The 144,179-nt window shown below is 41.1% G+C and overlaps 2 long non-coding RNA genes across 2 annotated transcripts; one reads left to right on the top strand and one right to left on the bottom strand.

The window, feature by feature from the left end:
• Positions 1-63,840: 63,840 nt before the first annotated feature.
• On the bottom strand, positions 63,841-93,259 carry LOC129525784 (uncharacterized). The gene is made up of 5 exons (XR_008670253.1): positions 93,087-93,259; positions 91,760-91,875; positions 88,086-88,159; positions 75,542-75,647; positions 63,841-65,013 (listed from the first exon to the last, which is right to left on the bottom strand). It is a non-coding gene; the product is annotated as an uncharacterized lncRNA (long non-coding RNA).
• A 97-nt stretch (positions 93,260-93,356) lies between these two features.
• LOC129525783 (uncharacterized) lies at positions 93,357-135,456 on the top strand. The gene is made up of 3 exons (XR_008670251.2): positions 93,357-93,621; positions 93,868-93,964; positions 135,219-135,456. It is a non-coding gene; the product is annotated as an uncharacterized lncRNA (long non-coding RNA).
• The last annotated feature ends 8,723 nt before the right edge of the window (positions 135,457-144,179 follow it).

The following is a 144,179-nucleotide window of genomic DNA, read 5'->3' as shown; positions in this document are numbered from 1 at the left end:
CATATGCCACAATATATTACGATGAACCCATCTTTACTAACTAGAGAATTCAGTCTTGATGTACAGGCAAATTGAGGACATAGAAAACAAGGGGTCTAGGGGAACCAGTTCAGTAACCCCTACAAAGAAAGAAGGATTTAAATAGAAGAACTTAATAGTTTCCAGGGAGCTCTCACGATGCAATCAGTAAATTGAGCATTACCGAAGTGTATTTTTCCTGTTTAAACAACTTGCATTAGGCACATGGGAAAGGGCAAAGTATAAAAATGCAATGTTCTTTTTAATAGTAAAAAATGAAAAAAAAATTGTTGTGAAAATGAAAAAAAAAATTGTAACATCTGCTTTTTAAAGCAAACACCTCTTACCATTTTAAAAAGGACAGTGCCCGCAGGTCGTCTGCCTGATGAAAATGCTAGAAAACCAGCTCATTCCCCAGGTTCGTCACCTGCCAGGTAACTTCCTGAGCCCAAATGAAGCCACTGCTGCTGTCAAGTCGTAAGTCAACCAGCACCATCTCGTGGAATGAGCCAATTGCTCTGTAGAACAATGTCAGGGGCCCCTAAGACTACCCCTATGTTCAGAGATTCTCTGGAAGCATGTATGAGACCCAATATAGAGAGGTTCTCCCAGCTAAGAAATATTACAAAGATGCAGGAAGGACGCACAATGAGATCGTAAGGAAACAAGATGCAGTCTGTAGGCAGCCACTTGAAGGCTTCCTATGCTCCTTCTCCCACGAGGGTCACATAGAAACATTGTTTCCTAGAAACAAAAGTGCTGAAATATGCGTGTAATGGTTCTGCCCGGGGAAGCCCATTAGAGACTCAGAACAAGCTCACTGGTTGCATCGGATTCTGGTCACAGCATCTGCCTCGAATGTACCAAAATTCCAGACTCCTAGAAGGAAAGCAGGTTTTCAGCGTAAACAACACTGTGCAGACATTTAGGCACAGAAAACCCCTCATATCAGTTAGGGAACCCTCTTAAAATCCTAGTTTCCAGATGATAGCCAAAGGTTTACCTTGCACACAAGGCTTTCTGTAGGTAGTGGTCTTAGGCCTGTGATGTGAATGTGGTTCTTCAAGACACAAACACGAACATGTTAAAGAGGAAATTTAAAACCCAGCATGAAACAGCATGAAATGCATTTCCACATTGCTGCATTCTACCAAGGATAATTATCAACAAAGTGCAGAAGAATGTAACTAAATCCCACTTCATGGGTTTCTCCTTCAGGGTGAGCTATTTAGTTCATAGTTTTGTGGAAAATAGACTCTGCTCTATTAAATGAGGGATTTACACAACATTTTGTGTTGGAGTCACAATGCACAGCTCTCTTCCCTGTTTCTGAACACACATATATACTAACATGCAAGAACCACACATGCCCTTGTGCTACGTTACGGAGTGTTGCCATCCGTTGAGTTTTCAGGTGTATCTTGGAATGTCGTTATGCTCCTTCTAACTAGCACATGGCATAGATTAATGATTTGACAACCTGCATTTTAGAATTTGGGGATAACAGTGATAACCTCATACAATCTTTGGTAACACAATAGAAAACAGAGTAAGAGAAAGGACATTAGAAACCACAAGGAGCTCTGCACAGAAAGTATCATTATTGAATTTGTTTAAATTTCATTAGCCTGAAACGAGCTTGTCTATAATGTGCAAAACCATTAGTCAACTCGTCTCAACCTTTAATCTTTTCCAGCTTTGCGAAGGGAGTACAGTGCTTATGGAAGGGGTGAATGGAGAGCATACACAGTGAACACCTATAAGCGACACTTTCCATTATGGGAAAAAGTATATGAAAGCATACATTTCATTATGGGAAACTTCTTATCACAGACACGACTTGTAGATTGATGACTGACTTTGACATTGATGGGTGATGACAATGAAGAGAGACAGGTATCCCCCCCGCAAAAAAAGCCATTCATCAGTAGATTCTGAAAAATCCAGCAAGAGAAGAAGTAGAGCATAACTTTTTTTGACACTGGCCATTGAATCCTGCTAATGCCACACTGCGGGCTCTTCCTCCTCCTCTCTTACTTTTAAGCTAAACCAACTGTAGGAACTCTGCCAAAGCACAGCGTAGAAGGACAATCCAAATAAGCTGGAATTACTTTTATGTATTTTTAAAGTTATATTCCAGGAGCCAGAGAAAAGAGACCTTATAAATGTTGGCAGCTGGCATGCTTGCTAAAAGTCCATTTCTATATAATTGAGTTCACAAATATTAATTTTATCTGCTCCTGATCTATTTTTGATAAGTCTTTTGAATTCATAAAAGTGCTGCGTAATGCTTACAATCTAGGAACTACCAGTACCCTTTGATAAGTCTAGTATGTTATTTCAGCCATAGATCTATTTCCTCTGGAGTAGGGAAGAGTGTGTGTGTATGTGTGTACACATACATGTCTGTGTGTTTTGGGACAGCTGACACTTGCAGTCGAATGGTGACACAGGTTAGCTCCCTGTTTCTGTCCTCAAACTAAAGGATAGAGCTTGTTTTCAAAAAAATGTTGCTTTCCCAAGGCCACTTCCATGAAAATCATATCTTTAGTAAACACTGTACCTCTTCCCATCCCCTGAGTCATGACAGCCTCAGTTGGGGGGCCCTTCAGGAAACACTGGCTGCCCAGCCTGGCTGCTCAGATACAGCAACAAGAAGGAAGGAGGGGTGGAGAGGGAGAGTGTGCCTGAACTCCAGTCTCCAGACCTGCCCAGACATTGCTCAGTACAGAATTCATGTTGACAATAACGATTGTCTTCCAGGAGGAAAAAGAGACAGAGAGAGAGAGAGAGAGCACTGAGAGAAGTATAGCCAAGCTTTGCCCATTTAGAGGAAGTGTGTTTTGGGAGAACATGGGAAACAGAGGTCACCTCTGCATTCTGAACCTCTGATTTCCCTGTAAGAGTATTTTCTCTGGTTGTTAATTTATGAGTTCCTCAAAATAGAAAGAACTTATGTCAAAGAAAAAGAGCACTGGACTGAAGTTGAAGAAGCCTGGCTCCTAGTCCTATCTCGTTTATTTGCTTCAGTGCACAAAGAAGACACCTAGCTTCAAGTGATTCAGTTTTCCTCATTTATGGTACACTATAACAGTGACCTGCAGAACTCTTTCTTCAAATGAAGTCTTACGAAAAAGTCTTACAAGAAAATGTGTATATACTATATACACCTTTACCCTGAACATAACATGCACGTCAACACTGAACATCGTATAACATTTGTGCTGAAAAGCATATACAGGTTTACTCTGAGCATCATATATATTCATACTGAACAAAAGAAGAGAGAAAGAAGGGGAAGAAAAAGGGAAGGAGGAAGAAAAGCGAGAGGAGAGGAAGAAGAAAGAGGATGTAAAGGTAATCTAAATAGTGTAGGAAATTCAACCATGATTCCAGGAAAATTGTCCGTGTCCTGGAATTAGTAGCAGATAAAGATGAGGGTCTGTTATTTCCTTCATAGCAGGTTCTGTTTTCAAATGTTTCTCATAATGTGAGAGTCTCACTGCACTGCTGTGACTACTTTTGAAGGGGGTGTTTGTGTGTGTGTGTGTGTGTGTGTGTTGGACTATGATGGCCAAGCTCAAGTCCAGTACTTGCATTAACTCAACAACTGTCCCAAATCCAGAGGGAAAACTGGCTGCTTGGCTTTTTGAAAGATGAGGTGTCTGTCTCCAACGTCTGTCTTTCTAAGGGTTTCATGGAACTTTTGACTGCTCCTGGGCCATCTTCAGAGGCGACTGATTACCCCACTCCCGTTAAGCTATAGAACCACTGCAGAACAGATATGACTCATTGCGGGGGAGGCTGGATCTCTGTCTACAGAGCCTTCCCCTCAATCGCAGCCGATACTCCCAAGGCACCTATGTGCATTCAACAGTATTTTAAAAGCACAGAATGACCAATGTCTAAGTTGAATTTTGAGAGTTTTTTTTTTCTTATTCTGGACATTAGTTCATTGTCAGATGTAAGCTTTGCAAATATTTTCTTCCATTCTAGAGATTGCCTTTTCATTGTCTTAACAATGTCTTTGGCAGAGCAGAAGTTTTTAATTCTTTAAAAGCCAAATTTATCAATTTTCCTTTTTATGGATCATGTTTTTCGTACAATATCTAAGCATTATTATTTGTCTAATTTGAGGTCATAAGTAGTTTCTTCTAGGTTTTCTTGTAATTTTTGTAGTTTGATGTTTGCCTTTAGGTCTGTCATTCAATTTGTGTTAACTTATGTAAAGACTGTGTGGGGCACATATCAAGTGTTATTTGTGGCATATTTTATATTCATAATTGTTCTAGCACCATTTGTTGCAAATATTATCCATTGTCCATGGAGTTAACTTCCACCTATGTTGAAAGCCAATTAACTGTATACCTGTGTGTCCATTGTGGAGTACTCTTCCTTTCAATCATTGATTTACTATGTGTCTATTCTTTCACTAATGTCAGACTGGCTTGATTACTGAAACTTTATGCCTTTATACTAAGCTGTAAATTTAGATAGTTTTAAGACTTGAGACCTCCAGTTTTGTTGTTCTTAAAAATTATCTGGGCTGTTTAAGATCCTTTGCATTTCTACAAATGTTTTAGAGTCAGCTTGCCAATATCAGCAAAAATCTTCTGAGATTTAGATGAATATTATATTAAAACTATAGATCTGTCTGGAGAGAAACCACATACTAAAAACGTTGAGTCTTTCAATACATGAACATGAGTATCATTCTCTAACTTATTTTATTGGTGTTTTATAGTTTTCAGTATATAGGTCCTACATATATGTTACTAGACAAACTTAAATGATTCATAGTTTTGGGTATTATTGTAATAGCACTTTTATGTTTCCATTTCAATTTGTTCATTGATACTATATAGAAATACAATTGAGTTTTTGATATATTGACATTTTACACTATATTCTTGATAAATCACTAATTACTTTTACTGCTTTTTTTCAAAATGTATTTGATTTTCTGTAAGACAATTTTGTTCCTTATGAATAGAGGAGGGTTTCTTTCTCCCTTTCTAATCCACATGCCTTTTATTTCATTTCTTTTTCTTCTCCTATTCATGGGCTAGGAATTTTAGTACAATGTTGAATAAAATGGGTGAGATGAACAGCCTTGCCTTGTTTCTGTTCTTTTCAGGGAAAACTTTAATTATTTCAGCCTTTAATATGTTGTTAAACATACGATTTTTATGGATGCTATTTATTAAGGTAAAATAGTTACATTCCTAGTTTGCTAAGATTTTTTGCCATAAATTGACGTTAGGTTTTGTCAAATGCTTTTACAGCATCAATTCAAAGGATCAGATGGCTTTTCTTCTTTAATCTGCTGATATTTTGAATTACATTAATTGATTAATGGACGTTGAAGTAGCCTTATAGTCCTGGAATTAGCCCTGTTTGGTTTGGACATGTTATTTTTTTGTTTGTTTTACTGCTGGATTTGATTTGCTAATAGTTTGTTGATAATTTTTATTTATCTTCATAAGCAATTAATTGGTCTATAGTTTTCTGGTTTTGTAATTTCTGCATTTGTCTGATGTTGGTATCAGGACAATCTGGTCTCATCAAATGAGCTCTGAAGTGTTCTCTTCTGTTATCTAAAGAGTTTACGTAGGATTATTATTTTTTTTCTTAAATGTATGATAGAATTCACTAGTGGAGCTACCTGGGTCTGAGTTTTTCTTTGTTTGGAAGGTTTGAAACTCTAAATTAAATTAAAATAAGTAACACTATTTACTTATTTCTTCTGAATGAGCTTTCATAGTTTGTGCCTTTCAAGGAATTTGTCCATCTCATCTAAGTTATCAAATATATGGATACAAAGTTGTTCATTGTATCTCATCACTATTATATTAGCATCTGTAGCATGTTAGGGATGTTACCTAGTTTATTTCTCATACTGGTAATGTATGTCTTTTATTAGTGTTCACTTAAGCTACAGGTTTATCAATGGTATTGATCTTTTCAAAGCAGTAGCTATGGTTTTCATTCATGTTCTCTATTTGTTATCTATTATAAATATTATTGATGTTTTTGCTCTTATCTTCATTATAATTTATTTATGTATGCTATGAGTTTAAATTTCATTACCCTTTTTACTTCCTTTAATGGTACCATGGAACACAACCCTTTGTACACACACTGGTGACTTTGAGCACAGGTTCTCTCTTATTCTTTTGGTTACCTCTGTTTTCAGTGGAGTACTTGGAACATGGTAGACACCCAGTAGAAGTCTGATGACTGAAATGATGAAGGGAATGGACAGACACACACAGAATGAATGAATGAATGAATGAATGACTCTCCTAAATACCATTGTGTCCCCACCCACACTATAGCACATATGTTAAGCTCTTCCCTACATCCTGAACAACTAGGCCAATGTATCACTTATTTATTGAAATTTTTAAAGACATAGACTTGAGGACACAACAAGCTGGATTAAGTTCAGCACCGTACTGACTGTTTCACCCTAGGAAATTGACTTGACTTTCTGATCTCAGAGTCTTCGTTGGTAAAGTGGAGATAATGACAATGCTTTGTTCACAAGGTTGATGTGAGCACTAAGATAATATACATCAAAGATTAGAGCTTACCAATTGTTGGATACATAGTGGCAATTATGCTTATATTTAAAAAATTCCTGCAAACCATAACTGAACAGCCAAATACATCACTCTATAGAATAAAAGACAAAACATAAAAAATGCAGATTACAAAATATAAAAAGATATTCATAACTCACAAAACACAAGAGAACAGTATCCAGAATAGATAAGGAGTTTTAACAAGCAATAAGTAAAATACAAACAACCTAACAGAAAAATCAGTGAACATTATAAATGGATATTTTAGAGAATAATTTCAAATAGGCAAAAGACATATATAGGTGGTGGTTCATTTTCACTATCAATTCCATGGATGCACATTAAAGCAAATGAACTACTACCGAGCATCCAAAATATGGGCAGACAATTTAGACACCTGACAGTACCAACCGTTATAGAGAAGATATAAGGAGACCAGAATGTTCATACATTGCTTGTGGGAATGTATCTTAGCGCGAGAACTTTGGAAAATCAATTCCACAGTATCTAGTAAAATTAAAGATATATATGCAATATCAAGCGGCAATTCCATTCTCAGGTGTATATGTAATTTTTAAATATACAGATGTTTGTGTGTTTGCATGTGTATATACGTGTGTGATGTGTATATGCATATGTATATACACATAAAGTATTTTATATAATACATGTATATTATATATACACATAGGCATGTACGTGGGTGTGTCTGTATATGTGCACAAGGAGATAGATATAAGAATATTTAACAGCATCATCTATAATCACAGAAATGTCAAAAAAAAAAACTAATTGTCTACCAACCAGATAATGGATAAAACAGTGTAATATATCAATAAATAAAATACCAAATAACTACTTGAAAATGGAGTCACTAGAACTACATCTTTCAACACAAATAAATCTGAAACTATATGACTAAGAAAACAAAAGCAAGTTGCACTATTTACATGAAGCTTGAAAGCATGCAAACAATTGTGTGTGTGTGTATGTGTGTGTGTGTGTATGTGCATAGAATCCCATCTTTCAACCTCATTGTGGATTCATTTTTAAAATAGTGATGCAGGATTTTTTGCTCCTTAGCACAGCTAAAACCTGGGTTCTTTTCTCACAACCAGGAAAATTAGGCACGTGGACACACTGAAATGTGAGGAAGGCAAAATGTATTAAAAGAAAGCTCTCAGCAAAAAAAAGGGGGTCCCTGCCAACAAGCTCCCACCTCACAGATTGAATACCAGGCCACCACACATGAGCTGAAGAGGCCAAGCTCCTCCCACTGCATAAGGCATGAATTTACAGTGGCTCCCCTCGCTTCTCCCAGTGGGCAGGTGGGCCCTTAGTCTGAGCCACTCCACATTGCTTTATTCCCTTACTGTGCATAGGTTCAGGGATGAAATTTTTCACTGTGGGCATCTTTAGGCAAGCTGCCTGTGTACAATGACCTGGGCCACATTTGGCTGTCTCCCATCTCTATCGATACGATCTTTCTTATGACTGGTAGAAGTGACGTTATATTTTTACATAGCCAGCATATCTGGGAGTGAACAATAATAATGATTGAAAATGAACAGATGCTTTCAGCACCTGCACTTTCTCAGTTGCCAAATCTACAACAGTTCCTCACAAAAACAACTCTCCCTCATGTGCCGCTTATTTGATTTCATCAACATTATTATGGCACAACCAGAGACACTAAACACTGGCCAGACATTTTTTTTTAGTTTGTTTGTTTTTTGCCCTGTCTGTCTGAAAACATCCCAGGATTGTCTCCAGCACAGGACAGCACACACGTCTTCTTACACTGTTCCTTAAATACAAATTTTTTTTTTTTGAGATGGAGTCTCGCTCTGTTGCCCAGTCTGGAGTGCAGTGGCATGATCTCAGCTCACTGCAACCTCCACCTCCTGGATTCAAGCAATTGTCCTGCCTCAACCTCCTGAGTAGCTGGGACCACAGGCATCTGGCACCATGTCTGGCTAATTTTTGTATTTTTAGTAGAGACAGAGTTTCACCATATTCCAGGATGGTCTCGATCTCTTGACCTCATGATTGCACCCGCCTTGGCCTCCCAAAGTGCTGGGATTACAGGCATGAGCCACCGCACCTAGCCAATACAACTTTTAAGAATAGTCCATCTCCATTTATTCTTATTACCCACCACCCTGGATGAAAATTCTTACCTAGAATCACATGGACACATCATAAATGCTGGTTATTTCTATTTAAGTTCTCTCCATAAAAAAGATGAGCTCATTATTGTTGACTTAAGAAATACTACAGCCAGGCACTTTGGGATGCCGAGGCAGGCGGATCACAAGGTCAGGAGTTCAAGACTAGATTGGCCAATATGGTGAAACCCCATCTCTACTAAAAATACAAAAATAATTAGCTGGGCATGGTGGAACGTGCCTGAAATCCCAGCTACTTGGGAGGCTGGGGCAGGATAATTACTTGAGCCTGGGAGGCGGAGGTTGCAGTGAGCCGAGATCGCACCACTGCACTCCAGCCTGGGCAGCAGAGCAAGATTCCATCTCGGAAAAAAAAAAAAAGAGAGAGAAATACTGCAACAACCTCTGTCAATATACACAGTGAGCAGGCAGTCACATCTGGTAAACTATTCTTCGGGGCTCTAGAGGTAAACGTTTATGGGTTTATCTGGGACTGGCGTTGGGATATTTTGATCGAGATGTTACTGTTTATTATTGATTTTCCTTAGAATGTCCTATATATCTACAAGCAATTACATAGTTATGTGCCCTTTTTTGCACCATTTTTACGTAAGTAATACATGCTATACACGCCATTCTAAATTTAGATTATTTGGTTTTGGACTTGAAGGGAAAGAAGAGCTCTGGAAGTTTTGACACTGGGATTTAAATGCTCAAGTCCAGAAGAGGGATGGTTGGCTTTTGCTAGCAAACCATTGGCCAGGCCTAGTCACAAGGTCATCTTTGGAATTAATGAGGCCAGCAAGTGAAAGTCTATCATGTCTACCGCTAGAAGAGGCAACGGGGGAGTAGAGAGGTCACAGAGGTATGAAGTGGAGGCATCAGGTTTCACCAGCTGCTCAGTGAGACACTGGATCCCAGGTGGGGCAGAGTCTATGTAGAACCCAGTCATTTATTCACTGACTTTCCATTCATTCATTCGGTGTCCCCAGCCTCATGCATGACATAGTTGCACATCCAGTGGGAACATAAAAAAAGCAGAGTTATATAAGGACCCTCAAATTACTTTCAAAAACAGATCATCAGAATGTGAAACATTCCCCCCTCTTGTCTTTACAAGTTTGCACCACATGAGCCTTTTTAACTGAAGAATTTTAACTTTCTAGAAGACAGACTGGCCTATCCAAGAGAGAGCAATCACTACTGAGGTCATGGCCATATATTCATGCATTGGGGTTGCTGGTTGGCTGGGCTCTCAGGGGTGGTCAAGAGGTTCCCTTTATTCTGAACCCCCTGTAGGGCGTGCTAGTCTTCAATGGAGAAGTTGCAGCTGGGATCAGAGACCCTCCTGGCAATTGAATGATTCACATCTCAGCAATAACATCTTGATGCATAAAGAAGAACACTGTACTTACAATTCCTGGAGGCAGAAGAGTAGACACACAATTACATGGCAGGGGTTTAATTCATGATTAGGATGGCAAAGATCAGGCCCGGGTTGGGCTGGCTGCATAATGCTAAATCAAAGAGGGCTCAGATTTATGAAACCAATAAATAAATGAGGCCCCAGACATCTGTCCGGAGTTGCTTGGGGAAATTCATTGATTTCAGAAAAAGGTATATATTAATAGTTTAAAAGCATAAGAATAAAAATCACAGAGTTCATATCTTCAGCCTGAATATTTCTTCCTACTTCAAGATTCCTTCATCCAACTACCAATACCTGTCTCCAGTTAGATATCTAATATGCATCTTTAAATTAATATGTCTGAAACTAAACTCCTGTGTGCCACCACCACAATCTGCATGAATGAACAGATGAATGAATGAATGAATGACTTGCCTAGGACCATCAGAATCAACGCACCTTAGTATATCTCTTTCCTTCCTTAGAGCTGAAAATTTAGCTCTTGACTTTGAAGATTCACTTCTGCCTCTCTCTAGCCCTGAATTGGTCTCTCTAGCAACATGTGTCTCCCCTCTGAATTCCTGTATGGATTTCAGACTCATGGCAGCCAAACCAGTGCCTGCACCCTTCCAGATTACTTGTTCTAATTTAGTCCTCTGCTGGTGGTCTCCACACACTCTCCTTTGCATATTCATCTGCAGGTCATCTTCACACATTCTTATCAGCCTAGGAGTCTTCTGTGCAGTGGTCTCTTCCTGCCACATCTCCCCTCTCCCCAGGAGATTAGAATGGCAAAGCCACACTCTATGGGATCTCAAGAACCCAAGTGTGAGATTTGCTTTCATTATTTAGCAGAATTGGTGTTTCTGGGGCGGCAATCTCCTCCTGGAGATGTGTTAACCATTTACAGAATAGCCTGGACTAGTGTATGGGAAAGAGCCAGGCCCTGCCCTTAGAGCCAATGATACATTTATTTTTATTTTGCGAGATCTGCACTGACATGAAAACCAAAAAGCCTATTGATGTTTCCTGTTCAACCTAAAAGCTAAATCCAGTTCATCACTGAAATCCCACAATGCCCTGAGACAAATAGTGCTTTAAAATATGTGGTAATTTTTAGGCCAGGTGCGGTGTAATCCCACACCTGTAATCCCAGCACTTTGGGAGGCCGAGGCGGGTGGATCACGAGGTCAGGAGGTTGAGATCAGCCTGATCAACATGGTGAAACCCCATCTCTACTAAAAATGGCAAAAATTAGCCAGCGCCTGTAATCCCAGCTACTCAGGAGGCTGAGGCAGAAGAATGGCACGAACCTGGGAGGCGGAGGTTGCAATGAGCCAAGGTCGCGCCGCTGCATTCCAACCTGGGCAACAGAAGGAGACTCCGTCTCTAAGAAAAAAAAAAAGAAGTGATTTTTTTTAAAAAGGAGTGGTTCATTCAGTTAAATGGGAAGAGTTGTAATGAGGGACTAAGTGGCTAAGTTGGCTGGACTTCCTGGCTCAATAGGGACTTCCCTAAGGGGACTTTCCCCTAAGCCAAAATGAGTCATAGCTGAAAGCTAAGGGATGGAAACTTCAACCAATCAAAGGGGACTTTCCCCTAAGACAAAATGACTCATAGCTGCAAGCTAAGTGGTTGAAACTTGAACCAATCATATAGGGAGTTTAAGCTCTAGCTTCAGCCTGATGTTTTTAACCAACTAGGCCCGCCAACCCACAAGCAGATAGAAAATAAGCTGATTCTATAGGACAGAAAAAGGAAGAGGGCAGGGGTCATAAGGGGATGTAAGCATAAGATACCCAAGCCAGAAACAGCAACCCTTCCGGGTCCCCTTCCCCCACGTGGAAGCTTTCCTTTCACTTTCGCTTTAATAAATCTTGCCGCAGCACACTCCCTAATCGAGCTGTAACACTCGCCGCTGCGGTCCACGGCTTCATTCCTTGAAGCCCGTGAGACCACGAACCCTTCGATTGAGAATAACCTTCGGTCGGAAGAAGACTTCTCGTCTCAGTAACAATAACAAGAAAAACAGCCTAGACTAGACGCACATCAGGAAGACAGGTAGTAACAAAATATTTTGTTGTTTGTACTTTTAGTGTTGTCTCTAAGACAGCTTTGCCTAACCCAGGCAACAAAAATTTAATCCTATACTTTCATCTAAGAGTATTACAATTTTAACTCTTTAATTGAGGTCTGTGGATCATTTGGAGTTAATTTTTGTGTGTGGTGTAAGGAAGGGATCCAAAACATACTTGTCAGCAGCAGTTGTGGAAAAGACTATTTTTCCTATTTTTTTCCTCATTCAACTGTCTGAAATTTTTGTTGAATATCAATTGACTATAAATGTAAAGGTACGTTTTACGGCTCTCAAGTCTATTCCACTGGTCTGTGTGTCATTTTTTTATACCAATACCACACTCTTTAATTATTGTGCCCAGGTAACGTCTGACATTGGAAAGTGTGAGTCCTCAAAATGTGTTATTTTTCACAACTGTTTTGGATGTTCTAAATCCCCTGTGTTTCAATATGAATTTTATGATAGGCTTCTCAATTTATACAACAAATCCAGCCGGAATTTTGATAGGGACCACATTGAATCTATAGATCAATTTGAGGAGTACTGCCATCTGAACAATATTGTCTTCCAATCCACAAACATGAATTTTTTTCCATTTATTTAAATCTTCTTTAATTCTTTTCAACAATGTTTTCTAGTGCTACATGCATAGGTTTTGCACTTCCTTTTAAGAATTTATTCCTAAATATCATATTATTTCTGAGCGCTATTATAAATAGAATTACATATTTTCTTAAAATCATTTTTGGATTGCTCACTTTTAGCATATAGAATTTCAATTTATTTTTATATATTGATCTTGTATCTTGAAATTTTGTCCAACTAATTATTAGTTATAATAGGTTTTAAGTGGATTTCTTAAGATGTTCCATACACAAGGTCATATCATGTTTGAATATAAATAGACTTACTTCTTTGTTTCCAAACTGGATGCTATTTATTTATTTTTCTGGCCTAATTATCTTGGATAATTTCAGGAAAATTTTGAATAGAAGTTATAAGAGTAGATATTCATGTCTTATTCCTGATCTTAAGAGAAAATCACTCAGTCTTTTACTATTAACTATAATGACAGCTGTGGAGTTTTTTGTAGATGTCCTTTACCTTCTATTTCCAATTTATTGAGTGGTTTTTTTTTAAATGTATATGAAAAGGTGTTGGATTTTGTTAAATGCTTTTTCTGGGTATACTGAGATCATTATGTGATTTTCGTTATTTATTCTAATAATGTGGTATTTAGATGGGGGTCTTTAACTGCTGGCTGAAGACTCTCCAAAGCTTGTTTTCCTTCTTCCAGAGTGATCTATAGTATTCAATACAGTGGTTTTCATTTGTCCTGTGCATCTGATCACAATGAACAGAACCTCTCTACTGATCACTGAAGAACCTATAGCATGAGTAAGAAATAAACCTTATTTCAAACCACTGAGGTTCTGAGGTTGTTTGTTAGGTAGGTGCCTTTAAAATATGTCCACAAATTTTTCTTTAACAAACTCTCCCTTATCATGTTAAGTCTATTTCCCCTCTCCATGAGTGAGAGTCCAAATGAGTTACTCACAGAAATAATTTACAAATAATAATACATGGTAATATGGTTTGGCTTTGTTCCCACCCAAATCTCATCTTGAAGTCCCATGTGTTGTGGGAGAGATGCAGTGGGAGATAATTGAATCACGGGGGGAAATTTTTCCCATGCCGTTCTCCTGATAGTGAGTAAGTGTCACGAGATCTGACCGTTTTATAAAGAGGAGTTCCCCTGAACAAGCTCTCTTTCTCTTTGCCTGCTGCCATGCATGTAAGACGTGGCTTGCTCCTCCTTGCCTTCTGCCATGATTGTGAGGCTTCCCCAGCCATGTGGAACTGTAAGTCCAATTAAACTTCTCTCTTTTGTGAATTACCTGGTCTCAGGTATGTCTTTATTAGCAGTATGAAAACAAACTACTACATATGGCTTTTAGGCTAAGTCATGAAAATAAAAGGCGTTGTTCTCTCTCATCACTTACTCTAGGAAAATCTAGCCGTATTTCAGAAAGACACTCAAACCCATGTAGCCAAAACAAAACAAACAACAACAACAACAACAACAACAAATGCATACTCCTATCAAAAGCCAGTGAAGAACTGAACCCTCCTGCCAAATGCCATGTGCAAAATCAGCTAGGAAGTGAACTCGTCATTGATACTATTGAATAAGCATCCCAGACTTAGTAAGGTTGTTTTTGTCCTGGTAGAGATACAAATTACTTCTATTTGATGGAACAGATAACACCCCCCAAAATATGTCATATTGAATATTAGCCAGTTTTTGTATATAACTCATACATCATATATTAATATTGCTTTTATATATTAGGCTTTAAAAATGTTCTTTAAACCAGTCCTACCATGTTACTGGTTCTCTAAGTAGTAATTAAAAGAAAATTTGTACAGGTTTAATTTTATGTATTTTTAGAGTCATAATTTTATGATTTAGAAAATTATACTTCATGAGCTACTTGCATAAATTAAACAAAATTAATCCCTGTCACTTATTTAAATATAAGACTAGGAGCTATTTCCCCTGTCAAGATTGTGTTTTTAAAGTAGTACTGTTTTGAGTAATTTACTTGATGCCAACCCTGTCCCTTGACAGTGTTATTCACTTCAACACAGCTGCAACTCTCTAAAAGAGACATCAGTATTGCCCAAGTTCCTATGATAAACTGGGCTCTGAAATGTTCAGTAACTCGCCCAAGTTCTCACACTTCATTAAGTAGCAGAACCAGGATTAACCACTAGCTATAACACCAAAGTCCATGTACTTTTCATTAAGCCATGATGCCTCTGAAAAATAGCCAGATCTGAGTTTTTGCTTTCATGGAGGAATAGAGAATCAGCCTGGCGTGGTGGCTTACGCCTATAATCCCAGCACTTTGGGAGGCCGAGGCAGGTGAATCACTTGAGGTGAGGAGTTTGAGACCAGCCTGCCCAACATGGTGAAACCCAGTGTCTACTAAGAATACAAATACACAAATAAGCCTGGCGTGGTGGTGCACGCCTGTAATACCAGCTATTTGGGAGGCTGAGGCAGGAGAATCACTTGAACCTAGGAGGTGGAGGTTGCAGTGAGCTGAGATTGTGCCACTGCCCTCCAGCCTGGGCGATGAAGCAAGACTCTGTCTCAAAAAAAAAAAAAAGACAAAAAACAAACAAACAAAAAAGAATAGAGAATCAGCAGAGACTGACTTGGGTGGGATTCCACCATTTGCATTTTCTCACTGCCCTGAAGCGGTGAGAATTAACAGAGAACACATGCATCTCATGTATGACCGATATCACTAAGCAATCTGACAGATTTCCTGTTTGTTAAAACTGTTCTCAACATGAAACCACGACCAATCAATAGTGGATGAAAACAATTTTCTTCCTCACTCTAGAGTCTCAAAATTATTGCTGTTTCCTCTTGGGAACAGAATGACATTTCAGGTCTCTATAATTCTCCAGCTTAGGCTAAACTCTGATTTTCAGATTCAGGTTAAAAAAGAAGATTCAGATTTTGAAGATTGTTTTTCAGATTGAAGTAGCCCTAAAATAGTCCGTAATATTTTGACTTTGACATTTTCCCCTAGACCATTAAACTCTAACTCAAAAAATCATGTCCATTTTATCTGCCATGTGATTCTGAGTCACAGTATAATTCTGACAGATATTTCCCAAATTCAGGGCAAAGTAACTTAGATTTTATATTTACAGGGAGATCAGGAGCTCCAGACATTCTGCTTCTATGCAAAATTATTATTAGTTATGGCTCCTTGATAATTAGGGAGAGAGGCCAGGCATGGTGGCTCACACCTGTAATCCTAGCACTTTGGGAGGCTGAGGTGGGCAGATCACTTGAGGTCAGGAGTTCAAGATCAGCCTGGCCAACATGGTGAAACCCTGTCTCTGCTAAAAACATAAAAATTAGCCAGGCGTGTTGGTGCACGCTTGTAAACCCAGCTACATGGTAGGCTGAGGCAGGAGAATGACTTGAACCCAGGAGGCAGAGGTTGCGGTGAGCAGAGATCATGCCATTGCACTCCAGCCTGGGAGACAAGGGCGAAACTCTGTCTCAACCACAACAACAAAAAACAAACAAGCAAACAAAATAAATAAATAAATAAAAGCAAAACTCCATCTCACAGAAAGAAAAAAACAAAAAGAAAAAATAAATATATAATTAGGGAGAGAAAAATCTCAAGTCTGAACACAAGAAGCGAAGTGACTTAATCCTACTCTGAATACATTTGCCTTTACTCATGTTGTTGAATCCAAAGCTCACACTGCTTGCTGTACAATAGTCAATAAGTTGAGAGACAAGGTGTTGGTGATGCAGAATTGTTCTTGGCCCCTTTGCTGGACTCACAGCAAGGGGTGCCCTGTCTACTCCGCCAGCCACACTCAGCCCCTGGCAGGAGGGAGCACGTGTGTGAGTGAGTGCAGGGCCTGATCAGCCCCTTTGAGGGCTGACACAGGAGCAAACTCTGTGCGGGGCCTGCGGCCAGACCAGGCATGTCACCCCAAGGGGAATGCTGCAGGGCCCAAGCAGGGGTGCCAATGACCCTGAAGCCCCAGACGGAGTGTTACAGTGTACTAATTAACTCTTTTAGTTCCACCATCCACAGCCCAATGGGCAGTAGTGTGTTAGCAGCTCAGCCAGCCTCTTGCCCCACTCTGGCCCATGACTCTGGGACTGGTGTGGCTCTGGGGCTGGCTTGGCCCTGCTGCTGCTTCTATCATGTGGGGTGACTGCTCTCCACCAGTGCCAGCAAGGGAAGAGGGCCAGTGTTACATCCTTCCTGGGTACCTGCCTTTGATGGCTCCCAGGCTCTTATCCTGTGTCCAAGAAGAATGAGGTCATGCTGACAACTGAAGGGTGATGACAGCAGATAATTTTATTGGGCAACAAAACAGCTCTCAGCAGAGAGAGGATGAGAAGGTGGGGTCATCTCTTTCCTGAAGTCAGGTGGTCTCTCTCAATGTGGCTGAGTCGGGGGCTTTAATAGGCACAGGATAAGGAAGTGCATGCTGATTGATTTGTGAATATGCAAAAAAGATTAAAACAAAGGTAGCACTCAAAGGTGGGCACAGTGTAAAAGCAATTAGGGAAGGGTAGGTATATGTAAAATAGGTGAAGGGTGGGAATTAAAGGAAAGTGTGTCAAACAGGAAGACAGGTTCTCAACCTGGTGAGTGGATTTGATTTGTAGCTTGGCCTTCAGGCTTTAAACTATCTTTTGCTTGAAGGTGGGGTTTTACCAGGGACCCGCCCTTGTCTGCCTAGGATTTCTCTGCCTCCTGCCTCTATCACTGGGGCTAGAAAAGCTAGTTTATTTCAGAAAGCCAGCAAACTGAGAAGCTGGCATACTAATGTCCTGAAGGACCATCTTAAAAGGCATGACTTCCAAGCTTCTTTTTATTTGGGTGAAGGGGAATCAAGGAGGGGCCTGAGATCAGAGGGTAACAGGTGACTGCAGACATCAAGGCATTGGCAGGAGCCTAAGGGGGTTGTGAAGCTTCTTTTTCCTTGGTCAGGTCACAATGCTCCTATAAACATTTAACATACCGTGGTTATTTATGTGTATGGCCCTCTTTATCTCCTCAGGGATGAGTTTTTGAAAGTGGCTATTATCATCCTTGCTTTAAACTATAAACTAATTTCCTCCCATCATTAGCTTGTTTTACATATAGTAATGATCAAAGGCAGTTAGCTAGTGAGGTTAGAAACAAGATTGATTCAGCTGTGTTAGATTTCTCTCACTGTTACAGTGATGTGGGATACAAGAAGGCCCCCAAGTAATGAGGAGATTCAAGTTTCCAACATCGGCACACTCACAAGTGGGTTGTAAAGCTAATGGTGGCATGACCCTCCCCAAGACTTTGAGTCCTGTGTTAGCTACACATTTCCCCAGTATCCATTGAGCCAGATGCTAAAGCTGATCTTTTTGCATCAGGGATGGACTCAGAGATTTCAGAACCACACCCTTGAGTCAAGAGTCAAGAATGCTCCCAGTCACCAAATGTAATCATATTTTGAACCTTCAGTTGTACCTTGTGAGTTCCTCTAACACAAGGTTAGCCTGGTATGATTTTTAAAACCATAATGACAAGTACACTTCATAATCACTGCCTAATTGCAGCCATTTCTTTGCCAGGAAGTCATATATTGTCTTCCTAAGGCATACTGATAAGCCCATTCACACAGGATTAAATACTTCCATCCCAAAATGGCTATTATGCTTGACAGACTGATTAGCAAGTGTAGGGAGATGAAAACTACAATCTGAGTAAATTGGATGCTTTAAAATTCACTAGAAGGATGCTGTTAATTACACTAGCAAGTCTATAGTCTACGTATATTTTTGCTCAGTAAAATAGATTGCACACATATCCAGTGCAATTTCTGACTAATAATGCTTAATAGGGGAATATCAAGCCCTCAACTTGTAATATTCTTATTTATATTAAATCATCACTTAAATGTTTTTCTAATTGTTTGCCCAGCTTTACGGCCAGGAAGCTTTTCTATACCACAAGGGAACTGCTGTCTCCGCACTAGTTGAAAATATACTTGCCCTGGCTGGGTACAGTGGCTCATGCCTGTAATCCTAGCACTTTGGGAGGCTGAGGCAGGTTGATCGCTTGAGCCTAGGAGTTTAAGATGAGCTTGGGCAACATGGAAAGACCCCCATCTCTACAAAAGAAAAATACAAAAGAATAAGAAAAGAAAATACACTAACCCTTAAAAACTCAAAATCATGAGGATGGAGGAACCAGGAAAAACAGACTTTCTGCTAAGGCTAGGATTCTGTTGTTTACTAATGAAGACTGCTTTCTTGACCACACTTTAGTTTGATTTCTTTGATCTTTGTCCTTGACTAAGCTTTGACCTTGAAGACCTTCATGTCTTCAGCCTGCTAAGTCAGCGTATTGAGAACCACCCATCAATTTTATTTATCATAAAATGTTTCTTTTTCTGCCCTTGACATCCAAATCTTTGGTCTGCCCTTAGCAAGAATCTTTCTAGGTCAGTTTATCAAACACCCCTTTCCACTTGATGCCTATTTTTCCATCCATTGATCTCCTTATTCAGCTAGTTCGCTAAACATCCTCCCTTATCCTTGTTGTATTCAGAGTTGAGTTCAGTCTCTCTCCCTTATTGCAATAACCTTGAATAAAATACGACTTCCCTTTATCAACAAGTGTCTAGTGAACAACTTTTCTCTTTAACTAGACTATGAAAGCAAGTTTCAAGTTTGCAAGCATATCTTCTCAACCACATTTTTAAAGTGCAAATACATCCTTGAAATGTCCAGCATGATTAGGAAGTTTGCTTTCCAAGGCATTGTCTTCTTTTTAAATAAAGCTTTTCCAGGTACAGTACTAACAGAGCCCTTTTTTGTTTAGATGCACTGCATTTAGCAGACAGTTTCTGACATTTACTGTGTGTCCAGCATGGTTCCAGGGCCCTCACCTATGGCTCTCTTCCTGAAGAATGCTCATTTATGAACAGTGTGTGGTGCACCTGCATTGACACAGGGGATGTTTGCTGTTTTGCTGACCTGGAGTCCTTTTTTTTCTACTCCTATCATAGCTGCACTCACAGTCCTTCCAGATTCCACCACATGCTCAGGAAGGGCACATAATCCAGGCCTGAACAATCAGAACATTCCATTTTCTGTCTACAGTGACTGATTCAGGGATGGTGTGTTAGTTGGTTCTTGAATTGCTATTAAGAAATACTTGAGACTAGGTTATTTATAAAGAAGAGAGGTTTAGTTTGGCTCACATTTCTGCAGGCTCTATGAGAAGCCTGGTGCTAGCATCTGCTCCTGGTGGGGTTTCAGGAAGTTTAGAATCATGATGTAAGACAAAGAGGGTGCTGGCATATCAGATGGCAAGAGCAGGAGCAAGAGACAGAGAGGGGAGGTGCCACACTCTTTTAAATAACCAGCTCTCATGTGAACTCATTAGCACTCATTACCATGGGGAAGACACAGACCTATTCATGAGACATCTGCTCCCATGACCCAAACACCTTCCACAAGGCAAGATTCACATTTCAACATGAGACTTAGAGGGGAGAGTTATTCAAACCATATCAGATGGATGCAAGACTCTATCTGGGCAGGAAGTCGGGTCCAGGACTTTCACTGAAACTGCTGGCAAGAGTAGAGAAGGGACATCTGCCTTCTGCGAGGACAAGAGCATGTGTCTGTCAGGGGTTACCAATTGAAGAGAGTCTGCCTGAAAGAAAAGCCAGCACAAGTGAAATCAGAGCAGGGAGACAGAGAAAGCAGGTCTTGAGAAAAATGCTTCAGCTACTGGTTCCAGCTACACCTGGAACTCGTGTATTCCTGGACTTATCAACAAATTAATAAATTCCTTTCTCACTCAAGCCAGTTTGAGTGGTGATCAGAAAAGGACTGATGGGCACTGGGACTAACACAGGATGTACGTGATTTAGATAGTGACTTCCTGTGTAACCCCGGGTAAGCCCAACACCCTCATGAAACATTTTGTCTTTGAATAAACAGGTACCCAGCATAACCCCATTGCAGAGCTGTTCCCTGGGACCTGGAGAGGAACACAGCAGGCTGCCATGCCCACTGCACCTGCAGGTGAGGCAAGGCAGTAAAACAGAGAGGCTGTGACTATCCAGGCAAACAGTTGAGAGTTTGAATTTCTGCTCTGCTGCTCATGGGCTGTGTAACCCTAAGACAATTATTTGACCTCTCTGAGCCTCAATTTTCTCACCAGTAAATTGAGAAAAATAGTACCGTCTGGTAAACTCTCAAGGAATGTTGGATGAAAGAACAAAAACATGAGTGAATGAACAAATAATGGAATACATGTTAAAGGACCAACAGATGTGTATACCTGCTGCATAGTAACTTATCAATACACTGAGACAGCAGGGTTTGCAGCAGAGAAAGAGTTTAATAATTGCAGGGCACCAAGTGAAGAGATGGAAGGAGACTGTTTTTTCCATCTCTGCAAGGGTTTCTGGGCTGGAGCTGTTCATGGAGGTTGAGGGGCTGGAAGATTGGGGTCATTGATTGGTTAGGATAGGAGGGATAAACCATCAGGACATGGAAACTGCATTCTTTGGTAAGTCAGTTTCTTGCAGGGTCCTTCAGACCAGCTGAGTTAGTAGTTTCACTGGTATACCAGATTGAAAGGGTATCTGATATGATTTGGCTGTGTCCTCACCCAAATCTTATCTTGAATTCCCATGTATTGTGGGAGGGACCTGGTAGGAGGTCATTGAATAATGGGGGCAAGACTTTTCCATACTCTTCTTGTGATAGCAAATAAGTCTCATGAGATCTGACAGTTTTAAAAAGGGGAGTTTTCCTGCACAAGCTGTCTCTTTGCCTGCTGCCATCCATGGAAGATATGACTTGCTCCTCCTTGCCTTCTGCCATGATTGTGAGGCCTCCCCAGCCACATTGAACTGCAAGTCCATTAAACCCTTTTTCCTGTATAAATTACTCAGTCTCGGGTATGTCTATCAGCAGCATGAAAATGGACTAGCACAGTATCCCAAGTGGACAATATTTTCCAATGTTCAAGTTGTTAATTACAGAGCAGTTACATGGAACTCTAATCTTGGAACAGGTTCTATGTGATTATGAGGCAATCAGCACCAAACAGCTATGAGGAAGCAGTTCAGAGAGCAGGCTTCCCTCATGGTGAATGCTAAGCGTGCTGCAAGCTGGGTTCAGTTCCCTTTCCCCGCCTTCCTTCTTCCCTGGTTCATTTTCTAAAGTTTACAGGGACAGTTTCACAGGTGAACGGTCAGCATTCAAATTCCTGCTTTGCTACTTATAGACTGTGTGACCCTGGGGCAATGATTTAATCCTTTTGAGCCTCAATGTTCTCACCAGTAAGATCAAGAAAAAGTAGTAACTATCTGGTAAACTCTCAAAGAAGATTGGATAAAAGAATGGCAATATGAATGAAAAAATAAATGAAACAATAAATGCTGTATTCTGGCTTGTTCCTGATATAGAAAATAAGAAATAAAATTAAGACATTAAGTAACTTAGACACTAAGTATTGATTAGTTTAATTGACAGCAATAATGCATGGGGCTCAGAAGCAGCTACTTAGGAGGTGAAGATTTTGTTTAGAAATCCAGCTCCACCTTCTATTGATTTGGTGACCTTGAGAAAGTTACTTTAACTTCCTAATGATCAGTTTCCAAATCTAACATATGGGGAAACTTTAAATGGTTAAAGTAGAACTTAAAGTTTCCAGATTCAGTACTTTGGGAATAAATTATGTAGAAAATTGAACAAATGAGCTGGACAGATGTGGCCACTTTGTGTTCTCTTCTATCACTTTCTGTTTTATTCATATATGTCTCATTATCTACTCAGAAAGTAAGTCACTGGTACCATATCCCTATCGTGTATATCTCAGGGGTTTAGTGAAGAACCAAATATTCAGTGCTATAACGATTCTGACATTTCTATATACAAGTAACAGAAATTGATAAAATAATGGCTCACACAGTCAAGGCACCTAAGTATCTCCTAGTGGAGAAAACTGTGAGTAGGTGATTCTAGATTGATGCATTGGTTAAGCAATGAAACCAAAAACAGGGGCCCTTTGTACAATCCATGTCTGCCACCCTCCAGTGTTGATTTTTCATTCTCCTGCTTAGCAAATCATGTTCACAAGATGGCTGCACAGCTTTCGCCATCACAGCCTTTTCATGGCAGAAAGAAGAGGGAAGGTTCCTATTATATTTTTCCTTTTGTTAAGGAGGCAAGAGTTTTCCCAGAAATCTCAAATGACTGTCTAAGACCTCATCGGCCAGCACTGGGTCACATGGCCACCTCTTGTTAGAAGGAAGTTTGGTAAAGTGAGTGCCTGGCTTTGCAGGTATTTTAGTGGGAGGGGACAAAGGAGAAGGTGGTAAAAATGGCTGTTGTGTTAATTGAAACAGTGTCGGCCACAGCCACAGAATAAACATGTGGAGAAGGTCATTGATCACCTTGACTGAAGCACTGCAGACAAGATAAAGACAGCCTGATGCAGAGGAAGATTGAGGACTAAGGGGCTTCATCCACAGGTGAGCTCACATCTGAAAGCCGTGCTTACATGAATGTGAAAATATCTCACCCATGGAGTTGCCCACCCCTTGCATTTAAGAATCAAACTTCACCCTTTCTGTCTCCAAAGCTTCATGTTTATATGGTAAAAAGAAACAAAAATCAGTGTAACTCAGATGCCTCCTAAGTTTCATCCCACTCTTCTCCAAAGATAGTGTTCTTCCTTGAGTAGTCTTCTCTTTTGTCTACTGTGCAACAAGATGTATAACCATCACCTTCCCCACCAGACAACATGCTAGGATGCTTTCTGTTAGGATATGAAGGAGAGTGGTACTGACATGCTAGTAATAATACTCTTGGAGCTGGGAAACTTGCAGGGTAACCAGGCGTCTACTGACCCACCACATTTTTACCTTATGACCAAAGACAAGGCCCTGTCATAATAGACTGTCATCATAGGAGGTAGCATGCATCCATTCATCCAACAGATATTTACACAGTGGGTCCTAAGTGCAGAGATTGAAATGATCAGGGTTATAAGACACTAACAATGCCAACAGAGTGGGTTGATATAGAAATTTATTCTAAGTGCTTTATGTGCCTTTTCTTCTTGTTCTGTATGAAAAACATGTGAGGTATTTTCTGTTATGACTTCACTGTAGAAGTAAAGAAACAGAGGCCAAATGGTTGAGTAACACAGCTGTCAATAGTTACTAGTTAGTAAGGGGCAGAGCTGGAATTTTCCCCCAGCCTCCAGAACCCCATGACTTTAGCCACTATATGTACTGCCTCTATGGTGAGAAATAAAATAGACATGATCTCTGTTTCCATGGCTAGGAGAGAAAGAAGGACATGAAACCAATTCACACATAAATATGATTTTAAATTGTCATAAGGTCTGCAGAAAAATATGAACAAGCTACCAAGACAGCAAACACAAAGCAAAGTCATAATTTATACTGAGAGTTAAAGAAGCCCTCTCTTCCCCTCTCTCACCCCAAAAATGTGACATTTAAGCTAAAACCTAATGAACAGAGCACATTATCTTGTTGGGGAGGGGAAGTGAGACTGGTGGGGAGGAGCAAAGTCCCTGGGCAATGGGAATGGCCTCAGCCTGAGATAGAAATGGGTTTGGCAAAGGAGGAGAGAAACAAACAACGGTGTAACTGTGCTATTGCTGCAACAATGCTGAGTAACAGACAACACTAGTCTCAAGTATAGGTCTGTTCCAGGTGTTTCTTCATTTTTCATGCAAGCAGTTACTGGGTACAGCATGTTCTTTACATGGAGAATGGCAACAGCATAAGAGGAACAGACAGAAGCTTTTCAGTAACCCTTACGAATTTTTCTTGCAATGAGTCACTTCTGCTCACATTTCATTGACCAAAATACAAGGCCCAGCCAAGCTTCCGTGGGAGGAATTGCAAACTCACTTCACACTGGGTATAGATTCTAATGTAGAGAAGAATAAAAATTTAGGAGCAATAATCCCATCTACCTGTGGCCGAAGGTGTTCTGAAAAGATAGCTATTTTTGTGGCTTTGGGATATGTTCTTTGGGCCAGGAGGAAGAAGGAAGGAGTTAATCAATGAAAGAATTAATCTGGAGAAGTATGGGAAAGGTCTCATGCTATGTCTAGGGGTTGGGTTTTATGCTATCAGCCCTGGAAAAGTACTTATGAAGCCTTCCTGAAGGGCTTCCTTAAAGAGAATGTTTGTTTGTTTGTTTGTTTTGTGTTGTGTTGTTTTGTTTTGCTGTGCTCTGGAAAGCCAAATATTGAGCCATGATCATCTCAGCCCGGCTAAGCATTCCAGGGAACACGGCTGATGGTCCATCCCTATAATCATTTAGTGGAAATATATTTCTAACCATGTTAGAATGGTATTTTAAAGAGCATCATTCACTTGAATTCAAAATCTTTCTGGATCTCTAGAATTCAAGCAATTTTTCTTGCTGTCAAAAAAATTTTTCTCAAACTTTTTATCTTAAGACAGACATAAATGTAACATTCTTATGGATACCAGATCTTATCAAATAAATGTCCTTGTTTTAACATTGTTTATAAACATCTAAAATGTTTAGGCCTAATTGTAATGAGACTGTAAAGAAAGATACATAGTAATTCTTATGTTTCACCACACCCCTTTATCAAAATTTTCAAAATGTCTCATGAAATCATAAGCTAAATCAAATTTTATTTGATCTCATGTAAACATTCAACATATTAAAAATATCTGCTATCAGCTGCCCTCTTTGCTGGGTAATTTAGAAGTTGAAAATTTTCTGACTACTTGGAGCTTAGAGTCTGCTTAGGGTAGTGAGATTGGCATTGAGAAAATTAATACACATATTAATATTTAATAATATTAAAATTAATAGTTTAATTAAAAGACATGTTATGATGGAGATGATTCCCCTTTTCAGTCAATCAATCAACTCTAGAAAGAGATTTCTGCAGCATTCTCCTTTTCTTGTGCCATCTGAAATTTTTGCAACTTCGCTAAGTCGTGAATGGCAGCTGATCTAGGCAAAAGGGCGCTACGACCACCAGTGGGTATCTTGGAATTCCAGTCCCCAGTTTGGATAATTGATTTCTACATAAGTTTCAAAGGAGAGCCTAGCAAAGAAGAGCAGAAGGAGACAAAATGTCCCCAAGGGCTTGGGAACAGCTGTGCCATAAGGTGCTAATGTTTGCATTTTTCAGCATGAGGTTTCCATGTCAGAGAAGGCATGGACATCCAACCCTTGCAGGCCCATTTATCCCTCTAAGTCACGTTTTTATCCAGACCTCTCCAGCAGCTCCCCTCCACCCCCTGCCCCTTCCCCCTTACCAGCCTAGAAGGTGAAAAATGGCCACAAGCTTTTAATCAAAGATCAAATACTGGAAGAGAGCGGGCTGCATTTTTTTGTTTTTTTTTTTCCCCGGCCTTATCTGTATCTTAAAGCAATGAATATTAGTTACCAACAGAAAACAAACCTAGATTTCACACAACATGAAAACTTTTCCAATATTCTGAGATTACAGGAAGATCCAACTGCACTGAGCACGCATTCCAACATGGCAAGGATTGCCTTGTGCTGAGGCCCTGATCCTCCCTCTGGGTGGGGCAGAGGCCTTCAGTGCCTTCCGGCTCCCATCACTCATGCATGTCCCAGCCTATTGCCTGCAGGGACAGCTGCAACAACTACTTAGCCCCATGAGATAACCTGCATTGGATAAATAACGTATGGTACTAACTGCATGCCAGGCACTGTGCTGGGAATTATGAATGCAAAGAAGCAGATGCCTGACTCTCTCCATCTTTGTAGAACTCACAGAAAAGCTGGAGAAACAAGCTCATTATTGAAACAGAATGTGGCAAGTGCTATAAGTGACATGTCCATCAAGAACCTTGGGAGGACGTAAGAGCAAGCTGCTGTAATAATGTCCCATCTGCTGCAGGTAGTCCTCCCCTGTCATGCTCCCTTTGCTTATGTGTGTCACAAAACAGATGGATTCATTTCCCCGTTAGGCTGTGAGTATCTCAGGAAATGACCATATCTATTTCACAAGAGCCTAAGATGTAGTGGACACTGAAAACGTATGAATTGAATGCAATGTAGAAAGCAGTGGAATGATAAACCAATGGATTCCGATCAGTTAGTATTTCAAGATAGAAGGATAGAGATACAGATAGAGTATAGATATAAAAATCCACATATAGATATCTCCAGATTCACTCATTGAAGCCCTTTCCAATTCATGAGTCAATACATCCCTTCCTTAGGATAATCTGAAGCTCTGTTGTTTGCAATGGAAAATGTTATATGCTACATGCAATACATAGAATAATGGGTCCCTAAAGTGGTCCGTGTTCAAATCCACAGAACCTGTAAATATGTTGCCTTCTGTATCAAAAGTAACTTTACAGGCATGATTACATTAAGGATCTTGAGCTGGGGAGAAGATTCTGGATAATCTAGCAGGCTCCATATAATCATAAAGGTTCTTATAAGTGAAAGAGTGAGACGGGGATGAAAGTCAGAGGGAAATTGAGATGCCATGCTGCTGCCTTTGATGATGGAGAAAGGAGTCACAGAACAGAGCACATGGGCAGCTTCTGGAAAGTGGGTAAAGAAAGCATTCTTCCCTGAAGCGTCCATTAGGAATGCAGCCAACACCTAGACTTCAGTTTATCAAAATCTAATGTAAACCCCTGACCTCCAGAATTGTAAGATAATGCATTTCTAGTGTTTTAAGCCACTAAAATTTTGATAATTTGTTATAGCAGCAATTGGAAATTAATACTACCAAATGACAGCCCAGCATTCTTAATGAGGCAGAGTCTCCATGTTTGTCTGTACACCAGCCTTTTGATTTACCTTATAATTTCAACCTATATTTAACTATATTTCAAGGAATAAGCAAAAGGTGCAGTAGAAAAGTGTAAATTACCTTCAAAATCAAGGTTAGTCTATTTTCCTGAAGTTTACTACTTATTTCCTGGAACACTTAATCCTTCTAGGAAGTGGACATCTCACAACAATCCCCTGAAATGGCTAAATTACTAACACCAAATCTCATTCTCTTCTACCCAGTTCTATATGTTTGCTAAATCAAACCAACATAGTCTCAGGGTCCATTTTCCAACTATTTCTGCTTTAAAAATTGGAGCTAAAGGTTGGCCATTTGCTGCTGCTCAACCCAGTGAGAAATTTGTAGTAGAGAAGGCAATATAATTCAGGAGGATATGGGATGCCAGGTTCTATTGCAACTTAAATAAATCTCAATGAATTAAACTCCCTTAACAACCTTTCAACAATATTGCACATTGAATGTTCATAGAAATTCCTTGAAGCAACTGTACTGAAGTATTAAATAAATAAAAGGCCTTTCTACTAAAAGACCCAGACCTATTCATGAACTGCCACTGAAGGAATACTCATGTTCTTCCAGATCCAACATAATTTAAAATGTTCCAAAGCCTCAGTATATGTGATATTGTAGGAGTTGCTCTATCCATTATCCCAATGGCTACCACAGGGAGGTAGGGCCAAGTAGTGATGACCAAATCCAGGCTTTCCTTATTTGTGTCTACTGCCCACAGAATTAAATTCAAGCACTCAAGAAGGGTGAATCAATAGTGGCCCTAGCAGGAAATAAGATTCCTCTCAAATGGGTTTATGGGATAGAATTTCATGAAGAAAGTGTTTGTGGGTTTGAAGGGAATATTTACAGGGTTAAGAAGAGCAAGAAGGGTATTGAGGAACCCAGAAACTGGTATCATCAGAAAGCTGTTATCGTCCTTGGATCTGAAGGACGAAGAGGAGGATATAGTGTTGCTGGAGCCCCTCGAAAGCTACTTCCATGGCAGACGGGCTATGTGAGAGGGGCTGTGGCTTTGAATGGATGCCGCCGTTGCCAGAACCATGTTGCCAAAGCATAAAACAAGTGGAAAGAAACCCTCCGGTCTTTTTCTTTCTACCTTCCAAACCCCTGCTGGTGCCTCCCACTGACCAACACTGACCACAGTCCTTTATCACGGCTGGTAGAGGAGCTGGGTGATGGGGTCTGGAGGAGTCAGTTCCTGGGCACAAGGTGTGGTGAACAGGAGTTGCAAGTGGATGGGGTGGAAACAGAGAATAACCGGCACACCTGGTATTCATGGGTCTCTTTGGTTGCATTCTGTATTCGCTTTACACATTTGTCTCCTGCAACCCCTACCAAATTTCACAGGGGACTGAGAAAACAGGTCCTGTCCATCGGAGTAAAAACCTAAAAACAATATGGCAATATAGACATTCAACTTCTGCCCTCCCAGAAGGACCTTAAGGACCTATTGCAAAAATGCAAAGTGTGTGTGCAGTGATGTTCACTGAAGCATTGTTTGCATTCAGAAATACTACCTGCAAACCCTAATGTGCATCAACAAGAAACTGGTTGATAGGTTGTGGCACGGTTATACAATGCTACGTTATATAGATTACAGAATCTATATAGAATTGATGTGGTAGAATGTTTGTGTCAACATGGAAAGATGTCTAAAAATATTTGGAAGTGAAAACAGCAAGCTCAAAACTGTGTTGATAGTATAATCCCTTTCATCAATTATAATATATTGTACATACGGTGGAACATTTTCCTAAATTAATCACTGAGCTTTTCATTCTTACAATTTCCCTTTTACATGTATTAAAACTAGACCATGGCATCCTCTGCTCAAGTCAAGAAGGATCCAGCCAAAATGCAGATGATCAAATATAAATTCTTGTATTTCAAAAACCCTCAAATCAGATTTTGGAAGCTCATAACATAGATAACATTTTGAGATAAAAAAAATCAGAGTAACAAAAATCACTGTCCTGAAGAAGACATGTTACCAATTGACAGAGCCAGACTATTATCTTTAAAAAAAAAAAAAAAACTGTTTTCTGTGTAAAAAATTATGCTTGCTTATTGTAAAAACTCAAGCAATAAGAAAATATACAAAATAGAGGTTAAAATTTTTGTCTCCCAAAATCTCAGTAATAATCTCCCCGTCCTGTGATAATGCTCAATGTGTATGCACAGGCACGGAAGGATTTCATGTTTGTGTGTGTGTGTTTGTGTGTGTGTGTGATCAGTCATCTATTGCTGCATATCCGATACCCAAAAACATAGTGGCTGTGATGGCCATTTTATTTGCTCTGAATCTGGAGTTATACTTTGAGCTGTGCTTGGCATACTGGTTCTTCTACCTGGATTAGCTTGGGTCACTCATATGGCTGTAGTCATCTGGTAGCTCCGTTGTGAAGTTGATGCTGGCCAGGTCTCTCTCTCCATGTGGCTTCTCAACCTCTAGAGTGTAAATATAGGGTTTCCCCCACCCCTTCCCCCACCTCCTCAGGGTTTAGACATTCTAACAGGGAACAAACGGAAGTGGCAAGGGTTCTTGAAGCCTAGGCCCAGAAGTGGTCCAATGACTCTTCTGCCATATTCCATTGGCCAAAGCACACCTTGAGGCCAGCTTACATCACAAGGATAGAAAATTACACTGCACTTCTTGATGATAATCTTTACACATCACTTGCAGTCCATGTTAGTCTTTTACACATGCACTAGGAAAAACAAAGCTTAACATCGTAATATACTAAATCATACGAAAAACTAAACAACCAAATAGGAAAAAAATGTGTAATGAATATAAAGAGACAATTTACTAAAGTCAAAATGCAAATGGAAAACAGAATGTTTGTAGAAGATGCCTCAACTTACCAGTGGCTAAAGGAATGCGATTTTAAACTATGTTTACTGGAGGGAAAATATTTTCAACATGAACATAGCTATTGTTTGGGGAGTTTATAGAATATCAAACACTGTACCAAGTGAAAACACATGAGATAAATATGGTTGAAAATCCCATTTCACAGATGAAGAAATAGAATCTGGGAGGCTGCCACTGGCTCCAGTAATTGAGAGATGGGACCTTGGGCTGTGTAAAGGCAGTTGGATCCAGGGAGTGGTTAGGAGCCTCTCAAGCTAGGATCCATCAGTCACTTCTCTTCAATGATCTTCTTTGCATTCATTATACTTACAGACATAGAAAAGATCTGGGTGCGTGGCTCATGCCTGTAATACAAACATTTTGGGAGGCTGAGACGGGAAGAATCACTTGAGGCCAGGAGTTCAAGACCATCCTGGGTAACATAATGTGACCCCATCTCTACAAAAAAAAAAAAAAAAAAAAAATTGACTGGACATGATGGTATGCACCTGTAATCCCATTTTCTTGTGAGGCTGAGATGTAAGGATCACTTGAACCCAGGAGTTTGAGGCTGCAGTGAGCTATGATCACACCACTGCACTCCTGCCTGAGAGACAAAGCGAGACCCACGCTCTTCAAAAAATAAAACAAAAACTAAAACAAAACAAAACAAAACAAAACCCTCCTTAATTCGTCAAATAAACACAGAAAGCTTTAGCATAGTATAGATTTGGGGTTTCATTCACTCCAACCAACTAATTTTTACACAGTAAAACTAAGGTCTAAATGGGAAGAAAGTTGCCAAAATCACATGCGTAAAGCTGCTTACATACAAGGACTCAGACCAAGGGCTCCTACTCTGTCCCTGTATCCTTTCTTCTATGTCTTCCTGCTTCCTAATCACTGTTCCTTAAGAGATAGGACACATACCCCACATGACTTATCTAGGCACTTTTGTCCTGTTTCAAGACCTATATGAAATGAGAGGTCCCTATGACTGCTTAGATGGCGGTGAGGAGACACTGAAGAGAGACAGATCCATGGAGCAACAGAAAGCTTCATGCTTCATTTGTCTTCCTTTGGTTCCCTTCCACATCTGTAAGCACACTAATAAAAGCAGAAGAAAACTGCTTTTCTCTTAAAATGCAAAATGAATAAATGCCACTGCAATCCATCAATTGCTGGAATAGAGCATTATTCTTATAACCATCTCTACCTTTCTGTATTCAACTTGGTGGGTTTGAAGTCACCAAGAGAAAATAACTTAGTCATTTTTTTTTCAGATGGCATTTTCCAGACGGGGTGGCTCTCTCTGTTAGCGGGCAGGACCTTCTGTTACTTGGATCATTCTATAACAACATTTAGAAGCAGTGGAATAAAATTGCAAAATGAAACCAAGTCCATTTATTCAGTGGAATCGAATTGCAAGATGAAACCAAGTCTGGGAAGCATATTTTTTTTACAGAAGAATCTGCAGTTTAGTTTTGTTTATTTCAACACGGTGCAAAGGGTCAACCTCACCTCATTTATCTTTCAGGGCATGTTATTATTATTGGTCTGTGAAAGAATCCTTTTTTGTTCACTCATTATGTTGAACTATGTAAAATTACCACTTTTGTAAGATAAAAAAGTAATCAAATATTAATGATTTCAAGTGGCTCGCCTAGTAGTTATTCCTTATCAAACCCACATCCAGGCTGGGTATGGTGGCTCACTCCTGTAATCCCAGCACTTTGGGAGGCTGAGGCAGGTGGATCACCTGAGGTCAGGAGTTCAAGATCAGCCTGACCAACATGGTGAAACCCCAGCGCTACTAAAAAGACAAAAATTAGCTGAGCGTGGTGGTGTGTGCCTGTAATCCCAGCTACTCGGGAGGCTAAGGAAGGAGAATCGCTTGAACCTGGGAGGTGGAGGTTGCAGTGAGCCGAGATCTTGCCACTGCACTCCAGCCTGGGCAACAAGAGTGAAACTCTGTCTAAGCAAACAAACAAAAAATAACCCCCACATTCTACTACCATTTTCATTTCTTTATCGCCAGCCACTTACATAAAATTCACATGTATTTTGTTATGGTCATGGAGATATTTATGTGTTCTGTCACAATATATATTGCTATTTGGGGTAAATAATATACTCATTCTGCCTCTTTCTTAATTCAGGACAATACCTTTTTAAAAACACCTACCTCTGTTTCTATTTTTAAATCCACTCTTTTGTTCCTAACTATGGCACAATGCTGGACAGTTTTCCAATAACACTTTTTTACCACTCCACTATCCCATTGGTGGGTACCCAGGTTGCATTGAAGCACACATCTCCCAGATACAACACTGCAGTAAGCATTCTCACACATATATGCTTAGGGGTTCATCTTCTTCTCATTGATTTGTACAAGCTCCCTGGATATTTCATCTGTCAGTCTTTTGATAAGTTTAGACTCTGCAGATACCCCTGGGAAGACATTCTTCTATCTCAAAGTGCTTCAGAAAATCCAGTAGTGATCTCAACAAAATGCTGTGACAACACAATCTTCCTTATTATGATAACATAGTCTCTTCAGTTGCAAGGTGAAATCAGTTCCTGGGGTTTCTCACATTCTCATTTTCATTAAAACTAATTCTCTCCAAAACATGTCAAAACGTTATTCTTTTTATGTGTCTGTATAGTCTCCTTTACTTATAAAACTGTTTTAATTTTCAAAATTAAAATAGATGCTACTCATTATTCACAATCGCAAAGAATCAAACCAAATGCCCATCAATGATAGACTGGATAAAGAAAACGTGGTACAAATACACCATGGAATACTATGCAGCCATAAAAAGGAAAGAGATCTTGTCCTTTGCAGGAACATTGGTGGAGCTGAAAGCCATCATCCTCAGCAAACTAATGCAGGAACATAAAACTAAGCACTGCATGTTCTCACTTATAAGTGGGAGATGAACGATGAGAACACCTAGACACATGGAGGGGAACAACACACACTGGGGCCTGTCCCAGGGTGGCGGGGGAGAGAGAGGATCAGGAAGAATAGCTAATGGATTCTGGGCTTCATACCTCGGTGATGGGTTTATCTGTGTAGCAAACCACCATGGCGCACGTTTACCTATGTAACAAACCTGCACATCCTGCACATGTACCCCAGAATGTAAAATAAAAGTTGAAGAAAAAACAACAAATGCTACTAATTCACTTTAAGGAAAAAAATATTAAAATGTTCAATGGTCTAATTTGTGATAAATATGAACAACTACCAGAATCAAGATGTGAAGCAATATAGATGCACAAAACTAATCAAAAGAAAATTCTAGAGTGGGAAATTAAGAAACAGGCATTATCTTTGCTCTGCAGGTAAATTCACTCTGATTGCCTTTCTGGTAACTGTATCTTCTTTCCCGCTGAAGAACCATCCCTCTCCGACTCTCAGTTCTGCCCATGTGGAACCCAACCTCTGCTAACAGAGGAAACTTAGACGATAACAGCGAAGCCAAGCAGTGTGTTCCTGCCTCTCTCCACAGTGACTGGCTCAGGCTTGGGCGTGGAGAGCTAAGGGAGAGCCAGGGAGAGCTAAGGAGCACTGGGGAGAGCTAAGGAGTGCTGGGGAGACTCCCTTGGGTCATCTACAGATGAGATTCTCACCCTTTCACGTGGAAGCTGACATCCAGAGGTTTTGAAGTCTGGGCTGGTGCATCTGTCTTTCACTGATTCATCCAATATCTTTTTTTTTTTTGAGACCGAGTCTCACTCTGTCACCAGGCTGGAGTACGGTGGCATGATCTCGGCTCACCGCAACCTCCGCTTCCCGGGTTCAAGCAATTCTCCTGCCTCAGCCTCCTGAGTAGCTGGGACTACAGGTGCCCACCACCATGCCTGGCTAATTTTTTATATATTTTTTTGTAGAGACGGGGTTTCACTGTGTTGGCGAGGCTGGTCTCGAACTCCTGACTTCAAGTGATCCACCCGTCTCGGCCTCCCAAAGTGCTGGGATTAAAGGTGTGAGCCACCATGCCTGGCCTCATTATCCTTTTTACATATAGAAGAAAGTCTCTCTGAGAAGCCAAGAATACTCCTGGAGCAAGTAAAATGAGAAAGTTACCTGAAAGAAACGTACTTCAGACAGAGAGAAGACCCAGGGCAGAGATCCTGCTGCAGACACAGCCTTGGAGTATGGGGAAATAGGAGAGTAGGGAGCTAGAGTGGGGTGAACAGGGTAAATGATGGTAGAAGGCAAAGGAAACGCCTATTTTTGAATGTCAACAGCATGGCATAAAAAAGAGGAGAGAGCAGGGGGAAGTCAAAGGAGTTTGGTGTGTTCTTGATAGCAAATGAAGGCTGAAGGCAGGCCTACACCTCAGGGCTATGTTATGACTTTGGGTGCTTCAGAAGCTTTGGCTTTGTGGATTCCTACTCTATTAAAATATTGTTATAGTGATTTTTCTTCTAATTTTAAAATAAATTAAATTAAAATATTTTCATGAACCCTTTAATAGTACAGTGGGCCTCAGGCATGGTGTCTATTGAGACTACTGGATAAATTGGCCATGCTACCCCTGGCTTATTATTTATAGAAAGCATTAAATTACTTTTTTACTTAAGCCAGCTTTGGTATCGTTTTCTATTATCTGTAGTCAAAAATTGTTAACCAACACAAAACGTTTTCTTTTCCTTAAGCAACATTTAATAATGCACGCATCCTTCCCGCGAGAAACCATTAGTGTAAGCAAAACAGACGTTAATTACCAAATTTAAAACAAGCAAACTTTGGTGTTCTATTTCTTGAGTATTATCAGAGGAGGATCAAGTGCAGAGCTAGACAATAACTTTAGAGAAGTAATCATGGCATGCAGCTGTGCTTCTATTTTAATAGATCTGCTTCTCCTACATAACCTGCCATCAGTGGGTGACAGGCTGGATATCATTCCCCAACAGTGGGGAGGAGTTAGGCAGTGTCTTCACCCCCACACCCCATCCTCAATTCATTTTATGGCATTTAGCTGTTGTCAAGTTATGATATTATGGAACAAATTATAGAACAACTGGCCCACTGTGGGCCTGAGCCTGGCATCTTTATACCATTAATACCTGCTCAAACAAGCATGTGCAGATGTAACACTAAAAATAGCACAATAAAAGTGTTTCTAGCTGGACAGGAGAAAGCCCAGACTCCCAACACAGTCACTGTTACTAATAGCTAAGCTGGACATTTTTCAGTACTTGATGCTTTTCAAAGCATTTCGATGTGCATTATCTCCTGTGATCCTCAGAGACCATCCCCGTGCCCTCCACAGAAGCTATAATTCTCATTTTATCAAATAGGAAAATAAAGCTCCAACGTTCAAGGAACTTGTCCATGATGTCTATGTCACAGGGTGCGGTCTCCAATACTGATCTTGAGTTCCGATTCGAATGTCTCTGGGCCATCTCCATCCCCTTCGTAGCTTTGGGAGGAGTGAGAGGCTCTCCTGTGTTTAAATCTTGAGAATCAATGATATTCTCTTGGCCCAAGACCATCATGTGAGATCCCACATTTGAACCATAGAAATTTTGGAGATTCACACCCTAAAACCATGTTTCTCTATCCCAGTTAATCCCTTCATGTATTGACCCGGAAACATAATCTCATTTGCCTATAAGACAGAGAGAGAGAGAATAATAGAAATGCTGGAAGAACGAGCCTTGGGGCGGTATCGCCCAGATCTGAATCCACACAGCAGCTGCTTCGGTCCCTGTAACTCAAGGCTTCCTCTTAATCCTCTGTCCTCCATCAACACCTGGCTGAGCAGGTACTTCACAAACATTAAAAATAGTATAATTTCTAGGATCTATTTGTTAACTTTGATCTCATTGGTCTATTAAAGCATCACACTGAGTTTCATGTAAATCATCTGTAGTATCCAGAAAGATTAGAGAAGAAGCTTTTGAAACAACATCCACTTAACCTGCTTGCCAGGTGATCCCACACCCTCCATTCCCCTCCATGGCCAGCAGGGGGCGCTCGCTCTAGGTGCTGGCTCTCTCTCCAGATGCCAAGGGCATTTCTGCTCCCATCAGGGGTGCTTTAAGCTTAGTACCAGCCTCTGTTATGGCATTATTACACTGCCCTCCTTTAATCTATATTATATAAATCCGTGAGCAGATTGAGCCGCTTCTATGAAAAGGAGCATAAATGCTGTGGAAAGATTCTGCAAAACTACATGACTAAAACCATTTCTGACAAATTAGGTGTGGACAACAGAACTCTAAAACACAATGGAAATTAAGCTCTGGAAGGGTCCCTTCCTCCAACTGATGCTGAAGTGTCTTTAAGTCATTCCCCCACATTCGAGAAAACACAACTGGGTATTGCAGATGGCCCGTTAGGAAGGTTATGGTTTATAACTGAAAGAGATCACACCAGCCCTGCAGACTTCTGCAAATAAAAATCTTGGCTCCACACAGCAAAAGACTGGGAAAGGAATACTTATTTATTTATTTATTCTGAGACAGAGTTTCGCTCTTGTGGCCCAGCCTGGAGAGTGCAATGGCGCGATCTCGGCTCACCACAACCTCTGCCTCCTGGGTTCAAGCGGTTCTCCTGCCTCAGCCTCCCGAGTAGCTGGGATTACAGGCATGCGCCACCACACCCGGCTACTTTTGTATTTTTAGTAGAGACGGAGTTTCTCCATGTTGGTCAGGCTGGTCTCTAACTCCTGACCTCAGGTTACCTGCTCACCTCGGCCTCCCAAAGTGCTGGGATTACAGGCGTCAGCCACCGCTCCCAGCCCATACTTTTAAATAAAAGAGTAATTATACAGAGATCACTGTTTAAACAATTTCTTAATCTGTATCTTTTTTTATGGAGCCAACTCATAAAGTCACTTTTTTATGAAGCTTTGTCCTAGAGGGCTGCCTCTGCAGTGCTAGGTGGGTCTGCAGAGCTCAGCTTCCCTCTGCTGCAGATGAGTGTTGCATCCTTGGACAAATCATTTCTCTCTGAACCTTCATTTTGCCTTCTGCATATGAGGTGTTTGATGAAAACAATTTCTGAGGTTCCTTCATTTCTGATTTGCTAGGATTCCACCAGCAAACCAATCTATGGGTGTGCACCTGGAGAGAGTTCTGTAGAGACAAAAAAGTTTTACCCTATGACAGAAGGACAAAATTGAGTAAAGAGTAGGGCTCCCATAATATAAGAAACCACCGCCAGCCCATGAGAACATTTTAGGGGGGAATGTCAAAAACATATTACTATATAAAATGTTAATATATATTAATATGTGAAAGTAATTAACAAAATGAGGAAGAACTCTTTTAAACTTTCTGATTAATTTCAGAAGGAAGTCTCAATTGAGGGGACTATGTCTTTGACCCTTTTGAACACTTGTCCATCTCCCCTTTAATCAGGAACAACTACGACCTAGGACCAGGGCCTTCAGGAATCTTCACCCCTAACTTGAACTTCATAACACTGGAGAGGTAATTTTGGCATGATTATTATTTTTATGCTTTATTTAAAGCCAGAAAGTTTAATTTTTTCATTTACAGAAGTGATATCAAGTTTCTGTTTTAGGTAAATTCATGTAAATAAGCATATGAGTTGATTTAAGGGAAGATATTGATTGAACAATATTTCTCATGATGTGTACATGTGGAAGAAACAGTGGAATCAGATGAGAGAGAGGTTTGCAGCTGCCCAGTCCCTGAGGGCAGGAGTCCCCCGGGTTGGACACATCTGTTCCATCTTCACCACTAACAACTCATGGGACTTCCAGGAATGGAAGCCACAAACAAAACAGGCTTTCAAACAAATTAAAGGAAAATGTCAGATGTGTAAAATGAAAACGCACACACTTACACTTTCTAATCTCTGCCTCACACACAGACACGTACACTCACACACCTTTTCAAAGTGGAAATATGTCTGTAGTAAGGCCATGGGTGGTTCATCGCTGAAACACATTATCCCATTTCATGAACAATGTTACCCCAGTGAATTTAATGTGATTTCTTGTCATAACCATCCAGCAACCTCACATTGACACAGCAATGTGAAGTTTTCGAAGTCTCCTTCACTGGTTGGATCTCTGCAGATCTGATGGTCTGGTTCCTGTTTGACAGACAAGAACCTAGAGCTCTGTGAGGCAAAAGGATTTCGCAAAAGTCACACAGATTTAGGACCAGGTCTCTGCATGCCCAACCCCGATGTGACTTCTCTTTCCACTGTCCCATCTATAAATTGTAAGAAGATGGTAAGACTGTCTCTTGTTCCTGTTCTTGTCCATTGCTGCATTATCATTTCTCCTGGGAACATCACTCTAAATAAAAACAGGTATAAGGGAACATTCTATACTATCTTTGCAACTTCTCTTTAAATTTAAAATTATTCAGAAATAAAAAAGCTTACTGAAAATTAGAATGCAGGATTTTAATTCTAAGGGAAAGGAAAATTCTCCATGTATCTAATCTAAAAAAAAACATGGAAGTCAGCATGAGTTTGTTTCTGGGGGATGACATCAGATGAAAATGGGCCCTTAGGTAGTAGGAGGTGGCAGGTCTCAGTTCAGTGTTTACACATGGCTCCACGCAGAGCTACAGACTGAGTTCCTTAGCAGCTTCCGTAGGAGTTCCTTTGAAGAAGGGCTGCTCTGCATTCGATATGTAGAAACTTGTGGAGAAGATGAGGAAACTGAGGAAAACCACCAATGCAATCCACAATCCAATCCCTTGACTCTCTGCAACCGCACAAAAAAACGAAAAGCAAAGAAATAGTAATTAACGCAATGCATACAAACTGAGGTCTACCCATCACTTCCAAAACCTGTTTTCCCCAACAGTGAAAATTCGTGTACAGATTATTCCCCAATGACTTCTCTCAGGCAATGTAGAAAGGGAGAAGTCGGATCCAGCATCGACTAGTTGGTACTGTGGCTCAACAGGCTCCATCTCTGAAAGTGTTGATTCTTCTTTTTCTTAAAGGAAAGAAAAACAGGAATCAACATCGTTTGTTTGCAAACCTTATGCACAGTAAGCTGCCCATCACCCAAAACTATTTTTGACATCCCGCCTGTGCAATGTGGCATGCTGATACTTGAGAACTTTTTGCTTATTTCCATCATCCCTTTATGTTGCATCTACTTGGGAAACCTGTTAAGGAGACATTCAGATATCACATTTCCATTAAAATGTGAATAATGCTGTGGGAGAACATTTACACTTCTATAATATTCCATTCTATAAAAATTAAAAGTCATGCCTCATAGATGCTACTGAGGGTGCCTAAAGATTGAAACTCAAGCATATTAACTGCAATATCACTTATAACATCAAATCAAATAAACAGCAAATATGCTGTAGCCATGTTCCTGAATTGGAATCTGATATTTATAAGCGGAACAATCCTGGGCAAGCTGCTTCGTCTTCCTGTGATTCAAGGTTTCTCACATAGGACATGGGATGATAATAGATTCAGCCTTGCTGGGTGATTGTAAGCATCATATGAACTCCTATGCTAAAGCATTTAGAAGAGTTACTGGCATGTTTAAATCATAAATATCCCCTTGCTATTGTCTTTATTAATAATTAGCATTAAATGGTAATTAATGAGGGACTGCATAAAGAAACCAGGATACACTTTTTAAAGTGTATATTTCTAGTTCATCATCTAATAACTTATTATATGGAAATAATCAAACATTTTGGAAAGAGATATATGTGCCAAGATGTTCATGGTAACCATTATTGACAGCAAGAAGCCTTTGAAAGCAACCTGAATATCCATCATTAAAATGATTAAATAAATGTGGTTCAGACATGCTATAAATAGGATATTAAATCTCCATCAGAACCATGACTTGAAGATAATATAATCTCACGGGAAGCATTTGCAATGTGTTATATGAAGCAGCATATATAAAATACTATTTAACCAAAACTAATAATTCCTTACACAAGTGTACACGTGTATATGTAAAATACATAAAGCGTATATAATTCTGTCACACATATTTGTTATTTTGAGGGGATCTTCAGCAACATTTCTAATAAAAAATGTGACCCTATAGACGGGAAAGGGTCCAGATAAAAATGCAAAGAGGAAGACATGCCTTAGGAGATCATTCTCAGAAGAATTATCTGCTGTAACTTACACTTGAAAAGGTAAAGCGATGCAGAAGCACCATTAATAAAGAATCTGGGAAAAATCCAATGTCACGTTTAGTTGGTTTATTTTCCCTCGTAAAAGTGGCCAGTTACCTTTCTGGTGAATTCATTCATAAAGCGATGGAGGTTGAGAAGCGGGGCTCCCGCAAGTACAGCACTCTGTGCAGTGTGATCCTTCCGTATCCAGAAGATACGCAGCTGAACACATGCAGATTAGAGATTTTCAGGTTTTATCTTCTCCCCAAATCCAGGAGGAACCCAAGGCAAGATTAAAATTCCAATTGCGTTCCAGATATGGAAAAAAGAACTTGAAGTAAAGGCAAAACTGAAATAGGCTTTCTTCCCATCACGGGTGGGGTTTCTCATCTCCTTTATCGTTTAGGTAGATATTTTTATACCTTTTGATTTATAAAAAATTTAAGAATGCAGTTTCTTTTTTCTTTCAGTTTTGTAGCAAAATCCTCTGCTTTGTGTGAAATAGCTGCAGTAAAATGCTGTGTAAATTTTATCTGAAAGGTTCTACGGAAAGCCATACACATCAGTTGCTAGGGCCTCAGTTTGTCCAAGGGCCAGATTGCAACAAAATATTTTTGAATTTAGAAATATATATTGAATTTTATAAAGCCACAAAAATATGTCTTGAGGAATACATGGTAGTTTGACAAGCCAACACCTCTCTCCTTAATCCAAAATTCAAAAGGTAGTATAATTCTTTCTTTCCCAGCAGCAGAGGAAGTGACTATTGCAACCCACATTCTGAGTGTGAAATGAGGCCTCATTCAGTTTCCTAATTTCCAAGATTCTTTTTCAGCACCCAGCTGAATAAAGTATGTCCTGGGAAGAGAGAAGAAGAAAGTCTTAATGAGGCCCAGCTCAACAGGGCGTCTCATTACTGGCCTGGTTATGAGCTACAGAGAGAATCAAGCATAGAGGTTCAGAGAAAGACAGAGTGAATCTGTGAGGCTTGCCAGACAAGCGCTATGGGAGAAGCTTCCTCCAGCCCAGCGGTGCCAAGAGAAGCTGGCTCCAGAGAAGCCTCAAAGAGCTTCGGGGGAAAGCTAATGGCCCATTGGAAGGAAGCCACTCCCAGGGTCTTGGGAACCCTGGCAGGAGACTGTGGCCCACAGTGCTTCCACGGACTTAACTGCCTCATTTGTAGCTGTGCTTGGAACACATACATCATCCCTGGAAATGTGCCTCTGTCAGGATTGAGGAAGCCCTGAATGCAAACACTCCAGCAGTGTGACAGGGCCCCTGATACAACCCGCAGACCTGAAGGCCTGCCATATCCTCCCCACATCTCTATAAAGCTAATTACCTGCTGCATGGCCAACGGGGAAAAGGATTCATGGCATTTCCACAGCTGAGGCAGTTCCTGTAGCATAGACAGCCAACAATTCAGGCACAGAGAACCAAGCTCAGGTCTCCTTCCAATGGGCCAGCTGGCCAGACTTTCAAAAATCTCCAGCAAGATCAATGCCTCATTAAATACCGAAATGTAGCCATGCGGAGTCGCTGACAATACACAGTTACATACCCTCTTGGGTCCATGGTCTTGCCTGCCAAGAGCTTGAAGGAGCCTCCGTAAGTAAACTGATATTCATCCGGGGTGATGGTGTTGATGTCACTGCTTAGGGTGAAGGAAAGGGCCAAAGTTTCCTCATACTTCTCTAACCAGGCTTGTCTGAAATATCGGTTTCTGATTTTTTGACACACCTTCCTCCGTGCTGTCTTCATGGCTGTTACTGGCTCCTTGCTCAGCCTGGAAACCTCTCCACCAGGATGTGTGCAGAGATGTCAGCCCCCTGTCAGGCATCCTCAGCCATCTGGCACCCCCTCAAAGAGGCCCTCTGTCATCTGCCAATCTACAGTCGATACCACCATGACTTTCCCATAGAGGGAATTCCCAGAAAACAGTTCTTCTTGTTCTCGCTTCTAGTCCAATTTCCCAGAAAAAGTCACATTTCTGACAAGACTTGTTTCTGAAAAGCCCCTACGCGGCTGTCAACTGCCGGTTTGTCCTGGGCCCCCAGACACCTTCCTCTGTTGTGTATGCCTCCGAAATACATTTCCCAGGCTCTCTCCCACCGGCTCTCAGCAGGTTCAGCCAATTTGGAGGCACTGGTGCAAGGTTGGAGGAGAAGAAGAAGGAAGAACTCGAGTATGTGTTTTTCTTCCTGCTTCCTGCAGCATTTTCTGCTAATGGCTTTGTCTCCTCTGTGGTTCCAACTCCTTGTGAGCTCCCCTTACCATCTTCTCATATCCTCCAGCAACATCATCCAGGACAGCTACGACTATGGTTCTAACTTCCACCAAACAGTCCCCGTACTTGCGCACTAGCAATATCACCTCTTCCCTCTGTCCCTCCAACCATAGGAGTGGTAACAGTTTCTTGCAACTCTTAAACTCTGCGTTCTTTTCTCAAGAAATATTAAGCTTTTTTTTTAGCTTTTCTACACTTGGGTAAATAATCCCTGTATTAAATCCCTCTGTTAAAATACCTAGAATGTTTTTTGTTTTCCTAGCTGGAATGTGTCTTAGAGATTCAGTCATTTCATCCTATTCTGTTTCCTTAAAAACATTTATTGCTACCTAAAAATGTCCTATGTATACGTTTTGTTACTCTTCTGTCAATCGTCAATCACCCCAAAATGTCCAGCTTCCTGAGAGGAAACGTTTTGGTATTTAGCTCACTGTTGCATCCCAAGTGCCTAGAGGGAGGTCTTATATATTTGCCAAATGAATAAAAATCTGTGCATCAAGTAAGATGACCTCCAATTAAAACATGAAATAAGATGGATTAAAGGGTGGACAGTGGACCAGATGGATAGATATGTGATGAGCAAACATTGTAAAATATTAACTGTTGAATCTAGGAGCTGGTATATGGATGTTCACTGAGCAATCCTAGTAGCTCTGTCACTACCTGAATAGGAGGCAGCTGATGCCCTGAGAAGCTGAGACACCTGAGCTGGAGCCCCAGGCCTGCATGAGCCCACTGTAGGTACTGAGAGAAACCACATAAGTCCTCTGAGGTTCAGTTTGTTTACTCTGTGCTAAGTGGGATTTTATAGTCTATCCACCCACCAAAAACACACCATGAGACAACTTAAATGTGGCCTTAACCTTTGACTTCATTTTGATGGGACCATCCACAGAGTCCATTTGCTTTGGACTTCTCACTAATTGAGACTGATCTTCCTCTTCTTTGGCCATTATGTATATCAGTAAGGATTCTTTTAAAAGAATTCTGTAAAACATGCAGTCACTAGGAGTAGACTGGCTTCAGGCTCAGATGGATTCAGGTGCAACCAATGGCACCAACATGCTTTTTTCATTCATTTCTCAGTCCTGCTTTCCATGGTGTGGCTTTTTGCTTAAGCTCCACAAGGTGACAAGAACACCATCTCCTAAACGTTGTTCAGTCCATCAAGAATTGGTTAGGGTTCCTTTTCCACAAGTCACAGTAGAAGAAGGAATAAGCCATGCTGCATGTCATTGTCTCTAGTGGGTCATGTGTCATCCCTAACCCTATCACTGTGGCCTGGGGGGAGAATATATTGAGTAGCCCAGCCTATGCCAGGAGGCCCCCTACCGAGGCCTAAAAAAAAGGTCAGTTTTTCTGAAGTACAAAGCTGGAAGGTAGGGGACAGGTGGTGTTTTTCCATAGCATTGTTAGATACTGTTAGGACAGGAAGGGCAAAGGAATGCTAAGCAGAAAAAAATTAACAATTGTTCATTCCCAAACCCAAACAAAATAGTAAAATAATAACATAATCTGACTTATTCAACTCAGTAATCTTGTTAAAAAAGAGAAACCAAGAGTGCCCTCAGAGTGTACCAGATATTTAAGCAGTTATTCTAGAGAAAAAAGTTACTGTTGGAATTGACTCTTTTTTTTTTTTTAACATTGTAAGATTAGACTGTCTGAACCCAGTGCCATGCATGATCTAATAGAAATACTTTATGACACTGGGTCCTCAGTAATAAGCTCAGTAGCAATGAAAAAATCAGACATAAGTTAACCCCCCACCAATGTGATCTTGGCAGTTTTACCAATTTCCTCCAAAAGCTTAGGCTAGAGATCCAAAATAGATTCCCTGATAGATGACATTTTTCTTCTAATCTAACACAATGTTTAACATCTAATTAGTTGTCAAACTTTAAAAAATCCAGCTCTCTAGCTTTTCTTTGAAAATATAAAAGGATCTGGAAAGTGGGACATACATTTTTCCTGGCACTAGTCAGATAGCCCTCAGTGGCTGCTGAGCCCTTTACATGGGGCCTCTGTCCTAAGGTTCACCGCAGTCCCCACCATTCCCTCCTGCCCATGCCCAGACTGCTTGCCTCATTTGTGTCACCTGCCTGGCCTTCCTGTCACCCCTTCAGGGAACTATGTGAGAACAAGGCCGACATTGGGGAAAGCAGCACTGGAGATGGAGACAGAAGCCCCATGACACATTTGAATACCAGGACCCAGGGTGAGTTTACAACCCTGATCTAGGCATTGACTCCTCATCAATATGGTAATTTAATTTGTTTGTTAAAAAGGTAAAATACAAGTCATCCAGGATAACTTGGGGAAGCCAGTTTCTTGTATGGACTGGTTTACAAAAACTAGAGAGATAGAACAATCACGTTGCTTTTTTCTTGTGGAATGACCTCTGCTATGGACTGAACTGTGTCCCCCAAAATTCATATGTTGAAGCCCTAACATCCAATCTGGCTGAGTTTGGAGTAAGGAAGTAATTAAGGTTAAAGTAGGTGGTAGTCTGATAGGATCCTTATAATGAGAGATAGCAGAACGCTCGCTATTTCTCTCTGCCACGTGAAGACACTGTGAGAAGGTGGTTGTCTGCAAGCTGGGAAGAAAGCCCTGGAACTAATCAGCAGGCACTTTGCTCTTGGGCTTCCAGTCTCCATAATAGTGAGAAAATAAAATTTAAGCCACCCAGCCTATGGTATTTTATGGCAGTACCAGAAGATTAATGCAACTACCTTAAGGAAATTAAGACTGTTTAAAAATGGCCATAACACTTGTTGATGTATTAATGGGTGCTTCTTAAGAGTTGAAACAGTGTCAGCTCAGGAGCTTAACTGTCACTCCTGCCATCTTTTTCATGGTATTATGTTACTGTTATATTATGTTTAACTTATGGTACAGAAAAAACAGATGTAAGTATCATTTCTATCAGAACTAATTATGTAAAGGCCGCTGTTACACATATGACATAGCCAATACATATCCAAAGTGGAAGACACAGTATTATCCCTGGAAACAAATAATTTATTTGGGAAGAGAAGACATATGCTCACAATAAATACTGATGCATAAATGAAAATGCATTATGCACTGCTAAAAGTGCTTTATACAGTTTTAACTATTGTCAGAGTTTAGAAAAAGAAGAGATAAATGAGTTTGAAATAATCACAAATAAGTAATTAAATTAATCTTAACTATTAATTGCTAACTATACATCAAGCATGAGTTAAGTACTTTGCATCTACTAAGTCATATGAGGTTAAGAAGTTTGCCCACTGGCACAAAACTAACAAGGGATGAGTCAGGATTTGAACTCAGGCTCCAGAGGCTGTGCTCAGATGAACTATTTCCTTCCTGATCCTTTAACCAGCTGCAGGCTGTTTGCAAGTTTCCCTTTGAACTGATGGCTGGTAAAAGTCACAGGCTCTGTCATGTCCTTCTCTTGTGTCCCCTAGTAGACAGTCCTGTTAAGTACCCGAAGCAGGCCTCATCGTTGTTTTAATTAGTAATGTTTCAGGAAATGTCTGTGGAATAAAACCTATAAAGAGGAACTCAAGAAAAAAAATAGAAGATTTATTATCCCACAAGCCTTAGAAATCTCCAACCCAAAGTCTCAATAAGAACAGTTTGCACAATAGCCTTGGAGGAAACTGGGAGAATTGCTTGAACCCAGGAGGTTGCGGTGAGCCGAAATCGCACCATTGCACTCCAGCCTGGGAAACAAGAGTGAAACACCATCTCGAAAAACAAACAAACAACAAAAAAACTATATCCCTTATTCCCCAAACCTAATCAAGCACTACTTCCTCTGTGCCAGGTCTTAACTACTTGTTGAGGATGTGGAAATGTAGATGGCATGATTTCTGGTCAGCTCATGTGCTGGAGAAGACAGACTCACAAATCAAATGCTGTGTGTAATGCATTGCAGTGTCTGCATGTGTACTTTGCATATGGAAAGTCAGCTTGGGAGGGAAGAACATCAATCCTTTCTCTGGAAAAGCACATGTCTGAGCTGGTTTTGAAGGATAAGAAATGACTGGGAGGTATGTGAGTGTCTATTGGAGGTGGATAGATAAACTCCACGCGCAAGAGTATGAGGGCAAAAAGATTAGTATCAAGCAAAAGCAAATTACTTTTCATGGAGAACAGAGTTACAACAGTACCCGTATCTGGCATCTGTGGTTCTTCCTGTCCAGCATCCACACTTCTCTCTGAAAAACATCCTGATTGTCCCTTAGGCCTCACCCCTTTCTTATTTTCAGTCTCTGTGGTCTGGGTGGGATGAACCCCACCCCAATCCTAGTTCCAAGACTGGTCATAATGCTGGCAGTCATGACCTCACAACATTCTATGCACTGGAGCCTGGATACAGTGATGCCATCAGGTGTGGCATGTGATCACAGGCAACTCAGGAGCAGCTCTCCAGCCCCAGGACTTCTGCCGGAACCGCTGGGAGTTGGAAGCTTTCTTCCCACTGAGGGGCAAACCTTCTAGGTATCTGAAGATGTTGAAGACCATTTCCTGGAACAGCAGAGGTAAATGCCCAGAGGATGAGAACACATAGCCATTAGGAGAGCCTGAAAGTTCAGTGTGACTGAAAGATGAAGTTCAAGAGAAGGGACAAACTGCAAAACACAAGCTGGAGAGTTTTAGGTAAGAGTCATATCACAAAAAGCCATTAAGCATTTTAAAATGCTTAGCCTTTATCCAAAGACTAATGGAAAGGCACTGACATGACCTAATCATGAATGAGAAGATTTGATTAAATATATCTCTCTACAATGATGGAGAATGGACCAAAAGCAGGCGGGGACAAGGACAGTAAACTCTGCTAGGGACTGCTGGAATGACCCTGAAAGAATAGCCCTGAACATAGAAAGAAGTAGATAGTTGCCAAAGATACCTGTGGAATACAAAAGTACCAGTGCCCACCAGATCAAACTACACATGGATCTGAATCTCAGAAAAGGGCTCTGAGCTAGGGAAAGAGATTTAGAAGCCTTCAGCAGAGAGATGATGTTTTAAGCCTTAGGAGTGAATGAAATTACCCAGAGAACATGCATGATGAGAAGAGAACCTGGAACAGCGGGGGCCAAGATTTAGGATCTGTCAGACAACGAGGAGCCCAAGACTGAGACCTGTTAATCCAAAATGCACCATTTTGCAAGCTCCCTGCCAATATGCAGACCTTGGTCAAAGTGAAACATTCCACGAGGGTTCAGGCCATGAGAACCTGCCTGCCCAACCGCCTGACTTTAACACATTCTGCTGAGGAAAAGTCCAAGGAACATCATTATTACATTCTGCGGGAACAAGGCCCCAACTGCCTCATTGTGGGAACGTCTTATCAACATCTTCCCTGGCAGCACGCCATACTGCCCAGACCCCTCCCCGCCATACCTACAAGTATCCCAGCCTGTAAGCAGTGGTGGGCACTGGCATTAAGCTGGTCCTCCACCTCGGCAGGTTTACCTGGACATAAATACCTGCATTTGCTGTTGAGCCGCCCTCTCGCTCTATGTGTGTCTTTAACCCTCACCTTCCCTTGGAAACCTAACAAGAAGCAGGACCTAGGAAGGTAGGAGGAAGACAGAAGCCCATGGTGTTAAAAACAGCCACAGGAATTGTGTAGAACAGTGATTCTCAAAGTGAGGTCCACAAACTCTCGGGGCTCCCATGACCCTTGTAGGAGGTCCACACAAGCCAAAATATCTCTATATGGATACTAAGGTGTTATTTGTTGATTTCGTTCTCACGAGCACATGAATGCAGAATGGAGGTTTCCAGAGGCTACCGGAAAGGTGATATTGCAACAAACCAGAGAAACAACATCATGAAATTTCTCCATTTTAATTTCTAATAAATATCAATGTTTATAAGCAAAATGGTTTTTTTGGTGGGGTGGTTTTCAACAATGTAAGGATAAACAGATCCTGTGATCAAAGTGTGAGAAACACAGCCATAGAGAGCTTTACAAAGGGCATCAGTATTAATGTCAAATGTTACCGAGGCCTCGAGGGAACTAACCAGTCAGAAGCAACCATCGAATTTAGCAATGGACTTCACTCCCTTGGTGAAAGCTGTTGCGTGTCATGGTGGCAGAGACACAGCATGGTGGCTGAGAGTGAGCAGGAGCTGTGGAAGTTGAATAATGCCTGAAGGGACCATTCTCTCTGTGAGTATCCAAACCAACTCATGGTAGAATCAACCCATTTCGTCTTCTACTACCCTTGGTAAAAAACGAATGGCTATCACTGAGGGCATTAACTGGATATTTCCTGCACCACTGGGCGCTGAGTGCCACAGGTCTTTAGTTCTATTTAGCCACCCATTTTCCAAAGCCCAATACCGGAAGCATCTCAGCGAAATGCCATTATGATGTTTGCCACACAGGTAGTCGTGGCAACGGTATGTTAGCCTGTGCTCTGTTTTCAGCCTTTTGTTGTTAACAGGTCAACAAGGAGGGCAGGGGGTCTCTTCTGCACAATCTTAAATGGGATTTGTTGAGCCAAAGTCCAAAACACAAGGAAACATCTTAGTGATCCTGATTTGCTTAAGGAAATTAACATTCTCTATATCGCCCTTTGGACTTAATCTTTGACTAGGTCAAGGGTGGTTATGTGTGCAGAAAAGGATGTAGGAGGCCTGAGACTGCTGTCCTTAGAAAGATCTGCTAATAAGGTTGTCCTTTGACTGCTCTCTGGAAACTTGGATTTTGTGAGGGTTTCCAGCATTCACTAACTAAGAAGAGTGGTACACTGTGATAAAACTCTTCTCACAAAGAACAGTCTATGCCGAACACTTGCTTTCTTCCTTAGAGTTTTGGATTTGGGTACATGATAGGCAGAAAGTACCTAGGCAACCAGACCTCAGCAAAGACCTCGGGTGCTGCGTTTCTAATGAGCTTTCCTGATCTACATTTCACAATGCTGTTACCATAGGATGCAAAAGCTGGCACCCACCCTTGGACGACTGCAGTGGGAGGGGATTCCTGGAAGCTTGTGCCAGCGATCTATAGACTTTGCTCCGTGAGCCTGTCCTCTTTGCTGATTTTGCTTTACATCTTTTGTTATGATAATTCACAGCTGCAGGTAAGCCTGTGTGCTGAATCCCTTGAGTTCTTATAGAGAATAAGTGAATCTGGGGGTAGTTTTGAGGACCCTGCAACACAGTTTATCACTGAGTATAGGACAATGCAAGAAAGAGTGGCCTTCAGAATGTGTGCAGGAGCTACCAGAAGACTATTTCTTACACTCAATGGATTATGTAAGGATATAAGAACTGGGGATGTCAAAGCCCTGCTGCCACCATCAGTGAGGAACTCAGAGGTGCCAGGTGTCCTTTTCTGAAGCTGGGAGAGGAAAGCAGCACCATAGGAACCACTGTGAAAGGACATTCCTGTACCTAGACAGCTCCCATTACATGGGGCATGTGGAAAAACAGTCCATGGAGGCCTGTGAAGTCTCATGTCTTAGGTTTTTAAAAAAGAAGCGTCTACCTTAAGAGAGGGAAGGATAAACCATAGAAAGTCCAATCCTTATAAACAAGAGAAAAAAGGAAGAAGAAAAGTGATGAACACATTTTGATTTTATAAAAATTGACCAACTACAGACGAGATAATGAAGACATCTATCTTTCTGGAATTCTTTTGTAAAGACTGAAATATCTAGTCAATAACTTTCCAGTGACAAAAGAGGTTACACCAGTAGTCCTTCCATTCAGTTCATACTTTTCATATGGATAAACATAATTTATAACTTCTCCATAAATTAGAACTTCTCCAATTTTGCCAGATATCCGGAATCCACTCAGTAACACCACTCTGAATTCCTTCCTGTACCTCAAAGACAGAAATGAAAGAACCTGGCTCATTAATTTGAAAAAGTAACCAAACCTGTTCCTTTCCCTAGTGAGTTTTCCATGAAAATCCTCAATAGAATCTGTCCTACACACTCTCCTACCCCAAAGGCTAAGACAAAACTAATAAGAGCTGTCTCTTTCAAGGACTCGGACAATCCTTATTACATTATTCTACTTCCTTATTGCAGATGACTACAACAATTTTTATGGTAGAAAACAGTTAAATTTCCTCAGCTACAAAAAGAATGCATCTTATGGGACCATGCAAAGGTTATAAGTAGCTACTATCTAATCAATATAAATTTGAATTGGGCCAGCCACTTGTCACTCCTATATATGCATGTACACACACACACACACACACACACACATGCACACATACAAAGTCAATTTTCATTATTGACATTCCGTATTTGCAAATTTGGCTCCTCACTAACCCTAATTTTTAACCCCCAAATCAATACGTGTGGAACATCTGAAGTCATTTTTGTACATGGGCAGAGCAGCAAAAAAATGTGAATCATCCAACCTGAGGTCAAAAAAGGCAGTGCCCTCACTTCCTGTCCAGCTCTGTAAGCAAGGGTCCTTCTGTGGTCTGCTCAGTTCCATGCTTTTCCTGTTTTTGTTCATTTTGAGACTAACTTTGCTGTTTGTGTTAGATAAACTGTGTTTATTTTTGTGTTAATTTTGTGTTAACTTTGCTGTTTGTGTTAGATAAACTTTGCTCAGGCATGAGCTATGTAGTGTTGTCAGCTGTGAATTCAATGTTAATGAATCAATAATCTATATTAAATAGAGTATCTTTATACAGAAGTACACATAAAATAAATTATATATTGACCAGTTGATGAAAACTTTGCAAACCAAGACTAAGAGAAACCTATCTCTGCAGTTTCCCTAGGAGCAATGGTTCAGTATGTGTTAATTCATTGGAATATAACTGCCAGGAGTAATAGAAATTGTATGTATTATATAAACATACACACACGTGTTTGTGTGTGTGTGTGTGTATGTTTGCATGTTTATGTGCAGATAGATTGGCAAGGAGAATTAGAACCATAATTTTGAGAGAAAGAAATTAACAAAATTCAGAATTTTTACTCTGACTTTTTTTTCACAGAGAGACTGTGGAATGGAATGACTCTCCAGAGCTGCAGATTGAAGGTGTATTTTCATCTGACTTTGGTGATTATGTTTCTAATCTCTCTGGGAAAAAGGTGTGTTTGGGGTGAGGATGGGCAGAGGTAGAACTGGCTAAACTACCCAGTCATACAGAGTTGCATCTTACCTAAAAATCAGCCATTGCCATTCCCCTCAGGGAGTCTCTGACTTCAGTTTGAGTGTTCAGTGAAGCCTCATATAAAAAGGGCTCAATCTCTAACGTCTACATGGAAGCAGAATGCACCTAGCATCAAATTATTCCTAAAAAGTCTCTTTAAACCAAAACCTCCCTTAAAGATGGTAAAGTTCTGTACTGCAATATATTTGGCACAGCTGGCTTTTCCTTTAGCATTGCAACAGATTGCTGCTGTTTCTGCTGAGCCCCAATCGAAGATCTTGAGTTTAAAGTACCAAGTTGTAAAACAGTTAAACAACTACACACACACACACACACACACACACACACACGCAGAGCATCTTGTCTCTAAGGACGAGAATGAAAAGAGTCTCTAAGAAGGGAATCAACAGAGGGGCTCTGAGACTCACATGGCCTCTTGCTTGGCAGGGACACATTGAGTGGACAGATGAATTGAGGCACCTGTGTTTTCCCCATTGTACACAATGGTGTCTCCCACTCTGGGATAGATGCAGACACACTGACTGTGAAAGCTAAATGTGCACAATCCTAAATCAAGATCAGTTCTGTGGAGGTGAGGATGATTGTAAACTTCTCTATTTGATGGCTATAAATATTTGAACAAAAATATTAGAATGCCCCACATTTTAAGTAACCTGATGTGTGAGATGTCTTTGGGCACATCGAAAGGAAAGTCCATGATAACAATGACTGTGAAGGCAACATCAAGAAAGAACTCAACTTCCTGAGCATGTGCGACGTGACTGACGTGGACATATGTGCTTTCCATTTCACGTAAATCTCATCACAATGCTGTCCTGTTATCTATTACTAACCCCATTTTACAGACAAGAAAAATGAGACACAGAAACAAGAAGCCGCCCATCCCACAGCACACAGTGAGGGAGTGGTGAAGGCAGAATTTACAGGTGGGCTTTCTGGCCCCTGGGCCCATGCTTTTAATAACTACACTAAAACGAACATCGTGATAATGACATCATTTGAAGGAAGCATATGCTGATAATAAAGACAACAAAGGGGGAGAGTAAATAGAGTAAGGAATAAAAATAAAATTGTCAGACCCTCAACTGTGCTAAGAAACGTATATAAATGGAAAGCTTTGGGAAGCCTGCTGCCACATGTATTGCAGCTTTTATGGCCTGGAGAATGCTGCCTACTGCATTATTTTCTGTGTAAATGATGCTTAACAGTTTGAGAGCTTTTCACCGTTTTGAAAATATAATTAAAACTGTGGACCCCATCCAGAGGGAAAAAATGCACACAACCACAACTTTTCAGAAAAAAAAAAAGAGAAAATTGACTCCATAATGCTTATCAGTGAAACTGCAGAAGTCTCAGCCTACAGGGTAATTATTTCTGTTCTAAAACTGTTCATAATATTTTTCTTTCAGATCTCAATGGCGGGAACACCTTCATGGCCCCTTTATAGCTGGTATGTTTTCTTCTCATGGACAATGAGAAACATGTAATAAAGTGTGTTTCCTTCTCGCTAGGAAACCCTGAGTTAAAGCTTTACTTCCCTCTCAGGAACCATCAAAGAGCCATAATCTGTACACCCTGGTGCAACATTTCCCCTGGATTTGATCCCCTTTCAATTGTTTTAGCCTTATTTTACATTTCTTAAATCTATTTCTCTATGTTGCCATGTGTATTATCAAATGCTATTTCAGATGCCAACCATGAGCTAAAGCATATGTTGGAATTATTAAGAGAAACAGAGGGATATACTTATGTAAAATAACACATATAAATGCAATGCTGATTTTTTTTCCTTAAGAAGTCTTTAACAATTGCTTTGGAGGAATCTGCTTTTCACTGAAGCTTCAATATTTTCAGATCCTTTAATACCAGGTGTCAGACTTATTCACTGGGATGAATTATAGAAAGTTGCACCACTTTCTTCTGCCTCATTTATTCTCATTGTAAATATGAGAATTTTAAAAAGTCTTCCTAATTCTTGCTTTCTGATGGATTCTATACAAACAATTGAGGTGCTGTTCACTAAACTACTGGAAACACAGGGAAGTGAGCTAAGGAGATAGGAACTATGAAATGACCTGTTTTAAGAAAATATTATACGGGAAAATCAGATCTATGTCTCTAAGTCAAATGTATAATATATACATATATACATACATATATGCATATACATATGCATGTGTGTATATATGTGTTTGTGACTTTTCTCCTCACCTCTATTAATCACACTCATCCTAATTCATATTAAAGATGATCATTTCCTGTTCTCTCCACCATGGCCACCTGGTCCAAGCCACCATCTTCATGCATCTGGATACCTGCCATAACCTCAGCTGACCTTTCCTGTGTCTATTCTTGTTCCTTTGGGCCCAGTCTCCTCGCTCATAGCAGCAGAATGAGTCTATTAAAAAGTGAAACAATTTCTGTCACTTCCTGGCTCAAAAGTCTCCAATAGTTTCCCCATGGATTAGAATAAAATGTAGGTTCTAACCGTGGGGTACCATGTAAGTTTAGGTTCACCTGTCAGTCACAGGAAAAACAAATTAAAAATATATGTATATATCACACACACACACACGCGTTAAACAAAATACAAGTTAATTTTTCTCTTGTGTTCATAAAGTCCAGAAGCCATCAGCCAAGGCTGAGGGGGCAGTGTAGCTGCAGTGGATACCCAGGCTTCACTTCTCTTGCTATTCCACTGTGCAGTTTCCATTTCCAAGGAACACCTCATGGTCTAAAATGGCTGCTAGAGCTCCTTTCTTTACTAATGGTTCGTTTTCCAGCCATGACATAGGGACGAAGAAAGGTGACTTCCTCCACTGAAGTTCACTTCCTGAAATTTACAGGTGCCACCCCCTTTTACATACTAAATCTTAGAACCTAGCCGGGCGTGGTGGTGCGCGCCTGTAATCCCAGCACTTTGGGAGGCCAAGGCGGGCGGATCACAAGGTCAGGAGATCGAGACCATCCTGGCTAACACGGTGAAACCCCACCTCTACTAAAATACAAAAAATTAGCCGGACATGGTGGCAGGCGTCTGTAGTCCCAGCTACTCGCTACTTGGGAGGATAAGGCAGGAGGCGTGAACCCGGGAGGCGGAGCTTGCAGTGAGGCGAGATAGCGCCACTAAACTCCAGCCTGAGCAACAGAGTGAGACTCCGTCTCAAAAAAAAAAAAAAAATCTTAGGACCCAGTCACAGAGCCATACCCTGCTGCAGAAGAGGCTGCCAAAGGCAGTCCTTATTCTGGGTCATCAAGTGCCCAGGAAAACATCAGGAGTTTGCTCCTGAGGAAGAGAAAGGAGAGTGGATACCGGGGCCAGCTCCAATCTGAGACACACGTGGCCTGCCTGGACCACATGGTCAGCTTCAGGACTCTGCCCACCTCCCTGATGCATCCCTGACCCCTTTCGCACCCTCACTCAGTTCCAGCCACATGGCCATCTCGCCATTGTTCTTCTTTCCAGGCACCCAGCTAATTCCAGCCTCCGGGCTTTTGCACACTAGTTGTTCCCTTGCCTGGACAGCTCCTCCCCAGGTATTCTCTGGCCTCTTCCCTCACTTCACTCAAGTATCTGCTCCCAAGTAAACCTCCTTGGGGAAGCTTCTCTGCCCACTCCACCACCAATAGCCCCTGTCACTCTGTCTCCTCACCTAGTTTTATTCAGCACCCTGATACTGGAGATCTGTTTTGCAATTGAAATAAAAGGAATAAAAGAGAAGATATCTGCTACCCCCACCCTCACCTCTGCCTAACTGGAAGCCTTGAAAGAAAATGGCAGTATTTAAAAAACGTGTTTTATAAGTTCTATCTGGCTCCTGAAGGAACCTGCAGGCTCAAGGTGAGTGGATATCCCAGGAGTTCAGGCTGCACATGATTTTTGAAAAGCAAAAACTTTTTTTTATCACTAAAATTGGCAGTATGTCCTTCCTAGTGATTTTCCAGCTGAGCTGAAAGAGCTTTAGGCAGGAGGCAGCTGGAGAAAAAGTGCTTAGAAGATCTGTCTGTAAGCGGGCTAAGGTAGAGCTCTCCGCATTGAGAGCAGAGACCTAAGAAGACCCCGCACCTTACGGTAAGTTTAACCAACAGGCGGTCTCGCTACTGCGCTCAGAGCCCAGCCCTGCGGACACAGCTCAGGCGCGCGCGGGAAACAGGCAAATGACATTCTCCTAGCGCTCCTGCTCTCAGGCGCCCTGGAACCCTGGACAGAGGCGCAGCCGCCTTCCCAGCCTTAGGTGAGACTTGGCACGCCATCCACGCAACCACGCGTGCCAGTAACCGCGCAGAAGGGCGCGCGGGTCGCTCTCCCCGGACCTGGAAGCCTCCCCCTCCGCTACTCATGTGGGTCGGCTTGATTCTACCTGGGCCCCACGTGGGCATGATGATAATGGCAGTGGTTAACAGCTGCTAAGCTTTTCGTATGCTTCAGGCGCTGTGCTATGTGCCTAATGTACCCACTAAATTCCCTCTGAGATGAAGTAATTCGCGCTGTAGAGATGGGGGAGTGGGGTGAAAGGCCTTCTGGAAAGCCCAGTTCTGTTCTACATTCTTGTACCAACTCGCCAGAGACCCCCCCAGCCCCTCCTTGCAATCCTCAAACCACATCGGACCGGATCTCAGGTGTCTGTTGAGATAATCGCACATTTCTGCCAACCTGGGGCCCCCTGCGAGCTTCGCTGTGAACACCTGCTCCCCCGTGGGCACAGCCTGGCTCTCAGGACCACAGGCTAGAAGGGAAACAGGTGCAGGGGGACTGGCTCCTCCCTGGGACCCTCCCAATCTTAGTTTAACTGAACTGGAGTGAGGGAGTCATGGAGCTCCATTGTTGGGGAAAAAGGAGTGCAAAGAACCGGGCTCCCCCATCCTCCTAGTCCTGTCAAGTCCTAGGGAGGGGAAAAGCAAGGGACACGACCCCTCCACCACATCCCCCCTGGCGCCAGATCTGCACGTGGTCCGCGTGAGGTCCAGGTAGGCGATACGGTCCGCGGAGCCCCACAGTGTACGCCTATCCAGCGCCGCCGCGGGATCCAAACCCCACGTTTACTGCGTCCCCTCACTCCGCACCCAGAGAGGCCACGCCACAGATGCCCTCTCCGCCCAGCCTCACCTGTGCTGGGGAAGGCGCCAAGCACCCGCCCCAGCGCGCCGCACCTGCCGGGGCCGCGTCTTCCCAGCTCATCGAGTCCCTCGCGCCCGTGGCCCTTTGTGCCAGGCGGGCTGCGTCCCCTCGGGTCGTCTCCACCGCGGCTCCAGCTCCCGCCACTGCCCGCGCTGGAGACCTGACAACTTTTCTGAACCGCCGTCTCCATCTAGCACCCTTCCCGGGCTCCAGGACAGTCCCCTGTGCGCCCTCTTCTGCACCGTCGCCGCCCGGATCCGGAGCCGGAGACCGGCCTGGGCGCAGGAGGAGAGAGAGTGCGGGCGGCGGGGAGGGGAAATCTCTCCGGGACTGCTGCTGGCGGAGCCGGGGACGGAGAGGAGATGGGGCCGCACTTACCCGGAGCTGGAACTGCCTGTCCGCGTGGACCCGCTCCTCTGGCGCGGAAACTCCGTGTCTGCAGACTCCCTCAGCCCTGGAGACTTCTGCCGGGAACCCGGGACACCGAGAGGGGCCCAGCCCTTCCCCACCTCTCTCCTGACCGTTACTCCGGACAGGTAGGGTCTGCGCTCCTCTTCCTCTCTAAATTGCGGGTCACATTTGCGGATGCCAGGGGAGCTCGTGCCTTCGGAAATTAAAAATCCTATCCAGTTGATTCGGAACCATCTTCCGGATACACTGAGAGGAAAAAGACCAGCGTGCACGACCGTGTGAACAAGGGATACACAAGTGTTTGTATAAACGGACGTGTCCTGTGTTTATAAATGTGTAGGGGAAAACACTCAAACATGCGGAAACACACCAGAAACTCATCACTGAAGAAAGGGTAATAGCTCAGTTTACCCTTATTGCCTCATTGAGTTTTTAACACGGTAAGCCTGTGTAACTATTTAGGTGGAAGTGCCCCCTTTTCCCCGCAGAATTGTTCCCGCAACGGCAGGTTTTTAGTTGGTTTGGTTTGGGCTTTGCACCATGGGGCAGGAGAAATCCAAACTTTCCGTCTTCCTCGAGTCTTTCCCGCTGATTTGCACCCGGTGCGCTCTCTCTTCTTTCATGGAAGTTGCCTCTACCAGGGCCCAACCAGATGATTTCAGTTCTGGCCTGATCTGCAGGGGGTGGGAGTCAGAGCCTGACCGCTCTCCTGACCCTGCCTCCAGTGAATGAACAGCATTCAGACACCAGCCTCTTCCCTCCCCAAACCCCAGGGTAGCACCCTCTGCGTCTGCCCACCCTGGAGGCAGGGCCCAGTCCCCCCACACACACACCTAGGGCTGGCTCAGTGCAACCTCAGAAAGGAAGCCTGCTTGCTCGCAAGGTGTCACAGTAGTCTCCTTCAGTGGAGCACCCCAGGGCGTCGTGAGCCAGGAAAGAATTTCAAAAGAAATAGAATAAGGAAAAACTCCTGTGATTAAATGACAATGAAAGAGATAGATGCTAGCAAAGAAGAATCAATTTTTGTCTCCAAAATTGGGCACAGGAAGATAACTCTCAACAGGACTAGGAGAGGAGGGGTGGGCTTGGACAACCCAGTCATCCTGGGAGTGTGCCCCTGATACAGCATATTGGAGAGTTCTAGTCCCAGGAGGAGCTTGACACCAGCTCACTGGTTTTTTTTTTTTTTTCCTTAAGAGCTATTTTTTTTATTATACTTTAAGTTTTAGGGTACATGTGCACAACGTGCAGGTTATATATGTATACATGTGCCATGTTGGTGTGCTGCACCCATTAACTCGCCATTCTAAGTTAGTTCCATTTGCCTGCAGTGGGGAGAAGGCAGCTGTGGTAACATCTCAGCCAGGCCAAGGTGGGATAGGAATAGCACTGGGTAGTCACAGGGTGGAAAGACCCAAACAACAGCTGAAACAAGAACTACACAAAGAAACCCAGGATAACTGAAAACCCAAAATACGGAGCAAAAACAGCCAAAACCCCAGTCAGGGTGACAGGCCCATGACTCTTCCAGGCAAACCCAATGAAGGGAGAAAGGGGGCATTCATGGGGAGTCCTTGAAATCCCCTCTGTATTAGTCTGATCTCACACTGCTAATACAGACATTTCTGAAGCCGGGAAATTTGTAAAGCAAAGATGTTTAATGAACTCAAAGTTCCACATGGCTGGGGAGGCCTCATAATCATGGCAAAAGGCAAGGAGGAGCAAAGGCATGTCTTACATGGTTGCAGGCAAGAGTGCACATGCAGGGGAACTCCCCTTTATAAAACCATCAGATCTCATGAGACTTATTCACTACCATGAAAACAGTGTGGGGGAAACTACCTCCATGATTCAATTATGTCCACCTGGCCCCGCCCTTGACATGTGGGGATTATTACAATTCAAGGTGAGATTTGGGTGGGACACAGTCAAACCATATCATTCTCTTTTTCTGGAGCACCTAATGATTGTTCTACCCCCTAATTAAAGAAACACCCATTAAATCGGAATGCTGGGTGGTCACAGGAGAAGAGGGAAAATATGAAGCAGCAATTTCACATAACTGCAGGAAAGGAGCTGTTAGAATTAGTGACAAGGACAAAGACAAGCCTGGGCTGATAAGACCCCAACAAACAAGGTGGGGGGCAAAGCTGGTTGAGACCAGCTGGATCTGATATGGTGATGGACTTGACTTATGCCCTACCCCAGACCTAATTGTACTCTCATTACCATCCAAAATCACACACCCACCAGCACCAATGTATATTTAGTATAAAAATGGGTGGCATCCCAATTATAAGAAATCCCTACTTGTTTTCCTAGAAAATATCATGATTATTCCTCTAATTAGAAGAGCCTATAAAATTAGACACCCAAATTCTGCCGTGCGCTTCTCACTCTCCCAAGCACGCCTGCACTTCTCTCTTCTGTGTGTACTTTTGCTTGACAGTAAAAGCTTCTTGCCTTTTGCTTTATTCTGATTTGTCATCGAATTCTTTCTCTCCATGGTGTCACAAACCTGGACACTGCTGGGGCTAGGGTCCCACTGGCATCCAGATACCCTCCTGAGCCCTCTGGCAACAAAAGGGTAACTGCAAAATGAGGGTTTCAACAGGTCTGCATAGAAAAAAAAAACACTGCTGAGAATTTCCCAAGACTCCTTTGATTTGCGTAGCCTACACATGACCTTAGGAACAGCTGCAGTTACAAAGCAGATGGAGACTATCTGGTCTTCCTAAAGAAGCAGAAATATGTTATTTTCTCTCTCTCCTTCCCTCCCTTTCTCTGACACACACACACACACACAAACACATACACACACTTACACACTTAAATGTTGCTCTCCTTCTCAGTGCACTGAGAAATAAAACGTAGCCCATTATTTCCAACTGATGGATTGGGGCCTCATCCACCCTTCCTTCCTCCTAGAAAAGAATATGAACCACGAAGCTGTAAAGTTGTGCCCAGAGTTCCCCAGCTCTCCCTCCTCTGCGTTTACTTGCTGATTATCACTTGATCTTAGCCAAAAGGCCGAGAAGCAATACGTGCCGATTATCTATCTCTTAGGTCCCCCTGCCCAGCCCCCATGTGAGTTCCCTGGAGTGTGACTAGATGGAGCGGTGCTTTCACAGTCTCTCCGGTGGGGCCGGGCACAGTGTGCATCACAGGACCATTTGTTGCATGAATGACTCCTGTGAAGCCTTACAGTGTTAGCCTCATTTTAACAATGGAGGCACCGAGAGGCAGACATGTCAAATTAAAGTCATCTACCTTGCAATATTAGTAGTATCTTTAGACCTGCAGATGCTCTTCTAGGCATAATACTTGAAGTAACTTACTTAATCCTTATGAAAACCCTAAAAGTATGTACTCTCGTAATACCAATTTTACACATAAGAAAACAGATGCTTAAAGCAAATGCTTAAAGAAGTCCAGTTAGGCGGGGCGCGGTGGCTCACGCCTGTAATCCCAGCACTTTGGGAGGCTGAGGCAGGCGCATCTCGAGGTCAGGAGATCAAGACCATCCTGGCTAACACAGTAAAAACCCATCTGTACTAAAAATCCAAAAAAAAAAATATTAGCCGGGCGTGGTGGCAGGCGCTGTAGTCCCAGCTACTCGGGAGGCTGAGGCAGGAGAATGGCGTGAACCCGGGAGGCGGAGCTTGCAGTGAGCCGAGATGGCGCCACTGCACTCCAGCCTGGGCGACAGAGCGAGACTCCGTCTCAAAAAAAAAAAAAAGAAGTCCAGTTACTTACTTGCTCAAGGCCACACAGCTGGTAGGTGATGGAGCTGAGACTTGAACTCAGATAGTCTAGTTTCAGAACTCACATTTACTAGATGATTTATTTATTTATTTATTTTACTTACTTATTTGAGATGAGGCCTCACTCTGTTGCCCCAGCTGGAGTGCAGTGGCAAATCATAGCTCACTGAAGCCCTGATCTGGGCTCAAGTGATCCTCCCACCTAACCCTCTCAAACCCTGTAGCTGGAACTACAGGTAGGCACCCCCTTGCCTAGCTACTGTTTTATTTTTTATTTTTAGCAGAGATGAGTGTGGGAGAGAATGTTGTCCAGGCTGGACAATTTTTTTCCCCTCAGCTTTATTGAGGTAAAATAGAAAAATAAAAATTGTATATATTTATGGTATACAGCAGAATGTTTTGATAGAGGTATACATTGTGAAATGATTACCACAATCAAGCCAATTAACATATCCATCTCCTAGCCTAGTTACCATTGGGGAGGGCTTTGGTAACATTTAAGATCTACTGTCTTAGCAAATTTTACCTACACAGTCCACGATTATTAACTATAGTCACCATGATGTCTAACAGAGCTCCAGAGCCTATGCATCCTAACTGAGACTTTCACCCTTTGACCCACATCCCCTGTGACTTCTGCCCCAATAGGCAGCTTGGAGCTCAGGCATTTCTGGAAGTTGACTCCTACCTGGACTGCAGGACACGTCACTGGTCTCTGTTGACTCCCACTTGTTAGTACATTTCAGTCAAGTTTCACTTGCTTCAATTTTCTACTTAAACAAAGATAAATTAGTTTTTGTAACTTTTACTTAACAAGACAGAAAAGTCCCAGATCCCTGTGCTGTTCTGGGGTCAATGCTTTCCAGGAAACCAGCCTCTGTGGAAATTGATCTCCCATGAAGGGTAGCAGGAGCCAATGCAGATGCCTCTTACCTTGTGAGATCAACTTGAAGATTGATACCCAAATGCCCATTCTTATCACTTATCCTGGCTCCATCCTGGTCTCTTCATGAACCGTCATGCAATCATCATCAATATAATTTCTTAGCCCATTCTCTCAGTTTCAAGGTCAGCAAATTGTCCATTTAGATGCATTGTGGCTTAATATGGCTTAATAAGATTTGTATTAGATTACAAGTAGAATGAACTCAAATTATGTTACAAAGGGAATTCGTTCACCACACTGCTAGTCCCTTTATTCAATTTGTATACCTAACCATAATAGCTAGCACATATAAGTGCTTATAAACAATGGACACTGTTTCAAGTGGTTTTTACATGTATTAACTAATTTATTATCATTATTTTTATTTATTTATCTATTTTTGAGATGGAGTCTCACTCTGTCACCCAGGCTGGAGTGCAGTGGCACAATCTTGGCCTACTACAATGTCTGTCTCCTGGGTTCAAGCAATTTTCTGGCCTCAGCATCCCAGGTAGCTGGGATTACAGGCATGCACCACCACATCCAACTAATTTTTGTATTTTTAGTAGGGACAGGGTTTCACCATGTTGGCCAGGCTGGTCTCGAACTCCCGACCTCAAGTGATCCAGCCAACTCGGCCTCCCAAAGTACTGGGATTACAGGTGTGAGCCACTGTTCCTGGCCAGCTCATTTATTATTTGCAACAACCTTATAGCGTTACTATATTTTCTATTTTCTTTAAAGGTAAGGAAATTGAGGCATAGAGGATTAAACAAACTACCTACAAATAAGTCCCAAGACGTTGCCAAAATTGACCCTGTTAAAAACAACTAAGTTAGAATAATCTCTGTTAGAGAACATTGAAATTTAGAGGAAAATTTTCAATTAGTGTATTATTTTGGTACTTGGAATGATGCAACGGTCATTCCTTCATTTTTATAATATTCTGACGTATTTTCTTGTACAGATTATTTATTTCCTCTATGCCAAAGCTCAGCCTACATACAGTTACCAGTGTCCCCTGGGAACACCGGCTGGTGTGTGTGGCTGGCAGGGAAAGAAAAAGGAAGAAAAAAAAAATCAAATTTCCTTGTCTGGACCTTGAGTTCTAGGTTAAGGGAGTAAGCAGATTCTAAATCCTTGTGTGGCAGCAAATTGAGTATGTGTTACACCCCTTTGTGTCTTCAACAGGAGAGGCAGTATTTAGCCCCCAAGAGGCACTTGATGTCTGATTTATGAGTAAAGGTTGTGGCAGCCTCCAAGGGTGATCTGTCTTCAATGAAGAGTCCGTAAATAGTGCTGTCATTTAAAGTAGCAGCCTTAATGGAGCCCAAGAATCTGACCTTTGATCTTTGTGTCATATATGGGTTAGCTGTTAGACTGAAGAGTCCAAGAGAGGGAAGCTCAGGCCAGCTGAAACTAGAACAGCACAGAGGCAAAAAGGAAAGAGATTCTTTTGCTCACCTTCCCTGTGTAATTTATGTTGACCGTAAATCATTAGGTTTGACATGATGTTTATTAAATGGTAATAAAACACCCCATGTGTCAGTCAGGGTTTAATCAGAGAAGCAGCACTTCTATTCGTATTATGAAATCAGGGATATATTTAGAATGAAGGCTTGTAATACTTGGGGGAGAAGGGCAAGTGTTGGAAGGCCCGAGGAAAACCACCACTCAGCCCTCCTTGAACACTAGAGCAAGTTGAGGTTAGGTGGATGAGTGGGAGCTTTCAGGGTGTATGGCGAGTAGGCAGGTCCAGCTGCAGAGTGGGCTATGAAGGGCAGTGCAGGGAAAGTCTGTGGAATGCTGTCCTTTTGAGTTGCTGCTGCTTCTGCAGGTCTGCATTCAGACTTGTGGCAGTCGGCCTGGGCCCTTTGTTGGTCAGGAAATCTGGCAATTGACAAGAAGAGCAGGATAAAGAATAAAGAAAAGACTTGTAAATCCCACTGATACCTTGCTAGCTCTTAGCTGCCACCTGTACCCACAATGATCTTCAGTGATCAGTGACTGTGGCTTCATTTTTACTATCCAAATCACGTCTAAATTTATTTTATTGGCCAATCATCACCTGGAAACAAACAGGACAAGAGATGTAGGGAAATACGATTCTAGCTTAACCAGTTTGACTGAGTGCAAAGCTCCTCATCCATTGACAAGGCAATGTTCAGAAATGGGACCACCCTCTTCTTGTGAAGCCCATTTAAAGGATATGTGGAGGATAGCATTCACCCTTTGATAGCATAAGGTAAGTGTGTCACATATTTTTGTAACAATAGAAATGATAGCTTTGCATGCAGCTATCTTTTTGCAGAATTCCCATAATGTTCTTGAAAAGTAAGACAGGACCTACCAAAGACTATTCAACTTCAACATAATGGAGAAACTAGGAAGTGAAAATGCTATTAAGTTTTTTTTTTTTTTTAAAAAAAAAGATAAAATAAAGGACATGCTCAGGTACTGCAAGTCATCTGAGAACAACTGGTTTTGCTTACCTTCCTCTCCCCCGACACATACATATGCACAAACACTTCACCTGAGAACAGAACATCATTCCCACTTCCGTATGTCTCAGGCTATCCTTGTGAGAAAGCTGGCGTTTTGAGAAAGGGAGGCTCAGGGAATTGCAGGAGGCACAGGGAATTAATTCTGCTGCCTACTGCCACGTGTTGAGACCTGGAGGAGAAAAAGTGATTGACATTACTTCTGTGTATTGACACTGGGCAGTGGGGAAACATAATAGCTTTTTAAGTGACTACCTCTATTTAGCTTGTAATGAGTGTATCAGTTGAGCTATCATGTAAAAACCATCAAGGATATTTGTAGTTATACTATTAAGACTCTTAAATATTCTAAGGAAAAAAGAATGCATTGGCTCATAAAACTGAGGTTTAGGGATGATGATAGCTTCAGGTATTGTTTCATCTAGGAGTCAAATCAAATGATCACTTCTCTATCTTGGTCGTTCTCTTCCCCCATCTACAAATTTTGTTTCTCTTTGCATATTGATTTATTTTCTTCTGTAAGTATTTAGTCCCTCTAATCCTTCCCTTTCTCGTCTTTAAAATGGAAATGTTAAAAATGCATACCTCACAAAATGATTGTGGGGATTCAGTAGATCATGTATGTACAATGCTTAGTAAAGTGGCTAGAATATAGTAAGTGGTCAAAAATATTAGCTATCATCATCATGATCATCATCAATATCATCATCATCATCATCATCATCACCATTACCATTATCATTATCTTTATCATCATCATCATCATCACGATCATGATCATCATCACCATTATCATCAGGAGCATCATCACCATCATTGTCACTATCATCATCATCACATCATCACCATCATCATCATCACCATACAATTACCATCATCATCATCACCATTATCATCACCATCATTATCACCCAATAAAGGCAAGGCCAATAAGATAAAACATATTATTGTAACACCAAATTAAATATTTATTTTGACTTTCTAAATGATCTGTTGAAGGCCAAGGAACCATCACAGTTAAAAAGGAAGGGAAAAATATTAATTCAGATCAGAGCAAGAAGAATGTCACTGGAATGAGCAGATGAGCATCTTCAAATACCTGGAGGGCAGTGATTAACCTTAATAGTAAGCTCTGTGTCTGTTGCTCTCAGGAGAAGAGCCCAGGGATGCTGATAAGACATCTGGTTGCAGATCACAGAAATTAGTCAGTGATATGGTTTGGCTCTGCCTCCCCACCCCACCCAAATCTCAGGTTGAATTGTGAGCCCGAGTGTTGGAGGTGGGGCCTGGTGGAAGGTGATTGGATCATGGTGATTGTTTCTAACAGTTTATCACCATCCGCCTAGTGCTATCTTGTGATAGAGGTCTCATAAGATCTCATTGGAAAGTGTGTAGCACTTCTCTCTTTGCTCTCTTTCTCTCTCCTGCTGGCCATGTGAAGATGTGCTTACTTCCCCTTTGCCTTCTGCCATAATTGTAAGTTTCCTGAGGCCTCCCCAGAAGCAGAAGCCTGTACAACCCCCAGAACTATGATCTGATTAAACCTCTTTTCTTTGTAAATTACCCAGTTTCAGGTATATCTTTATAGCAATGTGAGAATAGACTAAGACAGTCACTAAAAATAATCAGCACTAACAGTAGAAAAGAGAGAGATTAAAAAAAAAAGAAAAAGAAGGCCAGGTGCAGTGGCTCACACCTGTAATCCCAGCACTTTAGGAGGCCAAGGTGGGTGGATCACGAGGTCAGGAGATCGAGACCAGCCTGGCCAATATAGTGAAACCCCATCTTTACTGAAAATACAAAAAATTAGCTGGGTATGGTCGTGGGCACCTGTAATCCCAGCTACTTGGAAGGCTGAGGCAGGAGAATCTCTTCAACCCAGGAGGCAGAGGTGACAGTGAGCCAAGATCGTGCCACTGCACTCCAGCCTGGGTAACAAGAGTGAAACTCTGTCTGAAAAAAAAAAAAAAAAAAAGAACACACAATAGCTGAAAGTTTCAGGGGTTTCAGATAAGGCTAACACTAGAGTCAGAAGTCAGGTCAACACAACATTCTCCCATTTATTCTCTCAAGGTGGGGACCAGAAACTACTCCATCTCTGTATTTTATGAGGGTTCTCTGTTCTTGGGGGATAAATGCCCAATTCAAAATCCTCTTTCCTTAAGAGAAAAATATTTAATGCCAACTGAACAAAAGGAATCCTCTCTCTCTCTCTCTCTCTCCATCTTGCTATCTGTTGTCTACTGATCTTAATGAGGGTGCTAGAAAATATTGCCTGTATTTTATTTTGTGAATTACAGATATAAAAATATTTATCCAATATTATGTACTGTCATCAGAATTTCATGTGACAGAGGACATTTTTTTCTTATGAAAGATATGAACTACAAAATAGCAGAATAGAGAAAATTTCCAGGCAAGAAAGGACTCATAGCAACCTCAATATACTCGTCATCGTACACATTTTTGTTATCTTCTTCAAAACCTATGGAAGTTTCCGGATGTCCATTGCAGATCAGTGAATAGAGAAAAACAGACAACTTGTATTAAGAAAAAGTGGGTTTTGGTCTAGGTACTGCCACTTTCTGACTTAACTTGTTTCTCAAATTTCCTTAGTTGCCCTTTATTAAAACTCTTCCTTACCCATCTTCTAGCGCGCGCGTGCACACACACACACACACACATACACATGCAAGAATGCACCCAAGGCTGCCAGCTCATTTCAGGGAGAGAGGTGGCTACATACTCCATATCTATGCAGTTTGTCAAGTACAGAAGAGTTTGAACTCTACAATCTAACTTTGGCCATGGGTGAGATAGAAACTGGGGGAAGATAGTGGTGATTCATTGATTTCATCTGATTCTCTGAAATAGAAAAGGAAAAACTACCAGAATTGCCAACATGATTTTCAGGAAGAAGCACAGAAGTCAGAGTTGAGGAGATTTGTCCCCGAGATGCCAAAATAAAAACTAGAGTTAAAGTAACAAAAACATATTTATTGTCTTAGTACAGAAACAGGCAGGTTGATGGAAAAGAAATGAATTACCTCTATGAAGAAATTTATTATGATGTGTTGATGTTATTGTTGTTTTCACTAAATGGGTCCTGACTTACTGACTAAATCATTCTGTAAATGATGGAGAGAATAGAACAGAAGACACCTGGCTTTGTGTGCAGAGCTTGGCATCAAGGAGGACCAGGCAATAGATGTGGCTTCTGATTTGTGGTTGCAAATGGGTTTCCTTTCCTCTGTTAGAGTTTGCACAAGTTGTTCCCTCTTCATATAGCAGAGAGGAGGTTTTCATTCTAAAGCCAGCCAGATCAGAGCAATGACTGCACTCCCAGTGGAGAATAGTGTTGGGTTCACACATGACAGGATGTTTCTAGAATTTGCATCCATTTTCTCTCTGAAAGATTATGATCTAGCTTTCTAATCCTCTACAGAGTTTGCAAAGTGTTCTAAAGAAACCTTCCTTCCTCCCTTCCCTCCCCTCCCCTCCCCTCCCCTCCCCTCTCTTTTCTTCTTTCCTCCATCTCCCTGCAAAATGTTCACAGGGTCAAAAGTGCTCAGTAATGGTTTACAGGGCAGACTTTTAAGAGAGAGACATCCATATTGGCTAAACTAACTAAGCACCAACTTTGTGCTGAGCGCTGCTTTAAGAGTCGTACTTTCATCATCTTATTTAACTACAACAAACTCTCATTCTTATTTAACAACAACGACCTTCCTCATTCCCGTTTTAGAGATGAGGAAAGTGAAGCTTGGTGCTCAAGAGCTTGTGCGATGTATACTTAGAGAGATAGTGGTGGGGCTGGGATCTAAATCAGACAGGTCTGACTCCAGGTCCCAAGTGCCTGAGACACCATAGCATGAGATGAAGTGCTAAGATCACTTCAAGCGTGATGCAGGGAGGGATTGGAGGAAAGTGATGTGAGTTACATTTGCACCACAGATGACTGGCCTGTGGTGGATTACTGTGCCAGGGAGATTGTTTTCCTCTGTGCTGCCTCGCTACCAGGTGGTTATTAGAGTTCCAAATGAGAAAGAGAAAGAAATCACTCTAGCAGCCAATCACGCACATTCATATGGAAACATTCCCTGTGATTCAGTGGTGCATTAGTAGTGCCTGTAAACCAGAGGAAATAAAACTCAAAAAGTCTCACATGGCATGGAACATTAGGAGTTTCAATATCAAGAAGTATTATGGGGCCGGGCACGGTGGCTCATGCCTGTAATCCCAGCACTTTGGGAGGCCAATGTGGGTGGATCATTTGAGGTCAGGAGTTCAAGACCAGCCTGGCCAACATGGTGAAACTGTCTCTACTAAAAATACAAAAATTAGCCAGGCAGTAGTGGCATGAATGTAATCCCAGCACTTTGGGAGGCCAAGACGGGTGGGTCATTTGAGGTCAGGAGTTTGAGACCAGCCTGGCCAACATGGTGAAACCCTGTCTCTACTAAAAATACAAAAATTATCCGGGCAGTAGTGGCGTGACTGTAATCCCAGCTACTCAGGAGGCTGAGGCAGGAGAATCACTTGAACCTGGGAGGTGGAGGTTGTGGTGAGCTGAGATTGGACTGCTGCACTCCAGTCTGGGTGACAGAGTGAGACCGTGTCTACAAAAATAAAAAAAGTAAAAATAAGAAGTATCACAGTAGGGCAGTTTGAAAACAGGCTAATTTATAACAGCTCAAAAGTGTCAAATTGGTTCAGATTCTTTCTGTGCTTTTGCTTTGCTGTCTTTATCTTATCGACTAGGTCCTTAGGCTGGATCCCTTACAGTCAGCAGAATGGTTGCTCATGTTCCGGGGATTTTGTCAAAACTGGACAGGCGTTCTAAGTGTCTCCTTTTTTCAGTAAGAGAACTTTTTTAAAGGAAATTCCCAGCAGAAGTTCCTTTGCATCTGATTGTCCAGAACCAGGTCTCATGCCCAACAATCACTGGCAAGGGTAGAATCTGGGTTCTACCTTTTCTGGGTTTACCCCTGGGCCAAGGATGGAGTCACCTTCCATGAAGGGTGAATGGACTTTGGTTAAGAAGCCAATTGTCCTGCCTTGTGAGTTAAATAACTTTCAAGCAAAGTATAGAACTATTCGGGAGTTCACCTTCGGCTGTCTTTCCCTTGTCTCTGTAACATGGTCTGCGGTCCCTAAAACACACAGCTGAGGCACATTTTACACACCAGCAGAACCTGCCCAGTGAGCTGCTGTTAGCAGCCCAAGTGAGTTCTCAAAAGGCTGAATTATTTCTTTTACCCAGACCAGATCCACCTGGGACAGTGAAAAATTTACTTATCACTCAAGTTACCACAGCTGTTTTTTAAAAAGACCTACCGGGAACACTTCAAAATCCTTTTCTGTTGGTGTCTATTGAGAAACCCGGTGATTACTCCTCAATTTCAGTAGTTCTGCACTGGATTTACACTACAGATAATTGGGAAGAACATGTTTTTATTGAGTGGAATTTTGGTGCCAATCTACTCTGTAGACGCTCACCTGGGACCTCTCTGCTTGTGTGTGGTGCATGTTATGTCTCCGGCAGAACATCTTTGGGTTTTGGATTGTAATCAAGGAATGTCTAGGCACACGTGTTTTGTTCTTCTGTAAAAGTTTTTCATCTTTATTTCCTTTTTTGGTGGAGAAAAGGAGCTTGCTAGGTTGCTGAGACCACATGTGCTTTTTGTTTTTTTGTTGCTTATTTTTTTTATTTTTATTTATTTATTTACTTTTGAGACGAAGTCTTACTCTGATGCCCAGGCTGGAGTGCAGTGGCATGCTCTTGATTCATTGCAACCTCTGCCTTCTGGGTTCAAGTGATTCTCCTGCCTCAGCCTCCCAAGTAGCTGGGATTACTGGCATGCATGACCATGCCTGGCTAATTTTTGTATTTTTAGTAGACACAGGGTTTCACCATGTTGTCCAGGTCTCGAACTCCTGACCTCAGGTGATCCGGCTGCCTCGTGAGTGGAATTCTGGTGCTAATCTACTCTGTAGACGCTCACCTGGGGCCTCTCTGCTTGTGTGTGGTGCATGTTATGTCTCCGGCAGAACATCTTTGGGTTTTGGATTGTAATCAAGGAATGTCTAGGCACACGTGTTTTGTTCTTCTGTAAAAATTTTTCATCTTTATTTCCTTTTTTGGTGGAGAAAAGGAGCTTGCTATGTTGCTGAGACCACATGTGCTTTTTCTTTTTTTGTTTTCTATTTTTTTATTTTTATTTATTTATTTTTGAGACAAAGTCTTACTCTGATGCCCAGGCTGGAGTGCAGTGGCATGCTCTTGACTCATTGCAACCTCTGGCTTCTGGGTTCAAGCGATTCTCCTGCCTCAGCCTCCTGAGTAGCTGGGATTACTGGCGTACACACCTGGCTAATTTTTGTATTTTTAGTAGACACGGGGTTTCACCATGTTGACCAGGCTGTTCTCGAACTCCTGACCTCAGGTGATCCACTGGCCTCGGCCACCTCGCCCAGCCCACATGTGTTTTTTCTATCAACAACTTTTAAAAAGGGAGAGAAGGTTGTAACAGGATCGCTAAGTACTGGATCTGCTTGTGCCTTGTGACTACAGCCCTTCAGTGAAAAGGGCTGATGCATTTGATTATGGAATCATCAGGTGTTGTGCTGGAGAAACTAGTTTAAAAACCTCAACATGTGAGTTTTGCAAACGTAGCCCTTAGAATTTAAATCAGTACCATCTTTCCTACCTTTTCCCCAGGAAAATACACCGTGCATTCACAAAGTCCTCCAGGCCATGAGTCTGCCTGCTTTCCAATTGCATATTTACCGCCTATCAACAAATTGGTTGCCAGTGTCCAGCCGTAATTATCCTTGGATCTTGGTTATAATTTTAGCCTGAGGTGAGGTTCACTGCAATATCATGAATAACTCTTGGGCTCTCGGGTTCTTACGGAAGATTCTAAGTTAGAAAGCTTTTATTTGGGGAATTAAATACAGTGCTGGATATTCATGCTTTTTAAAAAAAGATTTTTTTCTTTCTCTAAATGTCAGCTTTTCTAGTGCATGACTTCATATTTATTTATAGGTCATGGGCTATACAATTTCAGCCTATATAGCTCATAAAAATTGGTCAAATCAATTTAAAATAGTGCGTTGGGTGAACATAAGAATTTAAACTCAAATGTAAATTTTCTTTTACATTTGGAAGTAGAGAGGAAGGGTTTTTTTTTTTGGTATGGCATATTAATGTATGCTAACAGAGTAAAAATGTTATAATGCTAGACAAAATCTGAGCTGTATCTTGTGACTCAAATAATCTTTGACTTCTTTTTGAGAATAAGGTCAAGCATCAAAGAGAGGCCAGACAAGAGGTACCATTTCTTCGATTAGTCTGACCTCATGAGGAAAAACAGGTGTTGGTGAAGGGGTAGAGGAGTCCCCCACTAGGACAGAATCGGAGAAAGAGCCCTAGGTTGCCACTTGACAAATTTCTCAGCCCTCCATCCCTCCCTTCTCCCTTGCTTCCTTTCTGGCCTTCACCCTACATGGCTTTGTCCTCTGTCAGTGTGTCCAACATGCATATAATCCCACACTCCTTACATAGATCATTGTTTAGAGGAAACTTCCAAAGTGAAAGCAGCCTTGAGCCAAGAAGCCAAGAGCTGTCTTTGTTATTTAAGTTAGTCTTTCATTTCCTCGACCATGGATAAGCCACCCGACCTCTGGGTGTCAGTTGGCCCAACCACTGAATAAAGTGATTGCTGCTGCCTCTAACATGCTGTGATCTATTTTTGTAAGTAAATGATTTAAATACCTCCTAAGATGAAGGGAATGCACATTTTTGCCTCAGATAGAATTATAACCTTCAAATATAATTAGATTGATTATAGTGGTCTAATTTAACACTTGAATTCCTCAATCCTTTATATTCTACATTAATTTAAAGCTCCCACTTCCACCCTGGAAATCTTTTACCAACTGTGACTCGGGATGGTGCAGAGGGAATGAAACATAGTCATCTCAAATATATACATTTGCATGTAAATTGGAGTTCTTTCCTTCACTTTCTGTGTCCAGTGTGCAAGATGCGGTGAGCGAGTTAGGCTTGCGTTATTTGGTTCGTGCTGTGGCTTGGAGATGACACCCAAACCACGTACACTAGAGTTGAGAAAGTTTGGAATCTAAAAACCAAATCCAGAGATGTTATTTGAATGGAGGGGGTGGGGACAGGGATAAGGCCTGAGATGAGTAATGTCCCATTTCACTGTCTTCATTTCAATCCTGTCTTCCTTCCATGTAGCAGTGTCTAAGGGGCAAGGCAGGGAATGTGCCTGCTCATACTCCCATAAGGTTCTAATCATCGCTACCTGAATAGAACCTCACCAAATCTCTAGGCAAAATAGCTTTCTGGGCTCTGGGCTTCACCTGTGCCTAGGAACTCTAACCTGGTTTAAGGGCTGGATAGAGAACAACCCCACATCATCCATTCTATCCTCTGGATACCTCCTCCTCAATTCACTCCCTTGCCAACAGTCCTTTCACCTCCTGTATTGAGCATTCGTGCACAAAATTTGGCTTAGCAGTTCTATATCCTCAAGTTATGTTTCCCAGAGTCATTGCTGTTTTTTAAAAAAAGTTGTTTAGAAACTGCCCAAATCAACAGAAAACCACATACCACATGTTCTCACTTATAAGTAGGAGCAAAATGATGGGAACACATGGACACAGAGAGGGGAACAACACACACTGGGGCCTACTGGAGGGTGGAGAATGGGAAGAGGGAGAATGTCAGGAAAAATAACTAGTGGGTCCTAACCTTAATACCTGGGTGATGAAATAATCTATACGACAAACCCCCATGACACAAGATTACCTATAAAACAAACCTTCACATGTACTCCTGAACTTGAAAGTTTTTTAAAAAGACTGTAGAAAGAAAAAGAAACTGTCCAAATCAGGACAATTTGGAAAGCAGCTGCTCTTTGAGGTATTTCTGAGAAGCAACAGTAACACATAGGGTGGGGTCAATGGTCCCCCAACTTGAATTCACACCAAAGTTAAACAGAGTCACTTTGCCTTCCCAATTTCTGTTCTGAAAAAGTTCTTTACATCATTCAGGTCCTTTAAAATTAGAAGATGTGAGAGCATTTCATGGTTAAAATTCACTTTGACATAGATTTATTTTTCTTTTTATATCTAGGAATAGTCTAGGCCAGGTAGAATTTATTTTAGGTTGTTGAACAAAATACCACTTTGGGCTACCTGGTTCTATATATTCTATATTTATAGAAATTTACATTTACATTTGCTATAGTTGATGATTTGGCAATAAATGTTCAATGACAAATAGAATAATTATCATATGTCTATAGTGTGTCAATTTGCCTCCTAGTCTGCAAAAGGTAGTCTTGTTCTACATCTAGAAGAGATGTAAGACAAAACACAAACACACAACACAAAACTATTTTGTTTTCTAACAGTTGAAATGATTTCTAGTCTTGGCATTGGCTGAGAAGAGTGTGTTTAGAATATTTTTACATAAAGTGACTTTTTTGTTGTTATTATGTTTAGCTTCATAAAGAAACTGAAAATGTTGTTTTGCAGATTGTTTAATTAAAGTAAAGCATTATACACATGGCTTGTAAACATTTTAAAATTATATAAGAAGAGGAACTGGCCAGGTGCAGTGGCTCACATCAGTAATCTCAGCAATTTGGGAGGCCAAGGTGGGCAGATCACTCGAGGTCAGGAGTTTGAGATCAGCCTGGCCAACATGGTAAAACCCTGTCTCTACCAAAAATATAAAAACATAAAAATTAGCCAGGTATGGTGGCACATGCCTGTAGTCCCAGCTACTCAGGAGACTAAGGCGCCAGAATCACTTGAACCTGGGAAGCAAAGGTTGCAGTGAGCTGAGATTGCACCACTGCACTCCAACCTGGGTGACAGAGTGAGACTCTGCCAAAAAAAAAAAAAAAAGAGAAGTGGAGCTAACATGTCCAGTGAAATTGAATATGGAGATATGAAAGAGTTTTGTAATTTCACATGCTCTATTGTGTCACCCGGAACAAACAACAAATTACGGTAGGAACTAATGAGTCTAACTATCTACAGTCATCTTTGGAAAGAATGAGGCTTCTTTCCGTCCAGCCACCTAGTAGCTGTGGCTGGGCCAGTGATGGAGCTTGGAGGGTTTGCAGAATAATGTTAACATAGCCAGAAACTGCTCTTCTTAGAAAGACCTGCTTGCTGGCCATTGGCTGGTGTCTGGGTACTTTGCATTTGAGCTATTCCCTAAGTGATAATAATGACTCACTGTTTTTAGAATGTTTGTGCCAATCATGTGGCTTTTGCTGAACATCTGGTTTCTTTCTGTGAATCTGAAATTTTGAAACGTGATTGGCAGACTGCCTATGTGAGCAGGTCCAGATAAAAACCTTGGGCTTCCCCGGGCAGAAACCTTCTGAACATTTTGCAGAAAAGCTCACTCTGTGTAACTCTCATATAGGAGGAAGAAAGCATGACAAAGGCTGCCTATGAATTCCTCCAGACTCCCCCTGTGTCTTTGTCCCTTACAATCTGACTGTGTTGCCTCATTTTGCTGCTGTAATAAATATTAGCCAGGAGTACAACTCTATGCTGAGCCCCTTGAGTATTTCTAGTGACTCTCTGAACATAAGGGTGATATCAGGGTCCCCAATACAGAGGGGACCAAACCAGAAAGTAAGCATGGTTACCTTTCAGAACCCCACATACATCAACTTTAGGGGATGGTAGGACATCAAGATCTGGGCGGAAGAGAAGAGTCTTTGCGAATCATCTGCCTGTGATTTGCATCCTGTACTGGCAATGGAAAGATCATAGAATTCAATGAGGCATGAAATGGAAATGCTATAGGAATAAAGTAATAGATGAATGTAAAATGGTGTGATTTTGATGGATAAGGTTATGGTTTTGATGGATTCTAATGGAAAACAGAGTAAAACATATATGAGAGGTCTGAGTATATATAAAATATTTCATTTGAACTTTTGTCTTCTGAGGAGAAAAAATGCTAAAATGTGCAAAATATTCCTTTTTTAAAAAAATATAAGTTTAGAAATATGTAGAAATTTTAAAGGGAAAGTTGTTTGTTTGTTTGTTTGTTTGTTTGTTTGTTTGTTTTTGAGATGGAATCTCACTCTGTTGCCAGGCTAGAGTGCAGTGGCGCAATCTCGGCTCACTGCAACCTCCACCTCCTAGATTCAAGTGATTCTCCTGCCTCAGCCTCCCAAGTAGCTGCAATTATAGGCATGTGCCACCACACCCAGCTAATTTTTGTATTTTTAGTAGAGACGTGTTTCGCCCTGTTGACCAGTCTGGTCTCAAACTCCTGACTTCAGGTGATCCGCCCGCCTCAGCCTCCCAAAGTGCTGGGATTACAGGCATGAGCCACCGCTCTTGGCCTCTTTTTATCCCAAATTCCATTAATTATTAATACTTCTGAATATGGGATACATTATTGTCATGTTAGTTTTATTCCACTGCAAAAATATTCATATTGAAAATGTATAATATTCAACTCCCCAGGCAGCTACCTGTCCATGTGGTACCTTTGTAAAGTTAGAAAAGGCACCCCTTCCTCAAAGAGTTTGACTGCTGTCTTTCTGACAATGGTTATAATAAATACTGTACCATATTTCATTAGATGTAAGATGCTAGCATTGGTCAGACTTACTCTTATTTTATATACCATTAAGAAAAACAAACGCTGCCTACAAGATGAATTAGTTGTAAGATGCCCCTCATTGCAGATAATTGCTGAAATATAAATAAATGAAGCTACAATAGAGGATGTGAATTTTGCCTTGTTAAGACATACCCCTCTGCATGTGTGTGCCCTGCTAACTTCTCAGATCTTGTCTTCAATACCGTGTGCCTTTCAGAATGCTGACATTCCTTCATTTACCAAACACCCGAGCACAGGCTGTAGGTGCCAGCATCCCAAATCCTACTAAAAGTCATAAGTATAACAAAACCCAGTTCACAGAGTCAAGCCTATGTTCTGTAGCAGTCAGTACCAGGAGTGAGAACATATTCTTTGACTTGGAAAGGGGCAGTCCTGGGTCTGGGTCTGCAACTCCTTAGTTGTGTAGCATTGGGCTGGTCATGCCACCTGCTGAGCTCAGCTTCTTTCCCCTGAGAAAGGAGATCATAACATACGCAGCTCAGAGCTGATTGAGAACTTTCTGGGTTCATTAAGGAGCTATCTGTGCTTAGTAAATGCCTGTTCTATTTTACTTATTGAGAATTCTTTCTAAACCATCCAGAAGTGTGTTTTATTTGTTTGTCTCTAAGACACGCGGAAGAAGAAAAAAACATATATAAAATGCGACATTTTGAGGGTGGAACTGTTTATGCTGGCTTTAAGCTACTACCTCAGCTCCAGACCTGCCCTTTCACACCCTGATGTCAGGGCTGGAGCTCTGCAAACCACACCTCTGCTTTGCCGGCTGCTTTCTATTGGGCTCTGTCATTAGGGACACTAGAGGGAGAACTTGGGGGTAGAAGGGGAAAAGGATCTTGCTCTTTATGTCTTTCCTGCTGTTCCCCTATGCCATCCAGTAAATGGCCCTGCATGCTGGCAGCAGTCATTGATTCTAGCTTCCAGCTTCTTCCTACTGTCTGAGGCCAGCTTCAGCACAAGCTCGAAAGACATCAGCATCTCCTGGGCATTTTCATCTTTTCAGAGTCTGGGTCTCAGCTCCCTGGGGACCTTCCTCCCAGTTCTCAGGCATCGCTAGCAACTGGGTGGTAGTCTTTCTTCTGAATGGTGGGTCTTTGCTTTGCACAGTCCTCCAAGCTTCTAGGTTCCAATATAACTACATGTGTGGTTTTTTCTTGAAAGTTAAATAAAATATTTCATTTAAAGAGGCCTCTGTGTGCAGCAAATGCTAGTTTCATTTCACTCATTCATGGCACTTTAAGGACAAGTTGCAAGTATTTTATTTGCTAGTGTTCCAGGCATATCAGAACATAAAACATTCTTATTTAATGTGGAATATTTGTAGGAAGATCTGAGTGATTTTTACAGTGGATTCATTGAAAGTGATATTTAAAAGGTTTTATAGAGGAAATACATTATTATACCCATGCAGATACATCATAATCTAGATTGGAATGTAGCAGGAAACTGTTTGAAATATAAAATAATAGTCCATTAGCTCTGAGAAATGTAAAAATCACATAACTAAAAGAAATATATTGGCTTAAGTAAATACTGGTTCAAAGCAGACAAAAAAATGCCAAGAAAAATACTGCTAAGTAGATTCTTATCCCTTATTTGTGGTCTATAAAAGCAAATGGCAGCACTGCAGTTCAGGAAATATTGGTGACTAAAAAGCAAGTCTCAACGTAAAATCGTATGAAATAAGAACAAATGCCTTTACTTGAAAGCAAAGGAAATCAAGCAACAACAACAACAAAAACCTATAAATTTGACTGAATTCCCACACAGGCTGTGTTGCATATTGACAAGCCAATATTTTTGTATAAATCAGTACAAAACCTGTAAAAAAAAAAATTGAAGGTACCCCAAGGTCATTCTCATGTATGTAGTAAAAGCCAGTATTTGCTTGGCTATGAGCACATGAACAAGCAGCAAAGGGGAAAATAATTCTGATAGAAACCAGCCTAAACCATGCCTTCAAGAGCTTCCCGGAAATTCCATTCCTATTTGAGCCATGGTTTATGGCAGTGATCAATTTAAATCTAGTCAGAAAATAGTCCATAATTTACCCCCTGATTATCTAGGTGGCTAATACCTTATTTCTCAAGTAAAGAAAAGCAGCCGGATGCGGTGGCTCACGCCTGTAATCCCAGCATTTTGGGAGGCTGAGGTGGGTGGATCACCTGAGGTCAGGAGTTTGAGACCAGCCTGGCCAACATGGCGAAACCCTGTCTCCACTAAAAATACAAAAAAGTAGCTGGGCCTGGTGGTGGGCGCCTGTAATCCCAGCTACTTGGAAGGCTGAGACAGGAGAATCGCTTGAGCCCGTGAGACTGAGGTTGCAGTGAGCCAATATCATGCCATTGCACTGCAGCCTGGGTGACAGAGTGAAACTCCACCTCAAAAGAAAAAAACAAAAAAAGAAAAAGAAAAGCACGCAAGGGTAGAAATCACCAATCTTTTCTGTGATGTTTGTGTTTCCGTTTTCTGCCACCAGGGGCTAATGATGTTACCATGGTCTATAAATCCACTATTCCTCTTTCCTTCCCTGTTGGGCTTTCAATAGGCTTAGTTCACTAGACATGGGGTAAATATATTGCTTTTTGGTAAAGATGAGTTTTGCTTGCTGACAAATATGGTAGCTCCTTACAAAATGAGCAGTGATCAGAGACAGTGTAAGCTAGTAGAACAATACATTGCTGTAAGCTACCCCAAATTTATTTGATTCAGCTTGGGTTAAAATACAAGCTAATGTATTTTAGGACTCGACATTTTGTTTTACGTTTGTTGGACAGAACATTTGAGAACAAATTTAAGAAGCTACTGACACAAGTGTTTTCAAGGATTTTCTTCACTGATATTTAGCCTTTGTTTACATAGGGAAGAGGGAAGATTACCAGATAGTTTACATTCTTATTATCATGACATATATGTCATACTTAATTGATCCATATCATGGCATTATAGCTTTTGAATTTTTCTCTGTTTAGATAGGAAAATAAATTTTTCATTATATTGAAAGTTCATTTTAACTGCATCAAGAACTATTGGCTTTATTACTGAGACTATGAATGTTTATTACAGGAAACTTTATTCAGAAAACTTTCTTCACTGTAATTGGAAACCGAGTTTGCCACCAAAGGCTGATTAAACCCAACAACTATTCCTTTAAACTGCTGACTCTTCCTTTGGTTTACACAGCCAAGATAAAAGAGATTGAACAGAATCTTTTCCTTGACCTTGAGAAATGAATGACTTTCACAGGTGAAAAGGATGGACCATGTCTGACAATTTAAACAGTCAATTCACCTTCTCCATGAGCCTCAGTGAATTAACAATATTTTCAACCCCTTTATGACTCTTCAAGAAGAAATAGGGCGGTTAACCTGCATTTTACATAGGCTTTCTGCTGTTTATCTTTTCAGCCCTTTATATATGGCCTTCTATTGTTTCTCTTTTCTGCCCCTGAGAAGCTTCCTCTGATACCTCTCACTGGAAGATTTGATTGTATTGGAAGAGGGAAGGAATCTCACAGGAGGAGATCAGTATGGTTTTACCTTGTATCTGTGCTATCCATGCCTCATTTCCCTTTCTGTATTCTGTTGTGGGCAGAATCCAGGGACAAGTTGTCTTGGCATTGTCATCTTGCACAGAACAGCACCCTGAGCATAGTAAGTAGTTGGAAATAGTAACTTGAGTGCATGGCTATCCTACTACAAATTATTTCTTAATGCCCATCTTTCACGGGTATCATGGAAAATCAGGATTACGCATCACCTATAATGGAACTCATCACATTCCCCGTGCTCATTTTCCGGGTCTCCTGAATCAATGGATGGCTCTGCCTTGTATTCAGTGCTAAAAAATGGAATTCTCCAGTGAGAGCTCTCTCATCTCATGACCAAGTCCAGCCATGGTCTGCTGCCTCTATCCCATAAATGTCCTTCAATTCCAGCCTTTTGTACAATTTCCAGTTCAAACTAGCCAGTGTATCTCAATTCATCTTTTGTTCCCTACTGGGTTTCTCTTACAGCAACCAAATCTGATTATAGTATTTCCTTACTTAATGTCTTTCTGTGGCTCACAACTTACTTTTCTAAAACGATCTTGATTCTTCCAATAGCTGAAAAGATTTAATATGTCCCAGCCTCTGCTGACCTCTCTGGCCTCATCTCACCTTACCCTCATTCTTGAGAATCTTTGTTTTATTTTGTTTTTGCAGAGTGGCCATTGTGATTTATTTGTCAGTTCATGAAAAGCACTGGACTTCTCATCCGGGGCATGTGTCATTCCTTCTTTCTGATTCCCTTTTTATAGAATGTTCTGATTACTCACTCATCCAGTTGATTTCACTTATTTAAAAAAATTTCAGAACAAATGTCACTTCCTGAATGGATTTTCCTGATTACACAAATTTGTCTTGACTCTCCTGTCATATGTTCATTCCCCTAGGTTTGATCTTGTATATATACTAAATCTGTGATTAAATAACTAATTTTTATTTAGTTGCCTATTATGTATTTTCATGGCTAGAATGTTATTCTTTGTCCTAGATCCTAAGAGTAGGATACATATCCTACTAGGTAGATAGATAGGTAGATAGATAGATAGATAGATAGATAGATAGATAGATAGATAGATATGTATGATACTATATATATATAATCCTTTATATATAGTAGGACACACACACACACACATAAAAGAACAGCACACACATAAATATAAGAACAAATTATTTTTAATCCAGGTTCTTAATACCATAGATCATGATTTTTTATAATGCATATTCATTTTCTGCCACTCTCTGACCCCCAACACATGTGGGAGATTGTTCTTGGCCATGGGTTTTGGGTGGTAAGGAGATAAATGTTGTCCTTAGCCTCAAGGGGCTCATAATTGTTCAACTAAATTTGCTTAAAATGAACCTTGTCTGTCAATATGTATAGATGAAATATACCTAAAGCATGTTGTGGCTCATTAGGAATGGACTTAGAAAGTGTTGGGTTGAGAGGCTGAAATAGTAGGTCAGCTAAAGTGCATTGAGAAGGGAGCCCACTGGATCCCAGTCTCTGCCACCCCAAAAAGAGACTGATCAGCCTGCATGTTATTGAAGGCAGAACCATTACAGAACCTCGAGGGGCAAGGTGCTGAGGTGGAATAGGGGACAGAGGAACTGGGTCTCCTCTTTCATTCTGCACATAGCATCTGTGGGCATGTGGGTGAGTTAGGTCACACCCCTGGCCATTATAAGGTGTTTGGGATAAAAATGCAGTGGCATTTGTGAAGTGTCTAGCACATTGCCTTTGCTCTTAGTCAATAAATGAACGCTTGTTTCTTTCCCTGCCCTTTTTCCTCATCATCAGACCCATCATTCTAAAATACTTTTATATTCCCTTCCTGCTAACTAGGGAATCAGACTGATGCCTAGGTGTGTCCTTGTGTTCTCTGCTTGTACAGAATTTTTAAAAACTCATATATAGTGATATAAGCTATATACATAGATTTATAATTTATCCCACATGAGCTTTGAGATTATTTTTATATGTCCTCCAGCTATAATGAAAATTTCATAAATAACCCCTTTTTATAGTTTTTTATGTTACCCCAAAATGCTCTGTTAGTGCTTTGTGGACAATAGTTTCTGGTCACCTGCCTGTGGAAAGAGTAGGTGTCCATGAATGCTGAAATGGCCTCAAGAAAGAAGAAGGAGAACTCAAAGCCAAGGACCTGATGATCTACAGAATGTCTGGTACAAATGTTTTAAGCACAGGAGCGACCTGGCTGATGTAACTGCATGACGTTTGCTAAATGGCCTGTCAGTTTACAGATCCCATCATCATTTTCTAACTCCTTCACTTCCACTGACTCTTTCAGCAGAATGAAGGTATCTTCTGACATAATGTTGACTGGCACCAAAAAATTACACATGAAATTATGAAATCTTTTAATTAACTAGTTACTAGTTAACAACACATATAAAGTATCTGCTATTTTATTCTATGCTAAGCATTCCAGATTCAGTGGTGAGGAAAAATGCATGGCCCCTCCGTCTATCCTGTTTATACAGAAAGGATCTTATTCCCTCTCCAGTGTCCCAGTTTACCCATACAATATGCTCTTGAAATATACATCACAGGATGCATTGTTGAATGTTACACAATGTTGAATGTTATACAACATAATATAGTTAATTTCCACAGGAATAGTTTTATGAGTTCCTCAATGCCACAGTTATTATTATGCATTCCTAAATAACATCAAATCTTACAAAAACTGAAATAATTATTCCAGGAGTTAGCAGTTGACAGGAAGTTTTTTCTCGATAATGACTATAATCTGATTGTCCATATTTTCTCTTTAAGCACTGTATTAGTCTGTTCTCATGCTGCCAATAAAGACATAACCTGAGACTGGGTCATTTACAAAGGAAAGAGAGTTAATTGACTCATAGTTCAGCATGGCTGGGGAGGCCTCACAATCATGATGGAAGATGAAGGAGGAGCAAAGACACATCTTACATGGTGGCAGGCAGGGAAGTGTGTGCAGGGGAACTGTCCTTTATAAAACCATCAGATCTTGTGAGACTTATTCATTATCATGAGAACAGCACAGGAAAAACCTGCCCCCATGATTCAATTCTCTCCCACCAGGTCCCTCCCATGACACATGGGGATTATGGGAGTTACAATTCTAGATGAGATTTGGGTGGGGACACAGCCAAACCATATCAAGCACTTTAGAGTAATCATTTAAGCCAACTCACAATGAAAACATAACATGACACATGATATTCACGTAATTCAAGCTGTAAGGCCACCTCTTTCGCTAAACAGAAACAAAGGAAACCCAATGAAATATTAACAGTAACTAATCAGAAAGCAGCAAAGCACATGAGAGCCCTGCACACAGCAAGTGCTCCTGGCCCTGCCATGAGTCAGCCAACTTCCAGAGCCCTAAAAGGAGAACTTCTGTAACTTCAAGCCAACTGCACAGTGGCACAGAGCCCTTGTCTTGGAGCCTCAGCTGCTTCAGCGTTAGAAATGGATCCTGAGAATAGGTCTTGTGAGCAGAGAGTGCGGGAATTAAATGAATTCTTCTTGCTGAAACCGAATGTGCAAATCTGGTACTTAGACTGTATGTATGTGTGAAAAAGGAGGATGAGGTGTGATTAACAAAAGATAAGTCATCTGTCTATAAGCACTACATTTTCTGGTGATTTTTTAAAGATTGTTTTTCACCATATATATATATATATATATATATATATATATATATATATATATATATATATATATATGTAATCCCATCACTTTGGGAGGCAGAGGCGGGTAGATCACCTGAGGTCGGGAGTTTGAGACCAACCTGACCAATATGGAGAAACCCTGTCTCTACTAAAAATACAAGAAATTAGACTGGCGTGGTGGTGTATGCCTGTAAACCCAGCTACTCGGAGGCTGAGGCAGGAGAATCGCTTGAACCCAGGAGGCAGAGGTTGCCATGAGCTGAGATTGCTCTATTGCACCCCAGCCTGAGCAACAAGAGAGAAACTTCATCTCAAAAAAAAAATAATAATTTCATAATAAAAAGTCATTTGAATTAATAGAAGAGGACACCACAAACTAAGTGAAAATTGAGCTATGAGCCAATGGGTTAGTGATTCTCAGGTCACCATCTTTGGCCTGAAAATGATTTTCACTCAAATCCCAAGCCAATATGACTGCTATAATCCCCAAGAACATGTAAGGATAAGGGAAAAAGGGAACAAACTGCATCACCACTTTTAAATGTGGTATGTCCTGGGGCTGTTGCTCTGATAAGGAAAAGCTGCAGCGTCTGGCATCAGGCATCCGTCCTACCTCATTCCTTGCTATCTCTTGGGCCACATGTCATAGTGATGCCCCCAGCCAGCCTTCCACATAAATGGTCCTACCAGCTGCTACCTGGAATGGAACTGAGAGGCCAGATTCATTTTCCAGGAGGAGGCCCCAGTGAGCTTAGGCAACATTCACCCACATGATGGTTCTCTCTGCCTGGAAAACAGCATCCCAGCTCGGGTTTATGTTATACCCCAGGGTTTGGTGTGTAATGACAGAGGCCATCCATCCATTCTGGGGACACTCTGGGATCATAGAGCCCCTCTACCACTTTTCCCTGGTGATAATCTTGCCCATAAAGGGAAATAGATAGACCACGCTTTGAGGATTCTGTGGCAATTATAAAGCCTTGGAATCTTGCAGGCAGGAGACTAGACTTCTCAGTGTCCAGCATTAGAGAGAGGGCTGTGGGGAGGGAGGTGCTCCTTTCACAACCAAGGGTTCAGGGTCAGTGGAGGTCGGCAACCCTCTCCCCTCCCCGTGACCCCCTCCGCACACTCTACCAGTGGTCTGACCTTGGGCAAGTTACCTACCCTCAGTTTTTCTCATCCATAAAATGGGATACTTAACATGACATACATCACAGGGGAGATGTGAGGATTAAATTAGCCAGTGTGTGGAGAATGACTGGGACAGTGGCTGTCATGCAGAAAGCACTCAGTAAATTCAGTTGGCAGCCAGTGTCATCGCTGTCCCTCCTCACCTGTGTCCTATGTGTGCTCATATGTGGACAGTGCCCTGGTTGCTGTTGCAGTGAGAATTAGCAACGAAGGATTTAGCTTCTAAGAGTTCAAGTTCAGCATTTCCCAGGAAAATTAGAATTTTAAAGGAGCGTTCTCCTGTGGACTCAAAATGAATGGAATTTTAATTCTGCCAGATTTGTGTTAGACCTTGACTGTTACCAAGATATTTAACTTTCAAATGATTAAGTTTGCTAATCTACAAAATAAGAGTATTGATTGCTATTAACCTGTGGGGTCTGTAAAGCTTCAAAAAAGGAAGGGTGAAAGTCTGACGGGGTTCAGAAGACAGTCTGTGCAGTTAGAGGCAAATGCATGCAAATTCCAGCTCAGCCAATGAGAACTTATCTCCTCTAGCTTCATGTTCCTTATCTATAAAACAAAGATAATAGTAGTCCCATAGTTTAAATAATTATGAGGATTAAATATAATAATCTATGTAAAATGCTTAGTGTCTGCTAAGAATTTTAGATTTGGTTCTTATCATTACATGAAATTCTATTGTCTTAATCAGGCAGGATCCATTCAGCTGCAAGTGACAGAACACTTACTTCAGCAAAATGAGCTAACTTACTGCCTCATGCCCAGGAATTGATCTGAGGGTTCAGTCAGGAAGGGATCCAGGAATTGAAACACTTCGGTCAGCAATTGTTTTCCTCTTTGTATCCTTGCTCTTTTGTTCTGTTCTTTCTTTATAATTTGCCTCAATCCCAAGAAGGTTTTGTCTTGGTGATATTGGACATATTCTATGAGTTTGGTTATCTCTGCAGGAGACACCGTTTCTTAATTCCAACACTTAAAACATGAAGTCTTCCATGCAGTGCTCACCAGTTCTTATTAACTTGGATGTCATTGCTGGCTCATTCCCGAAGCACTCATTGTTGACAGTAGGGTGGAAGGCTCTGATTGGCCATCCTGGATCATTAGCTCACCCCATAGCCAGGGTGGGAGTCAGCTCCACCTGACGGCATAGGTTGAATATGGTGTGGTGCTTCTCCAAAAGGAAAGGGAAAAAATGGTGCTGTATTAGTTTGTTAGTGCTGTCATAACAAAAGAACACAGATTGGGTGTCTAAAAAAATAGAAATTTATTTTCTCATAACATGGAAGCTTCCATAATATGGAAATCCAAGATCAGGATGCAGACAGGGTTGGTTTCTTTGGCGGCCTCTCCCTTTGGTTCCCAGATGGCTGTCTTCTCTCTGCATCTTCCCATGGTCTTTCCTCTGTGTGCACAGGTACTTCTGTCCAAATTTCCTCTTCTTACGAGGACACTAGTCGTATTGGATTATGACCCACCCTGAAGACTTCATTTTAATTTAATTATTTCTTTAAAGACTGTGTCTTCTGATAGGATTACCTTCTAGGCACTGCAGGCTGGGATTTCAATATATACATTTCAGCGAGGGAGGGGGACACAATTCCTCACATAATTGCTGCTATTAGAGGAGAGGTACTGTTCAGGAGTGGAAGGTCATGCTGGAATTGCCAACACTCCAAACTATCACTGGTTTATCTTATCACAGGTTGAGTTCTGTTTTGCAAAATAAGATATGAGCTCAGCATCGGCAATTGAGGCTGGTTCCATTTTGTGGCTCCTCCCTCTTGACTGTGGCTTCTGCTTTTCTGCCACTGGGAAGAGAAGCTGGAAGTTCAGGGATCGGCCTTTCCATGCTTGAGCCCAGCAGAGATCTCACTTCTGCTCAACCCACTAGCAAAAGGAGTCACAAAGCCCCACCTAACTTCAAGGAGGTTGGACAATCATGGAGAGAAGATGGATACTCAGTGTGCCATCTCCAAAGGAAAAATTGAGTCACTTCAGGAAACTGCAGCAATTATCTCATCTTTTCTTCCAAGTTTCCATGCTGATATTGGTTACTGCATCATCCTATCACTGTGGAGACACGTGTTTTTCTTCCTTCCTGCCTCTGCAGTTCAGCAGGCTCTATACTCCATCAGCATCTATACTATACTCCATCAGTTATGTCTATCACATCCTTCTCTTCATGTTTAGTTTAGTGCCATTATCTTTGTTCAAGTCTCTATAGCAACATATATAGACTACTGCAAGAAGAAGATCTAGAATATAAAAAAGCTCAGAGTTGGAAACTCTAATGGGTACTGGAAAAGGAGGAATGATTCTTCATCCTTACAGCATAAAATTCAGGACTGCAATGAGGCAAAAGACAGGAGATGAGGCTGGCTGGGCAGGTGAGCAGGAGACTAACCAATACCAGCCTTGATCAAGTCAGTCCAGAAAACTGAGAACTTGCATCCAGTGAGTGATTGGGAGCTACTGGGTAACTTTGAGAAGGGAAGGTGAAGGGTGAGGGGGACTGGGGAAATATGAAGCTTGAAGCCAGAGTCGGTGTTGGTGGAGTCAGATTTTTAGCCTGTAAGGGGATCACAGAAGTGCACAGGACTTTTGACGAGTTACTCGAGTTCTTTGTCCCTCTCAAGTTCCTTATTTATAACAAAACAATAATTCTAACAAACATTTCCTGTAGAAGTGGACTTAGGGAACTAATGTATACAAGATAGCTCTCACTGTTCCTGAGTATAGAAAGTGCTCAGTGAAAACTGGTTATAATTCAGAAGGGGAGAATCAGATGGAGCAGGCTGCCTTGAGAGAAGCTATGAGATCTGTGACAAAATACACCCAGGCAGTTGGCAACCCTGCTTGGAGAACGCTGAAGAAATAAACACATGACTTTATTCTCCCTCGCTCTTTTATCGTCTTCTATCATTGGCCAGAGCCAACTGGAAACCAAAGCAGAAAGGAAAAAAGAACCAGTAAGAGTAGACAGCAAGACAGGGAAGGCAGAGAGTGAGTTCATGGGGCAAACAGAAAACATCCAGCGCCTCATTGTGGATAAAATTCAAGAACAAGTATTCTCTCAGCTGCAAGTGATGGAAACTCAAGTTACACTTGCTTTTGCAAAAATGAGATGATTTACCAACTCATGCCATTGGAAAGTCCAGCAGTAGATTGTGTAAGGTTCAGTCGAGGTGGGATCCAGAAGTGGAAGAACTGGGTAAAAGCACAGAGAGAATTATTAGGGTTCTTGTACTTACATTTGAGTAGTAAAGTGGCCCTCATTAATAGGATATGATGATCTATGCTTTGATGCAATTCATGAACAATAGAGATGGCTTTACTGTCACACACTTGTGTGTCCTTGGCCATCACTATATCACTACAGGTAAACTGAGCCAGCCTGGGTCATCTGTACACTGGTTCACCTGCCCTGAAGAGTGTCATTGTCAGCAATTGATTATCTTCCAGTTTTAACCTTCTTGATCATCTCTGGTTACTGAGTGAATTATCTAACAAAAGAAATACACATTTGAGTTGATGACCAAATGCACTTTCTGCATGTGAAACTAGAACGACGCAAGCCTCATTGAAGACCCCTCCAAAGTGGCAAACCAGGCAAGGGGAAGTGTAATCAGAGAGCTATTAGCAAAGCCAAAACCTATGAAACTCTCCATCCACCACTAGCAGATCCCTGAAAAGAATCACGTGGACAACGTGTGATTTGGAAGTCCAGTGTCCCTCATGTCGTAAACTCAGAATATTTCAAAGGAGTTAGATTGGAGTTAGCAAGGAGGTGAGACATGATGATAATTTTATCTCTTAGCATGCTCTTTGACGTCTGCCAGTCAAGAGTTTTTCGTTGTGCACATTTGTCATGATTTGTTACCTATTTGAAAGGAGCACAAGTATTGTCTCCCACTGTGATTCTTTCATCAGGGATCTGAAGTGGAAAAAACTGATGTGGCAAAGCCCTTCTGTCTAGGGATGAATATCGGGACTCTGTATACAGGGGATAGGGGACTTTGGTGGGCATAACTTGCCTAACATGTGACCTTCTCCCACTACAAAAATAATCCACATCAATCTCTCTCCTGTCTAGCCTAAGCTGTGCAGTATAAGAATGAATGGTTTCTTGTGGATGTGAAATAGATGTTTCCTCAGGCACACTCAATACATTTGTCACTGAATTCTTCTTGTTCTTGGGTCTGTAAGAACTGATTATGCATGTCAGATTTTTCCTCAATTCAATGGAGTTTAGCAAAACATTCAAAGGCAGTTTCTTTAGACTTGGCGTCTCCATCATGCAGCAAATGACTAAGGTCTCCTAATGACTGTCTGCGACCGTGGTTATTAATCACTTCAGGGACAGGTTTTATGCACAGGGACTCCTGCCCCTGGGCTGGTGAGTGGCTGGTGCTCATGGGGGCCCCGAAGGAACATGATGCTTCACTGTTGTATCTAAATACACCACTTGTCTCAATGACCACAGACACTGGGTTGAGGTGTGGTGCTTTCTGTATTCTCTGATGGTTTTAACATTTTCAAGTAAGAAAAAATGCACAAAAGATTTATAATTGCTTAATCCAGTCTATCATTGTTGGACATTTGGGTTGGTTCCAAGTCTTTGCTATTGTGAATAGTGCTACAACAAACCTACATGTGCATGTGTCTTTATAGCAACATGATTTATAATCCTTTGGGTATATACCCAGTAATGGGATGGCTGGGTCAAATGGTATTTCTAGTTCTAGATCCCTGAGGAATCGCCACACTGACTTCCACAATTGTTGAACTAGTTTACAGTCCCACCAACAGTGTAAAAGTGTTCCTATTTCTCCACATCCTCTCCAGCACCTGTTGTTTCCTGACTTTTTAATGATCTCCATTCTAACTGGTTGAGATGGTATCTCATTGTGGCTTTGATTTGCATTTCTCTGATGGCCAGTGATGATGAGCATTTTTTCATGTGTCTTTTGGCTGCATAAATGTCTTCTTTTGAGAAGTGTCTGTTCATATCCTTCACCCAATTGTTGATTGGGTTATTTGGTTTTTTCTTGTAAATTTGTTTGAGTTCTTTGTAGATTCTGGATATTAGCCCTGTGTCAGATGAGTAGATTGCAAAAATTTTCTCCCATTCTGTAGGTTGCCTGTTCACTCTGATGGTAGTTTCTTTTGCTGTGCAGAAGCTCTTTTGTTTAATTAGATCCCATTTGTCAATTTTGGCTTATGTTGCCATTGCTTTTGGTGTTTTAGACATGAAGTCCTTGCCCATGCCTATGTCCTGAATGGTATTGCCTAGGTTTTCTTCTAGGGTTTTTATGGTTTTAGGTCTAACATTTAAGTCTTTAATCCACCTTGAATTAATTTTTGTATAAGGTATAAGGAAGGGATCCAGTTTCAGCTTTCTACATATGGCTAGCCAGTTTTCCCAGCACCATTTATTAAATAGGGAATCCTTTCCCCATTTCTTGTTTTTGTCAGGTTTGTCAAAGATCAGATAGTTGTAGATATGTGGCATTATTTCTGAGGGCTCTGTTCTGTTCCATTGGTCTATATCTCTGTTTTGCTATAAAAAATGATGAGTTCATGTCCTTTGTAGGGACATGGATGAAGCTGGAAACCATCATTCTCAGCAAACTATCGCAAGAACAAAAAACCAAACACCACATGTTCTCACTTATAGGTGGGAATTGAACAATGAGAACACATGGACACAGGAAGGGGAACATCACACACCGGGGCCTGTTGTGGGGTGGGGGGAGAGGGGAGGGATAGCATTAGGGGATATACCTAATGTAAATGACGAGTTAATGGGTGCAGTACACCAACATGGCACATGTATACATATGTAACAAGGCTGCATGTTGTGCACATGTACCCTAAAACTTGAAGTATAATTTAAAAAAAAAGATTTATAATTGCTGTTTGTGGTTGACTGTTATATCCCACAGTATTTTTTTCCCGTATTGGGTACGTTCTCTGAAAAATAAAATCATGAGTTGGACAAGAAATGTCAGTACAGGAGACAAACTGTGTAAGGAAATTACCTGCTGTCTTCAAGGACACAATTGTCTCTTCTGATTCAAAAACCGGAAAACTTTCCTCAGGTGAAAAGGGTTGATTAGAGTGTGATAGTTAATGGATATGCCAATTCGACTGGGCCCTGAGGTGCTCATATTGAACATCATTTCTGAGTGTATCTTTCAGGATATTTGCTGATGAGATTAGCATTTGAATTGGTGGACTCAGTGAAGTGTAGTATTTCCCCTTCCCCAAAGTGTGTGGGCACCAACCAATCCATTGAGGGCCCGAATAGAACAAAAGGTAGAGAAATGAGAATTCTCCCCCCTTGTTTATTTATTTTTTTCTGCCTCATTGCTTGACCTCAGACTTCTCATCTTATCCTGTCATGAGATTGGGATTTGTATTATCAGCCCCCACTGGTTCTCAGGCCTTTGAGCTCAGACTGAATGACACCACTCGCTTTCCTGGGTCTTCAGATGGTGGGGGGAACATCGTGGGAAGTCTCATCTCCATAACCGTGTGAGCCAGGTCCTCGTCGCCACAGCAGAAAACCCAAAACCTTCCGTCTCCCTGTGCATCTGTCAGAGGATGCCTGATATGACTAATAAAAGGAAGAAACTGGCCACTCAATGCCAGAAGATGAGAAGAGACAATGGGAAATTCTACCTGACACTCGTCAATGGCAAACCGTCCAGGCCTCACTGGTGAAATATGGGCATTGTCAGTGGATAGGACACAGGGAGTCATGCCCACTTCAGGAAGGCTATGAGCGGCTTCTCTGCTACTGACCTGTCTGGGGGAAACAGCCATCACTGCAGGCCAAGATGCACTGTGCTAGACTTGACTGGGGCTGCTAGCTCCTCCCTTCTCCTCAGGCTCCTGCAGGCTACAGGCCATTTCCACACCTGCAAAGAGGTGTCATCATCAGTCAGGAGAGGAGGTGGTCAGACAGTAGTGGGACCACAGGGGAACACAGAGCTGTCAGCCCAGGGACAAGGGATTGACCGATGGGCCAGGCCTCTGCAGTGACAAATGTCACAGCTGGGCTGTTTCTTTCTGAATTAAAGTGCCCCCATTTGTCTGACTGATTCACCAGGGGAAAATACAATAGACAAGTTCTCAGGGCTCAATCTACTTGAAGAAGCCTGAACTATACCATTGAGAACAGAATTTATAGCCACAACAGGGGCTTTCTTTATCCAAACTTTAGTTCTGGTTTTCCTTTTGTTGATGAGTTAATTTACGTTCAAATTTAGAAAACGAAATGTGTTTTAAAACTCCAAGTGCAGCTCATATAGGAATTTTCAAGCCCTGTAACCTATCAGAATAACAAATGTGAAAGCCCACAGGGGTTAAGCAGGCAGCATGGAAGTGTGTCTTGGCCTGTTGGCACTGGAACAAAGTTACCAGCCAAAACTCTGCTTCTTGGGGACACTCAGCCTCAGCCACCTGCTGCCCACGGCAGCCAGAGCCACCTGTCCCAAAGGTCACCGCCTCTAGGTGCTGACAGGAAGGGCTTCAGAGCCACACTGCAGCTGCTAATCCCAGCGGGGCCACCAACTAGCTGTGGGACCTTGGCCCAGTCAGCTAACTTATCAGGGTCTGTTTTCTGATTAGTAAAATAGGAAAACTAACAGTGTCAGCCTCATGATGAGTGTTGAGTCCAGGATTAAATACATAAATGCAGAGAAATCATTTAAAACAGGGGTAGCACACTGGAAATGCTACATAGATGTTACCTACTTCTATGGTACATTGATTTTCGTTTTGAAAGATACCTTAAAACATGAATTCTTACGTGAAGTCTCTTTAGATATGGACAACTAATTGAAATATATTGAATTCATATATTCATATTTATGCAGTATACATTAATATATAATAAATTCATATATGCAATAGAGCTTGAAATACATATATATAATATAAACATATATGAAAATATATTCAATACTTTTAAGTATAGTATATGAATATAAATGCAGTATTTATGTCAATACACTCACATATTTGCATATATTTATTTGAACTTAATATGCCCTGTATTTGCTATGGGCTGTGGGACACCTGTGAATAATCTCTGAAGGAAAACGCTCTTCTGTAACATGTGCTGAACCTGTGAGTGGGAGAGAACTAGCATCCACATTGTCCATAGTAGAAAATGATGGTCTTCTTTGGAGATGAGCTCCGTTTCCAGAAGGAGAAGCCGTGGCTTGCCCATCCTCTTCAACTCCTTCAGCACTGATTGTTCCAACCGTGATAGCCTGCTCCAAAGTTTGCCCCACCATTGGCTGGCCAGTGGCCAATCAGATACTCTCAATGGCGTGATCCGAGATTGGGCTGTGGGCCCTGAACTGTGATGTCACAGAACCTGGGACCTGCACCCATGCTGGGCTAAGACAAGGGGCAGAGGCAGAGAGAGAAGGAAGAGACCAGGTGGGCTCTGAGACAGGGAGACCCTTTCTACTTCGGTGCCTTGACGTGTGACTTTTTTGTCACTTCGTGCTCCAGGATCACCCCCGGATGAACTATCACTTTCAAATGACCTTGTCTTTTCTCGGGCCTTCCGAACTGATCATCTCTTCCTTCTGATACAAGAGGATCTTCCCTGGAAGACCACTGCACACCTTCTAGTAACACTGGGACCCTGGGTGAGTCACTTAACTTTTCTTGGCCTCAGTTTCATCATCTGTAAAATGTCCAGAACACCTCCCCAATTCGACAGAGCTGTTCTCAGGATCAAAAGAGCAAACTCAGTTCATACGTGAGACACTTGCCTTTTGCGTGGCCCTCAGTAGAAATCATATATCTTCTTATCAGCCACTTGATTTTTCTGAACCTTTGCCAAGTAAAAGTCTGCGTCAGAACTCACAGTCTCCACACTTGTGTCCCATCAGAGTCTCTGACCAGGGAGAGTAACCTTCAAAGTGCAAACAGGAAATTAGCCTCCAGCCACTGCTGTTCCTCCAAGTGCCATGCGGCACTCAGGCTCAGGTAGGCAGTGGGGTTACAGATCCTTGTTTTTACACTTGACTCAGTTTCCTTATCTGTAAGTGGGGATAACAATAGTAACCATGTGAGAGAGATACATATGATATATACCTCTCCCTATATTTCCTATGGGCTGTGGGACACCTGTGAGTATATATATATTATACTCACAGTATAATATATATATAATCATGTGAGATATTTATCTATCTATCTTCTATCTATATACACATACTACAAGATGAATATGAGATATGGAGATGAGACATCCCCAATGTGCCCCCCACCATATATACTTGTAAATATACAACAAGCATAATCATGTGAGAGATATGTACTATGTAACAATAGTAATAGTTAACATATATGATTGCTAACAATAGTTATGTGAGAGATGTATATAATATATATCATATATATCTCTCCTGTAATTACTAATAATATATATGATATATCTCTCTCACATAATTACTATTGTTAGTAATCATATATATTAACCACTATTGTTAATATATATATTAGCAAAACATATGGATTAAGTAATCTAATGTTCTAATGCCTATAAAGTGCCTAGAGTCTGTCACATAGTGTTGTATAAATATTAGCTATTACTATTCTCTTATTGTATCCAGCCAGCAATTCAACAGTACTCACTGTGATTATTCTAAATTACAGATCTAATTTTCTGTTAAAAATTCTTCCATGGCTCTCCATTGCTCTTGGTTGGGCTGACCCCTGCCCACCTCTCCATCCTTATCTTATGTTAGACGCTCCTTCCCTGGTAGCCACACTGGCATGTTCTGTCTCTCTTTCAACCCTGGGCAGGTGGTCTGAGGCCCCTACCTCCTACCTGATGGAGATGACTCTTGCTTATCCTATGTTTCACAGCTCAGGGCTTACCTCTGAAAGGAGCCGGGCACATTCCTCAGCCCCAGGCTCAAAACAAACAAGCCCAGTACAAACACATCCCATCCTCTCATCTCACCACATATCGCCATATATCTCTCAAACTTCCTGAGCCCAGTACAAACACCACCAGGAAAGTCTCCGATAAGGAGACAGCCGTTCAAAGTTTTACTGAAAGAGCGGGAACCAAAAGAATTCCTTTGTTCCCCTGTAACTTTCAGGCTATAAAAAGCAAACACTCGCATTGTTCAGGGCCCTCTTGTATGCTGTGGAATGGAGGGACCAGGTTCGAACTTGTAGTAAAGATCCTTGCCGCTTGGCTTTGACTCTGGACTCTGGTGGTCTTCTTTGGGGAACTAATGGTCTGGGCATAACACCTCCTCTGGGAAGGCTTCCTTGACCCCCTAAGTTTGAATTAGATGTCCCCCATCATCTTAGACTTACTGCCGTCAGAGCACTTTCTGCCTGTGCAGTAATTATTAGTTTGCCCGCTGCCTCCTCACTAATCAGTGAGTCCACCTGCTTGTGTGCTATACCCGAGTGGATGCAGCCTAATCACCAGGAAACTTCTCACCCAACAAGCAACAGGTGTTTCTAGGATTGGTTCATTGACTCCGGTCAGAGCTCTGGAAAGGCCTCTGCAATTCTTTTGGTCTTTCCTCATTGGCACAAGGTGGCTGCCAAGGCTCCAAATATTTGGTCCTCACAAAATCACCTGAAAGTGGAGCAAAGGGAGGGGCTTTCTTCACACTCCTCCAGCTTAAAAGAGCTGGAGGGAGAGGAAGGGGAGCAGGGTGTGGAACTTCTGGAGACTGCTCAGTTCTCAAGAGTCTAGAACTTCCTGAAAAACAATGCTGTAAGTACTCTCCAAAACCTCTTCCAGGATTCAGTGGCTTTACCCCCAGTGAAATTCATATGCTTCTAAATCTATAAATGCTTTGCTATTTTATATAAAGTTAGTGGGGAAGGCAGATATCTATATACTGAAGATAAAAGTACCAGGCATAGTTATCAAAAACCTTTGTTGTGTAATAGATAAATAAGGGGAACCAAGAGATTGTGCAGTTCTGTTTGGCTCTGGATCCCACCTGAGCTTTCTCCAGCACTGGGAGTGTCTCTTCTGGATTTTTAGCTATCATAGGTGTCATTGGCCTAGCTCCTATCATTGCCAGGTAGGGCTGGGGCTGAGATTTCTGCCTGTAGTGTTTTCTGGACACCTTCTTGCTTCCTGAAGGGACCAGAGGGTTCAGTCATGGCAGAGACACTTTCTGGCCTGACAAATCAGGGTGAGGACTAAAACTGCAGAAAAGAACAAAGCCACCCTATTGCCTCCTGCTACTCAAAATCTTATATTTTTTTAAAAAAAATTATTTCCATAGGTTTTTGGGGAACAGGTGGTATTTGGTACATGAGTAAGCTCTTTAGTGGTGATTTGTGAGATTTCAGTGCACCCATCTCCCGAGCACTATACACTGAACCCAATTTGTCATCTTTTATCCCTCACCCCCTTCCCACCCTTTCCCTCTGAGTCCCCAGAGTCCATCATGTCATTCTTATGCTTTTGCATACTCCTAGCTTAGCTACCAATTATAAGTGAGAACAAATGATGTTTGGTTTTACATTTTTGAGTAACTTCACTTAGAATGATAGTCTCCAGTCTCATCCAGGTTGCTGCAAATGCCATTAATTCATTCTTTTTTTTGTGGCTGAGTAGTATTCCATCATATATATGTATATATGTATATGTATATGTGTATGTGTATATATATATATGTATATAAAATAACAGTTTCTTTATCCATTTGTTGACTGATGGGCATTTGGGTTGGTTTCACATTTTTGCAATTGTGAATTGTACTGCTATAAACATTCATGAGCAAGTATCTTTTTCATAGGATAACTTCTGAACAGCAAGTCTTCTAATTTTGGATTAATAGGTTTCAGTTTCTTACAGAAAGAGGATGCATACTGCTTTGCTTGTGAGAATGGGGAGATAGATAACAAAGCTTAGTTTCTGTTCCACCAAATTCTACCCTTTTTCCTAAATGACCAGGAGAGTGAAGCAAATGACCTGCTAATAACCTCCACTTTGGTGGAAAAAAAAATTATGTGGCTGAAGACTAATAATGATAGTAAATTAATAATTGAATAAAATGTCACATGTGCTCTATGAGAAAAAATATCTGTGGTCACATGTTGAACTAATTTTATGCATGACTGCTCACCCTATATAATTGTATCTAACTATTTATTATGAAAAATTTCAAATATGCAGAAAAATTGAAAGAAGTTTTTAGTGAAGAACCATATACCTACCAGCACCTAAATTCTACTGTTAACATTTTATTCTTCTTGCTTTATTCTATATCTTTTCATTTCTGTCAAATGATGATGACTCGATACCTGAGATTATGTGGTCAATCCTATCAATCTTTTCTCCTTTACAGTTTGAGACTTTTGTGTCTTTTTTTTTTTTTTTCGGAGTCTCTCTTTGTCACCTGGCTGGAGTGCAATGGTGTGAACTTGGCTGACTGCAACCTCCGCCTCCGGGGTTCAAGCGATTCTCCTGCCTCAGCCTCCCGAGTTGCTGAGACTACAGGAGCCGGCCACCACGCCAAGCTAATTTTTGTATTTTTAGTAGGGACAGCATTTCACCATACTGGCCAAGATTGTCTCGATCTCTTGACCTTGTGATCTGCCCACCTCAGCCTCCCAAAGTACTGGGATCACAGGCGTGAGCCATCACGTCCGGCCTTTGTATGATTTTTACAATGACCTTTGGCTAAATCTGTCCCTATTCTCCTCTTGTACTTTTATCATTTTGCATCTTACATTTAATTTTTAATCCAGTGGAAATTATATTTATATAAGGAATGAGAAAAATCTCCAATTTTTATTTGTTTGTTTTTCTTCCCAAATTGCTAACTAGTCATTCTGCTTCCAGTTCCAATTTAGGGCTTTGGACTTGCCCTAGAATTTCTTTATGTCCATTCCTTCTTGGCCCCTGTCTCCTCCATGTGTCTCCATAGATGGATGCCCTAGGTCCATGTGCTCAAATGAAAGACACATCACAGCTCTGCAAAAGGCACTGGAGGGGACCAGATGCAAAACTACAGAACTAATGCTGGAGGCAGGAGCATCTGCTGAGAAAATTAAATCTCTCTTCTGGGATGCAGAAGAGAGAGGGAGAGGCCCAGGATGGGAGAACAATAAAAGCTGTTCACACAGCTCAGGGGCTTCTCAGATCCCACCCAACCTGTGGTGCTTAGCTTGTATTCAGCTTCAGCCCTGGCCATGCTCCAGGGCTCCTGGGCAGCCACATCCCTGGTACTATTCCAGGCCTCACTGGGCTGAGTTGCCTGCTTCCTTCTCATCTGTTAAAACCATAGGCTTGGAATTTAGGATAGCACTGGGGGAGGGGAACTAACCTCTCTTAGGAGAAAAAAATAGGGTCCAGAACACAGTTTTTCAGGGAGAGAACCTGGCCATAATGAACAAGGAAGAAAGAGAGGAAGGGAGGGGGAGAGAATACAGTGGTGTCCATGAGAATCTGGGTTTTGAACCGTGACAATGTTCATAAGTATTATAGGATCTAGGGTGTGATAACTTCTCTGAATTTTGGGTCCCCACCTATAAATGATCACATAATTGTTCTTACTGCTAAGGGTTTTGAAGGATTGAAACAATCTATGCAAACTGCTTCACTCAATAGCTAGCAATAGTAGTCACTAAAAAATTAATATTTACACACACACATACACAGGTACACACAGGCACATGTACAAGGAAAACATAAGGAACTTCTGGCTACTGCAGGACCCTGACAGGGATCCTTCATTCTCCTCATAGACAGATTCAAACTTGAACATGCCAAAATACTGAGCCCCATCAAATGACTTTCCCAGGCACTGACTTGAGCTGTCAGGGTATTTTGTGGTCCAGAAACTAAATGAACACAGTGGGGAAGGCAGAGGAGCATGGCTGAGTGAGTCTGACACTTTTGTCCCTCCACCCTGGGTGTCTAAAAAAATCAAGGCCTCTTTGGTCTTTGTATCACAAGATATCAACAGTGAAGATGACAGGCCTGGTGACAGTGAGGAGAAAATGGGTGAGCAGAGCCCCCGGGTCAGAAAGACCTTGGAGGGCAGTCTCTCTAATGAGGACTGATATGGTTTTGCTCTGTCTCTCCAACCAAATCTCATCTCAAATTGTAATCTCTATGTGTCAAGAGAGGAACCGGGTGGGAGGTGATTAGATCATGGGGGTGGTTTCCCCATGTGGTTCTCATGATAGTGAGTGAATTCTCACAAATCTGGTGGTTTTGTAAGTGTTTGGTAATTCCTCCTTTGCTCTCTCTCTCTCTCCTGCCACCTTGTGAAGAAGGTAATTGCTTCCACTTTGCCTTCTGCCATGATTGTAACTTTCCTGAGGCCTTCCCAGCAATGCAGAATTGTGAGTCAGTTAAACCTCTTTCCTTTATAAATTACCCAGTTTCGGGTGTTTCTTTATAGCAGTGTGAAAACGAACTAATATAATGGGTATCAAGAGTGTGGTACTGCTATAAAGATAATCTGAAAATGTGAAGGCCAGTTTGGAACAAGCAGATGTTGGAACAGTTTGGAGGGCTCAGAAAAAGACAGGAGGATGTGGGAAAGTTTGGAACTTCTTGGAGACTTGTTAAATGGTTTTGACCAAAATGCTGTTAGTGATATGAACAATGAAGTCCAGGCTGAGGTGGTATCAGATGGAGATGAGGAACTTATGTTTAAAAGGGAAGCAGAGCATACAAGTTTGGAAAATTTGCAGCCTGATGATGCAGTAGAAAAGAAAACCCCATTTTCTGGGGAGAAATTGAAGCCAGCTGAAAAAATTTGCATAAGTAACAAGGAGCTGAATGTTAATCACCAAGACATGGAGGAAAATGTCTCCAAGGCATGTCAGAGATCTTCAAGGCAACCCCTCCCATCATAGGCCTGGAGGCCTAGGAGGGAAAAATGCTTTCATGGGCCAGCCTCAGGGCCCTGCTTCTCTGTGCAGCCTTGGGACATGGTTGCTCCCCAGTCATGCCAGTGCAAGCAGTGACTAAAAAGGGCTTAGGTACAGCTTGGGCCATTGCTTCAGAGGATGCAAGCCCCAAGCCTTGGCAGCTTCCACCTGGTGTTGGGCCTGTGGGTGCACAGAAGACAAGCGGTGCACTTTAGAAACCTTTGCCTAGATTTCAGAGGATGTATGGAAATGCCTGGATGTCCAGGCAGAAGTCTGCTTCAGAGGTGGAGTCCTCATGGAGAACCTCTGCTAAGGCAGTACAAAAAGGAAATGTGGGGTTGGAGCCCCAATGCAGAATCCTCACTGGGGCACTGCCTAATGGAGCTGTGAGAAGACAGCCACTGTCCTCCAGACCCCAGAATGGTAGACGCACTGACAGATTGCACTGTGCACCTGGAAAAGTCATTCAATACCAGCCTGTGAAGGAGCTGCCCAAAGCTATGGGAGACACCCCTTGCGTCAGTGTGCTCCGGGTGTGAGACATGGAGTCAAAGGATATCATTTTGGAGCTTTAAGATTGAATGACTGCCCTGCTGGGTTTCTGACTTTCATGGGGCCTGTAGCCCTTTTGTTTTGGCCAATTTCTCCCATTTGGAATGGGAGCATTTATCCAATGCCTGTACCCCCATTGTATCTTGGAGGTAACTAACTCGGTTTTGATTTTACAGGCATATAGGCAGAAGGGTCATGCCTTGTCTCAGATGAGACTTTGGACTTTGACTTTTGAGTTAATGCTGAAATGAATTAAGACTTTCAGGGACTGTTGGGAAGGTATGATTGGTTTTGAAATGTAAAAAGGACAGGAGATTTGGGAGGGGCCAGGGTCAGAATGATATGGTTTGGCTCTGTGTCCCTACCCAAGTCTCATCTCAAATTGTAATCCCCATGTGTCAAAGGAGGGAGCTGATGGGAGGTAATTGGATCATGGGGGTGGTTTCCCCAATGCAGTTCTTATGATAGTGAGTGAATTCTCACGAGACCTGATGGTTCTATAAGTGTTTGGAAGTTCCTCCTTCACCCTCTCTCTTTCCTGCTGCCTTGTGAAGAAGGTGCCTGCTTCCCCTTTGCTTCTGCCATGATTGCAAGTTTCCTGAGGCATCCCCAGAAACGTGGAACTGTGAGTCAATTAAACCTCTTTCCTTTATAAATTATGAAGTTGGGGTATTCCTTTATAGCAGTGTGAAAATGGACTAATAAAAGCCTCCCACCCAGCCCCACTCAGATCCACTGTATTTTCAAAGAGCAGGGGACACTGGGGCCAATCCTTCTTATCCCACAACTTTAGAAATGTTTAATTGGTAGGACCCAGAGCTGAGCACTAATAATGAGAATCTGGTGAGATTATTCTTCTTAACGAGCAGAGCTGCATTTCTGGTGTAGCTTCTGCCTGATACAGATTGGGGAAGTTCATTTGTGAAGCTCTTTCATAAGTGGATAGCAACAGACCCACATTTCTTTTGGTACCAATTAAATAACTTCATTCAAACAGCAAACATGGTAATAGAAATGAATCCAAAGATTCTTTGACTTACAAGAAAGATAAATTTAAAAGGAACAAAACAAAACAACTCAACATTGAACAAATGCCACAATTTAATTTTTTTATGTTATCAAAGACAGTATGGCCATAGAAATGTAAAGAGTCATTGGAAAGGAAAAAATTAAAATGTCTCTGCTACAGAATGAATTCAAATTACTGCAACAATACTGCTGGAAATTTGAAAATTAAGTGGGAAGGCTTGTATTTCAGTCTCCCTTTCAGCAGAGGACCATCAGTTCTTTCCTGTTTGCATGCTTGTATTGAAGAAGATTTTCCCCAAAAGTTCCAGTGCCACTGCTTTAGCCCTGATAGAATAGCCACCTCAGGAGACAGAGCTGGTACATCCAAAGGTTAGGAGACAGAAAGAGTTTAGGGTGGTGGATGAGAGTCTGGGGATTAAGCCAGAGAACCTGTGTCAAGTCCAGGACCTGCCTCTCAATAGCTGTGTGAGAATGCAATTGGCTGATACTTATATAGACCTTATTGCTCAAAAGGTACTCGTACATTCTGTCCTCACTGCAGTCCTAGAGAGGTCAGGACCCCTGCCTGTCCTCTTGTAGTTCCCTGTGCATTTTATCTATGGTGCATATTTCAGTGTGTAATTTAATAGGTTTGTGCTTGTTTGGTTAACGTGTTTCTTCTCTGGTAGGATGTAACCACCACGACTGGATGGTCTAGGTTTGGTATAGTTCTCCACTGGATATTCAGCACCTAGGACAGTGCCTAACATATCATTAGAGGTTCAGCTATTTAATGAAGGGAGGCTCAGGGCTTTACATTGGAGAGATTGCTGAGCTGCAAAAGGTAGGAACTCAATGAATGTTTGACTCTTAAATTCACAAATGAAGAGGGGGGGTCTGGCTCAATGAAAATTTAAAATCCAAATGTCCTGTAATGTGTTTGGTGCTTAATATGCAGCAGCTATAATAGAGTGCATAACCAAAGACAGAATGTTCATAAGCCTAGACTGAAATAATGCTGGTGGGAAGAGGGCATTTAAACATTCCTGAGCAGGTTGAGAATAATCGACTCACAGTGGTTGAGTGAACTCAAGATGATGCGCTTTTGTTCTCAGGAGAATCCCCAAATGGGGTCTGAAACCTGGGCAGAGTTGTGTGGTATTTCCTCTTTCCTCTAAGAAAAAATTGTTCGGAAGAAAGAAATTCCAAAGATTCTTCCACCTTTAATGAGAAATAATTGAGAAAGTGGGAACTGTGTCCTACTTTATATTCCAAATAAAGACAAGTACTTGTGATATGATTAACTGCAAGCAGAGGCTGAACTAGATTTCACCAGGCATGGAGGGTAATTGAATTTCACTTTGTGCTCACTATTTTTCCCTGGATAAATAATAAGAATATATACTCCAATATTTCTTGGCTATTGGCTCCTATATAAATTTTTCTATCACCTGATCCCAAATGCTGAATGAGAAACACCAGCTCTTGAACTCAAACCACTCAGATCAGGAAAGAATCACCCTCAGTCTTCAGGAAGAAGGGGAAGAATTATAGAAAATAGCTCAGCAATTTCTGGGCTTTATATTTGAGAAAGCAAAAAATAATTGTGGCCCGTGGACCAATTTGCAGTTACTTCCTCAGTCCCTAGGTGTCTAATTTGGATGGACATGTTCCACAGTTATAATTACCTGCACGTGGGATATTTGTCCTGTGAGGTCAGAACTGTCATAGTGGGAAAGGCTAAATACAAGTCACTTTAACTACCCCCCCCCCAGTCAAAGTCATAAAACCAAAACAATATTACATCCTGAGGAGAGGGCTAGCAGAGATTCACTCCACAATTAAAGATCAATCAGTGCGGGGATCATGGCCACAATCATATTTTTGTTTATTTCACCAGTTTAGCCCCTCCAAAAAGCAGATGAAGCTTGGCCTGTGACTTTACACTATCTCAACTTCCATCAAGCAGTAGTCCTGTTCACAATCGCTATCTCAGATGGGCTATTGTTATTAGAACAAATTATTAAAGCCTCAGGTCCATAGTATGTGTCTACTTATTTGGCCAACAATTTATATTTTAATCCCAGGAGAGTCAGACACAATTCATATACAAATGGCATGCATTTCTTTACATCTTTGCTCCAGTATTATGCTAATGTTCCCATCCTTACTCATGATGTATTCTAAAGATATATGGACCACCTAGACATCCTGAAAAATAGCATGTTGTTTCATTATGCTGATGACATCATGCTTATTGGTCAGGGCAAGCAACAGGTGATTAGTTTGCAGAAGTCTTTAATAAGACACATACGTAAAAAAAATAAGAAATTCTGGGACTTGCCATTTCAATATGTTTTCAGGTGTCCAGTATTCAGGGTATATGGGAACTCCACATTAAAAGACAAATTGCTGCAGCTTGCATCCCCTGCAACAATGAAGTAAACATAATATCCGGTGGGACGCTCCAGGTTCTGGAGGTAGCACATTCCACACACAAAAATACTGCTGAGAACCATATATTTTAAGACACAGAAGCTGACTTGCTTTGGTCAGGAAAAAGCTCTGCAGCAGATGCAAGCTCTATTGTAGACAGCCTTGCCACTTGGGCCATATGCTCCATCAGTCACTATAGTCACTATGATGTTAGAGATGTCAGGGGTGTATACACACACACACACACACACACACACACACATACATATATATATGCATTGTGGAGTTTATGGCAAATCACAATGGGAGTTTTAAAGCAAAGCCATGAAGTTCTACAGCCAGGCCATACCATCTGTAGCAGAATGTATGTGCTTTTCTTGTGTGAGTCCAATCCTGGCGTATTACTCTGCTCCAGTAGAGATGAAACAGAGATGGACCAAGAGGGCACCAAAAGACCATGCATCTGGAACTGTTAGTTATGAGCTATGTTCTATTAGACCCTCTTTACTTGGGGTCAGGCAGGACCACAGAATCCATTATAAAATGGAAATGCCATATATGAGATTACACCAGAACAACACCAGAGGGACTGAGTACACTGTATGATCAAGTAACCTAGCCATGCATGTCACCTGCCATAGTTACACAAGAATCATTCCATCAGCTCACTCCCAGATCTTGGTTTTCAGATAGGTATGTGGGTACAACTAAAAAATGGATGGGGGCTGCATTACACATATACTCAGTGGTGGGGCTGAAAGGCAGTGGTGAGGGGAAATCTTCATTGTTAGAACTGGAATAAGTGTACCTGGCCATCCTCTTTGTATGAAAGTAGAATCCTGAGATGAGACTAGTTGTAGATTCCTGAGCAGTGGTCAAAGACCTAGGTGGCTGGTCAGAATCCTGTAAGGAAAAGACTGGAAAGTCTGAGACAAAAACATCTGGGAAAGAGGCACATGGATGGGCATGACGGAGTTGGCATAAACCATGAAGCTGTTTCATACATTTATGTCACTATAAGTAATCTATGATTGAAGAAGAAATCAACAATCCAGGAGACAAAATGATCCTGCCAGTTCACATGAGTCAACCTTTGTCATTATCTACTCCAGAACTAGCATGGTGGACACACTGATGTAGCCTTCATGGTGGCAAAGGTGGAATGTATAGATGGGCCCAATAACATGGACTTTAACTCATAAAGTTCATTCTCATTGCATCTCTAATACCCAATCTGCTTGCAAGAGAGATCAAAATTGAGTTTCAATTATGACACTAGTCCCAAGGAGAACAGCCACTTTTTTCTAAGCCGATTAAATTGGATCCCTTCCATCCTGGAAAACCCAGTGATTAATCACAGCCTTAGATATATATTTCATAGACAGATTTGCTTTCCTGCTGGGGGAGCCTCAGCCAGTACCATTATCTGTGTGCTTATAGGTGGCTTGATCCACAAGCATGAAATTTCATACAGCATAGCATCCAACAGGAACCCACTTCATAACAAGGAGGTTCATGAAAGGGCCCATAAACGTAAGATCTATTAGCAATACAACACATTGCATTGCCTGGAAGGAGCCAGCTTGAGAGAATTGGAATTACTTACTAATGGCGTGGTTGAAATACCAGGTTGGGGTAATACTCTGTGAGGATAGATTACCATTTTTTAGAATGTAGTATACGCGTTAAATCAGAGACCTCTATATGGTGTTGTGTAGCTAAGGGAAGACTAAATTGATCCATAAAATCAGAGTAATAAAACAATGGCTCTATTTACCATCTTCCCAATGGGCCATTGGGAGAATGTTTGTCTCTCATTCCTGCCATTCTGAGTTCTGCATGGCTAGGGGTCCTGTCCCCGAACGGAGGCACTCTGTCCATGGGAAAAGCAAGGTTCCCCTTGAGCTACAGGTTATGGCAGGCACCTGGGCACTTTGGATCCCTTGTGAAGATGTCAACAGATAAGGGGTCACCATGATGGCAAGCATAACTGACCCTGATTGAAAGGAGCTGAAAATGCTCTTACACAATGGGGGCAAGAGAAGAATGAGAAGAATATGCATGGAACTCAAGTGATCCACTTTGGTACCTTCTTATATTCCTTTGTCTAATTATAACTGTGAGTGAACATGTATAGCAACTCCTGACTGAGAAGAGTATGATTACCAGCAGGTCAGACCTATCAGGGATGAAGGTTAGGCTGCAGTATCAAGTCTGCCAGCAAGATCTTCACGGAAAATCCATGAGAGTGGAAGAATTTGTCATTTGTACTGGAGGAGAGAGATGGTAGGAACCTCACGTGGTGCTAAGATCAACTGCAGCAACCAAGTCTGTAGGGTGTTCCATATACTCGCTCTTCTAATCTTCCCTTCAGTGAATAAGGCCCATGGGGCACATTGAGTAACTGCTTCCTGATCATGTGTAGAAGACCTGTGCAGCCGAAGGGGTGGATGCTGGCAGCCTTAGATTCCAGTGCTCACATCTCCCTTCACAAAAACCTGCTTCAAGTACCATAGATCTCCATCTTCCCACACAAGGTATTTCCAAACACTAACCAAAAGTTGCAGTGGGGTGGTAGAGCCAGGACATTTCTGCCCAACATGCACCTCCCACTGGGCATTTTTGCTTGTGGACTCCTTATGTGCCTCGCTGGATTTCTTAGAGATCTGCAACAGTGTGAGTGTGAGTCTTTCTTCCCTCTCTCCACTTGCTGGCATCAAACCTGCCTCATGTTCTAAAGGCTCTCCTTGCATGTCCCTGTCTACTCTTCTCTTCATCCTTCACAAGCATTTCTCCTAATAGACCTTTCATGCATATAATGTCATCTTGGCATCTGCTTATCAGTGGACATGAATTGGCAGAAATATTTATCAAATGGAGAATACATAAATAAATGAACAGACCAGTGTTTAAATCCTTATTTTGCAACATTATCACATACTTGTACAGTATATTTTGTCTCTTGTAATTTTGTTCTCCTCCTCTTTCTCCACTTGCTCCCCTTTTTTAAAATAAAGTCTCTGTTTGAGGATTTCCTATTTTCCACTAAATTTATGGGCTTTGAGAGTGGCCCAACCCTAACCCTCAAGTCTCTCAACCCTATCCCCAAACCTAGGTGAACACATGTCTTACAGTCCAGGACTGAAAACGACACTCTTGTCCTGACCCCTCAACCACATAGAGTAGCTACCTTGGGTACCGCTTCCCTGTCTATTGCTGCTTTCTCCTTTGGCCCCTCACCCTCTGAAACTAAGGGGAAAAAAAGAAAATTAGGATAAATAAAGGTAAAAAGGGAAGACTAGGAAATTTTGCTTAGTATTGAGCTAGTTTACAGGGCTCTTCTTGTCTTTACAGGAAAGATAGCTTCTAAAACTCCTTAATGTTGTTTATAAGGTCCCTGCCTCTTCTAAATACAGCAGCAGCAGCAGACCCAGTATGGGTAACAAGTAGGGCTCAGTGTGTCATTTGCTATTTTGCACCATGACAAGCCTGAACAGCTGTTCAGTGTGAAGAGCATCTCCACCAAACAAGGAGGTTTTCCAAAGGACAAAGGGAATTGTTCTGGCCTTGTGACTCATAGAGAGTAAATAGAGAGTAAGTGTCCAATTATGGCCAATTCAATATTACATTCTGGGACACTTTGTTATGCTTGAGTGTGTCCGTCTTTCTCAGAGAAAACAAGGGATGCACAGAGAAATTGCAGCCTAAATGGGAAGGTACTTAGGAAGGAAAGAGGAAGAAACCTCTTTTGCTCTTTGAGAAGGACAAAAAATAAGTGAACCAGTGGTGCTTTTTTTTCTGTTGTTTTATCTCAGGTCTGTCTTTGAGCTGCACTCATTCCTGTTTAGCTTTTATTGTCAAGAACGTAGAATTAAATTAGGAAGAACACCTTTTCTTGAGCTCGAGATTTCCTGAAGGAGGATTTGCATTTCACATGGATGGTCAGGATACTAAGGTCTCTGAGCCTCTCAGTTCCTTCATCTGTATGATGGGTAATGGTAGCACCAACCTCACAGGGTGCTCATGGGGATCACCTAAAAAGCTGGTTAGGAAACTAACTGGCATAGCTAAGTAATCAAAAGATGAAAGGCAGTGAGATGTGGTGGAGAGAGTGGGAACTAGAGGATGGTGGTCTGGTCCAAATGACAAAGGTCGGTTGACAAAGGTCTGTTGACAAAGTTCTAATGACAAAGGTCCAAATGACAAAGGTCAACTGTCATTAACCACTTGCGTGACACTGGCCTGCCTCTCTTGCTTTCGTTGCTTTATCAGAAAAATGGGATGTGTGTATATATATATATATATATACACATATATATATATTTGTTGTACATATATGTGTGATATGCATATACACACATAGACATATATTTACAAGCCTATATATATGCGTGTGTGTGTGTGTGTCTGAGTGTGTGTGTGTGTAGAGAGAGAGGGAGAGACAGAGACAGGGAAAGAGGGTTGCTGTATTATATAATTTAACTCATGCAAAGCACTTAGGAGAGTGCCTACATGTTGCTGCTGCTGAACACAATGTAGATCTTCTGGTCGTTATAATTATGTAAGCACATAATCTAGACTTGAAGTTGGATACCCAGGGAAGTCTCAGCTGACAGCAAGATTGGCCCCCAGATTTTCCTCAGGCAAAAGGAAAAGAATGAAAGACAATAAGTGCCTTCCTCAAAAAAGTAGAAAAACTTCAAATAAACAACATAATGATGCATCTCAAAGAATTAGAAAAACAAGGGCAAACCAAACCAAAATTAGTTGGAGAAACAAAAAATAAAGATCAGGGATGAGACAAATGGAGTTGAGACTAAAAAAATACAAAAGATCAATGAAACAAAAAGTCGGCTTTTTGAAAAGATAAACAAAATTGACAAACCTTCAGCCAGACTAAGGAAAAAGGAGAGAATACCCAAATAAATAAAATTAGGATGAAAAAGAGAATATTATAACTAACACCACATAAATCCAAAGGATCATTAGAACCTATTATTAGCAACTATACACCAGCAAACTGGAAAATGTAGAAGAAATGGATAAAGTCCTAGACACATACAACCTACCAAGACAGAACCATGAAGAAATCCAAAACCTGAATAGACCAATAACAAGACAGAAGCAGTAGTAAAAAGTCTCCCATCAAACAGCACGTGCTGAATTCTACCAAACATTTAAAGAGGAATGGATGTCAATCCTACTTAAATTATTCCAAAAAAAAAAAAAATCAAAGAGTAGTGAATACTTTCAAACAAATTCTATGAGGCCAGTATTACCCTGATAGCAAAACCATACAAAGACACCAAAAGAAAATTACAGGCCAAAATCCGTAATGAACACAGATGCAAAAATCCTCAAAGAAATACTAACAAACTTAATTTAATAACATATTAAAGAGGTCATTCATCATGATTAAATGGGATTCATGCAAGAATGTTTTAACATGTGAAAATCAATAAATGTGATACATCATAACAGTAACAGACAAAAAACACAAGTTCATTTCAATAAATGCAGAAGAAGCATTTGATAAAATACAACATCTCTTCATGGTAAAAACTCTCACAACACTGGGAATAAAGGGAACATACCTCAATATTATAAAAGTCGTATACAACAAAACCACCGCTAGTATCACAATAAACAGGGAAAAACTGACAGCTCTTTCACTAAGATATGGAACATGACAAGGATGCCCACTTTCACCACTTGTTTTCAACATAGTCCTAGGAGTCCTAACCAGAGCAACTAAACAAGAGAAAGAAATAAAGGGCATCCAATTTGGGAAGGAAGAAGTCAAACTGTCTATGTTTGCAGATGATACAATCTTATATTTTAAAAAATCTAAAGACTCCACCAAAAAAACTGTTAGTACTGATAAACCAACTCAGTAAAGAATTAGAATATAAAATCAACATACAACAAATCAATAGCATTTCTATATGCCCACAGTGAACAATCTGAAAAAGAAATCAAGAAAGGAATCCCATTTACAATAGCTACAAATATAAAAAATATTTAGCAATAAATGTGACCAGAGAACTAAACAATCTCTACAATGAAAACTATACAACATTGATGAAAGTAATTGAAGAAGACATAAACAAAACAAAAAATATTTCATGTTCATGGATTGGAAAAAGTAATATTGTTAAAATATCTATACTACCCAAAACAATCTATAGATTCAATGCAATCTCTATCAAAATACCAAAATTTTAAAGAAATTTTTTATTTAAAATCTTAAAATTTTAATGGATCTACAAAATACCCAGAATAACCAAAGCACACATGAGCAAAAAGAGTAAAGGAGAAGGCATCACATTTCTTCACTTCAAATTATACCACAAAGCTGGCTAGGTACAGTGTCTTGTGCCTGTAATCCCAGCACTTTGGGAGGCCAAGGTGGGTGGATAGCTTGAGCCCAGCAGTTCAATACCAGCCTGGGCAACATGGCAAAACCCCATCTCTACAAAAAACACAAAAATTAGCCAGGTGTAGTGGAGCATGCCTGTAATCCCAGCTACTGGGGAGGCTGAAGCACAAGAATCACTGTAATCCAGGAGGCGGATGTTGCAGTGAGTTGAGATCATGCCACTGCACTCCAGTCTAGGTGACAGAGTCAAATTCTGTCTCAAAAAAAAAAATAAAAAATAAAAAAATTTATGTATCTATCTATCTATACTATAAAGCTATAGTAACTAAAACAGCATGGTACTGCCATAAAAACAGATACATAGACTAATAGAACAGAATAATAGAGATCCCAGAAATAAATACACACATTTACAGTGAACATATTTTTGACAAAGGTGCTAAGAACATACTTTGGGAAAAGCACAGTCTCTCTGATAAATAGTGCTGGGAAAACTGGACATCCGTATGCAGAAGAATGAAACTAGACCCCTATCTCTGGCCATATACAAAAATAAATTTAAAATGGAGTAAAAGGATTAAATCTAAGACCTGGATCTATGAAACTACTACAAGAAAATATTGGGAAACGCTCTAGGACATTGGTCTTGGCAAGGATTTCTTGAATAATAGCCCCCACACACAGGCAACTAAAGCAAAAATGAACAAATGGAATTAAATTAAGCTAAAAACCTTTTGCACAGCAAAACAAGCAAACAAACAAACAAAAAAAACAAAAAAAGACAATAACAAAGTGAAGAGACAACCCACAGAATGAGAGAAAAATATTTGTGACCCACTCGTCTGACAAGATATTAATAAACAGATTATAGAAAGTGCTCAAACAACTCTATAGGAAAAACTCTAATAATCCAACTAAAAATGGGCAAAAGATCTGAAGAGACTTCTCCAAGAAGACATACAAATGGCCAACAGGTATATAAAAAAATCCTCATCACTTATCATCGAGAAATGCAAATCACCGCTGTAGTGAGGTATCATCTCACTCCAGTTGAAATGGCTTTTATCCAAAAGGTAATGAGTTCTGGTGAGGATATATAGTGTTGTTGAGAATGGAAATTAGTACAACCACTATGGAGAACAGTATGAAGGTTCCTCAAAAAACTAATAATAGAACTACTACATGATCCAGGAATCCCACTCCTGGGTATATCTATAAAAGAAAGGAAATTCATATATTCCAGAGATAGCTGCACTTCCATGTTTATTTTAGAACTATTCACAGTATTTACACTATTCTAAGATTTGGAATCAACCTAAGTGTCTATCAGTGGATGAATAAATAAAGAAAATGTGGTACATTACACAATGGAGTATTATTCAACCTCTGAAAAGGATGAAATCCTGCTATTTGCAACAACATGGATGGAACTAGAGGAAATTAAGTAAAATAAGTTGGGGACAGAAAGACAAATATTGCATGTTCTCACTCATACGTTGGAGCAACGAAAAGTTGATTTTATGGAGGTGGAGAGTAGAATGCTGGTAACCAGAGGCTGGGAAGGGTTTTTGGGGGGACATAAACATGCAGTTAGAAGGAATAAGTTCTAATGTTTGATAGCAGAATAAGGTGACAATATTTAACAACACTATATTGCATATTTTAAAATAGCTAGAAAAGAAAACTTGAAATGTTCCCAACACATAGAAACAATAAATATTTGAAATGATGGAGACCCCAGATATCCTGACTTGATCATTACATTTAACAAAATATCACATGTACCCCATAAATATGAACACATATTATGTCTATAAAACACTAAAAAATAATTTCCCAGTAAACTAATATCAAGCAGAGCCACTCTGTGATTCTGATAGACTAAGATGATAACTAAACCACTTTAAAATCATGTCTGAATTCTCAAAAATATAAGGATAGTAAAGAACCTACAAAAACAACCAAACATCCCTTTATTTTCCTGAATGATATGAGTTAATACAGTTTTTTCTTAATTATAGGCTTACCTTTGATCTGGTATTTCTGCCTTTTAGATAGACATATGAACATGCCCAGTTGTAGAATTAACCTTGCTTTCAGAAAGCATTTTATTCAAAGCCTCACTTCACGGAACCTACCCAAAAATCATCTGAAAGAAGAAAGCCCAAATCCTAGAATGACCTGTTTCTAATACAGTCTTCTTGAGACACCTAATGGTTCCCATGGTGCTCACCCTGTCTTGTTGCCACAAGGCAATTAACCCAACTTTGCTAAGCTACAAGTGTGTTCCTGAATGTCTTTGATTGAAGGGTATTGGTGCCATTCTCACTAGAGTGGGCCCTGCTCTGTGCTGACCCTCTCCTCAGTGTGAGACCCTGCACCCCTTTAGCATCAGCCACTGACTCCCACTGGATGGGAAGCTCCATATGAGCAGGACTATTAGCATCTGAATTTGATAGAAGAGAAAACTAGACCCAGAGAGGTAAAGTAACTGCCCACACCCATGCAGCTGTAGGTGGCTGGGAGTCCAACCCAGCCTCCTGCCTTCCCAGCTCCAGGACCTGAATTCTTTCATTGCATTCTTTTTAACCAGAAAGTTTGCCTTTTTTTTCCCCCCCCCAGGGTCTTCTCCATCACCCAGGCTAAATAGAGCACAGTGGTACAATTAAGGGTCACTGCACCCTGACCTCCCAGGGTTCATGCCTACCTCCCACTTCAGCCTTCCGCCTAGCTAGGACCACAGGAATGCACCATCACACCCGGCTAATTTTTGTATTTTTTATAGAGACAGAGTCTCCCCGTGTTGTCCAGGATGGTCTCCAACTCCTGGGCTCAAGTGTTCCTCCCAAAGTGCTGGGATTGCAGGCATGAGCCATCATGCCTAGCCAAAAATTTGCTTTTACCCAAATTGCTCAAACCTACCTGGTTTTCTGAGTCACATTGGGCACTTATTAAAAGTACTTATTCCTGGGTACCACCCTGGACTTGTATGACTCTCCCAGAGAGAAGCCTGGCATCTTTACATTTACCAACATCATCAGGTCATTATTTTTTACCAGTCAGGTTTAGAAAGCTTTATTTGGATAACACAACATGTGTAGAGGTAAGACACCTGACAAATTAAGTTCACCAGGCTTTATTGAAGATAAAATCTAATCAGCCATCTTCTCAGGGAGAAGTAACCTTTTATTGAAAGATACTTTCTTGTTTTTTTCTGCTTCTCACTAATTCTTCCATAAAAATTATAAGGAAATAAGAATAAAATCTGAGAGGCAGAAGTATTTACCACTTACCATTCATTCAGGGCAATAGGCACTTTCAAAGAGGACAGGAAAGAAGAAAACAAAATTCTGTCCAACATAAAGCTTTCCCTGCTGTGAAAGGCAGCACAGTGGCAAATCTGATTGGTTTGGATCTGGTCACATTTCAAGGGCTGCATTCATAAAATACTACATTGACAAACATAATGAACTTTAATGGTGTCTCCCTTCACTAAAGGAAATCAAGGACATGCAGAGAAAAATCAGGAAACTTCCTTGCAATGAATGATTGGGTTCTAGGTGGAGATAAAGTGGACTTGGTAATATGTTCAAGAATATTGAAGATTTCTCCATCTTTCCACTCTCTGGACTGAGGGCAGGCTGAAACATTATAAAATAGGTTATTTTGGCTGTGTGCAGTGGTTCATGCCTGTAATCCCAGCACCATGCGAGGCCGAGGCAGGTGGATAACTTGAGGCTTGGAGTGACCAGCCTGGCCAACATGTCAAAACCCCATCTCTACTAAAAATACAAAAATTAGCCAGGCATAGTGGCATGTGCCTGTAATCCCAGCTACTCAGGAGGCAGGGACAGGAGAATTGCTTGAACCCAGGAGGCAGAGGTTGCAGTGAGCCAAGATCATGTCAATGCACTCCAGCCTAGGAGACAAAGTGGAACTCTGTCTCAAAACAAACAAACAAACAAACAAACAAACAAAAAATACTACTACTAATAAAAAAAAAAGGTAACCCAGCTATCTATCTGTTAAAGAAACCTGATGAGGGCTGCTTAGCAGATACTCTGACTTTATACAAAAGTGGTTAGGCGATGTCAAACCACTTTGCTTTCAGAAAGTATTTTATTCAAAGCCTCACTTCACGGAACCTACCCAAAAATCATCTAAAAGAAGAAGGCCCAAATCCTAGAACGACTTGTTTCTAATGCACCCTTCTTGAGACACGTAATGGTTCCCATGGTGCTCATCCTCTCTTGTTGCCACAAGGCAATTAACCCAACTTTGCTAAGCTACAAGTGTGTCCTGGCATGTCTTTGATTGAAGGGCATTGGCGCCATTCTCACCGGAGTGGGTTCAGGGAACCAAAGACCTGGATTTCCTCTCCTCTCCTTCTCTGATTTCTTGCAATTAACTCTCACTTTCCAATCTAACCGGATGTTGGAGGGCAAAGAGTCTAATTAATGGTGCCAAACCATATTGTTAGCCCTCAAGGGTACAGAGTGGGAGGGAAAATGGTGAAGAGTATTGAAGTGTTGCCAGTGGAGAATATCTGGCACACAACTCGAGGGTCACTGTCTTTGTTTTAGAAAAAGTACTGTGAGCTGTAAAACATTTTCAGTTTTTCCATGACCCCATGACTGGCAACAGAAGGTATCTGGAATAAGAGTGATTCATACTCTAAAGAATACAATAGTAAAAATTCCTATAGACCAGCATAGCACAAAACAAACTCTTGTAGCCTTGGGAGGTACTAAGATGAAGAAGGATAATTTCTGGGCACGAGGAGCCTCTCAGAAGGGAACAAGAGTTGATACAGCAGCAACCTGTGTGACCCAGTTACCTAGTACAAGATAGGATAAAGGATGTCTCTGCAGAGGGCTGCATAGTCCAAAGATACCATGTGGGCCATGATACTGTCTAAGTCATTTGAACAGAGATACAACTTTAGAGAGATGCAGTGGCAACCCTAAATCATTATGACAATGGTAATCACAAGTACTAGGCACTCTTGCAAATGCTTTGTATTGACCCATTCACCCATTGCATCAACTCTAGGGTGTGCATTACTGTAACCCCCATCACAGGGAAGTTAATCTTGCTCAAGCCCTCATAAACTGAGTAATGTCAACATTCCTCAGAGATGAGAGGAGGTTAAAAATAGAGCTTAAGTAGAATTGCAGAATAAAGCAAGATAAAATTCTATGTCTTGATTATCTGAATTTGTGGATGGAGTTGTGTGCCTTCCACATACAGATGGTTTTTCCTAGTCTTGATTGCTGCTGGAAGAGATTTCAGGAGGCATCCTAGGCACAATGATGGTTGAGTTTTTGTTTCTGGGTAGCCACCAGTCTGCCTGATTGTATAAATACAACATCCTCATGGCAGGTGAACAGTCTGAGGTCTGAAGGAAAGTAAACTCAGTCCCAATAGATAGGAAATGCTAAGAAGGGCCTAGAATTCAGACACAGAGCTCCTGTGGGGTAGTCCCTGCATGGTAGATATAGGAAACAACAACCTCTGAGAGTCTTCAACTTCAGCTAAGATCCAACCTTGTGCCTTTTAAGGAGAAGCACCTCAAAGCAGAGATCCCAAAACCTTGCTTTGAAACATTTCAAGGTGTCTCTCATTAAAGGAATGCAATACATATGTAAGTGCTTAATAATTTAAATATATATTAAATATATATTAAGTATACATGTATATTTAAGTATATACTTTAATATACAAATACATATTTTAATGTATATTAATATATATATTTGAATTCGTATTAAGTACTTTTTGAATCACTTTAAATGTCACGAATGAGTGGACAGGATGTTATAAAATTGTCACAGATTGTAGTCAATTCAAGTGCTTAGGAATTATGTGTTGCATGACAAAATTTCCTATGACACCAGCATTTTTTTCTGTAGTAAGAGAGCCTCAATATAGCACATTCGACGTGTTTCTTGTGCACAGACATGGGCTGATTCTTTATTAGCTACACAGGTCAGTGACAGGACCAAGCAACATCAAATCTGTTGTCAAATTGAGTGATAAAACAATCATGTCTACTCCTGTTTATTGTATTCTTTAGACATTTAGTAGGTCTGTGGTGGGGATCAATGCTGTGTTTTTTCCCCAACCTCAGAGGTGGCATTGAAGCTCCTGGCCCTTAAAAAGCACTCTGAGCATCGTGGTTCCAGAAGATCCCCTTAGGCCTCATAAGCCAGGATTGCATCACTGTTCACCTTTGGTTCTAAGGGAGGCAGGAAAAGCATTTGGCAAAGAGGAATGGGAAGTCAGGGCTGTAGCAGACCAACCATGACTCAGTCTCTGGGGCTGGGCAAATTACTGTCTGGACAAAAGCAATTTAGCCATAAAGAAAAAAGAATGACTATCGGGAAGAAAATTGTTGCTGCCAAGGCAAATGTTCCAGAGAAGCTCGTGTAGCAAAGAAAATGGACTTTCCGAGCATGTTTCATCTCTTAGGAGAGCTCCCTTTGTTTGTCTACTCCCAGTATCCAATATATGAGTTGCAGTTGCCCTTTTATTAACTTCGCTGATTTTTAAAAAATACTTTCAAACATACAGAGAAATTTAAAGGAAACTATAACAAAACTGCATGCACTGCCCAAATTCAATGAAGATTCAGACTTTGCCATATTTCCTTTATTTATTTTGGAACCATTTCAAGAAAGATTACAAACAGCATGATACTTCTACTCTAAATACTTTATCACACATCTCCAAAAAATAAGGAATCTCCTGTATCAGCTAACACTATTTTGATGTTTAACAAAATTAGCAAATTATTCATTTCACCTGGTCCACATTTAAATTTCTCCAGTAGTCCCCTAATTGTTTGGTGTAGCAGCTTTTAATGGATCCAGGATCCAGCCAAGAATTAACTGATTTCACCTTAACTGTTCTCGTCTCTTCCAGTCTCCTTGCTCCTTATACTTTAGACTATCACTGGGTCCCCTGACCCCCTTCCTTTACTATTCAAACCCCAGATGGATTATTCTCTCAAAATTTATGCTACTTATTTTTCTCTCTTCAAGGGAGTGTCTCACCTTACCACTCAAGGGCACCACTCCAGTGCTACTGAATCTGGAACACCTACCGTGTCTTGGATTTGACCTGTGCTTTATCATCTACATTTCCTGTCATTGTTCCCTTTGCATGCTCCATTCTACCCATCATTTCTTTCTTCCAAATTTCTATCCATCCTTCAAAGCCTGAATTCCATGTCTAATGTTTATTTGATTAGCTCAGATCAGAGAAACCCCCCATTTTTAAAATGTAACAACAATCAGTCCCATAAAGTCTTGAATTGAAGTTGTTTCTATGCACATTTGCTCCATCCATTGGCATTCTAAGACCTAGAGGCAGGGTTCCTGTCGAATTAGCTCTATGTTCCTAGTGATTTGGGTAGTCCCTGCTCCATGGTACTTACTGGGTAAATGTTTGGTGAGCGAATGAAGGTGTGAAAATGGTTAAAGACATGCTGATTCCGTCTATTAAAGATACTCAAAGTGGCCACTATCCTGAGTACAAGAAAGCTCCTGTGGATGCAAATTCTTCAGGTTGTCTAAATATTTAAGTGACATAGAAAATATAATTCCAAACAGCTTAGGTACACAAGATAATTTGTTGATGTAACTCTTTATTGGAAGAAATGAATTCCGGCAAGGCTGGGATTGGGGCTCACACAAGGATACCAGGATTTGGTCTCCATCTCCTAGGTCTTCCCTTATCCATGTTAACTTCATTGTCAGGCTCCACATGGAATTGAGATGGGATCTGGGAGGGCTGTATCCTCTCAAGTTCAAGTCCTATTAAAAATATGTTTTTCCTCTACACAATAGCCCCAAAAAGTCTTATCTCTCATTTACTCATTAGGTCAGTAACTATTCCTAAAGTACTGTGGTCATGTCAATGAGATGCTTTGATTTTCCTGATATGAGGTACATATTTAATTCCAGAAAAGAATGAGAGCATTCTATGGAAGAAAAATGTTATCACCTTTTTTTCCCCACTGTGTGATAAAGTAAAAGATATCTATTGAAATTAATGAACATTTTAAAACTTACTAAATCTAGAATAATAGAGCAGATATGGATAAATTTGGTTCATTTGGGAACCAACTATGGTTTAGTACAGGAAGAGCAATTAAGTAGCTCTTATTACACCATAACCGCTCAGTCTTCCTGACCTGCAGCAGATGTTCCTAGTCAATCTTGTCACTTTTCCTTCTAACCCTAGATGCATATTTAGAAAAATCTCAGCACATCTCTGGGCAATGAAATCATTCTTTTGGGACCTGACACATGAACTGAAGTGTAATTGGCATTCTTTATGGAAGGGGCATGGATTTAAATTGTCGTGAGTTCAAATACCAACCCCACCTAGCACTTACTATACAGGCGAATGTAGATAAGTGATATAACTCTTATAAGTTTTTTTTTTTTTGTCATTTTGGAAAGTGGGAAAATTAAATATATATCCATATATTAAGTGAGTATAGCTAAGTTCATAACCCAGGCAGTGTTAAATACGTGCTATTTTGCCTTCTCCTTCCCAAAAGAGATCCTCTCTGCACTGAGTGGAGCTTGTGGTGTCCTCTCTTTGAGGAATTGAAGGCAAAGCAACCTCAGCCTGTAATCAAGTAGCTATAACTCTCCCTATGAAATTCAAGGTTGAGGGTTTCAACTCATCCAAATCACCTTGCACCACCTATCTTTGGACAAATGATAGTCTTGGAAGAACAAATGTGTTTCAGGACACTAAAAAGACTTAATCTATGATTGAAAAAATACTAGCCCACTCAGTACAAATCCTTTGTAAGATTTCACTGGAAAATTTTAACAATGTAATTTGTGACAGGGGGTTACTGCCTTTAGAGGAGAGGGCATCCTGCATGGAGCTGCTTGGCTTAGGGACCAGCCCTACCCCCAGGACACTTAAGGCAAATCAATAGCTCCTGAATAAGTTTCTCCTTTAGAGCCTGTTTACACTTATTTTTTTTCTTTACTCTGAAGACACACAATCAATGAAACATGAGTGATTACCTAGCCTGAACTGAGTATTTGTTTCTTATGCATCAAAAGTTTGGAGACAGCATTTCGATTCCAAAAATTACTTTTTCTCCTTGTCCACTGGGAAGGTGCCCTTGCCTTTGAGCTTACATGTGACTGCACTGGAATTTGGTAATAATGCTCAATCTTTAATAGAAGTGTGAAATGGCATTTCTTTGTCGCATCCAGCTTTTAATTGACAAATAATTTTGAGTATCAACTATTTTGTCAGACCCTCCATTATGTATTAGGGAGTGTACCTGAGAGACTTGGTTCCTGCCTGCTTGTGAAATTTGCTATTAAGAGGCAGATGTTAAACCATTTATTTCAAAATCCATCCTTTAATTGCATTTAAGACAATACTTATCAAGTAAAAGTGCACAATGCAATCTAAAGGTATAACTGGGTAAGCTTTTCTTAAATATATATTTTAAAGTTTTTATATAAAATAATTATGTTAAAAAGTGTAGTATTTTTATTTTAGTAATGAAGAAAAATTGCACTTTGGGGAATATTTTGTGCTAAAATGACAGAAATCCCAAATAATAATAATTTAAATTAATAACTGTGGAGATGAGCAGTGCTTAGGTCATTTATCAGTGCTGTAATATCAGGTCATGGCATCACCGTGAGCCAGTCCTCTAAACTTTCAGGTTCAGGTATCATGGCCTTACATGATCTTCATCTGAAGCAGGATGAGACAGAGCAGGCAGAAAAGGAAACGTTTCTGACAATGTTCTGTTATGAAGAATCCACCTTTCCTAGAAGCCCCAGCAAACCTCCCATCGGACTCATAGGTGCAAACTGGCTGAAAGGCTCATTCCAAGACCAAGCACAGGTACAAGGGCCAAAACTGGCTTAGAACAGGCATGACTCACCTTTTCAGCTTCTCAGTCATCTCCTCTCAAGGGCACAGGTCTGTCCGGTTGGTTTGTGAATAAAACTGGGGGACTGTTATTATGGAAGAAGCAGTGATAAGACCCTTTCCATAGAGAGGAGAGACATGAACTGGCATATATCACCAGGACCACCTCCAAGTAATTGACTAATAAATAAAAGCTCTATTAGTAAGAATTATGGAATTTCTGTCTCATTTTTATCTCATGAAAAATGGTTCAAGATCCATTGGTTTCAATCTATAGTTCAAAAGGAATCCAGTCTCTTTTAAACAGCAAGGAGAAAATAAATAAATAAATCTCATGGACAACAGGGGTATTGCTTCACATGGCCTCACGGTGGCACTGTTGAAGAGTCATTCTGTGCAGATCCGTGGGCTGCATTGTTCAGGACTGCCTAGATCTCTGTGCTCAGGCACAGTTGGGTGCCAAATTATTGTCCTTTCAGAGTCATATACATCTTTAGCCATTTTCTTCGAATCACCACCTTTGTTCCATGAAGAATCCTGCAATCAGCTGCATATTTTTTTGAAGCCAACTCTTTGAAATGAACTCTTACCACCTTTAACTGAGCCAGGTCCCTGACTTCTTCCCACAAAGCAATTTTATTTCATAGATATGCAACTGAAGTTAGAGGAAATGCAGCATCCACTTCCACCCTACTGGGAGATCCTGGATTCTCTATGAAAATTAAGATTTCTACCTTCCAGAGTCAATTTTGTATGCCAAAAAGGGTATGCCACTGGATACCCTTTTTGGCATACACTGAATACCATAATTTTGTATGCCACTGAAATAACTGTATGAGAAGAGGAATTTCTCTGCCCTTATCTGTCTCCGTTTACTGGATAGAGTTCAATCTTTTGAGGAAATGAAGGCATGAATGAGTGTGGCTACTGAGATATTTGTCATATGAAAATTTTAAGAAAATAAATGTTTATATAACTAAGAGGGATGGTTCAAGTGACTTTCCTAGAGAAAACTTCAGCTGTGTCATTGTTTTCCTGCCTAGAAGAAGGTAAGACAGATGCAATTTTATACACACTGTCAATGACAACCTCGTGTACTCTAAGTCTTAGGAGGCATCCTAAAAGTCTCTTAAGAGATGCCACCTGTTCTTATCAGAGAGGAGAAGAATATGAAGAAAAAAACCCAAACTTTCAAATTCTTAAATACAAAAATACTGTTAAATAAAAAACTACATCTCAGCCTGTGATGTTGCAATGCAGATTGGCTCACTACTGCAACAATGCTCAAGTCTGTGCCTTCTGCACATTTTTCTAATACATTCTAGGCAATCTCCAAACTCCTTGGGCCTTTCATTTCCAAACTTAAATAACTTTCTTATAGCAGCCCTAGTGAACAAATATACCTATTTTTATTTGCTCCTCTGTTTTTTTTTTTTTTTTTTCTGTTTGGAGAATTCCCCAACTGAAGATTCTCTGTAGGAAGCAAAGATTACCACCCACTCCATAATATGAAATTGCCAGGGTCTTCTCCAACTCCCGTGCAGCTAGGGTGTAAGAGCCCAGCCTCGCCAAGAGAAGAACCTGAGCTGGCTTTTGTTTCAGGACATGTAAATGCAGCAAAGTCTTATGAAGATGTGATGGTAAATTTTAGGTGTCAACTTGACTGTATTAAGGGGTATCCAGATAGCTCATAAAGCATTATTTCTGGGTGTATTAGTCCAGTCTCATGTTGCTAATACAGACATATTCGAGACTGGGTAATTTATAAAGAAAAGACGTTTAATGGACTCATAGTTTCACATGGCTAGGGAGGCTTCACAATCGTGATGGAAGATGAAGGAAGAGCAAAGCCATGTCTTACATGCCGGCAGGCAGGAGAGAGCTTGTCCAAGGGGACTCCCATTTATGAAACCATCAGATCTTGTGAGACTTATTCACTACTACAAGAACAGTATGGGGGAAACTGCCCCCATGATTCAATTATCTCTACCTGTCCCTGCCCTTGAAATGTGGGGATTATTACAATTCAAGGTGAGATTTGGGTGGGGACACAGCCAAACCCTATCAGTGGGTATGCCTGTGAGGGTATTTCTGGAAGAGATTGGCATTTGAGTAAGTGAGCTAAGTAAGGAAGATCCACTTCACCCATTGTGGGCAGCACCATCCAATCGGCTGAGGACCAGATTAGAACAAAAAGAGGAAAGAAGGATTAGTTATCCCTACTTCTCTCTTTCTCCCTCGCTGTCCTGGAGCTGAGATGCCCACCCTCTCCTGGCCTGAGAGATCAAAATTTCACATTTTCCAGACTTCAGACTCCAAGGCTTGCACCAGTGGCCTTTGGGTTCTCAGACCTTGACCTCAGACTGAGAGCTACACCATTTGCTCCCCCTGGTTCTGAGGCCTTCAGATGTGGACTGAGCCATGCTGGCAGCTTTCCTGGTTCTCCAGCTTGCAGACAGCATATTGTGAGATTTCTCAACATCCTAATTGTAACTAGTTCTCCCCCCAAAATCCCCTCTTATCTATCTATCTATCTCTATTTAGTCTATCCATTTACCCATCCATCCACCCACCCATGTATCTATGTATCAATGTATTTATGTATCTATTTCTATCTAATCTATCCATCCACCCATTCATCCATCCATCCATTCATCCATCCATCTATCCATCCATCCATCCATGTATCTATGTATCTATGTAATGTATGTATGAATCTATCCACCTATCCATCTATTTATCTAACTAGCTGTCTATCAGTCAGTCTGCCCATCTGTCCATCTGTCCATTCATCCATCCATCCATCTATCTGCCTATCTATCTATCTCCTATTGGTTCTATTTCTCTGGGGAACTGTAATGCAGAGGGGCATAATTTCTGGAAGGATGGTGCATCTGCACTGTTTACACCATTTTTCCCAGGGTATCAGTGGGAGTGATTTCAGCTGCAGTGCTCACAGCCTTCTGTTAATGGTCTTCCCCCAGCGCTTGCCTTCCTGGTCCCTTGACAGGACTAATACTTTGGCATCACTTGGGGCATTTTCCTTCCTTGGGTATCCTCTAAGCCTTTCCTTACTATCCTCCTGTGATTACATGAGCCTACCCAGTATCACATTAGTGCATCTCCATTCTCTGTAAAATAACCAGAGGTGCTTTCCCTTGCTTACAACTCAGAAACCTGGCTGATTCAAATAAGATTTACAATAACTTCAGGTTTCTTCCATGGACAGCAAGTCCCTTTTACCAAAGCCACACAGAGTTCAACATGACATAGCCTGGTCATTGTCTTTGTTTGTGGGACACAGAACCACCACCACACCACCCAGTGTTCAATGCTCTGCCCCATCCGCAAGGAAATGTGGCGTAATTTCAGATTTCAGAGAGGAAGAAAGAACACTAGAATAAAACAGAACAAAACAGAATAGTTTAGCCTGATTTGGGCTCTACTACCTACAAGTCATATGATAATTTCACTGATCTTATAATTTCTCCATCCATGGACAGAATCAGCAATCTGCAGTCAGTGGGTCCAACCATGGTATCATGTATTTTTTTGTAAATGAAGTTATTTTAGATCATACCCACGGACGTTTGCTTACAAATTGTCTATGGCTGCTTCTGCTAGACAATGGAAGAGCTCAATAGTTGTGGCACATACTGTCCTGAAAAGTGTAAAGCATTTACTCTCTGTTCCTTTATGTAGACAGTGTGCTAACTCCACCTATGGAATGCAGATAACTCAAGCCTGCTTCTCACTCTCTTGTGGGGCTCTTCCCCTACCCTCCTCCAACTGCTGTCCTTACAGTGCTGGACCAACTTCTTGCCTTTCTCAGAAAGTGGGGACATATTTTTCATCTCTATGCATATGCACCTTGCTCTTCCTTCCACGTGAGATATCCTTAGACTTTCTTTCCTTGTCCCATTTCCCCTTGGCCTTCACGATACAACTGAAAATGATTTTGTGTCATGCCAGCTTTTCAGGTCCCTTCTCTAAGGTCAGTGGCATCCTGTCCTTGCCTCTATCCGCTTGTATAATTTTTTTGAGCCACTAATATGAAAACACCCAGCAAAGGATCACATCCTTCCTTTTCCCCTTTCTTGCATGTATCCCAACCAAAATCCTGGGTCACGTGTACGGGCTTCGGCTACACAGAAACCCTGAAAACTGTGGCAGTGGCAGTAACTGTGGGAAAACTCACATTGCCCATAGTTGCCAGGTGGGTCCACTCACAATCTCCAAAACTTGATTAACAACCATGGTATAACCTAAGGAAAGAGTTAAAATTAATGACAAGAAAAGTTAACAATGTAACCCCTGTGTTTTGTCCTTGACAAAAGTTCCTACGAGCTACATCTATAGGATTCTCTGGGGAGTGGTGCACTCTGATGATCACAGCTATACTGTATTTTCAACGTGTCCTTTCTCTCTCTCTCTCTCAGAAATTTTCTTGTGTTGATTAGACTAAATTAAAATGAGGGGTATAATGAATACATTGCAGGTACAAACAAGGATTTTGTAGGCAAATTATTGAATATGGAAGCCTTGATATCATTCATGCTGATGGGATTCTCCTTTTACTGATAATCTTGTAGGAAGAAATGAGGCTAATGAGGGATGGGGCTGAAGAGGAGGAAATAAAGTGAAATTAACAACAAGTTTTGTAGAGTGTATGTAACAGTCCTAAAGGCCAACTGGGTCAAAGAACCGTGGGGCCAGCAGAACTTCTAGTTGCATTTGACTGGCCAGAGCACATGGATATGATCATGCACTGATGGATATGATCATGCACTGAAGTCGCATAATAATCTCCAATTTTCCAAGTTTATTTATAAATCTGAATGCCAACGAGAAATCCAGGCAAAGGCTGACAGTCATTGTTTTCCTTGGTTCACAGCCATATTCCTAGACCATGTAAATATATTGTGTTCATTTGAGCTTTGGTCTGCATTACACAGGTTAAAAATAGAGAAATCTTTCCCCAAATGGCAACTATTCTATGATGTAAGATCTCCCTGCATGCACCAAATTGTCTCATAATCTCTCATTAAGCAGCAGTGAAATAAAAACACACAATTAGGAATAATTTTAATTATAAACTGCCCTCCCAGAGAGAACTTAAATTACAGTTAAAACATAGAAAATCAAATAAAATCCAAGAAAATACCGAAGAGCAAATAGAAGTCTCAAATAAAAGGTCCTTGCACAGAAAGCAGATTGCAGATAATTAGAAATAAAGCTGGAGATTCAATTACTTGGCTTTTCTTCTAAGAAGCTAATATTTATTTTTTACAATATGTCTGATATTTAAAAAATCAATAAGTCACAATAATGGGAAAATATTGAAATAATTCATTATACTTAAATATTGAAATATAAATAATAGCATTATGCCATTTAAAATAATATATGATAGCAGCATTTACATTCAGGAATGAATGTTCCACAAACTTGCTTTCAAAAAACCTTACTATCTTAACTGGGCTTCATGAATTTTAACTTTATGAAACAGGCACAATTATAAGATTGTTAAAAAAAAAGTAAACAAAGGAATCCAACATTCACATAAAGATGGAATAGAACTCAGAATACAGTTACTGGTGAAAATTACTACTTTTTAATATTTGTATATGTTCTTTTTAACTTTTCATATAAGCAATAAAAATAAAATATTTTATCAAAAAATAGCTACAATATGATTGAGCCCTATGAGAATTGCTGTAGTTTACCAAGTTTTAGACAAAGCAAGACAAATATCTATAAAATAAGTAATTTTTCTTCACTCACTTTACTACTTTTGACAGGAATTCATAGATTTCTATTTTCATCTCCATCAAAACATAAACATAAAAGCCTCAATGACTTACATGATTCTCTTCATGAGATCTTAGTCTGTTTGGGATGCTATCACAAGATGCCATAAACTCAGTAGTTTAAAAAGCATAAATTTACTTCTCACAGCTCTGGAGGCTGAGTATTTAAGATAGAAAGCTGATGGATTCCACACCTGGTGAGGTCTCACTACCTCATTCACAAAGATAGCCTTCTCCCTGTGTCCTCGCATGGTGGAAGGGAAAGGTTCTGGTCTTTCCAGCCCCCTTTAAAGGCACTCATTCCATTGTGAGGCTCTACATTCATGGCCTAATCACCTTCCAATGGCCTCATCTCCTAACGGCATCACCTTCAAGACAGGCTTGGACATACGAATTTTGGTGAGGCGCAAGCATTCAGACCATAGCATAGAGCGATCATCATCAGTGGTGTTTTAAAAGCTCTCGGGAGGCCAGACTGTCTCCTATATCCCAGTGTTTAAAGAATTTTGAAATCAAGACATTACACATCTTTATCTCTGTCTATCATGCATTTCCTTTGAACAATTTACTCCTTCCTCCTTCTTTTCCATCCTCTGTGGAGTAGTGGAGCTTGAGCACTCCCACGTCCTCAAATCCATCATAGCACAAGTAAAGGTCATGAGTGCAACATGCTCTCAAGGTAAAATAGATAGCACATCCCTTTGTATTCTTAAATAGGCTTCAGTCTGGCTAAGCCTCCACCCATCAGGGATGGTGGAAAATGCAGTTGAGTAATTTTGAGGGAGATCTTCCCTCACTGTCTGTGATTGTCAGGAACGTAGAGACTTGTGCAAGCTGGAAGAATTGAAGAAACCCCTGGTCCTCAGTTCACCCGGGCTACTGCTCCTGGGGTCTCCTGTTTGACATCCATAGTTTCTGCTCAGAGAGAGCCAGCTCCCTTCCTTCAAGCTGAGCTGGAGATGAAGAGCCTCTGCAGAGGAAACAGATGCCCAGCTGCCTGCACAGGCTCGGAGCTCCACCCGCTTGATGTTCTAGGGTGCTCAGGATGCTGGGTCCACAAGGGGGAAATCCACAACCCATCTTCCACATCATCTGGGCCAATCCCCTTAGTTACTCCACCTCAATCTGCCCACTCTCCATAATTGCAACCCTCCTCTCTCTGGGAAACACCAGCCACTTAGAATCAAGAGTCTAGACATTCAGAGGCTGGGCGTGGTGGCTGGCGCCTGTAATCCCAGCACTTTGGGAGGCCAAGGTGGGAGGATCCCTTGAGGCCAGGAGTTCAAGACCCACCTGGGCAACATGACAAAAACCTATCTCTAAAAAAATAGGAAAATTTGCCGGGCATGGCAGCATGTGCCTGTAGTCGCAGCTCCCTGAGAGGCTGAGGTAGGAGAATTTCCTGAGCCCAGGAGTTTGAGGCTGCACCATGAGCCGTGATGGGGCCACTGCCCTCCAGCTTGGGAAACGGAGCAAGACTTTGTCTGGGAAAAAAAAAAAAAAAGAGTCCACACAATCTGAAATTAAGCTCTCCTAATTATTTACTTTGCCGTCAAAGACAAGCTTTTCCCTTCAGGAAAGAAAACTCCAGCTCGGGTTTCGGGTTTCTTTCTTCAGAGGGGTGTGGACAACCCTTATTCATCCATGATCATTCTTCTAATAAGAAATCAAGGAACAATCATTTTTTTCCTTGAAGCCATCTAAATCCATAGAACTTTCTCTTTCTAAGATGATTATCAATCTTGGGCACACATTTAAATCACCTGGAGACTTTTAAAACTCCCAGGCCCCGAGTCCAGGCCGCCCCAATCAGAACTTCCGTAGGTGGGTCTTGGGCATCACGAAAGGGCAGGTAAGCCATCCTCAGGTGATTCTCTTGTGCAGTAAGCACTGAGAACTGCTGTTCTACAGCATGAGTTTCCATTACTCGAACAGAATCGTTGGTAACTGGTTCATGAGGATAGAGGCTTTGTATTGTGTTAACTGTTCTGCAAGGATCGTATGCATCCAGATGATGTTCTAGGAACTGTAAATATTACGGGAAAAAAACAGAAAACATGACTGGGCATTGCCCACAAAGTACAACAGTTTTATGCTTTCTTTATCATAATATAGGCAAAAAGGAAAAATAAAGATTTATAAAATTAATATTTATAAAACAATAATAAACATTACAAATTATAAATATTTTATTTATTTATAAAATAAATCAATTAGCAGGTACAAGAGATTGTCCTTAGAGATAAAAGCTAATATTAATTGACTACATATGGCAAAAAGCATGTTGGTATTGCTAAAATTGGTGGTGATGGACAGAGAATGTCAGCTCATGAGGGTTGCCTATTGTGCAGAGAAGGAAGGATTAATGCAGGAACAGGGCTCTGAAGATTTGATTCACTGTCTGTCTGTCAATGGCTCAAGCATACAGTGATCAGGTACAAGAGATTGCTCTTAGAGACAGAAACTAACACGAATTAACTACATATAGTGAAAAGCTATTGATACTGATAAAACTGGTGGTGATACACAGAGAATATCAGCTTATGAGGAAGAAGAGGGGACGCTGACTCCCCAGAAGCCATTCAATCCCCAGCCTCCCTTCACCCCTCCCACCTGCATGAGGCTGCTGCAGCTCTGTGGCACCAAAAACCATTGGCTCCCAGGATTCTACAGTCCAGACCAAAGTTCTGACTTCCTGCTCACAAGCTGTGTAAACCTGGATAAGTTACTTAACTTCTCTGTGCTTCTTACTGTCGCCTCAATTGTAAGACTGGTTTAATGATAGTGATTTGTTACCATGAGGGTTATAAAAGTAAACATTAACAGAGTGCTTAGATCAGTGCTTGGAAGGGCAAAAAAAGTCCAAGATTCATTATGTGATACATTTATTCTAGTTGGGATCAAAGGCAGAGGTTGGTCAAAAATCTTAGAGGTTTACCAATACTGCAATAACTTTCGTTACTAAAATTGGTTTTGGAAAAAAATATGCCTTTGTGGTTTTGAGAATGAAGCTCTCTGCCCCATCCCTGCAGCATTGTCCAGAGCTCTGGATTTTATGCAGGTGAGGCTCCACAGGTATAGAAGCCTCTGCTCATCTGTAGCAGTGAGCTCGGTCCGTGCGCTCTTTATTGCTCCTGGGCTGGGTGGGATGTTGGAACCTTTGCAGGATAGTGCTGTGGGTGGACCTTGATTGATCCTGCTGCACATCCTGTCTGTGCTACTAACACTTGAGTTAATATCACAATGATATTGCTTGCCACTTATACATATGTGCAAATGGGAAGCCATCAGGATTAATGAACAGTGCTGGGCCTGGGAGATTAGATATAGATGCTCTTATCACTTACCAGTATATTTCCATATCTCTTCCTTTACAATGATTATGTATTACTTATATTAAAATTTGGAAAACAAAAATCCTGTTTTCAAAGATTTTAATAGTTCCAAAAATGCTTAAGACATAATACTAAGTGGAAAAGCAATACAAATTATCTTAATAGTATCTTCTTTAAAATATACATATAGAAAAACTACTGGAAGTTAATACTGTTTATTTCAGGGATACAGGGGTTTGGGTACTTATATTTTCTTCTTTAGTTGTAATGAAAATTTTAAATTTAAATGACAAAACAGCTCCTTTACAATGGGAATTTGTATGTCCTAATCAAAAGACATATTTAACTTACAAAAGAAATGGCATCATCAATTTTATCTATTGTACAAACTTTTAAAGAGTTCCTGTCGCTAATGCTTAGGATTGTGTTGCTTGAACCTTCCGAAAACTACATATGCAGGAGAACTGTTGGCTCCTTTTTCCCTTCAATTACTGAATTCTCTATTCTTGACATTCTGCTGAGGCTCTGTTAGATGATGGAAAAAAGCATATAGAATGTCTGGTACTTTTTGCTCAAGAGAGAAGGCATTAAATGTGATACTGGGTATTTTTCCAAATGTCTTAAATTGGGCTGCTAAGGTGTATGGGTTTGGCAGTCTTGACTTTGCTATAGGAGTCTTTTGGGAATGTACTGAGTATGACACACAGTGTTGGAGGAAACTTTTTGACCTAGAGTCTTGCTTAATATTCACGTGACTGACTCTGCACAGAAGGTTGAAGCTGGCTGCTTCAAAGGGTCACCTATTGTGTGGGGAAGGAAGGATTAATGCAGAAACAGAGCTCTGAAGACTCGATTCCCTGTCTGTCAATGGCTCAAGTACACAATGATCAGTTACAGGAGATTGTCCTTAGAAATAGAAACTAATATTAATTACTGAAAACCTTTTATGCCATGATTAGCATAGAACTCACAGTACTTATGAAATTAGCTATGGTTTACAGTTCATCCTTTCTGACTTCGAATAAGGTTAAGATATGAGACTGGGCTGGGCGCGGTGGCTCACGCCTGTAATCCCAGCACTTTGGGAGGCCGAGGTGGGTGGATCACAAAGTGATGAGTTCAAGACCAGCCTGGCCAACGTGGTGAAACCCTGTCTCTACTAAAAACTACAAAAATTAGCCGGGCATGGTGGCACATGCCTGTGGTCCTGTCTACTTGGGAGGCTGAGGCAGAAGAATTGCTTGAACCTGGGAGGCAGAAGTTGCAGGGAGCCGTGATCGCTTCACTGCACTCCAGCCTGGGTGACAGGGCGAGACTCTGTCTCAAAAAAAAAAAAAAAAAAAAAAAAATGAGACTGAACTTTACCAAGCAATGCAATTCAAAACAACGAAACTAGCATTTCAATACAATGAGAAAATCACATATTTGGAAACCAATGAAACCGCCAAAATAAAATATTTGATTGAGCATGACTGTGGATACAAATCCACCTCCCTAGGACAACGTGCATGTGGGATGTCTTGTGTATATTGGAAGCAGTTCCAGGAGTGAATGAACTAAATTTGTTTCCCTAGAGCTGATGACTTTTGTTCTATATTAAGCAATTCTTATAATGCACTAAATCTCAAAATAAAATTAATTAAATGTCCTCTCTAACCCTTCCTCAGATAATATTCTACTTTGAAGAACACCAGTAGACCGAAGCAAGATGACTAATTTATAATGCTAAAGTATGCAAAACCTGCCACTTCACTGGCAAGCCATGAATTATTCATAAATATAGACTTGGTTAATATCTTTAAAAATGCAGCATAGTTTGCCTTGTGATTTCTAGCTTCGATAACAGTTTTGGAATCATGACATATGAACCAAATTACAACAAGCCCCCATATTTATTTTCTGTAGATTAGGGAAATACGTTTACTGACTCAGTAAGAGATCATCAATAGATACCCGAAATAAAGAAATTAAACTCATCTTTTGCACAGCAGTTTTGGCAGTATTTGTGCTAGGAACACTGAAATAAAGAATGTATCATTTTAGGGAAATGTTTATTATATGTTTTAACAGCTGAAGAATATTATTCAGTGGTTTCTCACTAGCTTTGCCTAAAAATTGTGATTAAATTGTGGGCCTCTCCACTGAGCAGGAGACACTAATATCAAATGTGTGTGCATAAACTGGAATGACAAATCCTTTAGTCTCAGAATCATTGAGCTGGAAGGGGTACCCCACCACCATCTCTCCCTATAGCTAGTTTAGACTTAAGTTTTCAAAATGCATTTATTTTTTTAATTCACTGACCTACCCCAATCTCTTGCTTCTCAAATAAGTCTGTTCTTTATAAGGGGTTTTTCGGATTGAATTTGACTTCCTCAGTTCCAGGCCACACAGAGTATTGTGCATACTTAATCATAAATCAATGCTTTTACGACTGCTCTAAAGAGATTACTATGGATTCCATCTCAAATGCCTCACAGTTACATTATTTTTGCATACTTATAATTACCTGGAAAGGTTTTTAGATGGGATGCACTTTTTATGGGCCATAAATACTTGATGTAATCTATATTTTGTTGGTCACATTTTGTTTATTTCTGTTGTGGATGCAAAATATCAGAACAATTTAAGATCTTACTGAATGAGAGACTTGAACAGAAATAATGACCTAGTATCTGCCATTTTTATTCTAACTAAATAAAATCAAAATATCATTTAAAACATGCAATAAAAAATAAACATTACATGAGAAAGTTACAAGAACACATGTTATTAAAACCAAAGTAGGTGAGTAAGAATACTAACACGGCTATGTTGAGCTGGGTCTTTTAAACCCGACTGCTAATGAGCTCAGGCATTAGGAAGTGAGTCTTCAGTTAGAAACACTGTATTTGACTTTCGTCTTCTAGATGAGAGTGGCTGCAGCTTAGACACTGGGTAAGAGAATGGGAGGCCCCCAGGTTGGGAACCTCAGCCTGTCTGGCTCCTGCCTTCCTCCTTCAGCCCTAGAACAAAGAAGAAGGTAATTTAGGTGATTTCTGGCTTTTTGCTACACTCCCTCAAGGCGAAGGAAAGGGAACTGGTCTTGTGCTCTGACTTCGAATATTCACAAGAACATTATCAGATAGTTGTTACTATCATTCCCCAGTGAACATATGGGGAGGTGAACATGACCTGTGATTTCAGAGCTGGGAAGAGACCTTGGGCTTTCATTCAGGAGGAGTCCAAGGAAATGAGGAGTTTGCTGTCAGGGCTGACAAAGAAACATTGGGAGAAGCTTCGCCTAAATTTTCTGCCTCACTGAAGGTTTTTGCGACCAGCAAAAACGAGGACATAAGAATAAGAGTCTTCTTGGTTTTAATCTCACCTCTCTGCCTCTTAGCGGTGTGACCTTAGTCAAGTTGTTCTGTTTCTTGCTGAAATAGTAAAAGCTCCTGTGTATAGGGGTGTGTGTGTATGTATTAAATTTAATGATATAACATACGTGAAAGGTCTGGTTCATGGACAGCCTCCAACACCTGGTGTGCAGCAAAGAAAGAGCAGCTGGGCTGAAATTGTCATCTGTAGAAAGGCCTGTTGTCAAGGTTGGCTCTTTTCATCTGGAAACTTGTCTCTCAATGTCAGTAGTTCACTGATAAGAGCGCCCAATGTGCCTAAACTGCTTGTGCAAATGATATTGTTTATGTGAACACCTGCTTTTCCTCTGGGGAGTCTGGAATTTGGGGACTTCTCAAAAGAAAGAAGCAGGTGTTCACATAAACCATACCCTCTGCTAGACAGAGGGTGCCTACATGACCAGCCCACAGTAAAACTCCTGGGCACTGAGTCTTTAACAGATTTCCCTTCATTGAAACACAGTATTCATGTTTCAGCGCTTTTACTGTTGGGGGAAGAGTGTGCTTTGTGTGACCTTTGTGGGAGAGAGATTATGAGAATCCTGCACATGGATTCTACTGACTCCACCAGTATAACCCTCGTGGTTTGACTGAATACCTGACCAATATTGCAGTAATAAAACTTAGCTGTATAAACAATATGTGCAGAGCCCTGTGAATCTTTCTGAACAGGCAGGTGGTCCTAGGAACCCCAGAAACTAGCACGGCTTATTGCTATCACACTGTGAACTTCCCTATGGCGTATCCTTATTTTACCCCTTTCTGAATCTCTTACAGGTCAAGGAAAAAGGCTCAATACAACACTTTCGTAATTGAGCTAAATTTTCATTTTTGGCCTGTGGGTTATACTTTAAAATTAGGCCCAAATTTACTGAAGGGCATAAATTTTTTTGTATGAAAAGACTTCCAATACCCTAGTCCTGTCTAAGACATTGCATTAAAAGAGTACATTCCTCTAGGAGAACTTTATTTGGATTGTTATAGCTAAATCTGGTAAGGTATCATTTGCAGCAGACTTAAGGATCTTGGAGTACAAGACTCTGGCAGATTTTTAGGACCATGCAGTGTTCCAGGATGGGTGTCACTCCCAGTTATGGCGCTGTCACAGTGTTCTTGGCCCTATGCTCAGCATTTTACAAGCTTCACCTCACTTAATTCTGATGACAATCCAAGGAGGAAGGTTCTACCATTATACCCATTTTATATAGAAGGGAACTGAGAGAAATTAAATAGCTTGAGGCTAAGTAATGTTTTCAAGTCCACACAACTGTTAAGTGTCAGAGCTGGTATCCAACCTAACTTCATCTGACCCCAGACCCTAAGGCCTCTACATCCTGCCTTTCACAAGATACTGTTTGATAAAAACCAGAGACAAAAATACAATCCTTGAAGACTTTGTGGAAAATCACATCTATTCCTAAAGTATGCACTTTCACAAAATTTTGTTCCTCCTATTTGATCTTGTTTTTAGTGTGTCAGTTTTAAATACAACCCATGTCTTCCCCCCAGGTGCAGGGACCTCTTTCCTTTCTTTCGTTCTTTTCTTTTCTTTTCTCTTCTCTTTTCTTTTCTTTTCTTTTCTTTTCTTTTCTTTTCTTTTCTTTTCTTTTCTTTCGTTAGACTGAGTCTCGCTCTGTCGCCCAGGCTGGAGTGCAGTGGCACCATCTCGGCTCACTGCAAGCTCTGCCTCCCGGATTCACGCCATTCTCCTGCCTCAGTCTCCTGAGTAGCTGGGACTACAGGCGCCCGCCACCACGCCTGGCTAATGTTTTGCATTTTTAATACAGACGGGGTTTCACCCTGTTAGCCAGGATGGTCTCGATCTGCTGAGCTCGTGATCTGCCCTCCTCGGCCTCCCAGAGTGCTGGGATTACAGGCGTGAGCCACCGCGCCCAGCCCAGGGAGCTCTTTCTGTCTCACTTGTCATCCGGGTCAACAAATGCAGCAGTGCAGGTTGAATATCCATAATCCAAAAATCCAAAATCCCAAATTCTCCAAAATCTGGAACTTTTTCAGCACTGGTGCTCAAAGGAAACGTTCACCGAAGGGTTCTGGATTTCAGATTTTCAGATGAGGGATGTTCAATGATAAGTATAATACAAGTATTCTAAAACGGAAAAAATCAGTTTCCAAATATGATAAATATAATACAAATATTCCAAAACTGAAAAAATGCTTGGGACTGAAATGCTGCCAGTCCCCAGCATTTTGGATAAGGGGTACTCAACTGTATCTGCTCTACTGAGATCTGTTACCATATGGGAGGTGGGGATGCAACACTTATTCTAACACTTTGAAATAGGGATACCGCCTGCCTGCAACCTTTGTCCACATTTCCAATCTTAGCTTCTAGCTATTAATATAAAGATAATTATATTTATGAAAAAACAGTAATAAAAATATTAATAATTTTCCAAAAACATTGATTAGGTGCTGGGAATTGTGCTGAGGGCTTTACACATATGAGTTTATTTAATCTTCCCAAGAACCACCATACGATCGGCATTTTTAATCCTTATTTTTCAGACAAAGGAACCAGGGTACAGAGGTATTAATAATTCAGCTCAAATCTCTCAGCTGGAATGAGGAAAAGCCAACACCCACTCACAGCTCTTGGTTTGACCCAAAACTGCCTGCGATTCCCTACTATGTGATCTACAAATACAAAGACTGCAGACAGCATAACATTCTCCTGTTTGAGAAATATAGCAGCAGCCTGGGCCTTCTTACACGTTGCAGACATATGCAGCATGAAAGGAGAACAGCTTTCATAACCAACAACAAGTGTTCCAAAATACACACCTTGGAGCAGCAGCCTCCTATAGTTACAGGAAGTGGCTGGTTGGGCGTGAGCAGGGCAGGAGAGGGCTCCCTTGACCATACACACGCCAGGAGTGTTGGGTGACCACAGGTGATGGTCAGGTTGTTACTAATCCTTTCTCAAAAGTAATGATTAGCCACAGCCAGCACCAGGAAAAGGCCATTTCCTAATAGATAGAAAACAAACGAAACTGATCAGCAGCTTTCCAATAAGATCACAGAAGTATGCCAGTGTAGAAAAGCCCCAAGTCAAGCCAGGCGCGGTAGCTCACGCCTGTAATCCCAGCACTTTTGAGGCCAAGGTAGGTGGATCACGAGGTCAAAAGATCGAGACCATCCTGGCCAACATGGTGAAATCCCGTCTCTACTAAAAATACTAAAATTAGCTGGGCGTGGTGGCACGCCCCTGTAGTTCTGGCTACTCGGGAGGCTGAGGCAGAAGAATCACTTGAACCCAAGAGGCGGAGGTTGCAGTGAGCCGAGATCGTGCCACTGCACTCCAGCCTGGCAACAGAGTGAGACTCCATGTCAAAAAAAAAAAAAAAAGCCCCAAGTCAGGAGGTTGAGCTGTGTACTTGGTTTCTCAAGTCACCCCCTTAGCCCTCTCCCAAGCTGTACTTTCCTTCTCTTGCCTTTCTTTCCTTTCCTTACTGTACTAAAGCTTTTTAATAAACTTTCACTCCTGCTCTGAAATTTGCCTCGGTCTCTCCTTCTGTTTTATGCCCCTTAGTAAAATTCTTTCTTCTCAAGACGCACGACTTAAAGTTGCTGCAGACGCATAGGGATTTGCCACTGGTAACACAGTGTAACTCTGGATACCTGTCACCGGTAACACTATGACATATTATGGCCCTTATACTAGACTTGGAGGTAATGTGCTGAATCAGTCTACTTTCTGTAAGACCTTCTCTGAGACAGAACTATGACCTGTTGGATTCAGATCAGGTAAATAGAGATAAATTATGTTTATCCTTACACACTGAGTGTGCCTTTGAAACTCAATATATGCGGTGGTGATTTTTCCCTTATCACAACTGTGTATACATGAACAGGTCTGGTAAAACACAGGTCATTCTTTTTTTCCCTATAGGTCTTTGTTATAAATGTCTTAGCATTTTCATACAACATATTTCCTGTAATTTTTCCAAGTGAGTTTTAATTAATTTCTTTAAATAAAACATTTTATTATTATAAAGTACACATAAGATTTGTCATCTTAACCATCTGTAAGTATACACACCAGTGGTATTCAGTCCATTCATATTGCCGTGCTGCGGACTGTGTATTTTGACATTAGGCACTGACCATTCCTGGGCAAAACTGAGGAAAAAAATGTGAAAACTTTCTTTACCCCATATATCCTGAACTGTGGTCTCCAGGCATTGCAGGGACTTGGCAGAATTCGCTAGAGCATTGGAGTAACAACATTCTAATTTAAGTGCTTTAGCTCCTGAACAACTCTAAGATATAGTTAAGCTAACATTGAATGTTAGTTAGAATGTTAGATATATTTAACCTAACATTGAACAAAGCTAGTAAATACATCAAGCAATGAGCTACTTTGAGAGGCATGCAGTCTAATTGTGAAGATGATAGAGTTTTGTACAACAAAATGAATGTCCCATAGTTCCTTTTTTAAAAAAGGTAAAGTGGACCTTATCAAAATACAAAATGCTTGCACTTCAAAAAATGCGAAGAAAATGAAAAAAAAAGAACAGACAGAGAGAAAATATTCGTAAAATACAAATCTGATGAAGGACTTTTATCTAGAATTTACAATGAACACTTAAAAATTCAATAATAAGAAGACAAACGACTCAATCCAAAATAGGCAAATGATATGAATAGATATTTCACCAAGGAAGGTATATTAGTGGTTAATAAACATATGGAAAGATGTTCACCATCATTAGTCATTAGGAAAAATGTAGGTTAAAGCCACAAGCAATACTATTTCACACTCACTAGAATGACAATGGTAAATGAGAAAATGAATACAAGTGGTACCGTAATATTAACAGAAATGTAAAATGGCACTGCCACTTTGAAAAACCATTCCTCACAAAGTTAAACGTAAAACTGCCATATGATCCAGCAATTTCACTTCTGGAAAAAGAGGTAAGATGAAAACACATGTCCATGTGAAAACTTGTGCACAAATTGTTCATAATGGAATTATTCGTAATAGGAAAAAGTAGAAACAACTGCAATTTCCATCAATAGGTACGTAGATAAGATACAATATATTCATAAGTGGAATACTATTCAGCAATAAGAATGAAGGGACTACTGACACACATAATGTCATGGGTGGACCTACGATTACCATGTTAAGTGAAAGAAGCCAGACACAAGAGAACACATATTGTATGTTTCCATTTATGTAAAATGTTCAGACAAGGCATATTTATAGAGATGGAAAAGTAGATTAGTAGTTGCCTGGAGCTGGAGATGGGACCAGGGATATATTGTAAATGGGATCTTATGGGAATATATTTTTTTTGAAATGGAGTCTCGCTTTGTTGCCCAGGTTGGAGTGCAGTGGCGTGATCTCGGCTTACTGCAACCTCCGCCTCCCAGGTTCAAGTGATTCTCCTGCCTCAGCCTCCTGGGTAGCTGGGATTATAGGCACCCACCACCACACCCAGCTAATTTTTGTGTTTTTAGTAGAGATGGGGTTTTACCATGTTGGCCAGGCTGGTCTCAAGCTCCTGACCTCAGGTGATCCACCCACCTCGGCCTCCCAAAGTGCTGGGATTACAGGCATGAGCCACCATGACCAGCCGCATATGGGAGTATTTTAAAGCTGACTTATAGTAATGCTTTCAGGACTTAGTAAAGTGACTAAAAGTCATGGAACTGTGCACCTGAAATGGATGAATTTCAAATGGTCAAATATACCTCAACAAAGTTGTTTTTAAAAAACAATGATGTCTTAATTTTCTATTGCTGCTGTAACATGCTTAGCTTAAAACAGCAAAACTTTATAGTCTTACTGTTCTACAGGTCATACATCTGGGTTTTTCTGCCTTAAACCAAGATGTGGACAAGGCTGCATTCTTTTCTGGAGACTGTAGAGAAAAATTGGTTTTCTTGCTCTTTCTAGCTTCTAGAAGCTGCCCATGATTCTTGGCTCATTGCTGCCTTTATCTGTAAAGCCAGCAATGGTGGTGAGTCCTTCCCACATTGACTCACTTCGATGTGTGCTTCTCTGACCCTCCTTGGCATCCATCATCCACTTTGAAAAACCCTTGTTATTATTGAGCCTACCCAACAATTTAGGATAATTTCTCCCACTTTAAGGTCCACTTGATCACACCTCCAAATCTGTTTTGCCGTATAAGGTGACACTGTCAAAGATTAGAGAAACAAGGACATCTTTGGGGGAGGGGACATTATCTGCTTAGCACACAGAGGGTCTCAGTTCAGACTTCCTGGTGAGACTGCCAGTTGCTTAGTGGTGTGACTTGGGCACGTTGCCCATCCTTGCTGTGTTTCAGTGTCTTCATCTGTGTAATGACCATGATATTAGTATCTGATGCATGAATTGCTTTGAGAGATATAAATGGGTTAATGAATAAAAAATGCATAAAAATTTAACCTGTTTAATATTCATAAAGGTGCAATATATATTAGCTATTATTATTATTATATTATTGTTTAGTCCAGTTCATTAATCATTTACTTTTCTTTTTGGAGATATAAATAAGAAGGGCCCTGTATCCTGCAGAACAAAGGAGAAAGGCCCACGTTTCCTTGGCAAAAGTAACCAAGGACTGTGTTATGCATTCAGCTGTGTTAAATCAATCTCAGTACAACTGATGGCCTGGAGGAGTCTGCTGCTATCAAATGCAGACCCAAGGAATGTAGTGGGAGAGCCTATGACTAGGAAATGTCAAAAGCACTGGGAGACCAGGCTGCTAACCCACCACAGTAGAAACAACAAACTCTGCTCATTCATTTGGAAATACAAGAGCTCTTTTAGGGGAGTGGGAAGACCAGAAAGAACTTTTTTGACTGACAGTGATAGAAATCCCATCTGAAATTGGCAACAATATGAAGTTTATTCATGTTTATCATAACTGAAATATACAGGAAGGAGACTCCTTCAGGTATGGCTTGAACCAGTGATATGATTTTGCTGTGTCCCCACCCAAATCTAATCTTGAACTGTAGCTCCCATAATCCCCAAGTGTTGTGGGAGGCACCCAGTGGGAGATAGGGGAATCATGGGGGTGCATTTTTCTCATGCTGTTCTCATGATAGTGAATAAGTCTCATGAGATCTGATGGTTTTATAAAGAGGAGTTCCCCTGCACACATTCTCTCTTGCCTGCCACCATGTGAGATGTGACTTTGGTCCTCTTTCACCTTCCACCATGATTGTGAGGCCTCCCCAGCCATGTGGAACTGTGAGTCAAACTTCTTTCCTTTATAAATTACTGAGTCTCATGCATGTATTATTAGCAGCATAAGAACAGACTAATACAATCAGGGATTTCTTTAATGTCACCAGCATCTGGTTACTTTCTTTTCTTCTCTTTGCATTGTTTCCCCCTACTGGTTTAATTCTTAGACAGAATCTCCCTTTCTGAAGGCACAATGGCTGTATTATCTCCAACTTTGCATTCTACCTGACTCCAGTTCCCTTAAAAAGAACAGATCCATCTTCCAACACTCCCAGACAGGGACCCATCATTACTCATTAGCTCTGATTAGCTCTGAAATGGGCATCTATGAACCAACCACTGGGACCAGAGAAACTGAACAATCCAATTGATCAGGCCTGAGTCTCAGTCGATACCCTTCCATGTAATAAGACAGAGGAGGCTTCCCAAACCCATAATCTGAGAGTGGGGGAGACCTGCCTACAGCAAACTAAGATGTTATTACTGGGAAAAGGGAAAGGCTCAGGGACTGCTGATAAAGAACAAATGTGCACCACGAAGCAGCCAGAAGGCCCCATACCTTGAGAACAGATTTGCATATCCCACAGTGTCTTTAGCTTTGATTCATGCAGTCAGGTCATTTCAAGCCAAGCCCTATGAAAAAAAGGGTCTGTGGGGAAGAAAAGATCAGATTTCTTAGGGGAAAAGGAGGTAACATAATTAGGTCAGTTCCACAGGGTCTGCTTACATAGAGGAGCAAGGTTATGGCTCGGCATAGTGAGAAGAGCCTATTTCAAAGTGGGATGAGACTCTTCCAGAGTAGGGAGCGGATGGCTGCTAAAGGGAGTTTATCAGTTTGGATCCAAGCAGGAAAAATGAAGTTATGGTGGTTACTTTAACAGAAATAGACTTGGTTAAATAGATACTGATGGACTGAATGGGCAAAAGGGAGACTTAGGTAACAGTTCTAGTAAATGACAGAAGCAGTTCCCTAGTGATATTATTTGGATCTGTGTCCCTACCCAAACCTCTTGTCTAATTGTAATACCCAGTGTTGGAAGTGCAGTCTGGTAGGAGGTGATAGGATTATGGTGGTGGAGTTCTCATTAATGATGTAATACCTTCCCCCCTTGGTGTGATGAGTGAGTTCTCATTAGATCTGGTTGTTTAAAAATGTGCAGCACCAGCCCATGGAGGGTGAAGCAAAGCAGGGTGGGGCATCACCTCACTTGAGAAGCACAAGAGGTCGGGGAATTTTCGTTTCCTAGCCAAGGGAAGCCATGACAGACTGTACCTGGAAAATTGGTACACTTCTGCCCAAATACTGTGCTTTTCCAATGGTCTTAGCAACCGGCAAACCAGGAAATTCTCTCCCGTGCCTGGCTCGGTGGGTCCCATGCCCACAGAGCCTTGTTCACTGCTAGCGCAGCAGTCTGAGATCACCTGTGAGCCTGCAGCCTGGCGCGGGGAGGGGCTTCCACCATTGCTGAGGCTTGAGTAGGTAAACAAAGAGGCTGGGAAGCTCGAACTGGGCAGAGCCCACTATAGCTCAACAGGGCCTACTGCCTTTATAGACTTCATGACTGTGGGCAGGCCATAGCTGAACAAAAGGCAGCAGAAACTTCTGCAGGCTTAAACGCCCCTGTCTGATAGCCCTGAAGAGAGCAGTGGTTCTCCCAAGATGGTGTTTGAGGTCTGAGAACGGATATACTGCCTCCTCAAGTGGGTCCCTGACCCCCATGTAGCCTAACTGGGAGGCAACTCCCAGTAGCGGCCAACAGACACCTCATACAGGTTGGTGCCCCTCTGGGACGAAGCTTCTAGAGGAAGGATCAGGCAGCAATATTTGCTGTTCTGCAATATTTGCTGTTCTGCAGCCTCTGCTGATGATACCCAGGCAAACAGGGTCTGGAATGGACCTCCAGCAAACTCCAACAGACCTGCAGCTCAGGGACCTGACTGTTAGAAGGCAAACTAACAAACAGAAAGGAATGACACCAACATCAACAAAAAGGACATCCACACCAAAACCTCATCTGTAGGTCACCAACATCAAAGACCAAAGGTACATAAAACCACAAAGATAGGAAGAAACCAGAGCAGAAAACCTGAAAATTCTAAAACCAGAGCACCTCTTCTCTTCCAAATGATCGCAGCTCCTCGCCAGCTGCAGAACAAAGCTGGATGGAGAATGACTTTGATGAGTTGACAGAAGTAGGCTTCAGAAGGTCGGTAATAACAAACTTCTCTGAGCTAAACGAGCATGTTCTAACCCATCACAAGGAAGCTACAAACATTGAAAAAAGGTTAGACGAATGGCTAACTAGAATAAACAGTGTAGAGAAGACCTCAGATGACCTGATGGAGCTGAAAACCATGACTTGAGGACTTCGTGATGCATGCACAAGCTTCAATAGCCGATTAGATCAAGTGGAAGAAAGAATATCAGTGATTGAAGATCAAATTAATGAAATAAAGTGAGAAGACAAGCTTAGAGAAAAAAGAGTAAAAAGAAATGAACAAAGCCTCCAGGAAACATGGGACTATGTGAAAAGACCAAATCTACATTTGATTGGTGTACTTGAAAGTGATGGGGAGAATGGAACCAAGCTGGAAAACACTCTTCAGGATATTATCCAGGAGAACTTCCCCAACCTAGCAAGGCAGGCCAACATTCAAATTCAGGAAATACAGAGAACACCACAAAGATACTCCTCGAGAAGAGCAACCCCAAGACACATAATTGTCAGATTCATCAAGGTTGAAATGAAGGAAAAAATGTCAAGGGCAGCTAGAGAGAAAGGTCGGGTTACCCACAAAGGGAAGCCCATTAGACTAAAAGCGGATCTCTCGGCAGAAAGCCTGCAAGACATAAGAGAGTGGAGGCCAATATTCAACATTCTTAACGAAAAGAATTTTCAACCCAGAATTTCATATCCAGCTAAACTAAGCTTCATAAGTGAAGGAGAAATAAAATCCTTTACAGATAAGCAAATGCTGAGAGATTTTGTTACCACCAGGCTGGCCTTACAAGAGCTCCTGAAGGAAGCACTAAACATAGAAAGGAATAAACGTTTCCAGCCACTGTAAAAACATGCCGAATTGTAAAGACCATCGGTGCTATAAAGAAACTGCATCAATTAATGAGCAAAATAACCAGCTAACATCATAATGACAGGATCAATTTCACACATAACAATATTAACCTTAAATGTAAATGGGCTTAATGCCCCAATTAAAAGACACAGACTGGCAAATTGGATAAACAGTCCACACCCATCAATGTGCTGTATTCAGGAGACCCATCTCATGTGCGGAGACACACATTCCCTCTGAAAACTGGCACAAGACAAGGATGCCCTGTCTCACCACTCCTATTCAATACAGTGTTGGAAGTTCTGGCCAGGGCAATCAGACAAGAGAAAGAAATAAAGGGTATTCAGTTAGGAAAAGAGGAAGTCAAGTTTTCCCTGTTTGCAGATGACAGGATTATATATTTAGAGAACCCCCTTGTCTCAGCCCCAAATCTCCTTAAGCTGATAAGCAACTTCAGCAAAGTCTCAGGATATAAAATCAATGTGCAAAAATCACAAGCATTCCTATACACCAATAACAGACGAACAGAGAGCCAAATCATGAGTGAACTCCCATTCACAATTGCTACAAAGAGAATAAAATACCTAGGAATCCAACTTACAAGGGATGTGAAGGACCTCTTCAAGGAGAACTACAGACCACTGCTCAACAAAATAAAAGAGGACACAAACAAATGGAAGAACATTCCATGCTCATGGATAGGAAGACTCAATATTGTGAAAATGGCCATACTGCCCAAGGTAATTTATAGATTCAATGCCATCCCCATCAAGCTACCAATGACTTTCTCCACAGAATTGGAAAAAACTACTTTAAACTTCATATGGAACCAAAAAAGAGCCCACATAGCAAAGACGATCCTAAGCAAAAAACCAAAAAAAAAGCTGGAGGCATCATGCTACCTGACTTCAAACTATACTACAAGGCTACAGTAACCAAAACAGCATGGTACTGGTACCAAAATAGACATATAGACCAATGGAACAGAACAGAGGCCTCAGAAATAACACCACACATCTACAACCATCTGATCTTTGACAAACCTGACAAAAACAAGAAATGGGGGAACGATTCCCTATTTAATAAATGGTGCTGGTAAAACTGGCTAACCATATGTATAAAGCTGAAACTGTATCCCTTCCTTATACCTCATACAAAAATTAATTCAAGATGGATTAAAGACT

This window comes from Gorilla gorilla, chromosome 10 (assembly GCF_029281585.2).
Source record: "Gorilla gorilla gorilla isolate KB3781 chromosome 10, NHGRI_mGorGor1-v2.1_pri, whole genome shotgun sequence".
NCBI lineage: Eukaryota > Metazoa > Chordata > Mammalia > Primates > Hominidae > Gorilla > Gorilla gorilla.
Note: the sequence above shows the minus strand (reverse complement) of the source record. Positions and strands in the feature narration are given on the sequence as shown.